This window comes from Trachurus trachurus (genome assembly GCF_905171665.1).
Source record: "Trachurus trachurus genome assembly, chromosome: 16".
Taxonomy (NCBI): Eukaryota; Metazoa; Chordata; class Actinopteri; order Carangiformes; family Carangidae; genus Trachurus; species Trachurus trachurus.
Genome location: NC_139902.1, coordinates 29,487,877 through 29,632,055, shown reverse-complemented (window position 1 = coordinate 29,632,055; position 144,179 = coordinate 29,487,877). Strand labels below are relative to the sequence as shown.

The window sequence follows — 144,179 nt, the reverse complement described above, 5'->3', positions numbered from 1 at the left end:
GTACTTGGCATGAGGCCTCAACCAGATTAATTTATAAACTATGAATCTACATCTCTCTGATCAGATGTCTGGTTGCTCTTTTCTGTCCGTTAGATGACGCCAATCATGATATATATATTTACAAAGCACTGATGGGAGTATAACTTTTGTTGTATCACTGGGAGTTTGTGTTACTACAACATTTTTTCTAGATTTCATCAACGTCTCTATCTGGAAGATGCAATTGATGGCTCTTCATCAGGTGCAGTAAACTCAGCCATAGTTTTGTGTCACATTTTATTTCAGGCTTTATTTTATTAGGTTCGTGAGCAACCGCTTGTCCCTGCACGACCAAGTTGTGTAGCTAATGGATGTTTGATGCCCTTTTTTTTCCATGTCCATCCTGACAGAGAGACACTACACAGGCTGTTCATGCATTCAGAGGTCCAGTTTTATTGAAGAAAAGTTGACAGATTGGTGGTGATGAATTTAAAAGAAGGCTTCTCCTCTAATTTTGAGAATAGCAACACAAACAAGTAAACATATTAGTTACATTCCACGATTATTCCTGTAATCTCAAAAAATAAGAAATACACCGTACACTTAAGGGTGCAGAAGAGAAGAAGCAGAGTTAGTCAATCTCCAGCCATACTGTAGTGATGCATCTTTAGCAAGATTACAAATTGCAGCATAAACAACCAAAACCTTTCAATTTATAACAAGTACTGTTCAGAGAGGTTTAGTAACTAGTAGTAAACAGACAGGTTTTCACTCATGGCACTAAATGGGCTTCTGTTTGCAGGCAGTAGCCATTGTAGAGACCAGAGACATGAACTCCTGGAAGTCCAATTTCCCATCATCGTTGAAATCCAGGCTGCTCATAATCTGGTCGACCACTGATTTGTTAACAGTTTCCTAAAAAAACAGGAGAATCATAACATTAAACCAAGCAGCAATTATTGTAGTTTCATACCATTGTTCGACAGCAGCCACAGAACAATCTCACTTGAGCGACTGCAGCACATGTCAAATGCCTTAAATACTTTTCTGACTGGATTTGTTAAACGGGTCAGGCAGCTTCAGGACAGCAGGACAAAGATGGAGTTGATGAAAGCCTGACAGAACCACATACCAAACTGACTTTAAATCCCCTTGCACTAGATGTAGCACTTCATGTTAACAAAATGTCTACTAATGCTTCAGGTAAAAGCATCAGCCAAATGACAATGTAATTAGCACGGCTACTGTCAGGTTTAATATTTAGCTCCCTGCATGTTGGAATCTGAACTGCAAATGACAAGGGGTCATTTTGAGACGATACACAGTAGCTACAGTATGTCATGTTGCTTCGTCTTAACTGTCAAAGAAAAACAAAATCCTGCCAAGCCTTGTAACTGGAAATATTTAGTATGATCAAGGTGTAGTTACTAAGATTAGAGTACTCCATATGTCTTCATACAGTAACTGCAAACTAATCAGAAACTGATGATCTTACAAAAATCTATTGTCTATATCCAAAGTCTGATTAACCTGCAGAGCTCCACTGTTGTCCAACAAGCCTATAAAATAGTGTCCAAGTGAAACATCTCCTCCTATTTGAGTTCCTTTACAAGTGAAACCATTGTTTTGAAATGTTTTAAAGACAGCAGTCGTTGAGTATGATGCAGAGGAAATGAAGAAACATTAAAGAGAAACAACTCACATCGATGAAGTTGGGAAACTCCTTCTGTATCAGAGCCTTCCCCTCCTTTTTGCTCAGGTGATCTTTGTCGCAGTCTTGTGAGGCGTACTTGTTGAACAGTTTGATGAGGTCCAACATGCACTTCTCTCCTTGGGTACACATTGTTTTTCCTTTTGGTTTATTCTCTTGCAGTCAGAGCCTGGATAGACAAATCAATTCAGTTAAGTTAACACAATGCTTCTCAAAGTGGGGTCCTTGAGAGGGTTAAAGGGGGTCCCCAACTTTTTCTTGAAATTTTACCTATGTTTTTCTAGAATGTTTTAACTTTTTTCTTCTTTTTATTTAAATTCTAACACTTTTTCTGGATTAAAAAAAAATCTTTCTACCTTTTTCTAGAATTGTTTTGTGAAATGTTACCACTTTTTTTCTAGAATTTTGAATTTAACTTTTTTTGATAAATTATTTATTTTTAATTTCTTTTAGAAATGTTAACACTTTTTCTAGAATTTTAAAACTTTTTTGAGAAATTATTTATTTTTTGTTTTGTCTAGAGTTTTAAAAAAACTTTTCTTTTTTTTGAGGAATTTGTCCACTTTTTTCTAGAATGTTTTTAAGAAATTGTTCCACTTTTTTCCAGAAATTTCTCTTCAATATTTCCAAAATTTAACAGCATTGGCCCTAATTTGGATGCACATTGCCTAAAAAAGTGGAAAAGGAGGAGGAGACAGTTTTGTAGGACTGGGATAAAATAAAACATAATCAATGTTGATGGTACATATTGATATTATTAATATTCAAGAAATATAAATCCCAATATATTATAAAGATAGGCTAATATAAAGAAGGATTTTTAAAAAAGGTTAAAAAGCTTTCATGTTTATCGACTCTTCTTTAAAAATGTTGCCATTATCTGCAATAGTTTTGAGAGATTAGATTAGAGAACAAAGAGCAGGAACTCACCAGAACAAGTGATGGAAGACGGTCAGTGGCTTCAGCTTCACTAATCTCACTGGTAATACTGACTCCTTTATAAGTGGACTGACCCCTCCCCTTCCCACATGCCAGGTTACTCAGGTGTGACAAAGCAGGTTAGTGATGATGCAAGACAGACAACATCATTTAACACTCAAGCACAGCATTTTTCAAACTGTGGGCAGCGTCGGGTGTTTTTCCACGGTGTCAGGTATGTTGCCCTGGGGAAAGCTAAATCAAAGACCCATATTGTCACCTGTGGGGTTCCCTAGGGCTCGGTGTTAGGACCAACTCTTTTCACCTTATACCTGCTCCTTTGGTCATGTCCAGAGGCGGTCCTGGCTAGTTTTACGCCCTGGGCGAAACATCCCTTGGTGCCCCCCCCCCCCCCCCCCCCAAAAAAAAAAAAAAAAAAAAAACCCACCAACGAACAAACACAAGAATATTATAATCAGTGTTGGGGGGGTTTCTTTTAAAATGTATTCCCCTACAGATTACTGATTACATGTCCCAAAATCTGTAATCTGTAATGCATTTCGATTACTCAAGTAAAGTAATACTAATAGTACTTTCTGGATTACTTTTAGCATAGCCTATTTCAAAATCACCTGCCTGAGCGCCTTTAAAGGTGTACAGAAATGGCCGTTTGTCCTGTTTGTCGCGCCGAGTTGTCACTAGCTGCAACACGAGTTTACCCGAGTGAGGAAAACGAATCTGATTGGTCGTTATCGAGCGGGCGGGATATTCAAAGCTTGGGGCGAGCCCGAGCTCCGTGTGTGTGTGCGTGTCTCAGACGTTTGAATGACGGATTACGGATCCAATATCAGTGGCTGGTGAATCGTGTACAGGCTGACGTATAATCCGTGCGCCTGCATTATCCAATGCGGAAAAAAAAATACACTAAAATACACACTTTCATCCCGGATTTACTCAAAAATAGAATTTTGCACAAAGTTTGGCCTACATCGTCTGATAGATGAGTTATTACACTAATTTTATGACCCAGAGTGGGCTTAAATTCAATTTTCTTTTCTGTACACCTTTAACACTGAATTTGATCTTACACATGATCTTATAGGCTACCGTGGTTCCTTTAAATTAAATCATCAATAAATGTGTTTGAATTTGTCAAAACACAGTTTAATTTGTTATTGATCATCCAGCCATATTTAAATGATTTTTTAAAATAGCCAATCACATAAAATTATAGGCTTAGGCTATATTAAAACTGAGCAGCTTGACTACAGCCTCTGAACCTCTAAAAAAAATAAAATACACAATTTAAAATAGTTTTTGTTTGTGAGTGTAGGGGCAGCAACCACTGTTCCATCTGTAGGCTAAACTAAAAATGTGCTTAAACTTTCTTCTCTGCTGAAGTCGGTGTGGTTTTGGAAACAGCGTGACGTTGCTGTTAAACCATGCTCATTACAAACATCATGACAGTCTAGGATCCTTTTAAAAACGTGATCCTGTCGCAGTTCATTCATGTTGTTTACCAGAGACCGGACATTGAAGAGGAAGAAGAGGAATATTGCTGGGCATCCCGATAGCAACATTACCAAAATGAGGCCAGGGCGAGGAGTTTAGCGCTTAACCATCCTTTCTTTCCCAGCATGAGAGCACTCTGGGCCGGCGGAGCATCCGACGTGAGACCTCTGCAGTCGCAAGTTGATCCCCCCCGCCCCCCTCTCCCTTGCCTCTTCTGACACACACACAACCTGTAGTAGGCAGCAGCAAGTTGACGTGACATAGGGGCGCCCCAGCGACCACTCCACTAACTAACTTGACGGCGAGTTTTGTTTTGTCATTTTTTTTTTTTTTTTGGAGAGCGCTCGTGCGCCCTCACAAAGATTGCGCCCTGGGCGGTCGCCCGTATTGCCCATAGCTAAAACCGGCCCTGGTCATGTCATCAGTAGGCATGGGGTCATATTGTATCCAGAGTAAATTGCCCCAAATCAATCTGTGGTACTAAATCTCAGCAATCTAAAAGTACAGTTGCTCTCAAGAGCTCTCCTGAGAACAAGCCGTTTCTGACATAACTGCTACAAAACCAGTATAAAGTGGATTTTGCATAATATGGCCCTTTAAAGTTGTGGTGTAGTTAGATGTGAGGATACTTTTGAATTTATAAGCTAACTCTTTTTTTTTTTTTAAGTGGTCAATCCATTGATGGCCAAATAAACAATGTAGCAGGCTACAGGCGCAGTGACCTGATGAGAATAAACTGTCAATGATAGCTGTTACCCTGACAACAAAATGAAACCTGCTACAGACTTGTGTGTTTGGAGAGGTATCTCCATTGTGTGTAGTGTCTCTCTGCTGCCATCTAGTGCTAGCAGCGTAGACCTGTTAGGCAAGGCAAGACAAGACAATTTTATTTGTATAGCCCGTTTTTACAAACAGTTTGTCTTCAGTTTTGGGCTTTACACGGAATCATAACAACATCCTCTGCCCGTAGACCCTCACATCGACTGAGGAAAAACTCCATAGAAAACCCTTTTAACAGGAAAAATTGGAGAAACCTCAGCGTGAGCAACAGAGGACGGGCAGACGTGCAATAGTTTGCGATTCATGTATGTTTTTATTGTATTGTTGCATTGTTGTTTTAATTGTCTGTCTTTTATGTACTTTCAGTCGCTATGGACCTCTGGTTTGTGTCCTTAATAAAGTTATTATTATTGTCAGGCAGAGAGGGATCAAATATGCATAATGATTTCACTGTTCTATCTTACATTTGATAGGTGCAACTTATACTATCTAACTATTAGATCCCCCCCCCCCCCCCTCAGCAGAGGCTGCCTTCATCAACTCCTGCTAACATTTCCATATTTCGCACATTCTGTGACAAACTGTAAACTGTTTTCTTGTCTGTAACAACATCTATTGCACGTCTGTCCGTCCTGGGTGAGGGATCCCTCCTCTGTTGCTCACCCTGAGGTTTCTCAGATTTTTCCCTGTTAAAAGGGTTTCCATGGAGTTTTTCCTCAGTCGATGTGAAGGTCTAAGGACAGAGGATGTTGTTACGATGCCATGTAAAGCCCTTTGAGACAAACTGTTTGTAAAAACGGGCTATACAAATAAAACTGCCTTGCCTTGCCTTGCCTTTCACCATCAGCAGTTTTAACAATATATATTCTAATAATATTCAATGATACTCCTTTTGTCAGATGTACTATAGGGGCACCAGCTAAAACCTTCCCAAGGGCACCAAACTGGCTAGGGCCAGCTCTGTGACGTGTGCAAAGGGAGGGGACACGCCCAGGCTATTATTTAGAAAAGATGAAAATGAAACCATTTGTCATGGAAGCAAGGGAAAGTACTTCACAGAACACCTGCTTGTCAAAGACTAGTCTCGCTCCCCAGACCCTCCTCTAGAGAAGATCAATCAAAGACGAACATGGCCAGATCCAATCCCATTGGTAAGAAGATCTACAACTTCCATATTTGTTTGTTTTTCAAAAGTGCTGATGTACTTCTCTACATTAATTTCAGTTTGACATTAACTTGTCACTGTGATAAAGTTCAAGACAACCTGTTTATATACAGAGTTTTACTCATACTTTTTTTTCTGTTATTTACTTTTTCCATATGATGCAATATTTATTTTAAGTATGAAATCTAATGGAAAGAGACGTTTTATTACTTTATTGATGTTGGGTGTTGGTGGTGTTGGCGATCGTCACTCTGTGATGTTACTGACAATAGATATGACCACAGGAAAGAGCACATATCTTGATTTGCTCCCATCTCTCTGTCTCTCCCTTTCATGGATAACCTCATAAAAGAGATGGACATTATCAGGAAATCCTTTCAAACAAGGACTTGTAACGAACACCCACAAAACTGCAACTGCAAGCCTCAACATACCTGGATAACTTCTTGCTATTTAGTTTCACTGAACCTATCCTGTGTAACCAGTTCTTTACAGCTACACTTTGTTTTCTTATGTGATGACGAACAAACTGAGATGAATATTGTTATGCCACTTACTGTACCACGGTCTGGTGGAGAATAAGTTAACTTCATTTTGATCAGCATGACTGGCAAAAAAACCCAGTGGCAAAAAATAAACAACTTCTTATTAGTATTCTGACCCTTCCACTCTGCCCCCTGCTGGATATAATCTACAAGGTACACTCCTCCCCTGCAAAATAGATGTTGTCCTCAACATTAGCATTTACAGTATTTGTGACACCAAGACTCAACTGATAACCCTCTTGTTATGTTTGTTTCTCAGGAACAGCAATTATGTTTGTGCTAATTACATTGTTTGTGTCAAAAGAGTCAGAAACCAAGAAAACCCTAATAAACATTGTTAAAGCAGAAGTAAGCGATCCGGTCGTTTTGGCTAACTTCCTGTCAGCCGATGGAGTTAGCAGTCCCCGCCCTCGTCCCTACGTCACCACATCTACGCACATCCCTTGGCTGCACACACAGAGAGGACCGCCCCTTTATGCCGTTCTCTCTCCTCATTGGATAAACGTTGTAGGATACAAGGAAAGTTTTCTCCTCGGCTTACAGCAGAGCAGAGTGACTGACAGAGGTAGATAGACAGGAGAGATAGGTGACATGAACCTTTTTCATTTAATAGGCTATGTTTCTGAAACTTATTAAGTCAAGCAGAAAACGTTTCCCATATCCACCACTTTATTTTCCCGTGATCCATTGCGTCACACCACAACGGAAGTCGGTTTTAGTAGCATTGTAGCGAGCGGCTAACTGGTAGCATTAGCCACCAGTGTAGGTAGGCTACCAAATGTGGGGGCTCCGGGCTGCCAAAACCGTTTTGAGTAAGTCTGATGTTTGTTAAAGCAGATATCAGTGGAATGTTTTTGTTAATATAAGTCCTAAATAGTCCTATTTTCCGTCAGCAATCACTTACATGAAGTGTTTCAGCCTAAACACGAGTCTCTCCGTCACTCTGCTCTGCTGTAACCCGAGGAGAAAATTTTCCTTGTGGGATACAAGTGTTATCCAATGAGGAGAGAGAACGGCATGAAGGGCTGTGTGTGCAGCCAAGGGATGCGCGTGAATGTGGTGACGTAGCACGAGGACCAATTGATGCCTGACAAGGGCGGGGGCTGCTAACTCATGGTGCGTTCAAAGAAACTCGTACTTTGTGTTTTTCCTTCCTGTGAAGTCATACCAGTTCGATCTGGTACGAGTTCACGGGTCGGAAGTTACGAGTGGCCGTTATAGGGAACTTTCACAGACAACAGGATGGTAAAAACACGAGCTACGGGTTACCTGGAACGCTACCAAGTCGTAGTTGTGACTTGAAGCTGTAACTTACGGTTTCAAAAGCCTGCCTTGAACGCAGCATTAGCCGAAACGGCCGTGAAGCTGATATCTGCTTTAAGTCTATAAAACGAATTTTTATTATTATTATTATTAAATCTTTATTTCAGACCCAAGGGGATCCATATCACCATAAAAGCAGAATAAGATAATAAAAACAAAGACAGAATAAAAAAAAAACACAAAATATAAAGTACAGAGCCTTCCCCACTATTCAGTGTAGGCTTGCATACAAACATGTTCTAAAATGGTTCCACAGTCTGGACGAAAATCTTATTATTGAACAAAGATGACTATTTCTGTGTGCACGTTTTTGTAATTAGTCATGGTTGTCGTAGTTGTTAGCTTTGCTGCTGCTGACAGCTAACAGCAGCAGCAAACTAACATCAGGACGTCAGCTGTCAAAACCCTCCCTCGGACACGACATGAAACTACACCAGTTAGCTCAGTCATGTTGTAACTAGGATATCCGCTGGAAAAAATATTTTTTTCATGGGCCGTTTATTGAGTTATTGTTTATTGATACTGCTAACAGCTAACGGTTAGCCCAACTAATCTAAAATGTTTGTTCAACAATTCGTTTTATAGACTTCATAAACATCAAAGTAGTCACAACGGTGATATAGTGAAAATGTGACATATAGCTAAAACCTCATCCGTATTGTTCTCATTAAAATTAGGTGATGATTATAAATAAAGTCATCACGGCCAATGTCTATCAACCACATGCTATCAACAATACAGTAACGGTGGAATGGAGTGTCATGGCGACACCCAGCGTCATTCTCTGGAAAGTGGTGGATATAGGTTTTGATTATGGAATGGTCATTCAATTTAGTTTGTTTTTACAACATCATTAATATGTTTGTGAAATTCTCCAACAGGTGATGACGAGATGATGGCAGAGGAGGAACCAGAGGAACCAGAGCAACCCAGCCTCAGGATTGTGCTTATTGGGAAAACAGGAGCTGGAAAAAGTGCAACAGGAAATACCATATTAGGGAAAAAGGTTTTTACATCTAAAACAGGTTCTTCCACAGTGACAGCAGAGTGCACAAAGGAAACAGGAGTGTTTGAAAACACTGACGGAGTGCGTGAAACACTGACAGTGGTTGATAATCCAGGTCTGTTTGACCCTGTTAAACCCCAACAGGAGGTGATGGAAGAAATCACTAAATCCATCTCAAAGGCTGCTCCGGGGCCTCATGTGTTCCTGTTCGTGCTCCAGGTGGGAAGATTCACAAATGAAGAAAATGAAACAATGAAAAACTTTCTGAAGGTGTTTGGAGAAAAGGCAACATCTTACACTATGGCCTTATTCACCCATGGAGATGATCTGGAGGAAGATGGAGTTTCTATAGAAGATGTAGTTGATGGAAACAAAGATCTCAAGGCCTTCGTCAAACAGTGCCTTGGTGGATACCACGTTTTCAACAACAGAGAAAAAGATGAGGAAAAAAAGAAAACTCAGGTTTGTGAGCTTCTGCAGAAGATCAAGACCATGGTTGAGAACAACAAGAGTAGACACTACACCAATACACTACTAGAAGAGGCTGAGAGAGCCATAAAAAAGGAGATGGAACTCCTTCAAAGAGAAAATCCCAGTATGAAACGTGAAGAGGCCAGAAGAAGAGCAGAAGAAGATAATGATCTTATACGAACAGTACTGAAGACTTTTTTTGCTGCTGTTGGAGGAGCTGGTGGAGGAGCTGCTGGATTAGCTTCTGGTGGAGCAGCTTTTGGGACGCTAGCGGGTCCACTAGGAATGGCAGTGGGAGCTCTCGTGGGAGTTGTGATTGGAGTTGTAGTGATAGCAGCTATAAATAAAACAAAGGAGAAGAAGAAGAAGAAGAAGAAGGAGAAGAAGAAAAATCCACAGTGATTGTAATTAGTTCCTGAGGAACGTAGGAGCGTCAGGGCCAAAGTTGAAGAAGGCTTTCAAGGAGCTGGCAGAGGAGGCAGAAAGAGCAAGCTTTTGGCTCTGGTTGAAAAGAAAGGACATGGCATGGGGAAAACAAGGGACCTAGGGGAAGCTGCAGGGGGCGGTAGGGAGACGTCCCTACCGTTGGCTCCATAGATATATAAACGTAGATGCCGCGTTCTATATCTGGCGATACGTCAGCGGGGCCGCCATATTGTGCAGGACACAGAACGTCTAAACCTGTGAATATTCTCATTTGTCCAGGTCCAAGAGGCTTCATCAGTTGCGTACATGAACTGACGAAGCCTCTTAGATGAGAGGTGAAACGTCTTCCTAGACAAAATAACTGAGTCCAGTTGCGTTTGATTTAAATTTCTTTGGGGATATCTACAGATCTACAGCTCTAGGTCACTGAATTGTTAGACTACACTACAGTAGGTCATTTCAATTTGCGCGTCTGTGTGTTTTCCTTTTTATTTTTTATATAATATTCATATGCGTATCAAGAGTGAGCGAGTGAGCAAGCGCGAGAGAAACAGCAGATGCGCACCAGATGCAGGTTGACCGGGCAAAAACTGAAACGAGACGGTTAAAGAGAGGAAAAACACAGAATACAATAAGAGACTTTGAGTGGATCTGATGGTGGCTCAGGTTTAGTGATGAGAAAACTGTCACTGTCAGCTGCTGCTCCAAACAGTCACTAACTTTAATTTGAAGGGACAGATTAGATGTTGATTTTGTTAACAGGGACTTTGTTGCACCCATATCACCGTGGTGCGTCTTTTTTATACAGTCTATGGGTGCGTCTTGAAATCCCTCTTTGTCCAAAGCGGGAGATGACAGAAAGAGTCTGAGAACTACTTAATTGAAGCTACAGTACATTGTTGCGAGTTGGCTGCGGCGTACAGGAAGCTCTGCGCCGTGCACACTGTTTCAGCTGCTTCTAGGATAATGTAGTTAACGTCCCCAGCGTAAATGATGCCTGTGAATAGATTTAATCAAAATCTGGGGTTACAACCATGGTTACAGCGTTTAGAACGGCAGTCCTTTAGAACTTATGCCCTGCACAACATGGCGGCCAGCAGACGCATGGTGGCGCTTTTCGGCAGTATGGAACGCGGCATCTACGTTTATATATCTATGGTTGGCTCCACCACCGCGAGATGTTCCAGGAATAATGGAGTGAAACATCAATGAAGGGTGGCTCCTGGCTGATGACCTTGCAGCTTCCCTGCTGGCGCCGTCGGAGGCGCGTCAGGCCCTGCAGGTAGCTACTACCTGTGCTTACATCTCATCAGCTCATTTAAAGCATTGTAAAAAATATATATATATATTTTAAGGGAAAATAATCATAGTAGGCTAAATAAGTATAGGCAACATTTATTTGATCAATTGCATTTATTGCCGTTTACTTTTTCATCATCATCACCAGCTGGTAGTTTTCTGCTAATGTTAGAAATCATCCAAATTTTTGTTTCACTAATCGTTATTCGACATGAGATTTTTTTTTTTTTTTTGTCTACATGTGTTTATAACTAATTATTTTTGCCAGTAAATTGATTTAGTCAGTTAAAGCTCATGTCCACAGTTTATGTTATTTGTTTATGTTTATGAGAACGAAGGGAGGACCAATCCCAATGTTGTTTATTTCCTCTACTGATGATAGTACTCCATGATAAGAAAATCTCATTGCAGGTATAAAATGTATGTTAGTGGCCTATCTGCCTTATTCCTTAATAAATCAATTACTTCTACACTGTTTTGATATTTACAAATGTTTTTTTATTTGGAATTCTTTCTTGGTGAAGAACAAAATTGACGAGGATACTTACGTGGGTTTGAGCGCTGACACGTGTGCAAAATAATTGATTATTGTGTTTTCTTCTGTTTTGCAGTTGTACAATATCACATGAATTAAATTATAATTATTTTACAGAGCATTGTGTTCTTTTAAACACTCTTTAGACACTTAATTCACATCAAGACCTGTACGGTATGCGTCTGCCAGAGGGCAACAGTTCTAAAAGGTGGTCTATGGGGGTATGTGGAGTTTTTGAGAGTGTTAATGGTATAGCAGGGAGTGCAAATGTCTCCCAGAGATTACAGTGCTTTTTCTTTTTGCCTCGATACTACACAGAGATATAGTATTTCAGTATGCTTTCAATTGCTGCCTGATACTGTAGAAGGCCACCAGCAGCATCCTCGACAGTCTGGTGAAGGTCTGCAACCTCCCCATGACAAATCCATGTGTGCAGAGCAAAGCCATGCCTCTGTCATGTTTCCTTCTAGTCCCATGTGAGTCCTTCAGTTTTTGTTGGGTTTATATCAAAACACTGTCACAAAATATAATGCAGTATTTGCCAAAAAGGTTAGTGTGTCTCTGCTGCCATCTAGTGGTGGCAGTGTAGCCCTGTTAGTACAGTAGACAAACCAGTGCTCTGAACTGGCTGCAGAGTCGTGACACCAGAGCTTACCAGAGTTTGTGTTCCTGGGGAGTTTCTGCACTAACAGCCTTCAGTCAAGCTGCTGTTGCATAATTGAGGATGCTTCGCGACTTTGTAAGGGCTCATATTGAGTTTCTCCAGACTGCATTGTGTGTGACTGCTTTGCTTTCCACCTTAAATGCTCTTCTTATCTGAAGAGCATGAGGACTGAGGATGAGAGAACTCCTCTAAAACTGTGGCACGAGTCTGAGCTGTGCTGTTGTCACCTATTAGGTGTTTTCTTGAGTGACATTTGGAATTTCACTCGGTCGGGGACATTATTTACGTATCTGAATAAAGATCACACTTCTATCATAAGGTCCTGCCCTCCCTCTTCTCTCAGACAGAAATCTGGAGAAGAAATGGCGGTTCGCTCCTTCATCTACTCACCTTCGTAATTCTGTTTTTCCAGGTTGGTACACGGTAAAACTTGCACAAACAGCTTCCTCCTTACGTGCACGGTGGTTTATTATAAGTGAAATGAGTCCATTGATGAGTTTTGGTGTGTGTATCCGTGGTAACGAGCCGCGTTGGTAATCGCGAGGTACGAGTGTTGTAAACAATGGCGCTAGCGGCCATTTAGCATGGGGGACAGCTCTCCATTCTGACACACCTCCACTTCGACACCCCGCTGTTCCGAAACACCCCCACTTCGAAACACTGCTGTTCCGACACCCTCCCCTCCCCCCCGCAGCTGTCCAATGTCCAAGGTGCTGAACCGCGTGACGTTGTTTACATTCTGCTTTGTGGCTTGTCTGTGAAACGTGCGCTGCTCAGAGACTGGGCAGATCTGTCCCACTTGCTTTCTCCCCGACTCCGTTGTTGGAGATCTCCACACAGTAATAGAAATACACTTTTTTTCTCCCCCCCTGCTCCGCTCGAGCGCGGCTGAAGCCGGCTTGAGCGCAGGGGCGCCAGGCTGCTGCAGCCGCCGCTCGTGCTGACAGCTGACTGAGGGAGATGCTTAAGTTGGGTTTAGGCAATGAAGAAAGGAGTTGGTTAAGTTTAGTAAAAAAGACCAGGTAGAGGCTAGACAGGCTAGAAGCATAATGAACATTATATGTCATTAATATGAAGTATTTGCTTGTTTTGCAGTTAATTATGCACATGATCCATTTGACCCCAAAAAGGAAAAAAGGATCAATGCGCACTGCACGCTGGGGGTTTCCCCAATAGTCTTTTCGGAATAGCGGGGTCTTTAGAAAAAATAGAAAACCCTGCTATTACGATAAATGGAAGTCTATTGTCGGAAAGGCGGGGTGTAACCTTTAGCATGTTAGCACAGTGATTGTGTATGTGGGATTCTGTGTGCTGGTGCTGTCGCTCCCTGACACATTTTATTTTGACTGTAAAGTCATTTGGATATTAATTGAAAGCCTAAGAAGGTTTAAGATTCACATTATTACATTAATATGAGGATGCATTTATTGAGTTAAAAACAAATATACGCTCATATAGATTAAAACATGATTTACATTCCTGATATAATTGCACTTATAAGGAAGTGATTTATTTTTGTAAAGACATATTATTTCTGTGAATGTGTGGGGATGAGATGTTGTTTGCGGAAATGTAAAGGGTAGAGACAACATAATTCATGTGTTTAAAACTGAAACATAACTACTCAGGGGAAAGTTTATTGTTTTATATTGTGCTTTGTGTAATAAATGAGACAGAAATCTGGAGAAGAATTCGCTCCTTCATCTACTCACCTTCGTAATTCTGTTTTTCCAGGATCCAGGTCCAGAGTGAAGGGCGGTGAACCCCAGTCAAATTATTTTGTTACCTCGGTTACATTATCTTTTTGAAACCCGTAACACGTACACCGGGTGAACGCCAGGCGGCTGAATCACAACACCATGTTTCAGTCACGTCTTATCACTAATATACTACAACATAATGGGGATAATAATAGTGTGTGTAAGAGAGTATAATAGTGTGTAAGAGAGTATAGTAGTGTGTGTGTGTATGAGTATAGTGGTGTGTGTGTGAGAGCAAATATCAATTATTTCCTAAACGGCCTCTCATAGTTTTATATGTTGGTCTTTCAAAAGTAATAAAGTGGTGAAACATTATAGCAGAAGTAAGCAGAATGTCACATGGGCAAACACATGTCACACAGTTTTACAATTAGCAAACAGAGCTTTAGCAAAAAAGGGCAGCATAACAGGCAGGCTGACACCAAAAAGAGAGAAACCAAACAGGGAGAGGCCACACATAGGCTACTGTAACACACACACACACACACACACACACACACACACACACACACACACACACACACACACACACACAGCCTATATATAGCAGTGATCATAATGATGATGAGAAAAGAAAATGCATTGATCATCAAAATTATTGTTGATAGAAGGATTTGAACCTAGACTAGAACAAAGTCTTTTAGACTACCAAGAGTGCTGCTCTAGGTGAGCTACATGTTACTGTAGTGTCATCCTGTCAAAATAATGTGTTCAGTCTTTCAAAATTGTCCGGCCGTAAACCACCTGACCCAGACCGACTCTTTTTTTTACTTGTTTTTCTGTAATATATTTTTTAAAAAACACAATTAGAGAACAAAAAACAGGAACTCACCAGAACAATGGAAGAAGATCAGTATCTTCAGCTTCACTAATCTCACTGGTAATACTGGCTCCTTTTTGAGAGACAGAGACTCCTCCCTTTCCACATGCCAGCTGACTAAGCAGGTTAGTGAGCTGAGACACAACACTCTTGCACCTTTCTTCCCATCTTGATCATTCAAAGGCGTGGTGTAGTTGTGCCTAGAGTCAGATGTAGGGATGTAGGGTAAATCCAGTAAAGGCCAAATAAACCATTTGAAATAAACAAACAAAATGTGTTCAGTCTTTCAAAATTGTCCGGCCGTAAACCACCTGACCCAGACCGACACTTTTTTTTTTTTTTTTTTGTTGTGGTCACATCAACACGGCTGCATCGTCACACGGCCACCTCAGTCGCGTCTTCATGCATTTCAATTGTTACTAAGCATTTGAGTGTTCTGAGTATGAAAACAATATTCTAAAATAGTTTACAACACATTTACAGTATATACTGTCTGTAGTTACTGTAAAAAAGAAAAAAAAAGAAAAAGCCTAAGTCATTATGATGAATGGAGAAGAAGTGTTTTCCATTCATCATCGTGTTTTACACTGAGCACATCAGTGTTCAACTGGTTTGTTATAAATGTCTAGTGAGTGTGTCATTTGAGACTAAAATAGCATTTTGAGAATAAATAACATTGTTTTGAATGTAAAGTTTCATTTTGCAGGAGAATTTAGGGGTTTTGCCCATTGTGTGTGTGGTTTTTGGATTTGTGTGTAGAGTTCTGAGAGTATGAGGCATGCTTTCAGAAAATGTGTGTAAACAATCGAGAAAAACTGGTAATATAAGTCTTAAATAGTTATATCCTCCGACAGCAATCACTTCTATAGAGTGTTTGGTCTGAAACACGGGTCTGTCAGTCACTCTGCTCTGCTGTAAGCCGAGGAGAAAACTTTCCTTGTATCCTACAACCTTTATCCAATGAGGAGAGAGAACGGCATAAAGGGGCGGTCCTCTCTGTGTGTGCAGCCAAGGGATGCGCGTGAATGTGGTGACGTATAGGGACGAGGGCGGGGACTGCTAACTCCATCGGCTGACAGGAAGTTAGCCAAACGACCAGATCGCTTGCTTCTGCTATAAAACAAGTTAAACATGTATTTTTTTTATGAAGAATGAGTGAATTATCATTTGGACCATTACCTGTTAGAGGTAAGGAACACCATTGCACTAAATATTGATAGAATAGTTAGTAATGGAGTTAGTAATTAAATATTAACAATGCTTGTTAGGATTTTTTTGGTTTCAGACATCTTTTGGATAATTAAACATGCACTGGGTCAAACTGACCGGGGAACAGCATTGCTGTTCCTGACAAATGAACATAACAGGAGGGTTAATTATTAGCTCTTGTCTTGCGTTAACTATTGTGTATTTTTATTGCTGTTTTTGCTGCTGGCTGCAACGTAAATTGCCCTTCGGGGACAATAAAGATATCTTGACTTGACTTGACTTGACTTGACATTATATAAAACTGTTTCCTCTCCTCAACATCAAAGAATAGTTAGAGACATTTGGTTGATAATGACGGCTATGTTTGCGATTCATGTATTGTTGCATTGCTGTTTTTATTGCTTATCTTTTATGTACTTTTATTCACTATGGACCTCTGGTTTGTATTTTTAATAAAGTTATTATTATTGTTAGGCAGAGAGGGATCAAATATGCATTATGATTTCACTGTTCTATCTTACATTTAATAGGTGCAACTTATACTATCTGACTATTGCCTGGGTTTCACCATCAGCAGTTTTAACAATATATATTCTAATAATATTCAATGATACTCCTTTTGTCAGATGCACTATAGGGGCACCAGCTAAAACCTTTCCAACCAAACTGGCAAGGGCCAGCTCTGTGACGTGTGCAAAGGGAGGGGACACGACCAGACTAGTATTTAGAAAAGATGAAAATGAAACTATTTGTCATACTAGAAGCAACCGGGAAATCACTTCACAGAACACCTGCCTATCAAAGACAAACATGGCCAGCTACAGTCGCCTTGGTAAGAAGATCTACAACATCCATATGTTTGTTTTGAAAGTGCTGATGTACTTCTCTACATTAATTTCAGTTTGACATTAACTTTGTATACACTGTGATAAAGTTCAGGACCACCTGTTTATGACTTTACTCATAGATTTGCTGTTATTTACTTCTTCCATATGATGCAATATTTCTTTTAAGTATGAAATCTAATGGAAAGATACATTTAGTTAATTTCTTGATATTGGGGGTGTTGGTGATCGTCACTGTGATGTTACTGATTATAGATATGACCACAGGAAAGAACACATCTTGATTTGCTCCCATCTCTCTGTCTCTCCCCTTCATGGATAACCTCGTAAAAGAGAGAGACATTATCAGGAAATCCTTTTAAACAACTGGAACTGCAAGCCTCAACATACCTGGATAACTTCTTGCTATTCAGCTTCACTGAACATATGTTCTGTGAAGGTGATTATCACCTTGCCATCTATGCTGGGTAGAACCACAGTTAAAACTTGATTGCAATATACAATTATTATTATCATTTTATTTTTTACAAATTATATAACACCAAGTCATAATACACATGAACTCCTTTACAGCTTTACAGCTACACTTTGTTTTCTTATCTGAATGATGATGAATATTGTTACACCACTTACTGTACCATGGTCTGGTGTAGAAGAAGTGAAATTCATTCTGATCAGCAAGACTGGCAAAAAACAAACAAACACACAAGCTATTGTAGCATCCCGCCTAAATGATAGTCATGGGCCTTGACTAATGGTTCATAGTGTTTTTATTTCCGTGAACCTTATCACTCATGAATTCAACGTAAGAGCTAAAAATGAGAATAAACAAAGAAACCATTACTATCTCTTTATACCGTTGAGCTCATGGGCTTTTAGTAATTTATACAAACTCAAATCATGTATTTTTTAACTCAATGAAAATCACGTTTTTAATTAACTTTAAATCGCTGACAATCTCTGATAAGAGAGCTAAATAAGACATATTATCAAAGACAACATATGGCACACAAGTACATTTTTAGATTAATCAACACATCAATCAATCAATTTTCCAAGAGTGACCTGGCCATGACGGCAGCGCACAAGCAGATTAGTTACACAACACACAACCCTAACCTTGAGGCACGCCCTTTAGAACAGGGAGGAAAGAGGAAGAAGACCCAGTGGCTTGGACACTGTGTTCTATCTGATAATATTATAAAATAATTAGAGAACCAGTTTACAGCATGATTACTGTAGATAAGCCAATCTTGTGAAATCTATCTGCCAGGATGACATGGTCGACTGTGTCAAACGTCTTTGACAAGTCTATAAAAAGAGCTGCACAATATTTCCGGCCGTCTAGTGCCTCTATGTCTATGGACCTCGACTACATCAGAAGGAGTCAGATCAAATCCTGGAGCCAAAACATTTATGGGTGGTGATTGCAGGCAAGCCCCTTGCGCATCAGATTGATGTGAGGACTCAAACAGAGATCCAGAAGAAACAAAGTGCTCGTTTAAATAATTAAGAATACAGGGCTTTGAAGTGAGTTCAGAGTGAGATTTTACCAGCGGCAGCAGGGATTTGGTTGAAGTGGGGTTGGATGTCTGACAAATGACGCATAAATTCATTCAAACAAAAATATTTATGATTTATGACTGTAAGTTAAGAATAAGTTAAAGGTGTACAGAAAATAAAACTGAATTTGAGCCCACTCTGGTTCATAAAATTAATGTAATAACTCATCTATCAGACGATGTAGGCCAAACTTTGTGCAAAATTCTATTTTTGAGTAAATCCGGGATGAAAGTGTGTTTTTTTTTTTTCGCATTGGATAATGCAGGCGCACGGATTATACGTCAGCCTGTACACGATTCACCAGCCACTGATATTGGATCCGTCATCCGTCAATCAAACGTCTGAGACACGCACACACACACGGAGCTCGGTCTCGCCCCAAGCTTTGAATATCCCGCCCGCTCGATAACGACCAATCAAATTTGTTTTCCTTACTCGGGTAAACTCGTGTTGCAGCTCGTGACAACTCGGCGCGACAAACAGGACAAACGGCCATTTCTGTACACCTTTAACCACAGGTGTCATGCAACCCAAAAATCGGAGGGGGCACAGTGAATGCGAATGTGCTATTGCGCGCGCACAAAATTTTGGGGAGGATGCCCTCAAATCACTTATTTTGGGCACTTATACAGGACTCTACACTAGTATTTGTTAGTTTATTTTTAGAGCACAGCACAATGAAAATGTTTAAGTAACACATTATTTAACCTTTAAATAATGTTGAGGGTCCAATGTGACCCATTTTTACATTTAGGAACAGTGAAAACACCCTAAACATTTTTCCTCAAGTTGAACTTGTTCAACACAATATTTGATACAGATGCAATGGTCTTTCCTGCCACTATATGATTACTGTATAAATCACAGTAGCCTGATTAGTTGAACGCAGCCTGATGTAAACATTAAAACTCAGTAACCAATCACACAGGCAGTATGTTGTCCCTGTGTGATGTTCAGGGACAGTCAGGACAGTCTGAAGACAGAACTCTGAGGTTGAAGTCTATAATAATGAGATGAGATGAGAGAGACACCTGTGACTGTGACAGCTTCGTCTTGACCACATGTCAGCTGATCAGCTGCAGCAGGGGAAACTCCGCTGTTCTCCGCTCCACCGCGATGAGCGCTTTTTTTTTTTTTTTAAATTAAGCTCCTACTGTAAACTGGTGCGGACCCGGTGTGTTTATCAAAGCTTGGTCGCCGTGCTAAGACACCAGTGGTCGGTTTGAGCTGCGTTCATGAAGTTAAGAGGCTGCTTTCAAACTCCTCAGGCAGTGATCAGTGTCGGCGGCTTTTTGACTCGTTACTCACTGGTCGTCGGTGTTTTAGCGATGGTACAGGCTGAGGCCAGTAGGCTACAACAGGTAACAGTGTTGTTGTCTCTTCACCTCTCTCGTGTGATCAGTGCGCCCTCAAATCTGTTCCACTGTTAAAGCGACTGGTGGACGTCACCGTGGTAATTTAAATGCGTGAGAAATACAATGTGTGGCGTGTGAGCGTGTGAACGGGTGGGAATGCGTGTGTCACACGCCAATTGACCCTTCGCCAACTCCTCCCACAAACGGCTATTGTCCAATCCTACGTTAGCAACCGTAACTATAGGCCTGGAAAGCTTTCCGCAGTGAGTCATTACGTTTGCTTTTGTGGACACATTTTGAGACTAGGACGAAAAACATTTGTTTGTAGAGAAGGATGTTGTTGTTGCTGCTGCTACTACGGCGGCGGCGGCGGCGGCAGCAGCAATATAGAGATGTTCAGATACGAGCGGACTTTTTTTTCGACTTGAGCAAGTGTAAATATGGGGATAACCATATGTTCACCTCCGAAATGACAGCTGTACTTTTAGGGCTTTTACCTGGGCTTTTAGGCGAGGGATCCTCCAGGCAGGGACTGCTTTCACTGACTGATACAGCGGTGGGAGAAAACAAAACAGCAGCGAAAGCTGTATGTGGTTCACAATCGCCCAAAAACTTGCAGTTTGACAACGTTTCATGACCAGTGAGATGACCTAAGTCTTCGTGGGTTGATAGGTAAAATTACCGGTCCTTACTGCTGCTCTGTACATTGTCCAGTCGTGTCGTTGAACAGATGTTTTATCCTCCTGCGCGAGTCACGTCACTGAAAACTATGAATGATCTTTGTGACTTCTTCTCTCTATTATCTCAGAACAGTTTATCCAGAAATTTGTTGATATTTCCTTTGAAATCGATACCAAAATACTGCCAGGAGCATGGCTGGGAGTGAAAGCTTGCCCGCCGTAGCAACAGTAACCAAGGGGGCGGGGCTTACGCGAAGGGTCAATTGCGTGAGACTTGAGAGCCCTGAGAATAGCTGGTTTGAATTAACCACGGAACCGACTTGGTAGCTAATGCTGATTAGCATGTACGCTAGCAAAACATAGCCTAATATAACACCTTGGAAACATATAAAAGGCACCGCAATTTAACTCTACGTTAAACCTTACATTACATTCAACAAACACAAACCTTGTGCCATATCAGCCAGGAGCTATTTAACCATAACTCTTGCTTTCTTCTCACTAAGTAGACGTAGGCCTATTTCTCTAATCACAGGCACCTTTACATGCCAACACACAGTACGAGAACTTGGGCCTCAGCTTTAAAGGTGCTATATGTACCACAGCATCATCACTAAATGAGGCGCTTTCAAAATAAACCCCCCAAATTTTACATCAGCAAGACGTAAGAAATACGAAATGAAATAGGCTAAAAACCTGGCCTTAAAGAATGTTTGTTAATAAATAAACATAATAACAACACATTTATGGAAATATTTTGCTCATACTAAAGGTAATTTACAGCCATCGAAGAAGCACCAGGCGCACATCCACTTCCATCCATATTTAGTGCAATGGTGTCCTCCTTGCCTCAATAGTTTGTTAGAATAATCCACTCGTTTTATCATAAAAAATACATAGGCTACTGTACATTAAAACTTTTTGAAAAGACCTACCTTTAAAGCAAAATCTACATCACAAGAATTAAAAAAAAAATCTACTTGTTTATTTGTTTGTTTGTTTTTTTTATTTATTTTTGAATAATTGTTTGGGCCTTTTTGCCATTGTTAAATAGCCATTATTAAATAGGTCAGCCAGTCGAGCTAGAATGGAGAAACATACAGTACAGGCAGTACATGATGGTCATGTTCAAGAGTCAAACCAGTGATCTGCACAAGGGCGATGGCTATGGGCAGAAATATGTGCCACCAGAAACTGAATTTGAATCATTCATATTTGAATTTGAATTGCTGAACTTGAATAATCAAATTGAAAATTTGAATTTGAATTATATAATTTGAAATTGTATTGTTTAATTTGAATCACTGCATTGAAAAACTGTATCTGAATAGTATAATTTGAAATTGAAAGCCAATGAAATTTGATCCTCACTGAAAATCCAACTCTCACAATTCAAATTCAGTTTTCAAAATTCAGATTCAAAATTTCAAAATTCAAATTCAAATTCAGCTCCACTGGACTTTCAAAGTAAAGGACTTTACGTCAACTTTACTTTGAAAGTCCAGTGGAGCTGGATCAGATTAGCAGCTAGTTAGAAGCCCTGTACAGTTATAAATATCTATTTTTCTTTTATAAAGAAGCATTTTATGGAGCTAATTTATTCCCTCATTCTGGGAAGACGTACTGGTGTGGGCGGAGTTGTTGTGTTTTGTTTAGTTCTAGTGTTTATAGCATTGCAGGTTACAATATCTTCAGATTAGATCGTAAAAAAGGGAAGGGGGGTGGGGTTATGATTTATGTTAAAGAAGGAATACAATGTAGAGAAATGGATTTGCCCAGCCATACTTTAGAATGTGTAGGGGTTAAGATTACACTTTCCCCAGAAATGTCCTTTAATGTTATTGTTTTGTATCGACCTACTAATGAAAAGGATTTGTTTTTTAAAGATTTATCTGGTATTTTGAAAAAATGTAATGGTAAAGAAATTATACTAATGGGGGACTTCAATCTGAACTGGCTGGATAAAACACGCAGAAAGAAATTAAAGGATATATCCACTAAATTTCAGCTGACTCAAATGATAAAAAACCCCACAAGAATAACAAGATCCTCAAAATCATTACTGGATCTAATTTGTACAAACAGAGTTGATCGTATATCAAAAAACATATAACTTAGTAACAGGTATGTCAGACCATAATCTCACCTTGGTAGCGAGGCAGCTGTCCAAGCTGAGGTACAAACACCAAAATAGAATGGCAGGTAAGAAACATGTCTCTTTGATTCCAAAGAAAGATACAGAGCATTTTGAGAATGACATCAAGAAAACTAAATGGGAGAGCATAGGTACAGTAATAATAAAAACTGTGAGCAGGCCTGTGCTGAGTTGATATCAACATTTAGCACACTTCTGTCTAAATACACTAAAACTGTACTTGTCAAGCAAAGTAAACAGACTTTGCCCTGGTTTAATGACACCTTATCACACCTAATGAAGACAAGAGATGCAGCTTTAAAAAAATCTTTAAAAACTGGCCTGGAAACAGATCACCTGATATTTAAAAGCCTTAGAAATAAGGTCACAGGACAGCTTCGAAAGGCAAAAGCCAATTTCTTCCTTGAGATAATTAAACAAGCAAAAGGAAACCCTAAACTCTTATGGAAAGGCATAGACCAAATCAGTGGAAAAGCTCGCCCTAAAAGCACTCCCATAGAACTTAAGTTAAATGGTAGTATGCAGACTGACAGTTTAGTTATTGCAGATGTTTTTAATGATTATTTTCTCAACTCTGTTATAGAACTGGGAGGTAATGTCCCTTTAGTACAACTCCCTGTTGGTCCAGCTAATGAGACAAATGCATTGTTTTTTTAAAATGTAGATGAGGCAAAGGTAAATAAAATGTTATCATCACTGTCAAACTCAAAGGCTAAAGATATTTGGGGAATTGATACTGTTTGTCTTAAAAAATATATAAGAATGTTCTAACTACCCCCATCACTCGAATTATAAATCTGTCACTGAATGAAAACATATTTCCAAGTTCATTGAAGAATGCCATTGTGACTCCTGTCCATAAATCAGGTGACAGACAGGAAGTGAGCAACTACAGACCAATTAATATACTCCCGGCTATCTCCAAAGCTGTCGAAAAGACAGTTGCTGAACAACTGGTAGCTCATTTAAATAAAGAAAACCTACTGCATCCTATGCAGTTTGGGTTCAGAGCAAACCATTCTACTGAAATTGCATGTTGCTACTTCCTTGAAGTCGTTAAAAGCAGCCTTGATAAAGGAGGGGTGGTGGGTGCCTTATTTCTAGATCTAAGAAAGGCGTTTGATACAGTTAATCATTCAGTGCTCCTTTCAAAATTGTCAACATTTAAACTCTCAGTTAATGTATTAAATTGGATCCAGTCTTACTTACTTGACCGCTCTCAGTGTGTGCGGATCAATGATAAAACTTTGTCTTCTAAAGCCTGTGTGTTGGGAGTGCCGCAGGGCTCCATCTTAGGACCGCTGCTGTTTAGCACATACATTAATGACCTTCCATCTGTGTGTGATGAAGTAGGGACCCTGATGTATGCGGACGATACGGTCCTGTACACTGCTGGGAAAGATCCCCAAGAAGTAGCTGTGAAGCTGTCAAAGTTACACGGTGGCTTCAGTACTCTCGTCTTACACTTAATACTAATAAAACGGTAACCATGTATTTCTCAAATAAACAACGAAATACTATTTTCCCAAATATATATGTTAATGGAGAAATAATAAAAAATGTCAATGAGTTCAAATACCTGGGTGTGATACTAGATTCCACTCTTACATTTAAGGGCCATGTTAAAGCAGAAGTGAGTGGTCCGGTCGTTTTCGCTAATGCTGCGTTCCAGGCAGGCTTTTGAAATCGTAAATTACAGCTTCAAGTCACAACTTACGACTTTGTAGCGTTCCAGGCAACCCACTCGTGTTTTTCCGACCTGTTTTACCGGTGAAAGTCACTATAACGGCCACTCGTAACTTCCGACCGGTGAACTCGTACCATATCGAACTGGTACCACTTCACGGTCGGAAAAATACGAGTTTCCTTGAACGCACCATAACAGTCCTCGTCGCTACGTCACCACATTCACGGCGTTCCTTGGCTGCACACACAGCCCTGCATGCCGTTCTCTCTCCTCATTGGATAAAAACTGTAGGATACGATAAATGTTTTCTCCTCGGCTCAGAGCAGAGCAGAGTGACTGACAGACCCGTGTTTCAGACCAAACACTCTATGTAAGTGATTGCTGTCGGAAGATATAACTATTTAAGACTTATATTAACACAAATATATCACTCACTTCTGCTTTAAGAAAATGAGCCACACGCTGAAATATAACTTGTTAAATTTTAGAAACATCAGGAACTCATTAACAGTTGAAGCCGCGAAAACTTATTTCAATGCCATGATTTTGTCACATTGTAATTACTGTATGTCCTGTTGGTCTCAGGCAAGTCCATTTGTCCTGAAACCCATCAGGTCACTACACAAACAAGCACTGAAAATATTAGACAGAAAGTCACGACAGTATCATCACTGTGAAATACTAAACAAATATAAAATGCTTAGCTTTGATAATCTAATGATGTATTCTAATGTCCGTCTAGTGTACAAAATAATTCATAATGTTGCCCCTCCCCCATTGAAAACCTTTGTTAAACTCTGCTCTGAGCATTCCACCAGAGCCTTAAGATCTGTCTCAAGTGGAGATTGTAACATCCCTAAGCGTAGCTCTGCCTTCTCTTTTAAATCTGTCAAATCATGGAACAATCTTCCAACTAATCTGAAACTTTGTACAGACTTCAATGTTTTCTCCCGGGAAGTCAAACAATGGATCCTAAGAAATCAGACATGTCAGCATTAATCATGAGCCTAAATTATTCTTAACCTTGGCAAAGTGTGAAGTATTTTAAAAACTGTATGTTTTGTTAACTGATATGAAATAGGCCTATGTCCTGAGTGTTTGTGGTGTGTGAGAGGGTGTATATGCATATGTGTATGGATGTTTAGAATGCTATGTAAATTGATAATTCTTATATTTCTATTGGGTAACACTTTACACTAAGGTACACAAAATTAGAGTAGTTAATGAGTAACTAATGAAGAACTAATGAGGAACTAATGAGTAGTTAGTGAGGAATTGAGCTACACAAAATTACAGTAGTTACTGAGGAACTAAGGTACACAAAATTACAATAGTTACTGAGGAACTACTGATTAATTAACTATTAGTTAATGGTCAGTTCTTCAGGAACCCCTGATCAAATTTCAGAGGAGTAGTTAATGAGGAACTAATGCGTAGTTAGTTAGGGAACTGAGATACACAAAATTAGAGTAGTTACTGAGGAACTAATGATTAACTAACTATTAGTTAATGGTCAGTTCTTCAGGAACCCCTGATCAAATTTCAGAGGAGTAGTTAATGAGGAACTAATGAGGAACTATTAATGATCAGTTCTTCATTAACTCATGATCAAATTTCATAGAAAGTTAATCACAACTTGATGATTAGTGAACTAGTTACTTCATCAGTACAGAATCATTACTCAGTAACATGTCCAGTAGTTAACCTTTATGACCTAAAGTGACACATAATGAGTGGTTTTTCATTTCTTCATCTTCATCTTTACATTAGTAGTTCCTTAAAAAATCACAGACAGCAGGATTCTTTAGAAGATTTTATTCATTAATTTCAGACCACGTACACATCAATATGACCATCCATTTTGCCTTTGAAATAAATATGATAGTTTGTCACATGTTTGGTAGGCTAAATGAATGTATCATGGGCTGTACTGATCACACCGTGGTTCACAGTAAAGTTGTTTGAGGTGCACAAAATTTAGAGTAGTTATTTACTATGAAACAAATTTGGAATGAATGAGGAACTCACTATTAGTTAATGGTGAGTTATTCAGTAACTCCTAATCAAATTACTGAGGAACTAACTATTACTTAATCATTAGTTACCCTTTTTGTGTACCTTAAGGTAAAGTGAGACATCAAAATGAGTAGGTAATGAGTACTGAATCATTACTTAGTCATTAGTTACCCTTTTTGTGTACCTTATACTAAAGTGAGAAATCAAATTGAGTAGGTAATGAGTACTGAATCATTAGTTACCCTTTTTGTGTACCTTATAGTAAAGTGAGACATCAAAAGGACTAGGTAATGAGTACTGAATCATTAGTTACCTATTTTGTGTACCTTATAGTAAAGTGAGACATCAAAATGACTAGGTGATGAGTACTGAATCATTACTGAATCATTAGTTACTCTTTTTGTGCACCTTATAGTAAAGTGAGACATCAATATGAGTAGGTAATAAGTACTGAATCATTACCTAGTCATTAGTTACTATTTTTGTGTAAGGTACACAAACATTACAGTAGTTACTGATGAACTAATGAAGAACCAAAATAATCATTTGCCTCTATGTGCACCAAAATAACTTTTGTCTTCACGGGCACCAAAATAAGATTTTACCTGCACAGGTACACCAAAATAACATTTTTTTTATGTCCACACACAAGAAAATATGATAGAATGTAAAAAAAAATAATAATAAAAAGAGAAAGAAAAGAAAAGAAAAACCTTTGTAGCTTTCTTGTTTTAATAATAGCCTAATAAAAAATAACAAGTGTGTAGCGTCCCCAGCTAAATGATGGTCACAAATGATGAAACTGATGGTTCACATTCCTTCATTCCATGGACCGTATTCAGTTGCAGACACACCGTAAGAGCTATGAGAAGAAAATAAAATACAGTTACCTTTCCTTTTACATAAATGAAATTATTTTTAACTGCTTTTATCACATAAACAATCATAATAATAATAATAATAATAATAAATTTAATTTGTAATGCACTTTTCATCGGCACGATCTCAAAGTGCTACAATTGTTAAAACAAGGTAGGGAAAGTAGAGTTAAAAACAGGGTAGAAGGAAGAGTTAAAAATGTTAAAAACAGGGTAAAGGAAATAAAAACATGCTCAATGTAAGTTGACTCCCTTTTTATCTATTTAATCAAAAGACAATATCCAAATGGAGTGCTGTATTACCATGAAATAAATATTTTTAACCGTTTGTTTTTAATCCAATAAACTGTTTTTAACCTTACCAGACCTCACATCAAACAGACAAAACAGTCCTGTTGCATTAATAAAACAATCAACGAGTTAGCTTAGCTTTATCTCACTTCAATGTATTGAAGTGAGATGGAGCTAAGCTAAGCTAACTAAGCCGAGCTGGCCAATGCTAATAGCTACCGCTAACCACAACATGTTCCATACATACATGAGACTATCAACGGCGACCAAACTCGAGCCGGACATAAATATAACATGAAAAGGTAACAAAAACAAACCTTGTGCCCCTTATTAGCCAGGTGCTAGGGCGTTTCATGTAAGTTAAGCACACTTTTAGCATTGAAGACACTCTGGCCTTGCAGACACACTGCCGGTAAAATCCGTAGCACCGGAAGTTTATGAGGTCTCGGCGAGACGCTTTCAAAATAAAAGCACTGAATATAACGTCGGCTTAATATATAAGAAATAAAGCCCTGACCTTGACTAATGTTCAGAAACTAAATAAATAAACATAAAAACAACAAATGAAGTAATGTTCTTATCATAAAGGTCATTTACAAAGTGTCATTTGTCTTTTATTTTGGAAACGAGATCATCATTTCCTGTGCATCTTTACTGTGAGGAGCAGTGAATTCACTTGGCACAAGAGAAACAATTGACCATGCCACAAGAGAAGCAATGGACCATGCAGGGAAAAGCAAAAGAAGGAAAATCCCATTTCGACGATATCTCGAGGATGAGGGTGTGACCGTACAGTGATATTTTAATGGTATCTGTCTTTTTTTTTTTTTTTTGGAAGATGTGTAAGATGACTCCTCAAATTTTACTATGCTAACTTTCTCCAAAGTGACCTAGCATAGCATCGATGCTATGGTCGGTTAACAGAATGTAGCATTGATGCTACACTTGCACACGTTGTACAAAACATTAAATAACCTGTTAACTGCATCTGAATCGCGGGATTCTTTGCTTTCCGAGGGTCCTTCAATGGTGCCTCTATGAAAGTATGCTCAAGTGTTGCATTGATGCTAGCTCGGTTTAGCTCTGTTCCCTTACCATGTGGTTACATGACGCATATCGTCCCTTGTCGTCATAGAGGCACCATTCAAAAAATCCAGTGATTCAGATGCTGTTCACAACTCGTCTCTATCATATACGGTTCATAAGTTATTAAATATTGACAAAAATGTGCAACCTCAGCATCAATGCTATGCTCGGTTTAGCTTCTCTTCCAGTGTCACGTGTTGTCGTAGAGGCACCATTCAAGGACCCTCGGAAAGCGGATAACCTCCCCGATTCAGATGTTGTTCACAGCTCGTCTCTATCATAAACGGTTCATAAGTTATTTAATGTTTTGTAAAACATGTGCAAGCGTAGCATCAATGTAACGTTCGGTTAACCAAACTACGGTCGGTTTTAGAGGGCTAAATTCACATTGGACAAAGTTATCTTACAGTAAATTTGAGGAGCAAAAAAAAAGAGAGAGATACCATTAAAATGTACTTATACTGTACAGTCACATCCTCATCCTCGAGATATAGAACGTCTCTGATATAGTTGAGATGGGAGCTTCTGCTCTTCCTTGCTCTGTCCATTACTTCTCTCATCGTCGTCAAATGAATTCACTGCTCCTCACAGTAAAGCTGCACAGGTGAGCCACCGGAATTGAAGATCTTGTTTCCAAAATAAAAGACATGACTTTTTTTAAGCAAGTAAGTTACAAAGGTTTTTGTTGTTGTTTTACATTCTATGTCATTTTGGTGCACATGGAGGCAAATGATTATTTTGGTTCCTCATTAGTTCATCAGTAACTACTGTAATGTTTGTGTACCTTACACAAAAATAGTAACTAATGATTCAGTACTTATTACCTACTCATTTTGATGTCTCACTTTACTATAAGGTACACAAAAAGAGTAACTAATGATTCAGTAATGATTCAGTACTCATTACCTAGTCATTTTGATGTCTCACTTTACTATAAGGTACACAAAATGGGTAACTAATGATTCAGTACTCATTACCTAGTCCTTTTGATGTCTCACTTTACTATAAGGTACACAAAAAGGGTAACTAATGATTCAGTACTCATTACCTATACTCAATTTGATTTCTCACTTTACTATAAGGTACACAAAAAGGGTAACTAATGACTAAGTAATGATTCAGTACTCATTACCTACTCATTTTGATGTCTCACTTTACCTTAAGGTACACAAAAAGGGTAACTAATGATTAAGTAATAGTTAGTTCCTCAGTAATTTGATTAGGAGTTACTGAATAACTCACCATTAACTAATAGTGAGTTCCTCATTCATTCCAAATTTGTTTCATAGTAAATAACTACTCTAAATTTTGTGCACCTCAAACAACTTTACTGTGAACCACGGTGTGATCAGTACAGCCCCATGATACATTCATTTAGCCTACCAAACATGTGACAAACTATCATATTTATTTCAAAGGCAAAATGGATGGTCATATTGATGTGTACGTGGTCTGAAATTAATGAATAAAATCTTCTCAAGAATCCTGCTGTCTGTGATTTTTTTAAGGAACTACTAATGTAAAGATGAAGATGAAGAAATGAAAAACCACTCATTATGTGTCACTTTAGGTCATAAAGGTTAACTACTGGACATTTTATTGAGTAATGATTCTGTACTGATGAAGTAACTAGTTCGCTAATCATCAAGTTGTGATTAACTTTCTATGAAATTATATCATGAGTTAATGAAGAACTGATCATTAATAGTTCCTCATTAGTTCCTCATTAACTACTCCTCTGAAATTTGATCAGGGGTTCCTGAAGAACTGACCATTAACTAATAGTTAGTTAATCATTAGTTCCTCAGTAACTACTGTAATTTTGTGTATCTCATTTCCCTAACTAACTACTCATTAGTTCCTCAGTAACTACTCCTCTGAAATTTGATCAGGGGTTCCTGAAGAACTGACCATTAACTAATAGTTAATTAATCAGTAGTTCCTCAGTAACTACTGTAATTTTGTGTAGCTTAGTTCCTCAGTAACTACTGTAATTTTGTGTAGCTTAGTTCCTCACTAACTACTCATTAGTTCCTCATTAGTTCTTCATTAGTTACTCATTAACTACTCTAATTTTGTGTACCTTAGTGTAAAGTGTTACCTTCTATTGTTCTTATTCACCTGCCCAGGGACTACGGATGGAAAGTAGCTAGTAAGCTAAATCCGGTACAAGGCATCTCGTCTCATCTCGAGACTAATGTTATTTTGTACATTGTCCCTGATACAAATAAACTTATTAAACTAAACTAAGCAGCTAACGCTGATATCAAAACATGTCGCTGTCACGATGTAGTTGCCGGTCACGGCGAAGACGGCTTCCTTTTTTCTTTTTTCAGCCGAGTTTAGACTGAGAATTGTCGTCGCCGCTGCAGCAGCAAAGACAGGAGCAGCTCCTGTATGAGGAGCGTGACTCTGATTTCTGTGGAGGCACCAGAGTTGAACCAGTTAAAGCAGAAGTAAGCGATCCGGTGGTTTTGTCTAACTTCTTGTCAGCCGATGGAGTTAGCAGTCCCCGCCCTCGTCCCTACGTCACCACATTCACGCGCATCCCTTGGCTGCACACACAGAGAGGACCGCCCCTTTATGCCATTCTCTCTCCTCATTGGATAAAGCTTGTAGGATACAAGGAAAGTTTTCTCCTCGGCTCAGAGCAGAGCAGAGTGACTGACAGACCCGTGTTTCAGACCAAACACTCTATGTAAGTGATTGCTGTCGGAAGATACAACTATTTAAGACTTATAAGAACACAAACATCCCACTTACTTCTGCTTTAAGCACAGCTACACTCTCTACGAGCTCAGATAGATCCATGACTCAGATACACAGGCGAGGAGTCCTGTATCTGAGCTCGATTGCTCTTCCTTCATCCTTCAAGTACCCAGATGTCTGTCACAATAAAACTGAATTTGAATTTGAATTTGAATTTGAATTTGAATTTTGAAATTTTGAATCTGAATTTTGAAAACTGAATTTGAATTGTGAGAGAGTTGTATTTTCAGTGAGGATTAAATTTCATTGGCTTTCAATTTCAAATTATACTATTCAGATACAGTTTTTCAATGCAACGATTCAAATTAAACAATACAATTTCAAATTATGTGATTCAAATTCAAATTTTCAATTCGATTATTCAAGTTCAGCTATTCAAATTCAAATATGAATGATTCAAATTCAGTTTCTGGTGGCACATATTTCTGCCCATAGATGGCCCACATGGGATGTGCTGTGTGACCACTCACCCACCAGAACACCACCACCACCCCCATATTGTTTTATCATTAACATTTTCAGACTTTTTTTGAGATATGCATGGAAATGGATTTTCCAGCTCCTCTGACTTGTGCACAAAAAACACCTGTTCTTCTACAGCAGTAGCCTAATTTGGAGAATGAGAGAGGTAGATGGATAGAGAGATAGGTGACATGAACCATTTTCATTTAATATGTTTCTTACACCAATTAAGTCAAGCAAAAAAAAGTGTCATGCTGAAATAATACTTTCAACAATTTTTTTTTTCAAGATTTTTGAATTTTAAAACAGGTCAACTGGACCCACACCATAACAGGAGGGTTGAGAAGATAAAAGTACTGTAGATGGATTTAAGTCTATTTTACCATCAGCACTACAACAACATGTGTGTCAGCAGTCTGTTTGCTGGGCAGGTCCGCAGATGGAACAGTTTGTGTGACCTGTTGTGTGAAAATTTAAAAAAGGTATCAGATTCATTCAACTGTGCAGCTATAGTGTCCCCTTTATAAATCTCACAAAATAGATTATGTTTGGTGGCCCAGGACTGGGGTCACTAACAAAAGAAAAACTGTGAATGGGAATGAGAAGACTGCCAAGAGTTGACAGGACAGCCACTGGCCCTGTTCTCTTCACAGATGAGAGCAGTTTCACACTGAGCCCATATATATTCTGATTATGGTATGGTGATGGAATTTAGTTTGTTTTTACAACATCATTAATATGTCTGTGAAATTCTCTAACAGAGGACGAGGAGATTGTGGAGTCAAAGGAGGAATCTGTGGAGTCAGACGAGTCAGAGGAATCTGAGGAATCTGAGGAGTCAGAGGAGTCAGAGGAGTCAGAGGAACCAGAGGAATCAAAGAAGTCAGAGGAACCAAAGCAACCAAAGCATCCAGGCCTCAGGATTGTGCTCATTGGGAAAACGGGAGCTGGAAAAAGTGCAACAGGAAATACCATATTAGGGAAGAAGGTTTTTAAATCTAAAACGGGTTCTTCCACAGTGACAGCAGAGTGCACAAAGGAAACAGGAGTGTTTGAAGATGAAACACTGACAGTGGTTGATACTCCAGGTCTGTTTGACCCTGTTAAACCCCCAGCGGAAGTGATTGAAGAAATCACTAAATCCATCTCAAAGGCTGCTCCAGGGCCTCATGCCTTCCTGTTCGTGCTCCAGGTGGGCAGATTCACAAATGAAGAAAACGAAACAATGCAAAACTTTCTGAAGGTGTTTGGAGAAAAGGCAACATCTTACACTATGGCCTTATTCACCCATGGAGATGATCTGGAGGAAGATGGAGTTTCTATAGAAGATGTAGTTGATGGAAACAAAGATCTCAAGGCCTTCGTCAAACAGTGTTGTGGATACCACGTTTTCAACAACAGAGAGAAAGATGAGGAAAAAAAGAAATCTCAGGTTCATGAGCTTCTGCAGAAGATTAAGACCATGACTGAGAACAACAAGAGTAGACACTACACCAGTAAAATGCTCAGAGAGGCTGAGAGAGCCATAAAAAATGAGATGGAACTCCTTCAAAGAGAAAATCCAGATATGAAGCCTGAAGAGACCAGAAGCAGAGCAGAAGAAAATAATGAGCTTATGCGAACAGTAATTAAGACTTTTTTTGCGGTTGTTCAATTAGCTGGTGCAGGAGCTGCTGGAGTAGCTGGTGGAGTAGCTGGTGGAGTAGCTTCTGGAATAGAAAGTGAAGCAATCGTGGCGGGTCCACTAGAGATGGCAGTGGGAGCTCTCTGGGGTGCTGTGGTTGGTGCTGTATTGACAAAAGCTATACGTGGAATAAAGAAGAAGAAGAAGAAGAAGAACAAGAACAAGAACAAGAACAAGAAGAACAAGAAGAAGAAGTAGAATCCACAGTGATAGTAATTAGTAGGGCCGGGACTCGGTTAAAAAAATGAATCTAATTAATAAGAGGCTTTGTGATTAATTAATCGAAATGAATCACATTTTGAATGATATATAAATATTTGACCTGAAAACAGTGAGAGTACAGATTAAATGGTCTTTCCTGATGCCACTACACTATGATGATTACTGTATTTAACTACTTAAATCACAGTAGCATAAACTGATTGGTTGAACTCAGCCTGATGTAAACATTAATAAAACTAATCAATCACAATCACACAGGCAGCTCCATGTTGTCCCTGTGTGATGTTCAGGGACAGGTCAGGACAGTCTGAAGACAGACAGCTCTGAGGTTGAAGTTTATATTAATGAAATGTACCGTGAGACAGTGACAGGTCTGTAGGCTGCCTATGTCTTGACCACATGTCAGCTGTTCAGCTGCAGGCCAAAGCCCAAAAAAAATACTTAAAGGGACAACGAGGAGTTTTGGAAAAGCGAAGCGTTTTCACACTACATTTATGAGCCTCCGCGCGCACCGTACATTTCTTTGACCGGCGCAAGACAGACTCATGTTTTCATTCATCAAGAATTAAAGTCAGAGGTTAAAAGAGGTTCACATACCGTCGTAGTTCCGACCATAAACGGCGATTCGGCGGCGTTATTCTCATGACTCGCCACGAAAGAAATGCTGGTCATCGACCAGCATTTCTGCCACCACTAATAATAACAAAATAACGATAGAGACAGAACGATATATTTATCGAAAATGGACCCATTACCAAGTGTGGGTAGCGGAGATTCATCCACATTAACGTGATACTTTTTTATAACCAAATAGAAACTCCTTGTTGTCCCTTTAAAAGGCAGTGATCAGTGTCTGTGTTTTTTTTAATTTGTTAAATAATTGTGCTCCAGTATAATCAGTACACCTGAAACTCATCCAGTGAGAAACGTTCCACGGTGCAATAATAAGTGCGATTAAAATGCATTAATTTTTGTAACGTGTTAATTTTTGTGTAATTAATTAATCTTAATTAACGCGTTACAGTCCTGGCCCTAGTAATTAGCTATCATCAGCTCATTTAAGTATAAAAAATATATAAAGGGAGAATAATCATAGTAAGTATAGGTAACATTTATTTGATCAATTGTATCTATCTTTGTTTATTTTTTCATCATCATCACCAGCAGGTATAATTTTCTGCTAATGTTAGACATCATCCAAATTTTTGTTTCACTAATCGTTATTCAACATGTGATTTTTTTTCTTTCTGTCTACATGTGTTTATATCTAATTATTTCAGCCAGTAGATTTATTTAGTCAGTTAAAGCTCAGGTCCACAGTTTATGTTATTTGTTTATGTTTGTGAGAATGAAGGGAGGACCAATCCCAATGTTGTTTATTTCCTCTAGTGATGATAGTACTCCATGATAAGAAAATCTCATTGCAGGTATAAAATGTATGTTAGTGGCCTATCCATAGGTGTCTCATTCTGGTTATACATCATATATTCTTCTGCCTTATTCCTTAATAAATCAATTACTTCTATACTATTTTGTGTTTTCTTTTGTTTTAGTAAAACTAATTTGAGATCATTGGGCCTAATTCACGAACGGTTCTTAAGAAGCAATGATTTTGATATTTACAAATATTTGGAATTCTTTCTTGGCGAAGAACAAAATTGACGAGGATACTTACATGGGTTTGAGAGCTGACACTCGTGCAAAATAATTGATTATTGTGTTTTCTTCTGTTTTGCAGTTGTATAATATCACATGAATTAAATTATAATCATTTTCTTATCATTTCTAATGTTTTTAATATTTATTTTAATTATTTTACAGAGCATTGTGTTCTTTTAAACACTCTTTAGACACTTAAAGCAGAAGTAAGCGACATATTTGTGTTAATATAAGTCTTAAATAGTTATATCTTCCGACAGCAATCACTTACATAGAGTGTTTGGACCGAAACACAGGTCTGTCAGTCACTCTGCTCTGCTCTGAGCCGAGGAGAAAACTTTTCTCGTATCCTACAGTTTTTATCCAATGAGGAGAGAGAACGGCATGCAGGGCTGTGTGTGCAGCCAAGGGATGCGCGTGAATGTGGTGACGTAGGGACGAGGACTGTTATGGTGCGTTCAAGGCAGCCCGTAACTTGTGTTTTTCCGACCTGTGAAGTCGTACCAGTTCGATCTGGTACGACTTCACAGGTCGGAAGTTACGAGTGGCCGTTATAGTGACTTTCACAGGTAAAACAGGTCGGAAAAACACGAGTGGGTTGCCTGGAACGCTACAAAATCGTAAGTTGTGACTTGAAGCTGTAATTTACGGTTTCAAAAGCCTGCCTGGAACGCAGCATTAGCCAAAACGACCGGATCGCTTACTTCTGCTTTAATTCACATCTAGACCTGTATGCGTCTGCCAGAGGGCAACAGTTCTAAAAGGTGGTCTATAGGGGGTATGTGGAGTTTTTGAGAGTGTTAATGGTATAGCAGGGAGTGCAAATGTCTTCCAGAGATTACAGTGTTTTTTCTTTTTGCCTCGATACTACACAGAGATATAGTATTTCAGTATGCTTTCAATTGCTGCCTGATAGAAGGCCACCATCAGCATCCTCTACAGTCTGGTGAACGTCTCCAACCTCCCCATGACAAATCCATGTATGCAGAGCAAAGCCATGCCTGTGTCATGTTTCCTTCTAGTCCCATGTGAGTCCTTCAGTTTTTGTTGGGTTTATATCAAAACACTGTCACAAAATACAATGCAATATTTGCTAAAAAGGTTAGTGTGTCTCTGCTGCCATCTAGTGGTGGCAGCGTAGCCCTGTTAGTACAGTGGACAAACCAGTGCTCTGAACTGGCTGCGGAGTTGTGACACCAGAGCTTGTGTTCGTGTTTCTGTACAGAGATAATGAATTCAGGCTCAGAGTACGTTATTAAATAAATGAGTCTCTCTATGCTTGTGTTATCTGAGGTTTCTTCCAGCAATATGACAAACCAGACCAAGTACTGTAAATAATGGTTCCCATATACAAACACAAATCAGTTTTGTAATAAGCTCCATGAAACAGCAGCATTATATAAAACTCTTTCTCCTCCTCAACATCAAATAATAGTTAGACATGAGTAGTTATTTGGTTGATAATGATGGCTATGTTTGCGATTCATGTATGTTTTTATTGTATTGTTGGATTGTTGTTTTTATTGTCTGTCTTTTATGTACTTTCAGTCATGGACACTCTGGTTTGTGTCCTTAATAAAGTTATTATTATTGTCAGGCAGAAAGGGATCAAATATGCATAATGAATTTCACTGTTCTATTTTACATTTGATAGGTGCAACTTATACTATCTGACTATTGTCTGGGTTTCACCATCAGCAGCTTTAACAATATGCAAAGCCTGCGAAGCTAGTTCAGGCAGACAACTCAAGCCGTGCCCATCCTGCAGCTGATCAGTCACATGCTCTCCTCGCCCAAATAGGGCGGGTTATTTAAATCCCCCAGTTTACCTGCTCATCCCTGGCTATGTTGCTGCTGCTGCCGCTGCTATTTCCCGCTCTGCTGCCTTGCTGCTGCTTCTGCATACATCTCGCTGCTGCTGCTGCTGCTGCTGCTGCCGTCCATGAGGTTTTGCAAACCCACCACCTCCCCAGCATCCACCTATGGGCTCTGTCTCTTGATCCCCTGTGGGGGGTCCGCTTCATTCCCTGTAATGTCTGGCAAAGCAGATCATTCAGGGAACGAATATGAGTCAGAGCCTGACGCCAAACCTGCTGCAGCCATGCTCAAAAATATATCCATGCTGTGCTTCAGCTTGCTATGCTTAAGCTCAATAAATGATTTAATCTCATTCCAGAGTTGTCTGATTTAACTAATAATATGATGATGTAACATTCAGTGATAACATTCAATTTTGTCAGATGCACTATAGGGGCAACAGCTAAAACCTTTCCAACCAAACTGGCTAGGGCCAGCTCTGTGACGTGCCCAAAGGGAGGGGACACGACCAGGCTAGTATTTAGAAAAGATGAAAATGAAACTATTTGTCATAGAAGCAAGGGAAAGTACTTCACAGAACACTTGCTTGTCAAAGACAAACATGGCCAGCTCCAATCCCATTGGTAAGACGATCTACAACTTCCATATTTGTTTTGAACATGCTGATGTACTTCATTTCAGTTTGACATTAACTTTGTATACACTGTGATAAAGTTAAATACCACCTGTTTATACATGAGTTTTACTCAGATTTTTTCTGCTATTTACTTTTTCCATGATGCAATATTTCTTTGTAGTGTCAAATGGAATGGAAAGATTTATTAATTTATTGATGGTTGGGTGTTGGTGATCGTCACTCTGTGATGTTATGACCTGAGGAAAGAGCACATATTATCTTGATTTGCTCCCATCTCTCCGTCTCTCCCTTTCATGGATAACCTCATGAAAGAGAGGGACATCATTAGATGTAATTCCCCAGCTTGGGATCAATAAAGTATATACAGTATATCTATCTAGATGCCATGGAATCCTTTCAAACAAGGACCTGTAATGAACACCCACAAAACTGCAACTGCAAGCCTCAACATACCGAGGATAACTTCTTGCTATTTACAGTAGTTTCACTGAACCTATCCTGTGTAACCAGTTCTTTACAGCTACACTTTGTTTTCTTATCTGATGATGAACAAACTGAGATGAATATTTTTACACCACTTACTGTACCACGGTCTGGTGGATAAGTGAACTTAATTTTGATCAGCAAGACTGGCAAAAAAAACACACACAAGCCATTGAAGAAGCACCAGGCACACATCCACTTCTTTGTGGCAAAAAATGATCAACTTCTTTGTAGTAATCTGTTATTGACCCTTCCACTATGCCCCCTACTGGCCATAATCTACAAGGTACACTCTTGAGTGAGTTCCATGTGAGTTGTTTTTGTCTCTTTTCAATAGAAACCAGGCAAAGCTAACAGATGTTTGATGCATTCTATTATGTGCTGGGACCCTGTTTCTACTGTTGATTACGTTTGGTGCTGTTCTGAGCATTATTTGTGGTTATGAGTGGCTTTTTGATTGCGGTTTGCACGTGGATCCGTATACTGCGCTGTTTGTTATGGTGCGGTCATTGCTAACGTTGCTACAACTGGAGAAGCTAGCGGTTAGCAGACTTCATCTCTCGAGGGGGGGGGTCTAACTCGGTGTCACGGTGTGTTGGACCATCGGTTAAACTTACGCTGGAATATTCCTTTAAGTCTATTTTACCATATGAGTACATTACAACAACATGTGATTTCTACACATTCCTATATAACGGTGTGTAGACTTAAGAATAGTCTACAGCTTAGCAGTTGTAACAATAGTACAGTAATGCTCTGAAAATCACTTTTGTTATCTCATTATACACTCCATGGAGAATTTTGACTTAGATTAACTACATATAATTTTAAAATGGAATCATGTCCATACAGTAAAACTGTGCCAAACACACCTGCAGCTATAGTGTCCCCTTTATAAATCTCACAAAATAGATTCTGTTTGGTGGCCCAGGACTGGGGTCACTAACAAAAGAAAAACTGAATGAGAACACCAGAGTTGACAGGACAGCCACTGGCCCTGTTCTCTTCACAGATGAGAGCAGTTTCACACTGAGCCCATATATAGGTTCTGATTATGGTATGGTGATTTAGTTTAGTTTGTTTTTACAGCATTATTGATATGGTTATGAAATTCTTCAACAGGTGATGAGGAGATTATGGCGTTAGAGGAACCAGAGGAATCAAAGAAGTCAGAGAAACCATACCAACTAGAGCAACCAGAGCAACCAGGCCTCAGGATCGTGCTTATTGGGAAAACAGGAGCTGGAAAAAGTGCAACAGGAAATACTATTTTAGGGAAGGATGTTTTTGAATCTAAACCAGGTTCTTCCTCAGTGACAGCAGAGTGCACAAAGGAAACAGGAATGTTTGAAGATGAAACACTGACAGTGGTTGATACTCCAGGTCTGTTTGACCCTGATAAACCCCCAGAGGAGGTGATTAAAGAAATCACTAAATCCATCTCAAAGGCTGCTCCAGGGCCTCATGCGTTCCTGTTCGTGCTCCAGGTGGGCAGATTCACAAATGAAGAAAACGAAACAATGAAAAACTTTCTGAAGGTGTTTGGAGAAAAAGCAACATCTTACACCATGGTCTTATTCACCCGAGGAGATGACCTGGATGGCAAAGTTTCTATAGAAGATGTAATTGATGGAAACAAAGATCTCAAGGCCTTCGTCGAGCAGTGTGGTGGATACCACGTTTTCAACAACAAAGAGAAAGATGAGGAAAAAAAGAAATCTCAGGTTCGTGAGCTTCTGCAGAAGATCAAGACCATGGTTGAGAACGGCAATGGTAGACACTACACCACTGCACTACTAGAAGAGGCTGAGAGAGCCATAAAAAAGGAGATGGAACGCCTTCAAAGAGAAAATCCAGATATGAAGCGAGAAGAGGCCAGAAGAAGAGCAGAAAAAGAAAATGAGTTTATACAAACAGCACTGCAGACTTTTTTTGCTGCTGTTGGAGGAGCTGGTGGAGTAGCTGTTGGATTAACTTGTGGAATAGAAGGTGGAGCAGTTTTGGGAATGGTAGCGGGTCCATTAGGAATGGCAGTGGGAGGTCTCGTGGGAGCTTTGATTGGAGTTGCAGTGATAGCAGCTATAAATAAAACAAAGGAGAAGAAGAAGGAGAAGAAGGAGAAGAAGAAGAAGAAGGAGAAGAAGAAGAATAGTAATAAGCTATCATCAGCTCATTTAAAGCATTAAAGGATAATTACTGTTTTTTACAATCTGGACCTTATTTCTAGCATAAAATACGATCATTTACTCACCCAGATAACTTTGGTGTCATTACAAGTCGTTCTGATGAAATGAGCTCCAGCCGAGAGCCGCGTATATCCGTATAATGCGAGAACACGGGGCAGCGCAATGCAGCCTCTAAATAACACATTATCTGCAGAGAAACTCCTTCATTTCACCAATATTTTGTTATGATAAACTTGTGCTACCCCTCCGAGCCCGTGGTGGCATGTTATCAACATCCGGGGTCTCTAGGTTGACCTACTGACCTCTGACCTGGATGATGTCATCTCTGAGCGCCGCGTGGCTTGTTGCTACCGCTAATGCTGCGGTTTGTTTCTGCGTGTTTCCGACTTGTCAGAACAAAATGAGCAGCTGGATGAAGTTCAGCTTCCACAGGCTTCCTCTCCTCAACCTGGACTCACTAAAGCTCCGGCTAGTTGAGATAAAAATGGACCCGAATGCCGAAGTGGAATGATTATGTGGTATATTGATGTGTTGATGAAAAGAAGGGATCACCGCTGACACGTCTTCGCTTGTATTCAAAAAAGAAGTTTATTAACAAAGAAGAACAGTGTACAAAAAATGCAGAATCCTGGAACATCTCTGGTCCAAAATGAGATCTCTCTCTCTCAACTCAAAAACCTTCCTTTTTATATGTTGGCTTATCTCCAACACTCCACCTTCTCCAGACAGAGAGGAGCCTCCCATCGAGGTGGTCAGTGACCTTTAGCCTACCCCTTAACCTTTAGGCCAACGAAAACCCCATGTCCTGTTTCCCACAAAATTTAGCCATAAGAGAAAACAAAAGAACCTGTCATTCACATTGATCCAGACATAGGCTACTCCATGAAGTCAGTTGACTTCTAAGCAGGATATAGAGTCCATTAGCAGAGCAGAAATCTACACATTCCTTCAGTTCCAGAAAAGGCACACATACAAAGAAGAACATAAAATAATACAAGATATTTAAGCAAGAAAGTAAAGGTGGATAATACACTACAATTATCAGAATGAGCCGGGCAGCAGTTGGAGATGACATAATCCAGGTGAAATATTGGTGTAAATGAAATGAACGAGTTTCGCGGCAAATAATGTGTTATTTAGAGGCTGCATTTCGCTGCCCTGTAGACTCACATTATACGGATATACGCTGCTCTCGGCTGGAGCTAATTTTGTCGGAACGACTTGTAATGACACCAAAGTTATCTGGGTGAGTAAATGATCATATTTTATGCTAGAAATAAGGTCCAGATTGTAAAAAAAAAACGGTAATTATCCTTTAAGGGAAAATAATCATAGTATAGGCAACATTTATTTGATCAATTGTATCTATTGTTGTTTATTTTTTCATCATTGTCACCAGCTAGTAGTTTTATGCTAATGTTAGAAATCATCCAAACTTTTGTTTCACTAATCGTTATTCAACATGTGATACATATTTTTTTGTCTACATGTGTTATTTTTGCCATTATGCCACTGTGGCCTTCTTACAGTTGTATTGTTCATTAACTGTGGTTTGTCCTTTGATTGTTTTATTGTTGTTGACTTTTTTTTCTTTTTCTTTTTTTGTTTTTATATATTGTTGAAAAAATATATATATATATTTTTTTTATCTTTGTCTACATGTTTGGACCCCCTCAAAAATGATGGTACATCTCAAGGGGTTTATCCAAATAAAGAAATTTCAAATAATTTCTAATGTTTTTAATATTTATTTTAATTATTTTACAGAGCATCGTGTTCTTTTAAACACTCTTTAGACACTTAATTCACATCAATTATGTTTTATCAGTTACGTGTTTCTAGAGACCTGTATGCGTCTGCCAGAGGGCAACAGCTCTAAAAGGGGGTTTATGGGGGTATGTGGAGTTTTTGAGAGTGTTAAAGGCTCTGCTGAGGTATAGCAGGGAGTGCAAATGTCTTCCAGAGATTACAATGGAGAGCCAGTGATTTTTCTTTTTGCCTCGATACTACACAGAGATATAGTATTTCAGTATGCTTTCAATTGCTGCCTGATAGAAGGCAGCATCCTCTACAGTCTGGTGAAGATCTCCAACCTCCCCATGACAAATCCATGTACAGTATGCAGAGAAAAGCCATGCCTCTGTCATGTTTCCTTCTAGTCCCGTGTGAGTCCTTCAGTTTTTGTTGGGTTTATATCAAAACACTGTCACAAAATACAATGCAATATTTGCTAAAAAGGTTAGTGTGTCTCTGCTGCCATCTAGTGGTAACAGCGTAGCCCTGTTAGTACAGTAGACAAACCAGTGCTCTGAACTGGCTGCAGAGTCGTGACACCAGAGCTTGTGTTTGTGTTCCTGGGGAGTTTCTGCATTAACAGCCGTCAGTCAAGCTGCTGTTGCATAATTGAGGATGCTTTGCGACTTTGTAAGGGCTCATATTGAGTTTCTCCAGACTGCATTGTGTGTGACTGCTTTGCTTTCCACCTTAAATGCTCTTCTTATCTGAAGAGCATGAGGACTGAGGATGAGAGGACTCCTCTAAAACTGTGCTGTTGTCACCTTTTAGGTGTTTTCTTTGAGTGACATTTGGAATTTCACTCTAAAATAATTCAGTTAACACATAACCCAGAGCTGATTTATTATTAACATATGTTACCATTTGATCTGGGACATTATTTACGTATCTGAATAAAGATCACAGTTCTATCATAAGGTCCTGCGCCTTTATAAATGTCAACCAGCTCAACATTTCACTGTGGCTGGTGTTGGATTTCAGATGAACTGCATTATTTAAAAAAAAAAAAAAGGTCAAGACTCACCAAGCTGCTGATGCAAAAGAATTTAGCAAAAGCATAAAGGCCTAGATAACTGACTTACCACATGCAAATGGATGTAAACTACCTCATCACACACTAGGTGGTGCTTAACATAACCAGTTATCTTGTGAGGCTTGTTTCAATGTTTGATACTCAGGTTTTATAGCGATTTCTTTAAATAATGTTTTTTCCCCTTTCTGCTAAATCCTAATAAATGAACCAAATACATATCTGGATGAAGATTACATGTAGAAACCTCAGGTATTTACTGTAGCTTCTTCCCTGAAATAACAGAAATATGAAAACAGGATCAATTCTTTATTGGATTAAATACATTTTTAAAGGACAAAGATGCAACATTACAAGGTGCTGTATGTTTTAGACAATGATACCAACTTTTACCTCCCTATCATGAACCCAAATCGATACAAAGTGTGTGTGTGTGGGGGGGGGGGGGGGGGGTGTATTGATTTGAAACTACTGAATTTCATTTCTTGCACTGGCCCTCGAAGAATTCGTTGCAGGCGACGGTCAGAGCAGCGACCAGAAGGACAAACTCCTGGAAATCCACTTCACCGTCCTGGTTTTCGTCCAGATCCTTCATGATCTTCTCCACCACCATGGGGTCCTTGCTGCACTAAAACAGAAAAGAGACATTTGTTTGACAAGATCAAATCCAAAAATTGTTCAGTACAGTATCCAGCCATCATAGCCATTAAAGGGATAGGGATTCAACATTTGGCAAATTGGCCCATTGCCATAATCCCTATAGTCATAGCAGTAGGTTTGTTACCTTTAATTGTCGTTGGAAGCTATTTTTAGAACGGCGGAGCAGAGCCGTGAGCTGCTCAGAGCTACGCTACGGAGGCTCATGGGATTTCTTGGTTTCCCTCATCAAACTCATCAAATACACAATCCAACAACTCCACAACTCTCTGGTGGACAAGTTGTGACCTGCACATTCACCACGCTATGAGATAATAACACAACGTTACCAGACAGAGTTGTTTTAGAGGGAAATACATGCAAAACCAGCTCACGGCTCTGCTCCGCCGTTCTAAAAATAGCTTGCACCGACAATTAAAGGTAACAAACTTACTGCTATGAATATAGGGATTATGGCAATGGGCCTATTTAAATGTTGAACTATCCCTTTAAGAAAAGTGCTATACAGATCATAAGCTTTAACTATATTGATTAAGTGACAAACCTGACAAACACAGACTCTACAACACTGTAAGATATTAACTTGACCATGCATGGAAATGCCTTTAGATAATGCATTTTATTTTGTTAATGCAAAAAAACCAAGTGCCTCTCTCAGTGTAACCATCAATATCAGCAGCAAGTCACTGTCCACCATCAACCTGGACAAACATCTCCAGCAAATAATAATCTGTAGAATCACATCAAGTTATTTCCAAATATGTCAAAATAAGGATAAAAAAAATGTGAAGATAAAAAAAGAGCATTTCCCCCCCCATTTTCTCCTTCATTTCACAAAACAATTTTTAATCTATTCACTTCTCTCAATTGCTCTATGACCTGGGATTCTTATTCATTCTCTGTGTTGGGATGCCGATTGTGCTGGTTGCTCAGTGGTCCGGTTGGGGAGCAACTTCGGAAAGATCAAGATGGCGTCTTTTCTCTTGTTGCATACGACAACATCTCTAAAAACATCCGTTCATGCACACAAATAACCGTGATGTCAATTATGACTTTTGATGACGTAGGTACGCAGCATCAGAGCATCAGAGGCGCTGCTGCAGCTGTAAAACCTTCTTTTATCTCAGATACTCACTGACAGGAAGTCTGAGAGCTGTTCATTCAGCAGCATCTTCAGCTCCTTGTTGTTCAGCTTGTACTTGTCGCCTTCTTTTCCCGAGTAGGAGTGGAACACCTCGATGAGGCCCGTCATGGCGTCCTCCAGTTTGCAGCTCATTTTGTTTTCAGTCCTGCAGTCAGGAAGGTCAAATCAAGAGCCACAGTTGAAAGACAGAGAAGAGAGAGCCAGAGAGAGACAGGCTGCAACTCTGGCGCAGAAGAAACCATGCAAATGGAAATAACATTTTCCCCCTCAAGCAGGAAAGAAAAGAAAAAACAAACAACTGCAGTTTTCAGGTTCCCAGAGATGTTGCTTCTCAGTGCTGTGGAGGTGCAGAGGGTGAGATGGTTTGCAGCAGACACAGACTTTTCCTCAGAGTAAAATTAAAAACTTGAAAACAAAATACGAAAAAAAAAAAAAAAAAAAAAAAAATCACAAAATGCTGCAGTGTTACCGTTGCCCTGAGCAACCATCAGCTCCCCAGACGTCTCTGATCTTCCTGCTAATCATGCTTCAGCTTTTAGCCTCATCGTCTGTCTCTATACCGACTGCTGCCAGTTGAGTTTTTCTCTTTTCACAGTGGATCAAAATATGTTTGAGCTCTGCTTTTATTTGGAAAAAAAAGCTAAAAACTAAATAAACAAAAAAAAACATCCAACTGTCTCGACTACAATGCAACAGGATTATTTAGTTTTGTCTCATTATCACTGTTTGGTTCGGTTTAATAAAAGGGCAACTGGTTTTTGAGAGTGTGATGACAAGACCAGGACACACATGGACATCCTGCTGCAGCCTTCATAAGTCTGTTATAGTCTTTCACATAAGTTCCCTCCTTTTGCGTATTTTGTTTTCAAGTTTTTAATTTTACTCTGAGGAAAAGTCTGAGTCTGCTGCAAACCATCTCACCCTCTGCTCCTCCACAGCACTGAGAAGTTACATCTACCTGAAAACTGCACTTGTTTTTTTCTTTACCCACGCTGAACAAAACATAGGCAGTCAACTAGAGACAGCCAATCAGCAGTTCATTTTTAAATTTAAAACCTATTACTACAATAAATTATCACCTTTAATAAACTTTGACATCCAATTAAAGCCCTAAGCTATTTTAACTCATATTTTCCCCATTTATTCACTTTTTGCATTCCCTATATTACCTTATAACCATGACACCATGTCCACCTTTTGATACAGATGGTGTCTGGTTACATTATCTCCCACTGATGATAGTGCAAGTCAACAGTTGGTGGTGAGAGTCCAGTTTAGATACAAGCCAACAAAAGAAACACTGAACTTTATGGAAATACTTTGATTATCAGCTTCTCTTAATCTGCTTTTAGCTTGGTTCCTTCCATCAGTCCTCACATTTTCACTGTGTTCTGGCATCACAATCATTTCCAGATATAGTAATCAGTGTTAATAACCTCAGATAATGAATTCCTGTGCAAAAACAGCAGATTTGAAAACATTAAAACAAAACACCAAAACACCTGCCATTAGAAAAGGTTCACATCATGCAAAATGAAAAAAGGCTTTGTATGCGTTTGTGTTTGAATGTGTAAGAGAGAGTGTACTGTTACAGTAATCCCTATTGTGCACTTCATGATTTGGCGCTCCTGTTCCCTGCTTTTATTAGTGCATTCTGTCAATTTTCAAAATATTCTGGCGGCCATTATGTCACTTATGTCCCATTTCAATGATTTTTAATGTTGTATCTGCTCCCACTTTACCTGCCCAGCCAGGGACTACAGTACAGGCGGAAATTAGCCAATTGTTGCTATATTGTTGCTATAACCTGGCTCAAAGCATCTCCTCTTGTTTCACAAGATTAATGTTTTTTTGTGCATTGTCCCCGTTTTAAATAAATAAATTCATTCATACACAGCTGGTGGCACTATTTCACAGGTCTGAAAACATCAATTATCTGTTGTTTGCTACAGACAGCGCCGTTGTATAGGGGAGAAAGGTGATGATAATTCGAGGGGCCCAGTGCCCAGTGGGGCTCATAAAAAACCCCAGTAGTCTAATCTTTGTACTGTATGACTGATTTATTCTGCGTAAGACCCTGACTAATACTCATAGTACACTGTAAAAACTCAACATCTTTCCAAGAATATTTGTCTTATTTCTTGTCCAAATGTCTCATTTCTAGTCAAAACTAATCTCTTTCCACTTAAAATAAGACTCATTACCTAAAAATTAACTTGTTTTTAGATAATTTTCACTTAAATTCACAATAAATAGAAAAATCTGCCAGTGAAAGTAAGTTTTTTGTGCTTGTAATAAGGAAGAAAAACTTGCTCCACTATCAGATTTTTTCTACTTATTCCAAGTGAAAATATGCCTGAAAGAAGTAAAAGGTGTCTAAAAACAAGCTACTTTTAATATGATGAGTCTTATTTTAAGTATAATGAGATTTGTTTTGACTAGAAATTACATTTTGACTAGAAAAAAGACAAATATTCCTGCTAAGAGTTTTTGCAGTGTAATGCTGCATTAGCATCAAAACAAAGAAGGCTAAATAAAAAACGATAATACATACGTAGTCTAAGAAAAAAAAAAGGAAAAGTTAGGGGTAGGGGCCCACTTTAGTATTCTTTAAGGGGGCCCAGAATTCCTAGCAACGGCCCTGAATACAGATGCGGGGGGGGGGGTCAGCTGTGACAGCCAGTGTTCAGACAGACTCTCTTCTAAATGTCTAACCTTGTACCTGCCCTTCACTGACTCAGACACCCGAGAAGCTGCTGCTGCAGGCGGGGAGGTGGAGCTGAGTCACTTCCCCTCCAACCTCCATGAACCAGTGGAGGACAAAGGACAGCGAGGCCCCCCGGCGGGTTGTAGATTGTGGCCTCTGCATTATGTAACATAAACGACCTGAAGCGAAGGTTTAACCCTTGATAGGTTCACGCCACCTCGTTTACACCGTCTGATGGTTCAGAGCTCTCATTACTGATGCAGAGCTTTCTATACCTCTATGTCTGTGTGTGTGTGTGTGTGTGTGTCTGTGCGTGCGCGTCTCCTCCACATCGCCTGAATACCCACTACATCACTTTGCTGAATTACGCGCCGCCACATTCCCTTAATTAGCCTCGATAAATGCTGTTAATGATTTATTTCAGGAAGCTAATTAAAAGCCTTTTGAATGTCAAATGCAAAGCAAAGCTGCTGTTAATTAACTGAGACTAAAAACCACGAGGAGCTGCAGACGCCACTCACTCAACTTCCTAAAAAGAGAGAGCGGGAGGGAAAAGCGTGCACGAACGAAAGGGAAAGCGTGTTTCTGAAGGAAAGACTCAACAACAAACAGACAGGAACAGGACAACTCACCTGGACAGATGCGCTAACAGGTGCTGGTGGCTGCAGCGGCTTCAGCTCCTCAGTTATAAGTGCTCCTCTCACCTGTGTGCAAAAGACACGCGGGTTAGATAGGCTCCACCCCCCTCCCACCTCGTCACCTGCTGCACAGGTGGGCCACCTTGTAGGGCCAAATGACTGCAGCCTCTCGGACAGTTAGCCCATAAGATCACCTTATAAAGTAATGGCTGACATGTGAGCAAACAGCACTGAGGTGACCAAGATGGACCATAATGCAAATGTTGTGATACATGCATGCAATGAATTAGCTTAGTTCCCACAATGTAGCACAGTGTTTTTAGATGATGGCTCTTATCTCATGTGTGTGATGTCTGGTGTCCCAGGGCTTTTGAATGCATCATATGAGCTTCCACAGATGCTCATTTGTTGTTTTAGTATGTATAGCTAAATACTGTTGAAAGTATGAAAGCCTCAGTCCACATGGAAATACACACTATTCAGAAACTGAGCTTTAAAGGGATAGTTCAACATTTTGGCAAATTGGCCCATTGCCATAATCCCTATAGTTTTAGGTTTGTTACCTTTAATTTGAGGTGCAAGCTGTTTTTAGAACGGTGGAGCAGAGCCGCGAGCTGCTCAGAGCTACGCTACGGAGGCTAATAGAATTTCTTGGTTTCACTCATGAAACTCATCAAATACACAATCCAACAACTCCACAACGCTCTGGTGGACAAGTTGTGACCTGCACATTCACCACGCTATGAGATAATATAATGTAATATAAAGCAGTCTCTGCATTTCCCTCTAAAACAACTCTGTCTGGTAACGTTGTGTTATTATCTCATAGCGTGGTGAATGTGCAGGTCACAACTTGTCCACCAGAGCGTTGTGGAGTTGTTGGATTGTGTATTTGATGAGTTTCATGAGTGAAACCAAGAAATTCTATTAGCCTCCGTAGCGTAGCTCTGAGCAGCTCACGGCTCTGCTCCGCCGTTCTAAAAATAGCTTGCACTGACAATTAAAGGTAGCAAACCTACTCCTAAAACTATAGGGATTATGGCAATGGGCCAATATGCCAAAATGTTGAACTATCCCTTTAAAGCGAGCTGTCAGGACCTAGTGTGACTCTGTGATGTCACAACAAAGCGGTCACTGCCAATTCCACTTCAACTTAAAGCCACCATCCAACACTTGCAGGATTTGGTTTCTCTGAGTGTTTTATTTTGAAATCTGCTCTATTGTCATTAATCAGTCAGCCAATCAGAAGAGAGGCTCAGAGCCTCCTCTCATCCTGATTGGGTGACATTGACCTTACCAGAGAGAAGCTGGGAGAGAGGAGATGTAAAACTACACTGAGATGGTTTTTGGTTCTTAAATCCACAAATATCTTATCTTCCTGTGGATCAAGATATTAAGTGTGAAGTTATTACTTGACCTGAGCAAGTGACATTAGCCCGAAAGCAGCAATTAAATGTAATGAGACATGACAGGGTCATTGAACTCTCAAGCTCAACATCTTATGATAATAATATTTTCTTTACCACAGTTTCCAAACCATTTAGAAAACAAACTCTTCTTACATTTTAGGAAACACTGATATATTCTGTAATTTGGTTATTTTAGATCACCATTTAATTTAATGTAATTTGTTACAATTCAGATCACTCCTCAGCTCTAAACCTTGCACAGGTAATACTCAGTGTCTTTTTCCAGAAACGGTGTCAAATGTCTTCATTACTGTGACATTTGCCTCCATGTGTGTTAATTTTAATGAAAAATCAACAAATAAGCTGAAGCAAAGCCATCATTTCCTCCCTGTGTGCTGCTCAGGCCTCTGTCTAATGCTCATTAGGTGATTTCCCATCTCATCATTTGCAATTAGGTGAGTTATTATGCCTGAGTGATAGTGCAACTTGAGAAGCAATACAAATGAAGTGCACGGCGGTCGACTGAAATCATCCGTTCGCTGAATGCAAATGATGGGAGGGGGGGGGGGGGGGGTTGATTTACATCAGTATCAGCAGGTGGCACAATGTGCAGGTTTCATGGATATTTGCATGCTTCTAGTTAACAATTAAGCTTCAGACACAAAACCAAACTACAATATATGAATTTAAATGCTGCTGCAATGACATAAAGGTTGTTATGAGATCATTTGCTAAGGCTCAAGTTAGTAAATAGTAAATGTAATGAAACAAAATTATATATAGTCTTCAAATAGTAGTTGATAAAGTGTTGTGAGTTAGAGTAAACGTTTTTTCTGAATTCAACATTTGACATTGATATTAAAACGTCCTCAGATCAGAGAATTGTTTGTGTTTGGTTTGACAAGAAGTGAGACTTCAAGATGAAAAATAAGCTCTTCATCTCTTGTGGATGGATGACAGCATAATGCAACATCCAAGTCACAGTTGTACTGATAAATATAATAACAAGGATAGGAAATGCAGGAGGTATTAGGCAGTTACTGTAGCTGTCTGCATCAAAATGTTTCAGTCACTTCATGTGCAGTGGTGATAATTTGTGTTGCCTGTTTGTCTAATATTCATTTATCATCCCTCCTCCTTCCTTCCCTCCCTCCTTCTCTCTCTTTACTCTCACTCTTTCTCTAGCTCCATAACATCCATGAGAGTCTGTGAAGTTCAAGGGTGGCATCTACAGGACATTTGCAAACCCAGCAAATGGCCACACATGCAAACTTGCAGACAGACAGTCTTCCTTTTTCCTCCAAAATTGCTATGGTGAGGCAGAAGTTGATTTAAAGGGGAAAAAAGTGAAAGTGTCAACCAGAGTCCTGACTAAATGAGACTCTTATTACCAGCAGCAGAGCTCTCAAGAAGCCTTTCCACTCTGGTAGTTTTGGGCCTTGACCAAACGGTTTAGACTTTCCTCTTGTACCCCGGGGAGAGGAGTCGCTGACAGATATAAATGAACTCTTAACAGCTCCTTGCATATCCAGGCCTGTTCCTGACAGACCTATCAAAGGATGCTCTGGGATCCCAGCATCTATTTTAGACCTAACTGGGGTTAACAAGTGAAGGACACAAACCTGAGGGAGATGTAGATGTGTGATGTAATACGGATGAATGAAAAGCTGCTCGAGTTTAATCTAAAGAAATTAAAAAAGCAAAAAGTACAGTGTCTAACGGAAAAGAAATGCAGCACAGCCACATACAATACTTATTTGGTAAAAGGATACAAACATTAGGCTACTATAAGGAAAAGCAGACTGCAAATATCTCCATGGCAACAGGTCGCAGCTATGACCTTTGTGAGAACACCTTTTTTTTTTTTTTGCACAGCTTCTCCTCACAGCAACAGACACAAACAACATTTTAGTAGGCCTGCTACACATTTAATAATTGCTTGTTCAAATAGAAGGTATGAGTATACTGTACATATAAAACAAGACTTGAATTAATCTTACAGAACAGACTTAAGTCTGAATCAGTTCAGATGGTTCACACTCTTGTCATTTAGAAAATAACTTTAGAATAAAATATAAAATAAATGTTTCTGGACTCAAATTCATTAATAAACATAATATAATGAAGTCTTGTACAAATAAAAATGCTTCTAAAATAAAGCTTTTACAATCGGCACCGTATGCAACATGTCTCAGTCATTAATATTTAAAAGGAGTTTCATCATTATTTAAGAAAACACATTTTAAAAAAATACAAAAACAAAAAAACAGTGTGTGTTTTTAAGCATAAACTCACATTCACATTCTTGACAAACAGCTTTTATCGTGCAAAACACACTTAAAGGTTCAAACACTGTGATTTACTGCAGGACTTGCTCAACACAACCTGCTCCTTATCTTATGTTGTAGGAAACATTTAGAGATTTGAGGACACCTGGGTTTTTATAAACAAGTGCATGTGTAAAATTGTGGTAGAGCACATCATTATTTAGCTCCAATTCGGCATCTTCTCTGTGGTCTCATGTCTGCAGACAGGCCTGCTGGAAGCGCTAAAAGCATCTATTTAGGCTCATCTTCACATCCAGGTGTTTTTTCTCAGAGACAAAATGAGACTCATCTCCTCTTGAAGACACAAACACATTTCCACTGGATGTGGGAACAAATTACTGTGAGTGCAGTAGCTTTATTTTCTGACATGTCAGGGCTGTGTGTCTGGTCTTCTGCCCCCTAGTGGCCAAACAAATTCAAATTGCATTTTCAAAACACCCAGGTGGTGAGGGGATTTGTCCACTGCAGCTAAGGAGTTTGTAGGAAAGACCAGCTTATTTTACAGATATGTTTGCAGTAATCAAATCGGTGATTATCTCACCACGTATGTAATAGTTTAACACAGGAGCACTCCACTAGAAACACCAGAGAGCCACTTCATGGTTATGAGTTAATTGGCACACACTCACAGAGCTGATACAAATACCTGATTTATTTTCTTTGCACTTTTACTTGTGTGTTTTACCTTTCTACCACTAAGCCTGCGTTGCACCTTTAAAACAGGCAAAAGCAGTGAGGGAAGAATGAACTCACTGAACACTGCTTTCCACCTCTCTGGTGCATTTTCAGTTTAACTTGACATAAAGGGACAACATTTTAAAGGGACAACAAGGAGTTTGTATTTGGTTATAAAAAAGTCTCATATTACTGTAATGTAGATGAATCTACATTTTTGGATAAATATATCATTTTCTCTTCATCGTTACTTTGTTGTTATTATTTAGTGGTCGACTCGCCCAGCATTTCCTACTTGCGGTTTCCCGGACGCTGCTCGGCGGTCATGGGAATAACGCCGCTGGATCGCCATTTATGGTTGGAATTACGACGGAATCTGATCGTCTTCAAACCTCCGACTTTCACTCTTGATCAATGAAAACATTGTTGGCAAATGTTTCAGCTTTCATTCATCTTGCGCCGGTCCGGTGTGAAAACACTTTGCTTTCCAAAACTCCTCGTTGTCCCTTTAAATAAATTTCAGTCATTACATTGGTTTACAACAATACCAGAAGCGCAGCAACAGTCACTCAAACTTGGAGCTAACTATAGCTAGTAAACACAAACAGCAACAAAGTCAGCTGGAAACTCATAAGCAGCACAGGTAAGGTCTACTGTATTTTCATGGTTTCCCTCCAAGGCCTTAATACCAGCAGATCACCACACAATCAAACACACGGCAAAAACTCAAAATCTTTCCAAGAATATTTGTCTTATTTCTTGTCAAAATGTCTCATTTCTATTCAAACTAATCTCTTTCCACTTAAAACAAGACTCGTCACCTAAAAATTAACTTGTTTTTAGATCATTTTCACTTGTTTTACTTGAAATAAGTAGAAAAATCTGCCGGTGAAAGCAAGTTTTTTGTGCTTGTAATAAGAAAGAAAAACTTGCTCCACTGTCAGATTTTTCTACTTATTTCAAGTGAAAATATGTTTGAAAAAAGTAAAAAAAAAAAAGTCTTAAAAACAAGCTACTTTTTAATGTGATGAGTCTTATTTTAGGTATAATGAGATTTGTTTTGACTAGAAATAAGACAAATATTCTTGGTAAGACATTTGAGTTTTTGCAGTAGTAGAACCATAACGTAAATGAAATCATGTAGTACTACCTCTGTACTCAAAAGCCAGCATCTATCAGTTCAAAGATCTACTTTGATTTGCAATGTCTCAAAAAGAAAAGAAAAAAAAAAACCTGTATGTGCTGGTATCATGTTGCCTGCATGCATGGCCTTTGACTCGGCTCTGAGACATCAGAGTTGGAACATCCATGATCTCATTCCCCCTTCGCAGGCCAAGAGTGTAACAGAGCACAGTCCACTCACAATGTGGAAGCTGTCACCACATTGTCCTGGCACCTAGCTTGTTATCCAGAGTGCCACATGGGAGATCTCATCTGAGCCGTTGAGTTTGTGGCCTTTCAGCGCCCGTCAGCCGGGCAGCCGCCCTCAGATGATTACATGACAGAATACCAAGGGCAGGTATAGGGATCATGTTATTATCTGTCATCATAATGAGATGTTGCCTTTTGCTCCCAGCTTGACATAACCCAAACACGTTCATGCCTTTACACTGCAAAAACTCAAAGTCTTTCCAAGAATATTTGTCTTATTTCTTGTCAAAATGTCTACTTTCTAGTCAAAACTAATCTCTTTCCACTAAAAATAAGACTCATCACCTAAAAATTAACTTGTTTTTAGATCATTTTCACTTGTTTCAAACTAATTTTCACTTGAAATAAGTAGAAAAATCTGCCAGTGAAAGCAAGTTTTTTGCGTTTGTAACAAGAAAGAAAAACTTGCTCCACTATCAGATTTTTCTACTTATTTCAAGTGAAAATCTGCTTGAAAGAAGTAAAAAGTGTCTAAAAACAAGCTGCTTTTTAATGTGATGAGTCTTATTTTAAGTATAATCAGATTGGTTTTGACTAGAAATAAGACAAATATTCTTGGTAAGATTTTGAGTTTTTGCAGTGTAGAGAAATATAAGCTATCTTACAATCTTCTTTTTTTTTTAACCATTTGGTTAGAGTGCCATCACAGGGATTTGTCTGTGATTTGACAGATCATCATTATTCCTATCGATCAGCTTCATTTCTGCTTCTCGGTTCACATTTTGTTTCTCTACCTCAGGCTCCAAGCCGTCGTCGGGGAGCTCAATCACAGACACGACGCCCACGGACGACGTCCTGCTCTTGGCGCTCAGAGTCCTCGTCTTGGTCGCCGTCGGTTTTCCCAGAACGCTCCTGAGCTGCTCCCAGAAAAACGCCTGCTGGTTGACCTGCTGGGGCCACTCCAGGTACGTCTTGGTGCTCAGCATCTTCTTCAGCTTGCAGTACTTGCTGGGCAGAGAGCTGGGATCGATGGGCTCCTTCACCACCAGGATGACGTCGCTGAAGGTCTTTCCCATCGCCCTCTGCTGAGCAAAGTACAGCTCGTAGTTGCACCATTCGCTGTTGACAAAGTGCCGGGAGAGAACAAATATCACCTGAGGATGGAAGAAGAAAAACATACTCAGATAAGAATGAAAGGAAATAAAAACACAGATAAATATTGGACTGTGATATTTCCCTTAAAGGGATAGTTCACCCAAAATTGAAATTTCACTCATTATCTACTCACCCTCATGTCGACTAAGGGCTGGGAGAAGTTTCAGAGTCCTCCGTGGCTTCTCTGAGTTACAAGACGGACATTACATGCGAGCAGCATGGAGGTATTTGGATGTTTTTTGGTGTGTCTTTTTGTTATGAAGACAGTTGGTATCCATTTGCAACCGTTATATGGACATGCACTGCTACGCCGAGACCCCCTGTAACTCAGAGAAGCCACGGAGGACTCTGAAACTTCTCCCAGCCCTTAGTCGACATGAGGGTGAGTAGATAATGAGTGAAATTTCAATTTTGGGTGAACTATCCCTTTAACATGAGATATGATGTTGGTATGAATTCTGAGGGTGATGCAAAGCAATCCTCAGCCTCAGCTGCTGTGGAAATAGTTTGGTACTGGTGATAGTGTTTATTATAAAATATGCAATTAATATACCCTATATATACAATATATTACTTCATAAAACTATACTTTATGCCATGTTTTATGACTAAGCTTCTTCCATAAAAATGATAAGTGTATGGTTGTGTAATCTTGCTTCTGGCCTGGACAGCTGTGTCCTGTCCAGGCTGGGCTTATAGGAAAAACAGAACCATTAAAGAGTCATTGGGGAGTTTTGGCAGTTTGTGCTGTTTGTGATGAAAGCTCTGTTCCTGATATGGAAAAGTTGCGTCCTCATGTGAACTCAAGGGGCATTTGCTTGTTGAACAACTTGAACTCATGACTTGATTATTGCCAGTTGAGATCTTTTCTATTTTAAGACAACTTGATCAGTCCAGTACCTAATGTTTCAGTAGGGACTTTCGTTAGGGGAAGTGCCACAGGGGGAGTCAATAAGGGCTTACACAACCAAACCACAAGCTAAACCCCATCATGTCCTATTTCTTGAGCATTTGTGCCATCAGATCAGCCAACATACTTCTGCAAAAGCTTTGTGCCCAAACTGATCGCCAGTTCGTCAATGGGTATTCAAGTCTTATGTTCAAATTAGTTGGAAATACATTTAGTAATGCTTTATTCTAGCATGTGCAAGACTAATTACACTTAAGTACCTTTCGGCTGCTCTCAATATTCTCAATGATATTATCAATGATCCACCGTCCTGGCATGAAGTCTCTCTCATGAATGCACAGACGGTAGGGGTTTTTATTCTTCTCCAAACAGGGCAGGAGCTGGTCCCTCACCCAGTCTGCATCCGAGTGACTGTAGGATATGAAGGCATGGTAGGTAAAAGTCTCTAATTCCCCTGCTGCCTTTTCCTTGTGGGCTCTGTATTTGGCTCTGATGATCTGATACGTTGCTTTGGTGTACCAGGGGAGGTCAAACATATAGCAGATCAGCATCAGTATCATGATCACCACTGCGGTGGTTGCAACGCAGATGACGATCACCAGTCTGATGTCGCACGCCACCTGACCGGGGAAGTATTTGGATATGGCCGTGTTGAGGAACGGCTCTGGGTGGTAGCACCTGTAGTTCCAAGGCCAGTCAGTGAGATTGACCTTTTCTCGTGAGATTGTGTCCTGGACAAAAGCATGAAGCTCACAAGTGCAATGGTAAGGATTGTTCCCGGCCCTCAGGCGAGACAGCAGAGGCATGTCCTGGAAGGATTCCTTACTAATTAGGCCAAACGAATTCCCATCCAAAGCCAGTGACTGCAGCGATGGACTCGCCCACTTAGACGGGATGAACTTGATTTTGTTTCCACTCAGCAGGAGCTCTTTCAGGTTGGTTGCTCTCTCGAAGTAGGTCATGTCCAGCTGGTCTAGGTCACAGTAGGACAGGTCCAAATAGTGCACTGTTGTGGGCAAACAGCTGAGGGCTTCGCTTACAAACTGGTTGTGGTGAGCGATAAGTTTATTGATATTTTTCTGCCAAACACAGCCCCGACTGTTTTCAGCAGATCCAAGTTTGTTGTTGCTGATGTCCAACACCTGCAGCCGCTGAAACTCCCTTGTCAGCGACGCCATGTCTCTTAAGCTCGTCAGATCGTTGTTGCTTGTGTTGAAGGTGTGAAGATTCGGCATGCTGCCCCTGTAATCACACCGCTGGTTGAAGATGTATTCATTCTTTAGTCGATTGTTGGAGACATCCAGAAACTTCACGCCTTCCATTTCAACCCAGGAATCACAAGGAACAGAGTTGAAATACACATACTGAATAGACAGTGCTTTGATTTTGTTGAACCAGGTGAAACGCCAGTCGAACCGCAGCACATCAGGATTGCTGATGTACCTACAAAGAACAAAGATTGTTAGTGGTTTGTATGTTCAAATGGAAAACAAATATTTAGTCCCAAAAGGATATTTTCGTCCCAAAAGGATCTTTTCGAACCTGTTCATTGTATGTGCATTTCCATATTTAACATGCTGAAAGACTGACATTTTAGGTTGCACTCAACAAACAAATCTAGAATTGATTGCAAAGCTGTCTGTAAACTGCATCATGAAATATAATGGTGTTGTCAAGTCTAGCAACATTTAGCCATGACATTCTGACATTCAACTGAACCATATTAACTATATTTCACATGATGCCATGATACTCACCAGAGATCCAGATTGTCTAGCACCAGGTCTGTGATGCTGGAACCTGCCCCACTGTCAATGAATGTGGGTGAACGGGCAAAGTCGATGTACTGAAATCTCAATTTTTTAACGGGGGCAACTTGCAAGTTTGTCAAAGCCATCCTTAGGAGATTCTCGTTGAACTTCCCTCTGTGAAAGATAAGCTGATGGGCTGTAACATCTTTTAAACTCTGGAAAATGTCCTGCTCCCCGTTGTAGTACGTGAACTCAAAGAGATTGCGGAACTGGATGGCAATGAATGTCTTGTTGGCGAGGTCACGTATCATGTGAAGGAGAGCATCTGGGCGCTGATCGATGGCCATGTCGAAGCCCATCTGCTTCGTCTGAATGACTTCTAAGCTTCCAGGCTCATAGTAGCTCAGATTGGAGGAGCACTTGATCGCAAAACCGGATAACCTGATGTTTTTCAGGGCCTGAAAATCTGCTTTTTTTAGACCCATCACCAGAGGGCCGCCCATCGACAGAATCTGCAATTTCACAAATTTAGAAAAGCTATCATCCAAAGTGGCATGTTTATAAAGGTTATTGGACATAAAGAGCTGTTTTAGATTCAGCAGCGGTGTCAGAGCCCCGACAGGAATCTCCTGCAGGGAGTTATTGAAGATGTCAAGATGCTCCAGCTGTGGGTTGTTTTTAAAAGCGTCATTGTCAATGTGCGAGATGTTGTTGTACGACAACAGAAGTTTGCGAAGCTGAGGGAGGCGGACAAAGTCGTCAGCAAGGACAGCTTGGAGTTTATTGTAGGACAGGTCTATGTCTTGAAGTGTGGGTGGAAACTGCCTCCAGGGGACGCTATTGAGCTGTCTGCCCAGGCAGTCTGCAGAGCGGCCGAGGTTGTGGATGCGACACGGTCCATCTCGGTGTTCGTGGTGGGGGGTGAAGATGGAGTCGGGGATGCGAGCACGCCAAGAAGGAGGCAACTGAAGTTTATCAGTGTAAAAATCATCATGGCAGATCTGTAAAGGAGAGAAAAATCAGGTTTACTTTCTATTGAAAGAATTACATCAACCTCAACATGTGACAGATGGTGTGCTGCCTCTTCTGGCATGCACATTTTCAACTGGTGGTGGCAGTGTTGTGGCAGCCAATATTGTTGTTGATCAGAGTGAAGAGCAGCAGAATAAAGAGACTATATAACTGTCAGTATGGTTACATATGTTGTTTATGCCGTGTTTATGTTAAAGTTGAACAACCATTAAACAACCATTTGTTCAAATTGCAATGATAACTTCTCATAGCCTGTCTATGGCGCTTTTCATTGTATGTTAGCATAATGCTAAAGGACCTTACCTATTTTCTGGTTGTAGCAGTTATGCTAGCTGTTTTGGAATTAACATTGTTTTAAGATGTGTAGTTTTAGATTGAATGTGTTTTATGATTGAAAATGTGTTACGTTTATCCATTTTCTTTCTGTGTATTTTAGTTTTACAGCAACTTCATCTGGAAAGAAACAAATAAACAGTTTAAACCAGAAACCTCAGAATGCATTGATAATTAGCGTTGTCCTGATAAAATTAATTTATGTTGGATGCTGATTTACTTCTTACTTAAAATGCAATAATTACTCTAAATAGCACTTTTACAGTACATATAAGTTAATAAGTAAGTAGCTTCTTCTTCTTTATCTGATACACATACACACAAGCACTAGTCAGTCTCTTTCATCTCTGTGCAGCTTCCTCAGCATGTTGCTGTTAAGAGATGGTGCAATATCTTGATCTGTGCTGTCACTGCATCAAAATGAAGCTACAGTCTGCAGAACGAGGAGGAGGATGTACAGTTTTTTAAATTGTTCAAATCCGTGTGGAGCAAAAACCGTGACACGCAGCAGAACACCCGAAATAAAGTGGCATCAAATTCCTGTAAGATGCACAAACTTTCTTGTAAATCGAAAAAGAGAAAAAAAAGAGGAAATTCAGTCAGATAGAAGCAAAAGGAAGCCAAAAAAAATGCAGATGTGACAAATCAACATGAGGAGGAAAAAGAGAAATCTTCCTCCCTCAGATCCTTTGATTATTTTTCCATAATTTCCTATTTCCTCATGGATTTGCCTTTGAAGAATAAACTGACCTTGTAAGAGACACAAGAGACATTGTGCTGCACACATCACTCTACACTCATTATGTGAACTCAGGCAGCAAATATACAGTGAAGAAGACATCAGACTCATCCGTATAAAACAGACATTTTCATTAGTCCCTCACCATACAGCAGAATTACACACTGCACACTTCACTACACTTACCCTCTTAAGACTAGTTTCCTGCTCAAGGCTGCAAACCCAGATTCTCTCCAATCCCTTCACTCTCAGCCTTTATTTATATTGCTGGTCCAAGGCCACACACTCACAAGACACTCACACAGAGGAGCAGTCAAGCTTTATAACCCCCATTAAACAAACACTGCTAGTTTTATCTAGTCCAGCGGTGACGTGACTTGAATAAACAGTTGTGTGTGTGCGGATGTGGGCACTAGAAATGCATTGTTTCCCTATTTATTTTTGAGTTATTAAAGGTCATTATGGAGGATTAGTGCGCAGCCTGTTAATCTGTGACCGCTTGGACAGCCACCAGAAAGTGTGTCATCCCTGTGAAGAGAGCGCGACAATGCAAGTTTGATGGCAGCAGAATGGCAGCTAATTACCAGCATCTGCACAATTACTGACATTGTTTGGAGGCTGGGGGTTTGAATTGAACTGATTGTTTTTAGTTTAGAGATTGCTGGATGTTAAAAGCCACATCTCCTCCTCCTCCTCCTCCTACATGAACAGGTGTTCATTTGATAAAATCACTCTTCTTGCCTCTCAGGTCGTCTAAGTGAGACGTATTTTTATAGATAAATATAGATATAGATAAATACAAGGCAGTATAGAAGACACTGTATTTCTTGGATAAACCTCCACTTCCTTCTCATATAACAGATAACATTGTTTGTGTCGTGCCACTGCTTCAACAGTCAACAGTGGACATCTGTTCCTGGAAATTGACACTAGATTAGAAGAACATCAATAATATTGACTTAGTGGAACTTCTCCAATGAAAGGTGCTGCCGTAAAATGATGTTATTCTATACAGACAAAGCTTCCGGGAGTCAATAGGATTTTGTCACGTTTTCTTTGTTTTGTTTCTTTTGTGGTGGTGGTTGGTGGTGGGGGTGGGGGGGTTACTGGCAATTTCAAAGTCCACGTCTTATCTCACAGTCTGGAAATAAAACATAATACCTCTGTAGGCGACCTGAACGTTTTTCCTTCAAGCACTGGAGTTACGTGGCTGAGACAGAGTTCAATACACAGTTCGAATAATGAAATATAATCAAAATTCATGCTATGTGGCAGTGAAAATCCTGCCTGTTGGTACCTTTTTTTTTATTATTGTACCAAGGTTTTATGGAGGTTAAAACATGAACATTTTTGCACTTAAATCTTAAGTCTCATGTCAGTGAAGTGTCCAACACAGACACCTATACACCATGCTGTAACAGATTAACTGTATTTGTGATATGGCTCAAATAAAATAGATGCAATTTGTGTCAAAGTATCAGCTGAGAGTTGTTTGTCCAGAGAGAAGGAATAAATAGTGCAATGTTGTTACACATAGAGCCACGAAGAAGGTAAAAAGAGAGGCAAAAAGATACGTAACCAAACCTTTACCATTTTATCAAGGGGTTTAATTTAATTTGATGAAAGTCTTTAATGAGTTTTGGAGGGTGGAGGCTGGGCTCAGTGAATGGCAGCGCTGTGATATGACACTAACACTAATTATAGATACATCAACACCTCCCATCATTCATCTGTGCTACTCTCGTGGTTTGAAAATATAGGCGGAAGGAAGCGAGCTGTGTGTTATACATGTGGGTGCTGCCATCAGCTCCTCAGAATCATAGTGAGAAACTGGTTCTTCCAGCTCAGTGGTTCTGGACCAGCAGGCTGTGGACTGCGAAGGTATTGGGAAAACAAATCTTTTGCTAAACAGCGAAAAAATAAATGATATGATAAGCCTATAAATCGTTAAGTATCCCAGTCTGCGAACAAAAAGATTACAGCCATGACAAAAAGAACTGAGCTTTAACATGTTTCTGCTGCATTTGTGTTGGTCTAGATGGAAATTGACGATAGAAATGTGATGGATGGATTAGATCCATCTGAAGAAGCTGTTCAGGTCGACTTCCAATTCCCTGGAAACTACTGCACCAATCACAAATGTTTTGTGGTTGTTGTAGTTTCTTTTTTAGGCATTTAAAACGGTACTACTGTATATACTGTGCTTGGATGAGACCGGTACTTGCATTCTGTAGCATGTAGTGACGTCGTTAAATTGGTCCATGGGAAAATGAACGTTTATGTTTCATTCTATAAACTACTGATAACAATTTCTCCCAAAAATTACAACTGGTCAAAATAACAAAAAAAGATGCAGTGTTTTCAGACCTCAAATAATGCAAAGAAAGAAAGTTGATATTCATTTTTGAATAACGGACCACTAATGTTTTAACTTAGGAAGAGTTCAGACATTAATATAAATGGAAATTTCAATTTTAAACCTGCAGCAGCAGTGATTGTTTACTGATTTACTGATGTATATGTTATAGTTCTAAGATTTTCTATTAAAATAAAGTGAAATTGCCATTTTTTGAGTTCTATTTTTATTTGGAAAAGTATCGAAATACATGTTGGTACCGGTATCAATACCAAATTCTGCAACATCAGCCAGTTAACTTCAATGCCAATGAGCATGTTAGCATGCTGCTACACTTTACTTGTTCAGTCATGATTGTAACAAATCATTACGACCACTTGGCCTCCGTTTTCTCACAGTGTCAGGTGTGGAGCAGCTGCCAACGCTTTTTACACAGTCAAGTGGATCATGAGTTGCAAAGGAAGCTTTTTTTTATTTGCTATGGGGCTCCTTTAAGGCTTTAAACTTGACTGACAGTTAAAGACCTAACAGCTGGGACTGACAGACGTTTGGGCTGTAGTCACGATCAAACCATATTAGTTTTTGTCACAAGCATAACAAAACATCTTGATGTGAAGTAGAAAAAAAAATAACAACCAAAACATACACAGGGAAAATAAGGTCACGCACATGTCTCGGTTTGACATTAACTTGCCCGGTGGGAATTTCAGTGTCAGGATCAGTTTAGTCATTTATGTGCTGTTTACACACGTGAAAACCTTCGTGCTCGGCGGTGAGCAGACTTATCTGTGAAAGGAATGTAACACAAATATGCTGCCGAGGCTGCAGGCTGTTTCATCTCACTCTGTTATGTTTTTTCCCGGACATTCAGAGGTGAGGCGGAGCTGCAGAGTCAACACACGTTTAGGTTTTTTACAGGTTTCACCTCCACACATGCGGGTCATTGTGTGTACATACAAAAACATATGGCCTATTTCCCGGTCAATGTTTCACTCCCACGTGCAGGTCGGCTCGCTGCCAGGTTCACAGGGTACGAGCCGTAGACAAGACAACGGGGAAATGCCCGACGAGCAGGTAAACACCTATTATCAGCCAACGCTTCTCATCAGATCTATAAATGAACAACTTCCTAATAACACGTCTTAAGAACCAGCTGAACCAGTGATGCAAGAAAAATAATGCAGATCACTGCTGTGGTGGAGGGAAGCGCTCGAGTCCTCCACAAATATAGTATTTTCTCCCACAGATCTGAAGGTTGATGTAGGAAAAACATAGTCTACTTAAAGGGTAAGTACCATTTTTTACAATCTGGACTTTACTTCCATAAAATACGATCATTTACTCACCCAGATAACTTTGGTGTCATTACGAGTCTTTCTGACGATATTTAGATCCAGCCGAGAGCCGCGTATATCAATATAGTGGGAGTGATCAGGGCACCAAAAGGCAGCCTCTAATTAACACATTATCTGCCGCGAAACTCGTTCATTTCAATAATATTTAGTTATGATAGGCTAGTGCTATTCCCCTCTGAGTCCGGGGTTAGCTGTTATCAACATCCGGGGTCTGTAGGTTGACCTACTGACCTCTGACCTGGATGATGTCATCTCTGAGCGCCGCGCGGCTCATTCTGATAATAATCATTCCGCTTCGGCATTCGGGTCCATTTTTAGCGCAACTAGCCGGAGCTTTAGTGAGTCCAGGTTGAGGAGAGGAAGCCTGTGGAAGCTGAACTTCATCCAGCTGCTCATTTTGTTCTGACAAGTCGGAAACACGCAAAAACAAACCATAGTATTAGCAGTAGCAACTTTCAGGTAAACGAGCTGCGCTGCGCTCAGAGATGACATCATCCAGGTCAGAGGTCAGTAGGTCAACCTACAGACCCCGGATGTTGATAACAGCTAACCCCGGACTCAGAGGGGAATAGCACTAGCTTATCATAACAAAATATTGGTGAAATGAACGAGTTTCGTGGCAGATAATGTGTTATTTAGAGGCTGGAACGACTTGTAATGACACCAAAGTTATCTGGGTGAGTAAATGGTCGTATTTTATGCTAGAAATAAGGTCCAAATTGTAAAAAATGGCAATTCCCCTTTAAATCTCTCCAACCAAAATCATCACCAAGCCAGAACCTGGAGCAAAACAGAGATCTGAGTTGGGGATAAAGCATAAATCCTTTTAGAAATGGGACTTCGACCACTCACGTGATTGGGACATTGAAAAAAACCCTCAAAAAAACAAGTTCAGCTGCAGCGTATAGGGTACACAGCAGCAATGAGATACAAAAACAGACACACAACAAAGCTAAAGCGCCTGTAATGCCCCCATAACAACCCCAAAGCTTCTCCAGCTTTAGTTGTCCGTTGTCAGCTTCAGCCACAGTTTGTCCACCATAAATATAAAATGTATAACCTTTGGGTACAAACCCAGAACCTGCCTGAGGGACTACAGCTCCTATACTGAGCCTGGGAAAACCTCAGGATCCCCAAGGAGGAGCTGGAAAGCATTTGTTGGTGAAGGGGAGGGGGCATCTGGAAAACCATATGAAAGTCAAAGGCTCATGTCTCCACTGGATTGGGAGTCATAGCAACTGGCAACACTTTGAACCAACACTGCTCAGAAATTTTAAGATACACAGAAACATCTCCCCACACTAGGAATGTATTATAGGTAACACAACAGGTCACAGAGGAGCTGATGTGCACACAAACCAAAACTCAACAACAACACATTTCTGCAGACCTGAGCATCATGTGAGCTCTCTAGCTGATTCAGCTTCCGTCAGGAGACAAGAGATGAAAACAAACATACGACAGTGAACTAAAACAGAAAGCAACTCCTATGGGAAGCGCTCGAGTCCTCACAAATATATTTTCTCCCACAGATCTGAAGGTTGATGTGGGAAAAACATACTTAAAGGGTAATTACCGTTTTTTACAATCTGGACCTTATTTCCATAAAATACGATCACTTACTCACCCAGATAACTTTGGTGTCATTACAAGTCTTTCTGACGATATTTAGATCCAGCCGAGAGCGGCGTATATCAATATAGTGGGAGTGATCAGGGCACCAAAATACAGCCTCTAAATAACACGTTATCTGCCGCGAAATTCGTTCATTTCACCAATATTGATATACAACACATTTGCAGACCTGAGCATCATGTGAGCTCTCTAGCTGATTCAGTTTCCATCAGGAGACAAGAGATGAAAACAAACATACGACAGTGAACTAAAACAGAAAGCAACTCCTGTGCACACTCATGCACATGCAAACTACATAATTCCAGCTTTATGATGATGATGATAATAATAATAATAATGCTTCAAACACACTGAGCTTTAAGTGCGCCATGGAGATGACTGGTAAAGGTGATGAAGCTGAAGTGCAGCTGAAGCTGAAAAAGGACAAAGTTGACGATTGTTGAGTTAAGTGTGAGTAAAAGAGCCCTTCACGTGTGCACTAGTGCTCTCCAACACCTGGAAACACAACTTTAATGTATAAAAATTGGCAGAGTTTCAAAAAGCGAACACATTAACTACTGTCTGTGAGCTCATCATTAAATTTACATCAGTTGACAGCAGTGGAGAACAACCGTCTGCTTTTGCCTGTTCTATCAGTGTCGTCAATTTTCCAATTTCCAATACCGAGTCACTGTAGCATCCAGGCTGCTCTGAGGTTTAGGGTGACTACTGTAAACCCAAACTGTTTTCTCATAAAAGCAGCAACGGTGAAGCTCTTAAGAAGACTGGTGTAAACAGCTGTGATGCTAACGGGGGCAAGGTAGCGTTAACAAATCTCATGAAAAGCTACTTTCAGAAGAAGCTCCTCTCGTTAAAGTGAAACCAGATGAGCTGGTGTGGAGCTGAACTTTGTCGTTGTGGAAATGTCCTTTAGTTTGTGAGAGAGAAAATCCTAAGTCCAGCAAAAAGAGGTTTCACTGAGGTGGACTATGCACACTGAGATAAGGTTATATCAGGATACATAGGCTGGGATGCATTTGACGCTTATGACGTGAGGAAATTGAAGTGTCTTCCAAAATACTCAGCAATTTTGCACAGTGGAAAACAAACAAAAATATTTGTATGTTTTGTAATGTGAAGGGAAACAATGCAAGTAAGAATTTAATGGTTTTTAACATCTACAGTATGTATATGATAATAAACATCTTGATCTTGATCTTATTATAAGATTAACGTATGTGTAGAAACAGGAAGAAAGAGCGTTTGCCTTTAAAACCGAAGATTCGTCGTGGTTTTCACACCTTTGTATGATGACATTTGTGTTGTGGTTTCGTATATGGAAACAACTGCTTACATTATTATGACAAAATAACAGGAACAAAGATGGACACCTGTTATTGCCCATCACACAGCGCAAGTGCAACTTGCACTTTCTACAAAGTTCACCCAAAGGTCATAAACACAAGATCTTCGAAGTTCATCTGAGTGTCATGAACATAAAACTTTCCACTACACTTAAATATTTCCATTGTCTTATAATCTAAAAAGACAAAAAACTAAAACATGTACAATTGTAAATACTTTGCATCTGCTGTGAAGTATTGGATTTTGGATCATCTCAGTAGCCCATGTGGGACGATCTCTCCAGAACTTTGGTTAAAATATAGAGGTGACGTCAAGTCAAAGCAATGTCCATGTCGTCCTCTGAGCTCTATACTGTGTGTTGGTACATTAGGTCGTCACAGAAACAATAAATGGCTCTGTCATTGATTAAACCCTGATATCTCTCCGTCTATTATGCGTCATCCATTGAGCTCCGAGCTCTATCACTGTGTCTGATATTTACCCAGCGGTCAATAGTTGTTGGCAAACACCTCTTACATTGACAGGTATTGGCAGCACTGGCCTTGTGCGACACATTAATCTGGTAGTACATGCTATTTTTGTTGTTATTCTTTGTTACTTCAGTGACGCTTCATGTTGATACATTATGTACAAACACATGTGGTCTTGTGCTCCAGCTGTGAACACTCTGCTCTCAGGTCGACACCGATACTGGCCCGTGTTAATGTGCTGGTGTTAAGTGTTTTCTGTTTCTTTTTCCACAGGACTGACTGATGCCTTTTACAGGCAAAGAGCTGTGCTGTGTTTATAGGAAATAGTTTAGCCAAAAACATTTTGACACCCTGAGTCATGTCTCATGGTTTTTAACCACGCAAATAGACGTGTTTATCCAGGCGAAAGGTCACTCGTATTACACTTTTCCTGTGTTTTGAATTTGAATTGTGGATCCACTTTTCGTTCTCTGTGTTTTTAACATGTAGAAAGACAAATAAAGAATCTGAATCTGAGTCTGAAATACATAAATAAACCATGTTTCTCTCTGGAATTAGTTAGCCAATCAATCTTTTCATTGGTTTGTCTGTGTCAGAGTGACAAAATATACCAGAGACATTCAGAGAAACCAAGTCCTGCAAGGGGTCCAGGTGGGCAGGGCTTGATAACTGCTTTGTTGTGACATCACAAAGTCATAGGAAGTCTTGACAGCTCGCATTAAGGCTCCGTTTCTCAATGCTTTCATGGAGAACTTTTGAACCTAGACCTGCTCGATTTTTTAAAGCAACATGAAATCTACTTTTGCACAATCTGGAGGGCCTTAAAATCAAGATCAAAGTGTTGTTTTAAAAGGACAACGAGGAGTTTTGGAAAGCGAAGTGTTTTCACACTACATTTCCCATGAGCCTCCGCGCGCACGGTGAAATTCTTGGACCAATGCGAGACGGACGAAAGCGAAAACATTTGCCAAGAATGTTTTCATTAATCAAGAGTGAAAGTCGGAGGTTGGAAGATGATCAGATACCGTCGTAGTTCCGACCATAAACGGCGATCCGGCGGAGTCATCCCCATGACCCGCCGGGCAGCGTCCGCAAAACCGAAAAACGAAATGCTGGGAAAGCCGACCACTAAATAATAATATAAAGTAAAATAAGACAAAACGATATATTTATCGAAAATGGAGCCATGACAACATAACAAGTGTGGATAACGTAGATTCATCCACATTAATATGAGACTCTTTTATAACCAAATACAAACTCCTCATTGTTCCTTTAAGTTATAAATGTGTTTATATAAAAATTTCTACCCGTGGTTACAAAAGTGAAAGCAGAGAGTTACAAATGACAAACACAGACTTCCTGAATGTGCTGACAAAACACTTTTCCCATCTGCATCCTCCCACTGACCCAAATCAAAGCAACATGATAAGTGAGAAGAAGAAGGAATAATAAGAAGTCTGCTTGTGATTTGCTACTAGTCGCCTCCATTTAGTGAGGCAGAATGTCCCTTTAACCCGCTGCTTTATGGACTTGACAAGGTGAAAACGGCTCTAATGGCTTGTTCTGGCGTCGGGCAATAGATCTCTCTCTGTACGGATATCTGACGCGTGACTGATAACGCCGCTATCTTCAAATTCTGTGTCCGTTCTAGTTTCGGGGCTCTTTGTATCACACATGCTCGCTCACTGATACGGCTCATTACAGACCAGAGCCGTTGTTAATGTTTTTAGTTCCACCGGGGGCCTTTTTCCTTTTCCTGCTGTGACAAGTCAAGAGAAAGGTTTATTATCTGACTGGGACACACAGAGTGATTCTTAGTTTGTCTTCAGCTGAATGTCTTTGTTATAGTGGCATCCAATAAAGGAAGCTTTAGTGTTAGTAGGAAACAAGCCTTCCTGCACATAGCCTGAGGAAACACTTTTAATACTAAACATTAACTACAAGACTAGATTATTAACAAGACTCGGTTGGTGGGTGAGGCCAGGGCCGTTGCTAGGAATTCTGGGCCCCCTTAAAGAATACTAAAGTGGGCCCCTCCCCCTAACTTTTCCAGTTTTTTTTCTTAGACTACGTATGTATTATCATTTTTTATTTAGCCTACTTTGTTTTGATGTTAATGTAGCACTACACTGCAAAAACTCAAGTATCTTACCAAGAATATTTGTCTTATTTCTAGTCAAAATGTAATTTCTAGTCAAAACAAATCTCATTATACTTAAAGTAAGACACGTCATATTAGAAGTAGCTTGTTTTTAGACACTTTTTTACTCCTTTCAAGCATATTTTCACTTGGAATAAGTAGAAAAAATCTGATAGTGCAACAAGTTTTTCTTCCTTATTACAAGCACAAAAAACATGCTTTCACTGGCAGATTTTTCTACTTATTTCAAGTGAAAATTTGTTTGAAACAAGTGAAAATGATCTAAAAAACAAGTTAATTTTTAGGTTATGAGTCTTATTTTAAGTGGAAAGAGATTAGCTTTGACTAGAAATGAGACATTTGGACAAGAAATAAGACAAAAATTCTTGGAAAGATGTTTTTACAGTGTAGGCGAGTATTAGTCAGGGTCTTATGCAGAATAAATCAGTCATACAAAGATTAGACTACTGGGGTTTTTTATGGGCCCCACTGGGCGCTGGGCCCCTAGAATTATCATCACCTTTCTCCCCTATACAACGGCCCTGGGTGAGGCTTACACTGATTTTCCCAAATGAAGACAAATAAACCCACACTATGTAGAATGAATGAGAAGGTTTTTTTTCAGTCGAGCTCCACTGGGAGTGTCTCACTTCTGCAGAAGCTGCAAGATACAGAAAGGGAAAGTTGAAAAGATGCGTTTGGGGAGTTCCTTTAAAGGCTCCTTTAAAACAACTGATGTGAATTGAAGCTGTAAAAGGGCCGAGATGAATAACACAGTGGCAAAAAAGAAAGAAAAAATTTGTGAGAAAAAGATCTAAAGAGGGCGAAACAAACAGCGGGGATCCAGCGACCAAACTCCTGCAGCTTGTAACTGTTTCAAAATGGCCGACATCAGCTGCACAGAAATGAGCTGATTCACCACGGGAGTTCCGACAAGTGAAGTCAGCCGAGGAGACCGTCGTCAACAAATCCCATAAAAAGGACCAGAACCGGCTCTGATTGGCTCGCACTAATCAGTTTTACCAGCGGACACAAAAGTCTAAAGCATGACTCAGCAGCGCCCAGAGCACAGAGGGTGTCATCCAAAATAAAATAAAAAAAAACAAACAAACCATGAGTCGTGTTAATTGCAAAGAAGAAATGTCGGCTGCCACCCACTGCTGTGTGTTGCTTTGTGATTTAAATAGCGCAAGTTATTGCACAACGAGGACGTCGTGTGACACAGAGGAGCCGGAGCTGCACCAGAGCTTTGGATTACACACACACGACGGGAGGATTGTTCAGTCTCAGTCTCAGTCTCAGTCTCAGTTGGTGGACGTGGATCAGTGTGAGACTCTGGAGGACGACTGGAAAAGTTTGTTGAGACACTTCTTCTGCAGAATGACACAGAACTGCCGACGTCATCGTATCATCTGGTCCTGGTGGTTTTTCACTCACTTATTGTTAAAGTGCACTTCAGATATGAATTTGATTGAATTTGATTTAATCTCAGTCTCTTTTATATCTTACAAGTGACAAATTCATTTTTAAAAAACGTCCTGAGGCTCTTTTAACTAATGACCGGCTGGAGAAGGAGAATTCAAAGACACATTTAATTTAATATCAAGATGTTGCTGTTCCTTACAATGTGGTTGATAGAAAATTGATTTATCTTCTTGTGTGTTCGTTCTCATATTATGTCATGTTTTTTTTTCCCCCATTGTTTTATTTTTTTTTATTATTCATCATTATTACTATTCTTTATGTAATAATTGGTGAAGATTGTGTGATTATGAAAAGATTGAAAAATTGAAAATTTTGTGTAGTAGCAACGGAAATAACCAGGATCAATACAATGTTTGTTGTTTTTTTTGTTTTTGTTTTTAATTTCTTTAGTAAATGAATGTATGTACAGTATTAATTGTAAAAGGGAGTAGCATTGTAAAAACTGGGCTATATATGTAGACATATAGGTAGACATTCTTACTGTTAATTCTGTGGCTGATGTTTAAAAATAAAGTGACGTTAGCCGAAACTGAAGGGAACATATTTGATTGCATAGGTATTTTGGCACAAACATAATACTAACAGAAGTTTTGACCTGCTGATTTTGTTCATTTTTACTTTAATTCTATTTAAAAAATATATATATATATATATATATATTTAGGCTACTTACTGCTGTTGTACTTGTCTCTCATGTTATTTAATCCAGGACAGGTAGCCTAATATGTAGATAAAATAACTATTTATCGCACTCTCCTTTCCCTTCTTTTCATTATAAAAGCACATACATGCACACTCTCGGTGCTGTTTTCTTTGATGTGTGTCAGGAGGATTGCTCCGCTGTTTTTACTAAAAAACAACACATTTTTGGCCTTCAGATTGATGATGAATCCCCCCCCCCCCCCCCCCCCCGTATCAGTTTGACAACACAACAGATTCAAACTGCAAATCAATCAGTCAATCAGTCTCATTTTTGTATCAAGAGACAAAACAACAAAACAACAAATCTGAAACAGACAGAAGAGAAATAAATAAATAAAAAAGAAACTTATTTCCACTCACCCTGGTTTTCTTTTCTCCGGTTTAACCTGAGCTGTGTGAGACACGTTCAGTCTGAAGTGACTCAACTCTGGATGAAATATCCTGAGGCAACCCACTATCAGCTCTGACTCTCTCTCTCTCTCTGTCTCTCTGTGTGTGTCTGCCTCGTTCACCCCCTCACTCTCTCTCGCTCAGGAATGTGGAAAGTGTCAGTGGAAGATTACAAACTCTGACCCAAAACATTTTTTCTTCCACAGCTGCTCAACATGTCGTTTAAATCTGACCTCATTGACATTGCTGATAAACATCTTCCAGTTATCAAGTACTAGAGGAGAATATTTTAGATGTTTTCCCCCCCTGATAGTATTGAGGCAATTTCACCTCCCCCTGCAAATAGATTACATTTTACTTATCCAGGTTTTGAGATAAAGAAAAGAAAAATGCAGGAATGAACAGGATTTAATATGTGTTGCAGGAAATATAAACAGCAGATATTAGGAAAAAAATATATATCTTTTTTTTTAAATGGGGTTTAAAGAGGAACTAGGTAAGTCTGATTGCTTTTCCTCTGCTTTGCTAACCCTCCTCCGGGCCATGTGCCGTTGTTTACAACAAGGCCGGCGAGAAATGAATCAACAGAGTGGGAGATAACGATATATATCATATACGATGTTACAATGTGTATATTTGTGTACTCTTATCTGTCATAAACAAGAGATTACGGGTTACAGGGTGCATTTGTTTCGCGGTGCTGCAGAGATAAGAGCTGCGGGACACCAGGGCGGCGACCCCCGATCCTGCAAAGTTGGTTTTCTCTCTTGTAACAATTTAACATTTGTTAAACCATCACAATGACTCCAAAGCTGTTTAACTAAGGTAAAGATGTACAGTAGCATAGTTAAGCTACAAATCCTGTATAGCTCCTCTATAAGGAGTTGGAGTTGGTCTTACAGGAATCTCTTTGTAACCGGTTACACATACAAGAAGTACAAGGTGAGCTATTGATTCATACCTGTGATGCAACGACTGAAAAATTTAATCAAGTGCTCAGAGGTCTGAGAGCAGCTCTGCCAAAAAGCTGTTCTGGGCAGAGCTGTGTTAGGTTCGGTGTCAAGTTGGAATTTGATTTATTTCCTCACCTGTCTGTTTTAGGGGGAAATATTGACTTAAATTGACTTTGTTCATCTCTATATATTGAACCTGTGATAGACTAGTAACCCTCCCCTCCCTATGTCATGGGAGAGGCTCTAGTGCATTTTTGGTGCAAAACTCTTGAACACCTGTATAACAGTGGGATTTTTAGTTGTATACAATATGTGTATCAGTAAATTTGACCTTTTTTTCCCCCCACAAACACAACACAATGGTTACACCATCATAAATTCATAATTACGGGTGCACAATCCTATTTTACAAGTCACAGAAACTGTTGCAAAATTGTTGTAGTATATTTGGTGCAAAACACATTCACTCACCCGTATAAACAATGAGAAGTTGTGGAGAAAATCTGAACTTGTGCAATAAGAGGTACACATCTGTAAAATCATTTCTCAAAAATTATTTGTTTTCAACACAAATCAATAACTACAACTGCTTGAATCTGCCGCTGCAAGTCACAGATGATTTTTATTACCACAAGATGTTTGGTGCAAAACCATTTAAAACAATGTCAGAGTACATTTTATAGTTAGCATTAGCTCATACAAGACAGAGGTGGTGATTGTGATGGGAAGAAGAAGGAGTGGTGGATGGAGTTGGACAGCATCAACATGATTGACTGAGATTGTGACAAAATCTGACTGGTTTTTCTGAAGTTAGGTGAAAAATTGTGAATGAGAGGTGTGGAGATCATCATCCTCATGGTCTCATTCTATTGCCTATATATTCCCAGACTATTCTAACATATATTTTATTTAAATTATTGTTCTTTATTTTCTATCTTTCTCTTTTCTCTGGAGGTGTATATTTGTTCAGAATTATGTTTTTCTTCTTGTTGGCATTTGTTTGTGCAACCTTTATCTAATTGCATATGCATCATTAGTTAATGACATATGGACAGAGTTGAATATTAATTTAGCGTTTAGTTGTTGTTTTGTTTTTGCTCTTAATATACTATTTCTGTTGTACCATATGAAACAGCATGCAGGCCTTTTTTGTGTGTGTGTTTTCCTCTTTTCTTCCAGAGGTGAAGATGAGGTCGTATTTTTAACACAGTAGCTACAAAAACTTTACATTTCAGCCACGTCGTCTCTGTTTAAGTCTCGTTGTGACATCTGGAGATAATTGCAGAAGGAAACGGTTTCATTTACTTTCTGGGAATTGGTTTTAAAATCTGTTCCTGTGTCTGTGTCTGTGTCTGTGCCAACACAACCACTGAGAAGATTGACATGTGAACTTCCTCTCTGGTTGTGTGTGTGTGTGTCTCTCTTTCTCTCTCTGTATGTGTGTGTACAAAAAAGAGGGTCCTTGTTTTCCTCTGTGTGTGTGTGAGTTCCTGATAACTGCAGAAGAAGAATGGGGGCGACAAATTAATTGCAAAGGAGGATTTGGCTCCGTGTGCCCCTGTGAATGTGTGTGTGGAAACAAGTGTTGCTCGACAGGAAAGTGTTGGGAAACAGAGTGAAACACACACTCACACTTTGTCTTTGTGGGGGAACAGTGCGACCTGTTCAACAGGTTGGTTTCACCTCCGACGGGAAGAAGAAGACACTTCTGGTGATGTCACGTATTTGTCCTGTGTGTATGGAGGGAAGACGAAAGTGTCGAGCTTTGACACAGGAAATACCGTGTTAAAAAATATTTGAAAATATCACCTAAAAGCTGTAGAGCGTAACTAAATGTCAGTTACATTACAAGCCATTACTAGATGAGATAACACAACACTGATTAAACCAATCAGCTCCGCAAATCTGTCATGGTATTTTTAGTTATTTGATGTTTTGAATTTTACGTCGACCGTCTGGCGACATTCCCATGCTGCAAGCCGAGCAGTGACCAGTTAAAGGACAGACAAATACTGAAATTAAAGCAATATCTCTTCCATCTGATTTAAACAATCTGATGTTGCCTCTTGTAATTTGCTGCCCCCTGTTGGCCGCGGTGCGTTACGGTCTTGGTAGGCTAGCTTGACTAGCAGCGCTTGCTACATGTCACTTTTGGAATTTTTCATGTGTGATCTTGTTGACAAAGACTTAAGTCAACAGCTTATTCTGGAGGTTTACTCATACGCATTGTGGACAGCCCTGGGATTTCTGATGGCTGACTGCCTAGAGCTGGTTACCATAGCTACACAGCTACAGTCGGTCTTTAGTGGCTGTAGCTACTTCAACAATGGTGTTTTCTTTGTCAGCGGCTCATTAGCTCAGTGAATGAAGACAAACCAAAAGCAAGTTAATCCGGAAAATTATAATAATATAATTTCTCATATAGTATTGCCACACTAGTGAGACATGTTGAGCATTCGGGTGAATTGTGAAGCAGCTTTTAGCTGTTAGCGTTAGCTTCAGAAGTCCGGATTTTAGCCTGGTGTATGTGGACTCACACCACATACACCATTCTCAAGCATTTTGATTCAGTTCTGTATTCTAGTTATAATATTAATATAATTTAGTGCAGATGGTTCATTAAACAGCTTAACCACACATTGACTTTGTGATTCATGGCTGGGGGGGTGGGGGGTCTACTTCAGCTCTGCTTGCCTGTCTGTGAAAGTCGTCGCACCACACCTTAAAAGTTTATTTGAAAACTTAAACCAAGCATTTTGTCAACGTCATTTTAATATCCTGATATTTAACACGTTTAGAGTTTTGGTTCGTCTTTAGTCATGCTAATGCTATTATTTGCAAAATAGCACCAAACATGAAGTTCAGATTATGCAGATTTTTGGGATTTTTTTTGTTTTTTGTTCTACAAGTAAAGTATGATGCATTTGTTTGCTCTTTACAGCATCGGAAAAATTATCCCTTACCACTGAGTTCTTAGTCCAGGGTGTAGCTAGTTACCTCTCACCGTCACTGCTGCAACACAAGGCCTCTGGTCCTGCCCAGTGAAACCAGTGAAACCTCTGTCTGGTGCTCCATTAGTCCAAAAAGGTCACATGTCAATCATCAACCTCCACTGGCTGGACATGGCCTCTGGTGCTGCCTTCAAGGTGACTATGGTCCCAGAACTTTTCTCCCTGAGCTGCTGTGGTGACCCACTGATGGTTTTTAAAGGAAGTGTCTTTTCATGTCAGTTCAACCAAAACAGAACCGAAAAAATGTGCACAATGATCAATATGGTGCCATAGAGGAAGTGTCTCCTCTCCACTGTATTTTTAGGGAACCATGAACCATGATAACTTATTATTAATACCAACCTGCTGAGCTGTAGGTGCATGTCCTGACCTCCTGGTGGCACCGCAGAGCATCACCGCCTCTGATTCAATGGGATTCGTTCCACTCATCGAGTCTCATTGAGCTTCTCTTATGATGCAGTTTTTGTCACGGTCACTGACTCATTCACTTGTTTTTCAATGTCATATTATTTTCTGTTCAACCTATTACTCATCAGACTATGTTTTTTTTCCTTTACCCAGAATACACTGCTTTAACTTTGTCATTGCCAAGATTTTTTAGGGATGTTACCTCTGACTCAGCTGTGTTTTCACCTGCCAGCTGTACTTGTGCCTACGTGTCGTGTCGTGTTATGTTGTGTTGTGTCAGAGGTTTTCCTCGTGTTGTCATGCTGTGTCATGATTCCTGATTAGACCTCTCTGCCTTCTGCTCCTGTTTTCTGTTTTCCATCTGGCCTGATGCTCGTGAGCCAGACGAACCACGTTTTCATCCAGGATGACAAGTCTGCAGAAGTCGAGCAGAAGCTGCAGGCCTTTGTCCGTTCATGTCCAACATCTGAAAGATTCAGTTTAACTTTTCACAGTTAAAAAAAGAAAAAAACGGGAGACAATTTGTGAGCAAAAATCAAATCTTGTAATCATTTTTCCCCATGTAGCTATTATAAGGGAAGCTATTAAAACGTGGCACTGACAGTATGAAAATCCATCTTTCCTGACAGAACTAATTAGGTTGCATACAACTGACTTCACTCCATCTGGTGATAATACTCTAGTTCATTTACTTTTAAAACCTGAAGTCAAAGCGGAGGCCTCACTAGGATATTTAAACAGATTTTTCACTTATAAAACATTCATCAAGCTCAAAGTGCTGCTGCTTCTGCTGCTGCTGGTTACATTACATTACATAATCTCTGACACCAGTTGCAGTGCACTGATCATTGATTGGTGCATGGCTTTATTGATCGATTGGTAGCAGAGAAGGAGGACGACATCATCAACAACAGGTTGTGACCATTGTTTATGATGCTGCACATGGGGAAGCCTGGTCAGATAGTGGATGCCAGTTTGGTTCAGCTCACTCTGAATTAGAAAAAAGCGAGTGAAATCAGCCTGGAAGATAATTGGTAAATTACCCGTCTGAGGGTGGTCAGGGAAGCAAAAAACCTCCTTCCTTTCAACATCTAATAGAATAATCTCTCGAAGAGAAGCCTGCAACACTAAGGGGAATTATTATTTTCATTCTCATGCACTTTTTAAGCTCTATCTTAAAGTTCAATTTGTTTTTAGATTGCTAGTATGATTTCTTAAGTGCAGTCTTTTGCCTCTAATCTCTTTTTCTTTCAACCTTGGGCGAGTCTGACATTTTTATTTTTCTGCAAAACACACCTTTATGTGCAATATCTGGTTGGTGCAAACACTAAATTAGTGCATGGACATTGTCTGTCCAAGACTGTTTTCCCTATACAGGCACAACAAACTGTATGATTGATTAACCCTCTGGCATGACTTTTTACTTTAAGGGAGATGAGATTTCACCCCAGTTTTTGGGAGCTTGGCCATCAATGATAATGAATCAAAAATTGCACCCATTTCCTGTGAGAACTAGTAGATGAAGCACAGAAAAGCATTGATTGTGGTGACAGTTATTCATTCCTCTACATCTCAGTTTTAGCATAAAAAAACCCAAATATGTCTTTTCTCAGTTAAATATGCTTTATAAATGCACATTCAACTATATGTTTTTTTGACATTGTTATTCAAATTTAAACATGCTAACAATATTATACTGTAGTCTTATTCAAAAAAAAAAAAAAATCCCGAAAAAAAGTCTCAGTATTTGAAATAAAGACAAAACTGCTCTGTCTTTATACTTATATTTTATTAATTTTCACCGCACATGTTCAGGGAAACACATGTCAATATGGATTTGTTACATGAATATCTATTGCACTATAGATATCTGTTATTTAAAAATACATGTTATGAGATGGCATTAGACTGGCATGGCACCAATATAAATCTCTTTTTTTATTATAATAATAATAATGATGATGATAATAATAGAGTTTGGCATGTTAATTTTTAAATTATATATATATCAAGACACAGAATAGTGGGCACACATCATGTACAGTACTTGACACTCAAAAAACCCCAGAGCAAACAAAACAGCAACCCGCTCCACGTCGACGTCGACTCATTTCTAGCAGATTTTTAACACGATCCACCAAAAAAAACATTTTTTTTTTCCATTCTTCCTGAAGGCAAGTCAAGAGCTCGCTTTGAAGGAGACGAGCCTTTATCGGACCGGCTGACGATGACAGATGTGAACGAGCGATAACTCAACGCTACGATACAGTGGCCGCGTGGATATCTGTATCAAAGCAAGGCCTCGAACACCGAGGGAGGGTGGAGGGAGGAGATGTGGAGACTGTTAGTAAATGCTTTCAATTATTTTTAATTCCTGTAAGAGTAGCGAAGAAGCCCTGTTGAGTTGATGTTGATGATGATGAAGGCTGAACTCCACCACCACCTCCTCCTCCTCCTCCTCCTCCTCCTCCCTGAGGACCTCAGCTCCTCATGAAGAGGCGGGAAAACACAACCAGGTGACCAGAAAATAAACCTCACGTCCCAAATCCACACTATATACTGTATAGACTCTACCTGCAAAGAATGAAACCGTAAATGGTGGATTATCAATAATAAGAGATAAATACAGTACAATTATGAAAATAAATAATAATAAAAAAAGCTAATTTGACATTAGAGGTAGATTTAATAGCCACATTACACCGTGAGCACATCTAATGATATTTTAACTACAGTGTTACATTTATCTGACAGCTGTTGTTTAGAATAAATAAGCTGATTAGGATTTGGATACAGTTGTTGTTGTTGTACTCACAAAAATACACTCACACTTTGCTTTAAATGTGTTTAAATATGGCTTACTGCATCGTAGAAATATCCTGTTCACAATTATTTTGTGTGTTTCCATTATAAATAAAGATTTGAATGTTGATTTTACAATTTCTTCTACTGTAATGTAACTATTTATTCCACTGTAATGTTGATGCTCTATTATAATTCATTTCTATCACAGTAAAAGGTTCAAATAAAGCAGGAAATGAGACGCCATCAATGTTTGACACTAAATCATCCACCAACCACCATAAGACGCCACTTGTTGTGTCTTTTTTGTGTTTATAGTGTGGACTTGGGACAGTGAGGAAGCTTCAGATCCCTGGTTTTCGTCATTTGTCTTATTGGAAAAAGTAAAAAGGCCTCTTTTTCCGCTTTCAGAATCCGGTCACAGAACAAACAGCAGATGCACAGCCGGTACAGTTACAGTAATAAAGGAGCTTATATAGAGGAAACAAAAACGTCGCGTTAGTCTCCTGTGGAGTTCATGAACAGCCTCTGCTAAATGTTTCACCAGCTCTTGGCCGGTGGCTGGTGTTAATTTCCCGCCACAGAGACACAGAAAAGACGAGATAGATTAATATGCATCATGTTTGGAGCTGCAGTAGGTTTTGCTGTTCTTGTATGTGTGTGTGTAGTAGAAATAGTAGCTACATGTACACACACGCTCAGGGTTGGTCTGGCACAAAATATTATGCAAGGTAAGAAACGAGGGATTTTTTTGTTTGGTTTTTTTTTTCTCGCAAAAATCAACATAAGAGCAAGCAATAAGCGACGGGCGAATGAGGTGGTGGCTCAACACAGCTTTGTTTTTTGTTTTTTTTTGTTTGTTTTTTTTGTTTTGGCACAGTCAGTAACCCGCATCAGTGCAATGCAGAAAAAAAAGCAAGCAGATTTGCCCCCCCTCCCCTTTCCTCCCCTCCTCCTCCCAACAAGCAGCAACACACAACACAACAACAGAGCTGGAGCCGAGCAGGAAACACAACACCAACACCGCCGCCAACAACTTGAGATTTCTTTCTTACAGCTGAGAGTGCGCTCGCTGCTCGCCCCTTCCCTCCCCTCGACGACAGCGTTAAATAAATTCTTCAGCACGGTGCATGACGAAGCTGCTCCATTGTCTAATTAGTTATTAATGACATTTCTGCCACTGTGGAAGGCCGGGGCACGGACAGATTTATGTAACATTACTGAATGGTAATTCTCAAAAAGCTCTGGAGAAACATGCTAATCCGCTGCATAATTCATCACTGCACAAGCCAGACGATCTGTATTCACAAGGGTTTCTTTCCTTCTTTTCTTTTCTTTTTTCCTTTTTTTTGTGGACATTTCAATAACATTCAACTGCAGCTACATTCAAAACTTCTTTTATCTGTCCAAAAAAGGTTAAGGGGGTGTGTTTGTTTCCGGTTGCTCTCTTAGCGCCGGTTGTTGTGGTTTGCTGCTGAAGCGTCTCATTGGAATCTGTCAAACCGTTTGTTTCACAGCGTAAAGTCACAAATATGACATCAAAAGAAAAAATAAAAGACATTTGCTTGTATTTGCAGCAGTGTCCCAGGGGATAAGGAGGGGGGAGGGAGGGAGGGGGAAGGAAAAAGCAGTCAGTGGTTACATATCACGTTCTAACTATGGCATTAAAGACCCCAAACCATCAAGACAAACTGTCACGTACGTAGGCAGCAATGGTAGAAATCAGCATCTGCAGAGCAATAAAAATACGTCACATACGTCACAGATCTAATAACGAGCCTTTTTTTTTCTTCTTCTCTTTTCTTTCTGGCAAAAACTATGAATTGTTGCATCTGCCCTTTATGACGATGTGATAATTATGTTATAATTGAAGCTGCTATAGCGGAATAAACACCTTGTTCACATCTTTATGCATTGTCAGGTTTGACAGGAAGTGGATGTATCCTGCTGTTCCGCTCTGTTTCTTTAAAAAATACAACAATCAGCCCGTGTTACCACCGTCCTTTCACAATAAAAGCCCAGAAGAGGGTTAAACTTTAATGTAGGTTTTATATAGATTTAGATTTAAGTTGCTTTTTTTGGAGTCTAACTTGAGTGTTTTGCTCTGATGATCTACGGAGCAAGGAAAGACGACGGCATGTAAAAAAAAAAAAAACGCAAAAGCAAAACAACAACGGACAAAGCTGTGAACAAGGCATAACAGCGTCTGATACCATCTGATAAAAAGATGCAAGAAACTGCCTCGTCTGAGGAGGAGGTGCTGAGACACAGTGATGTTCGAGAATGAGCTCTTGCCCATCCGCCTACTTCCTGTCAAAAAGCTGACACTTCCTCCCAGTGATGTTCTCAGACTCAGCCGCACTAATTATAGCGCCAAGTCCTGCCCGAGTCTGCAGTATTCTGCCTCGACTGCAAAATTGTGCTTAGGAGTTTATGTCCCAGAAGTGTTAAGGCTTTTTAAATCTCAATACCAGACGTTATTTTTTATTATTAAGTACTGATGAGCTATACCAACCGAGTTTAACAAGATGATCGATAAGATAGATGATGGAGGGGTACGGGACGATGGTGGTGGTATTAAAGGTTTAACATCTTCACAAATAAGCACAATCAAGTCAATTTTAAAAGAAGTAGAGAAATGGTAAAAAGAATTAGCCTGGTATTGGTGTTTTTTTTGTTTTTTGTATTTTTTTTTGCCCAACTCATTGGATATGTTTATCTTTTTGAGTCAGAGAGGAAAGGTTTGCAAAGCACCCGATTATGGTTGAATCAAGAGCGAAATTGCAAGACATGTTAATAGATGGACAGTAACTCCTAGTCACTTTAGTTTGAATAAAATGATGTCTGTATGTTTGTCTCCAGCTCTGCTCTGGTTAAGCCTGTGGCAGCTGCAGATACTGTGTGTAGCTTTATGCTAAAATCATTCGCCGACTTTTACTGGGCTCTCTCTAAAAATTGGAAAAAAATATGAATTGGCACGGTACAAACCCAACCATGTACTTCAATGCTCTGCGAACCTAACCTCCTAACAGCGGCTCCTCCTCTTTCCTGTCATTGGGAGCCAGTAAGTATGAGGGGTTAGCATTAGCGTTAGCTGCAGTTAATGGAGCCACAGCGTGGCCACGGCGAGCAGGAGCGACGGCCCCAAGGTGGAGGCCAGGGAGGCGGCCAGGTGCCGGCCGTTGTTCACCAGCCTGAAGGAGATGACCTCCACCTTGAACCCGTCCTCGGTGGCCATGCAGCGGAAGACGCCGTCCCTGAGGGGCGTGTCCACGACGGGGCCCAGGACGCAGAAGTCCCCGGCGAAGAGGCAGGGGTAGTTCTTGATGCAGTTGTCCTTCTCCCAGCGGTAGGTGGCGTGGAAGGAGCGCACGGGGCAGGGCAGGAAGACGGTGGTGTTGGACTGAACCAACACTTCTCGGGGGGAAGTCCGACGCTGCTTCAGAGCTGCAGGTGAAACAAACGATTGAGATTCACAACTAAATGGACCCAACTAAAGTCACTGCAGGTGAAGAGACTCTGTTTACACCAAGACCATGTTTATAAAACAGGAAGCTACCTCAAACCCCCCAAAGTCCAGATATTCGTTATGTTTTTGTTTGTTTACAGTTATTTGACTAATTCTGAATTTGTCTGGGACCATGCAGCATTAAGGTAATCAAGTAATCAACCGATATCATATCATTAAGGGCATTAAGATGCTGGTCCTGCACACTAAAATCTCCTGAGTCAAAAATAACCCATGGGTTAAAAGGGGACCAACTACTTTATGGGTTATTTCAACCCAGAAAATTGGGTTATTCTTTTTGACCCAACTTTTGGGTTAAGCACTTGACCCAACAACATTGGGTTATTTTAACGCAACGGCTTGAACTGGTGCTGCTCTGTGTCTCCATGGTCTGAACTCTAGACTCTAGAGGCAAGTGCTCCTGTAATACTCTTGAATGAACCTTGGATTCATGAGCAGAAGAATGAACCAACAGTTAGCAAAGATAACTCCTTTACTACTGCGGACCAAGTCATTCACAGGTAGGCAGGCAGGGAAGGCAGCCAAATCCAGTTAGGGGGAAAACACAAAAAATAATGTCCAAGAGTACAGGCAAAGTTAAAAAACCAGGCAGGCAAACACGAGACATGTCATTGTTTATATTGTAAATGTGTTTATAACCCATAAAGTGGGTTACTCTTAGAAAAATAACCCATAATTTTAACCCAACACAAGCAACCCAGAAATTGGGTTAAAGAAATAACCCAAGAGTTTTTAGTGTCTGACCCAGAAAATGGGTTACTCTTTAAAAAATAACCCAGGAACTGTGTATAACCCAAACAACCTAAGAATTGGGTTAACATATGAGCTCTATAACCCAGAAAATATGTTACGCTCTGAAAAACAACCCATAATTTTAACCCAACATACAGTAAGTAACCCAGAAATTGGGTTAAATAAATAACCCAGGAGTTTTTAGTGTGTGAGTTATTATCTGTCCCCTGTGCCAAGTTTTAGTCTTGAGGTCCCCTAAGACTTTAATCGGACTATGAGAGACTTTATGAAAGGAAAAACTTGTTGCATGTGTGAGCTTAAAAAGATGGAAATTTAAAAGGTTAGTTGAACAACATATTGAGCTGACTCGTTTGTTGCCTTATTATGTCTTATTTATTTGTGTCAGCTAATGGGGTTCCTAAATAAACTAAACTAAACTAAATTGAACCCATCAACAAAAAAACATGTGAATAACCATGTCCACATTAAGTGCAGAATGAATTGTGAAGATCAAACACAACAATTGGCCTGTTAACTCACAAAGGCCAGTTTTCATTTGTCTTTTTCTAACATATGTTCTTACCAAAATATGACAGAAAAATAAAACAGCTATTCTCTATTTACAGCTGATTAAATGAACCCAACTTTAACCTCAAGCACCTTCGAAGAATCACAACAAAAGAGGCCTAACACCCCTGCTAACAAACTTGTTTACTTCCACTTGAATGGGAAAGTGCTCTCTCTCAGACATACAGTAACGAAGTCTTCATGTGTTCAAAACACATCTTTAGCTCCTCACAGCCCCATCATGGAGGCGTCTGATTGCTCTCACATTCATCCTGCATATTCATACAGAGTTATCTAGTCCTGGGACAGATGGTCTGGACCCTGAGCCCTGATCACCACGGAGTCAGTGTGAGATCATTAGAAGAAGACAGAAGACTCAGTCCGCAGCAGAACTGAGGAGAAACCTTCCAGTGAAACCATAAAACCTTCAATATTTATTGATTTTAATTAACTTTAAGACCAAAGCTAATGAGGAGGGAAGATGTTTAAAGCTTTGAATGGAACTTGGTGTTTTATGTAATTGCTCCGAGATATCAATTAAAAGACTGGAGCACGGCTCTTCTTCTCCGTCGCCTCTGAGCGTTATTTTCAAGGGAAATAGAGCGAGAACTTGTTAGTGGATCCACAGTTGGACATGTGGCACCGCACTGACACACCTGGAAATAAATACTAGTGTTAAAGTCAGATCGCTTAGGGAGATAGCCTTCTCTTCAGAGGGGAGTAATTGTCGTGATTAGTCGAGGTTATAACTGGGTTTTGAGCTTTGAAACCAGGCGAGCTATAACATAAGTGGAGGAGAAATATCTCCCTGCGGGGTGTTGGGCTCTGCTCAATTATATGATAATCATCTTTTTACTCTAGCTGCTCAGAAAGGTTCCTGTTTTGGTTTAATTAAGATACACAGAGAGACCGGGAGAGTGGGAAAGGAGATAAGGACTCACCAGCAGCTTCCCCGCAAACCGAGGAGTTCGAATGGTCCAGATTCTGAATGAGCGCCCTGTTGGAAAATAATGGAAAAAGGACAAATTAGCAACGTTCAGTGTAGTTTCACAAGCAGCTTAGGGAGACGGCGCGAATTAAAACATGCAGAGACCAAAAAACGTTCAGGAGAAATGGAGCGAAGTGAGTCAGAGGCTTATTACAGCATGTGATTGATTTTCATGTTCTTTCCCTAAAATTGGAAATTCACAACACCCATTAGAGCCGGCAGCGAATTAGCACCTGAGAAATCGGCAAGTCGACGCCGAACAAAAGCTCCACGTGCATCGATTTCTTTGAACTGCAGCTTCTCCAAAGTTAAAGTAAATTTCATTTCTGTAATTACAACTTTAAGATTCAGCTCAAGAAAATTGCTAATAAGCCCCCTCCCCTTCCTCCTCATCCTCTGCTGTCGGCCCATGTGCAAACAGCCAATGGCTCTGCAGCAGTGACATCATACCCAGAGGAGACGTTGTATCCAGGCGGGATGGGGATGCACTTCCTCCTGGCCCTGTCCCAGCCGCAGTATGGATCCCGGGCAAGAATGCACTCCCTGCACGTGTCACCATAGCGACCGCAGTCGGCCAGCGGCAGTCGCTGGACCTCCATCGCCGTGCCAACATACAGGTGTCCCTAAGGAGGAGGAGAAAAGAAAAAAAAGATGCAGTACATTGTCTGTCCTCTGGACTCAGCATTACTGGAATAAGTTCTGACTGCAGCTTCCAAAGGAAAAGGAAATGTCTATAATGTGGACAATTCAATTCATAATTAATAATTTAAGAAAATAAAATAATATAATGATAATTGATAGTGATAATTTAAGAAAAAAAAGGGGAAAAAAAGAATTATAAAAAGATTATTTATGAGATAATTAACAGAGTTGGATATTAAACTTTTACAAAGAGCTGGGTCAATAATCTCAAGATGGCATTAAAAAGTCTGATTCATCCATATAAAACAGATTCTTTTAAATTTTGAATTTGACTATAGGCTACTATAGATATACTGTAACTCTAATACTGATAACTTGGTTGTAGTCCATTGTTACATGTTATATATAAGGTGTTAATGTATTTGCACTACTGTAGAGATCAGCCAATAACAGGAATCTTTGGAAGTTCCGAAACTTTTCAGAATAAAAGCGCAGAATAGCTTGAAATAAAGCATTGTTGCCCAAAAAAAAAGAGAAGAAACAACTTTTTCTCCTACTCCTGAAGTTCTACTTCATCCTGAATGATGTATGGCTGTTTGTGTCTGCCACTCACCCTTAATAATGATAGGTAATATCAAGCCATCAAAATAATTAAAATTTCCAATAAATCTATCTCTCTCTTTAAAATAATGGACGACCCCGAGGCCATGCAGTTACTTCCACTGCTCTACACTAAAGCTAAAACCATATAAATTACATTTCCTCCTTCCCCTTATTATAATCAGTGTAATTATTCTTCCTCACACATCGAGGTGGTGGCAGCCTGCAGCCTTTTCTTTCCCAGCATTGCGCTCAGCTGTATATTCTCTGATGTAATATTTATAGTGAAAGCATTAACACACACACACACACACACACACACACACACACACACACACACACACACACACACACACACACACACACACACACACACAAACCAACACTAAGACACACTGTTCCTCACACCTTCTGGGAATCAATGGCCATGTTCAGGACGGGACCCTCGTTGTGGAACAGGGAGTACTGGGAGATGATGAAGACGCCATCGCTGTGGTGAAGAACTTTGAGCACTTTGCCTTGATCTGTGGAGATAAAGACAGAGAGGTGTAAGTGGATGCACACACACATACACACACACACAGACACACACACACAACTCTGATGTCATGTGTCAAACTGTGTGCGTTTTGATCTCGCCTGTGTTGCAGCCCTTGTTGTTGTGCTGTCCAGAGTTTTATAAATGCATTGGATTTGGACTTGGACAGCTTCCACTGTTGAGGGAGGCTGAAAGGCCAAAGGCAAAACAGACTGCAGACTGGAGTTTTAGAGATTGTTCTTTCTCCCTTTATTTATTTATTTATATATATATATTTTGTGTAGTTTAACAAACCTTTGTGAAGGCAGAGCTGCTCTGGAGACAGAAACACCATGACTGTGCTTGTTTAACCTCGACGGAAGAAGCCAGAAATCACAGCGTGGACATGAACTACAACACAACAGAGGAGGCTGGCTGTACTCAGACTGCTGAAGGTGAAGTAAACATGTTGGTAACCAGTGGCGGACAGTAACGGAGTAAATTTACTTGAGTACTGTACTTAAGTACATATCTAGAGGATTTGCACTTTACTTGAGTATTAGATTTCTTTGGTACTTATTACTCTTACTTGAATACATTCCCAAGGCAAATATTTTTTACTTTTACTTGAGTTAATTTCTAGGAAGGCTGAAAAGTAAGAGTAAGAGTTAGTTGGACGGTGCAGGTTCATTCGGTTACAGTTTTCACGCAAGAGTTAAATGATTGTTAATAAACATCTGCATTACTTAATTAAAGAATTGTTATTTTTTATCAACGTTTGCCTGTAATCTCCTGTGGTACCACATAAATACAGCATTGAAATACAGCATTGAATTGTGGACAAAGTCATGTCATTTAATTTGTTTTTATAGGTGTTTCTGCAGCTTTATATAACATTGTGGTTCTAAAAGCAGCACATCAGTGCAGCTGGTTTCAAAGAGTTAATTCTCAGAAACAAGAGTTAAAAGGTCCTTAAATTAATTTAGAAAAAATGATAGTATTTCATTGATGTGAAAAATAAGAAATTTACTCTTACTTTTATTTAAAGTAAATTTAAAAGCATGTACTTTTGGATACTTAAGTACCTTTAAAAGCAAGTACTTTTTTACTCTTACTCGAGTACTGGGGTCGAGTACTCTGTCCATCTCTGTTGGTAACTGATCCTACATTGACCCAGCGTTGCTGTCTCTGCACAGTCTGAGTCCAGTAGGAGTTTTGTCCCCGACAGGGATGATGGAGCGTTCATTGTCTCAGAACTTTTATTCTGGCCTCCGGCTCAATTCAATTTTAATGGAAGCTGATGTGAAAAAAAGTGGCTCTCATGAGTTTAATTCAATCATTTGTAAGCACTGGTTATAACTGGATTGTATAAAATCTGGCAACCGCTCCGGGCCACAAAACAACAGGCGCTTCAAAACTTACAGACGTGCTGCGTGTAAACTGTGAAATACTAAAATATCCCAGTTAACTATAACTGCAGTTGTTTTCAGGGCCTAGATGTTTATATCATATTCTTTCTGTCCCACTCATAAACAATGCAGCAGAGTTCTGATTTTGTGTGACATCTCTTTCTAACAGAGCCTGTCAGTACGTCAACCTGAAAAGACAGTCAGTCTTTCCTGAAGAGCTCCAGGAGACTGACTCTGTCTTTCTGCAATGTTGCTCCATGCATAAGGTACAAGAAAAACAACAATTCTCCGTTTATGGCACCCGTAGTATTGGAAAGTTTGCGTGGTAGGTAGGAAATCGGAGTGTGGAATAACATCACTTCAGAGTTTAACGCTTTTTCGTTTGAAAAACAGACACGAAAGCGGGAAAAACGGATGATTAACAAAACAAACTAATATATAATGATTTCATACTTGTAATTGTAGGATTTCACTGCAAACAATTTATATAAACTTACAACAAAAACATATAAATAACTGGGCCATTAGCTGTAGCCACTGTTAGCCATTGTTAGCAGTATTTTAACAATATTATTTTCCTACACATACAAACAGCGTACAGGAAAATGTTCAGGGATAAGAAATGAACAGTGCTATTTTGCTGACTTTAACGTGAAACAATTATGAGAGAAATACAATTAACAGTAAAATTGCAGAGTGTTCAGTACTGTTGTCGCAAGTGGCAGCCATCTTGAATTCTTATGTTGGAGCTTATTATGCGATTCATCCGACTTCAAGAGTCAAGATTGATTGTCAAGAATAAAATTCCAACTCGGAGCTTGGAAATTCCAACTTCCAAGTACAACTCGAATGCACCGTGAAGACCTAGGGTGAATTCCACTTCCTCCCTTAGCCCTAGCCCTTGGCCCTACCCCTTCGTTTTGCGCGTTCACGTGAAGTGGTAGGGGTGTCCCAATTCTGGTTCAGACGAGGCTTAAGCCAGGAACACACCGCCACGACGCTTCCCGACGCGTCCCGACGCCGACGGCTTTGGCCGACGAGTCTGTCGCCTCTCGTCGGGAGAAAGGAAAAAGTGAAACACACTGCCCCGACTGCCGACCAGAGCGACTGAGTGGCGAGGACTCCCCCATAGAAATACAGACCAATACAGACCAGAGGCAGCCCTGCTCACTTTTCATTCAAACAAACTAATGCCACTGCCACAGTTAATTTCATCAATGAGACCAACATTTTAATCTCCCCCAAACAATTTAACCAGCCACGTTTTAACAGCGCTAAAGCCGAAATTAAAACAGTTTTTAGCAGCTTACTGTTGTGGCTCGGTTGCCACGAATTGGCGATAGCCGATGCTAATTTCTGTTAGCCCGTCTATGGTGTTTTACATTACACGTTAGCATTAAGCTAGTGGGCTTTATATGCTTAGTTGTGAGCTGTGTGTGTTTTGAACGTTGTTTCAAACTATGTGGGTTTGATTGAACATCTTTGATGTTTAAATATATATATATTGCCGCTTAATATATTGCTTTACTCCTCTTTTTATTTTATATACCATTTTTACTGTAGGACAGGCTAGGACACCGTTTGTTTACTGTGGTCACTTCCGTCCCTCCCACACACCGCGCTGATTCGCTTAGGGCACCGCCAATCAGAATCGCCATAGCTAGCACACAGCCAATCAGAGTACCCGACGAGTCTACTCTCCCGACGGCCGACGAGTCCCGACTGAGCATGTTCAATCGGCCCCGACGAGATCCGACAAGACCCGACGCTCCCCGACGGAGGTGAACACACCAAACAGACGAGCTCCCGACGCCGTCCGACGAGGCACGACGCCCGACGGTCGGCTCGGTGTGTCCCTGGCTTTAGGGGGAAGTGGTTGGGCTATCTGGCCCTTCAAACTGAGATTTTTCAGAGGCACACTTCAAACCGAGGGGTATGACAAGTTTCCCAGAATGCATCTCGCGGCAACCGGCAGCTGTTTTATTTCTCGCTGTAGCGCTGTTATTACGTCACTTTGTTAAGTTTTAATATTTTTTCAGGCGAGAAAGTAGCTGTTTAGATCCCCAATGTGCGGTCGGTTTATCCAAATGACGTCTGTTTAGACGTTTGCTCCGATGTTTTTCGGACTAGTGAAGCTCAACGGCTCATCACAGAGACACCACATATCCAGAGAGCTCGTCAGCCGGCCAACCTCCGTCATCATCCCGGGAGAAAAGATGATCGCTAATTAACTTACCCGCAGGTTTTTAGAGATTTTCCGTTTGAGCTGCCGTACAAACATGGCGGTGCAAGATGGCAACACTCAAGCAAGACCCTTGCTATACTGTATGTAGCTATATAAAAGAATAATTCTAAGGCTACGAAAACCAATTTTATGTTAAAGCGATTATACACTTGTACAAATATAGCCTATTTATGGGTAGTATTCAGATTTTGTTACCTTTAAACATTGATTCAGTGCTGCCCAGATGAACATGAGCTACAGTCACAGTAACACGTCAATGTGAGAATTTGCCTCAGGAACTGTGTTTGTCTGTTTTCCAAACACTCATACAGTAGGTTTGCTATAATTTGCTAACACCTTTGTTTATCTTTGCACAGGTGGCCAATATTCTGCCGTCTTGCATGCAGCTTGATTTTGAAAATGGAGGAGGAGGAGGTGGTGGGGGGGTCATTATTGTAGCTGAGAGCCATCACCCTGCTAAGTGTAATACCTCTGCTGCTGCACAAAACAGACAGCTGAGTGCAGGCATCACTCTCACAGACTGTTTACAGTAATTTGTTCTGCCTGATATTTCTTTATTACCTTGTACCATTTTCGGTGCTGCTGAGTGCACAGCAGTTTCATCGGACTGAAAGTCAATGGAAGGGTTCCTCAACCTTTAGCTACTATTTACATCCCCCGACACCAGACCAACCGCTCCTCCTTACCCCAATAAGAGATGTAACAGTTCCCTGCAGAAAACGGTTCAAAGATTTTTTAGATTTTTTTTTGTCTTTTGTCACAACTCAGATTGTTTTACTTTCCCCCCGAATGTGAAAATGTGATTAGAGTGGTATCCTTTTATCTCACAACGCTCCCTTCCAAGAGGAACTTTCTCATTTGTAATTAGGCTGCCATGTTCCCGCTGTCACATAGACTTCCTTTGTCCCAAAACTGCCTTGTCTCCTTTTCATAAACTTCAAATCTCCTTCTTTTTTCTCCCTCCTCTGTAGTCACAGATAACATTTTATCCAGGTTATTCTCATATGATGCTTTAATCCTGTCTGCAGCTATTTTCAGCACTTTTATCAAAAGGGCGCATCAGCACAAAGACATGCGGCGAGGCACTGTGAGTGGGGAATGGGTGACAATGCAGAAGTCATGCTGCATCTGCTAAGTGACTCTGTTTTCTCTTTTTTTCTCTTGTTTTATTTATCCGGGGAGAGTTTGCTGAGTGCACGTTATCTCTTACAGTAAAACACCACCGCATCTGTGCAGGTATGCTGCGTAAAAGCCTCGACTGAAGGCCGACTGACTGTCAATGCACATATTTTTCCATTCAGGCGAGAAAAAAATAGAAAATTCTCCTTCTTCTTTTATTAACAAGCTAAGTTTTATCCTCCCTGGAAGGTGCAGCTTTCACACTGAGTCGTGGTTGTTCACTTTCCCCAGTCGCCGCCACCTCGGTGTAGCTCTCTGACCTTTAAGCTGCTGCCACCCCGTACGCCGCGCCGCGTGGAAGGAAAATAGCGTCAGATCTCAAATCATAAAGCCGAACTTGAAACAAGTGTACAGCTGTGACATTTCATCCGTCCCTGAGGGGGAAGCTCTCCATCGCTGCTGCTGCTGCTTTTACCTCCATGACTGAAATGGTCCAGCATGGCAGCTTTAACTCTTCAGGTAGTCAATCTGTCAGCGACTTACTGAAGGAGAAGGAATGTTTTACCACCACCTGTTCTTCTTGCTCCATTTCCAACAGACCCCAGCATCACAGACTAACCACTACAGTTTGTTGTTGTTGCTCTCAGAGGTCGACAACCCCGCTACCTTTTCCATCTCTAAGTGACGCTTGCCTTTAGGACACAACAGTCAGACATTTTACAACCCGCTCAGCACTTTGGGGTCTAAGCTGAGCGTGTTCGAAAGGCACCGGAGGACCGAGGAGCAGCTCAGCTTAGTAAATCAGTGTTGTGATAGGGAAAAACTCTAATCTGAGGACAGAACAGAAATGTTTGAACTGGTTCACAGCGGCAGGGAAGTGGTGGCTCGTTTGTTTTTTCAACAGAGTACAAACGACTGACAAGAGGCTGATGCTCCAGCAGAATGAGAACAGCTCAGTTCTGCAAAGCTGACAAAACTGCATGGATTCTGCAAATCACCATCTTGGATTTCCATGAAGGCTCGTGCAAACATTCATGGTCCTCAGAGGATGATGTTTCCTCTAGCCCTGTAAAGCCTGAACCATGAAATAATTGTCAGAAAATTAACATTTTTTGAAATTGGACCCTTTATTGGAACTTCTGACAAAAAATGTAAAAAAAATATATATAATTTTTTTTTTAAATTGCATATCAGATTTGCAAAGAAAATTACCTTACATACCTGCTGTATCTATTTTGATACACACATTTTCAACACAGTTCTACTGTAAAAAAAAGTTATGAAATATTAAGTAGTTTTACTTTGCATCAATGCAGTAACTATTCCTATTGAAGTTTTCAGTAACAATTTTAATGTTTTTCTTACCTTAAAGCAGAAGTAAGCAGAATGTTTGTGTTAATATAAGTCTTAAATAGTTATATCTTCCGACAGCAATCACTTACATAGAGTGTTTGGTCTGAAACACGGGTCTGTCAGTCACTCTGCTCTGCTGTAAGCCGAGGAGAAAACTTTCCTTGTATCCTACAACCTTTATCCAATGAGGAGAGAGAACGGCATAAAGGGGCAATCCTCTCTGTGTGTGCAGCCAAGGGATGCGCGTGAATGTGGTGACATAGGGACGAGGGCGGGGACTGCTAACTCCATCGGCTGACAGGAAGTTAGCCAAAACGACCGGGTCGCTTATACTTCTGCTTTAACTTTTTTAAAATTGGCAAAAATATCCATGAGAAAACACATTTGGGTCACTGACTGACAGCGGCCATATTGGATGTCCCATGTGAAGGCCTGCTGGTGCATAAATAACTGCACCCTGGTGGATTATCTGGTCATTGCACGTATCTGATTGTATACATAAAGTTTTTTAGGGGGGAAAAAATCACAGTGAGGATGTAGAGGTCTCAAAAACTATTTTCATGTATCAAATTTGATACAAATGGCGACATAGGGCTAGTACCAGTATCAGCGAGTTAAAGTTGGTACATTTGGTTTATGATCTCCAGACTTCCTGATTCAGGTGATAATCTGACTTTCCCCCTGGAGTACCACAAAAATACAACAAGCTCTTCTTGACCTTTATCACACAGATGGATCTGAAGTACGGTTCAGATATTCATGTCTACCTCAGGACCCATTGCCATAACTTTGTGATCCTAAGAAGTTTCCTCCGGTCAGAACTTTAATTTGCCCAGTATTTTGATATATGATCAAATATCTGGAATACTAATATCACTCAGATAGTCATGGTGCATGTGTTGTCACATTTTACCATGCTGACATTAGCATATAGCTGAAAACATTACTGCAGCACCACACACCCCTTATAAAGTGTTATATCTTTGTGTTTGATTGGCAATCTGTCTAATTTTTCAATGTTTTCAACTAATATCCTTACACATTGTCCCTTAAACACAGCATTTTAAGTGTAAATGTGAGGACAAACCAGGTTAAACCTGTCAGTTAAATAGTAAAAACAGCTTCAACTTGATTTACAATGAGTTTTTGAAGAAACACTGTCTCTATACAACAAAGCCGAGAAGCCTGAGTCTGTCATAACGCACAGCAGAGCAGTTTTTCCAATTGCTCGCAGTGAATATCCTTGTCTGTCATGTTTTCAAGATGACAGATATTGAAGTAGCTGGTTATTATATGCATATATTCTGCTGAATTATTTGCAGGCTGCTGATCAAAAGACAGATAAATTCACTTTGTCAAATCCTGCAGCGTTGTGTATCTGCGTGTGTCTCACAGCGGTGGCTCCAACCAAGTCTCGTTATATGGGGCTTAAAACTGTTAGGTGTGTGATGATAAGATATTTAGCTAATTAGGACTCTGTAAACTGGCGATGCACCACCCTGTCACTTTGTTCTAGGTCAACACAGTAAAGTGAATTCCTTTGGCCTCCAAATACATCACTTTGTCAGACAAGTGTGACTAGAATAAACAAGACGTGTGCCTCTGCGGGCGGGGAAATTAGATGAGAAGAAATTAGATGACTAATGTTCTCTCCTTTCATTGCAGCCACCATTAAGGTGCCCTTGCACATGGCACCCACAGTCTAGTCACTCTACTTGGGCTTTTTTAAGTGTAGAGCAGCCAAAGTGTGTTTGCTTTTATCAGCCGAATTGGTAACGAGGAAACAAAGCTTCTGCTGATGGTGCTGGGGGAGTGTTTCATCTGCAAAGTACAAACATAGACTTTCATCCAAGATTTAAAGATAATAGTGGAGTTCATTTGATTCTGTCTCAAAAGAATGTATTGTATTGAATTGAACACCAAAACCGAAAGCGCTAAGTTTGTATAAAAAGCTCCGTAATTATAAAGGTAGATGTTTGTATTAAAGCTCCATACAGTATAAAGGTAGATGTTTGTGTTAAAGCTCCATACCATACAGTATAAAGGTAGATGTTTGTGTTAAAGCTCCATACAGTATAAAGGTAGATGTTTATATTAAAGCTCCATACAGTATAAAGGTAGATGTTTATATTAAAGCTCCATACAGTATAAAGGTAGATGTTTGTGTTAAAGCTCCATACAGTATAAAGGTAGATGTTTGTGTTAAAGCTCCATACAGTATAAAGGTAGATGTCCATGTGTAGTGTGATTATAAAGCAGCTCTAGGTTCTATATTAATACTGTGAAAGTATCAAAGCCTCAGTCCACAGAGAAATGCACACAGCCTGTATTCAGAAACTGAGCCTTTAAAAACCAGCCGTCAGGACTTCCTGTCACTTTGTGATGTCACAACTAAGCATTCACCCTAAGCCCCGCCCACCACCACCTGCACAAAACCATCCAACACTTGCAGGATTTGGTTTCCCTGGGTGTTTTATTCTGAAATCTGCTCTATTTTTTATTGGATCACTCTGAAAAGAGCCAGCCAATCAGAAGAGAGGCCCGGAGCCTGCTCTCTTCTGATTGGCTGACAGCAAGCTGTTGTTACTAGAGCTCCAGAGAGAAGCTGAGAGGAGACGGAAACACTCTTCTTATGGATTAAACCTTAAAAACGCTCTGTTTATCTAAAAAACGTGTATATTTTCTGTTGTATCGGTTAGAAAACAATAAATCTGGCACTAAGACAATGATATCTCTGGTTGTGCTGTGTCAATTTTCATCTTTTTGTTTGCTCTTTTGTTTTTACTGGTCAGATTGCTGCCAAATTACATTATATTTAGCTCTTGAATCCATGCATATGATATGACTCTGTTGAAATGACAATGTCCCCATTAGACTCAATGAACCGTAGCAAACGGGACAAATGCACCAGAGTTCATTCAAAGTGCACTAAATAGATCAGGTGTGAATGAAAGCTTTAAGTAATCTTTAACTGCGGGAGGTTTATTGTGGGTGAGCTCACTCCCCCCCTCCCCCCTCCCCCTTCATAGAAATTTACTATCTGAGCACTCACAGTGTTATTTACTCTCCACGGCTGCCTTTTCTTGCACAAAGATTAACTGTGCGGTTTGTGTCTCCGAGCTCGTCTCTGCGAAGGATATTTATTGGTATTTCTATCACAGGGGGAAGACTAATATCCCAGAGCTACCCAAAATGCATCTGCTTCGATCTCACAGTCTGTGGTCTCGAGGTGGACGCCGCAGCCTCTGGTTTGGACTCTTCTAATGCCACGATCCATCAAGATGAGCTGTCTGTCCATGCACCCGTCTGTTTGTCTGCTTGTCTCACTCACTAAAAGATTGGATTATTGCATGAAAGGATGGAAAAAGGGTGGCGTCTTTTTCTCCCCTATCGTTTTCTTTTGAAATTAATTATGCAGATTGATAAACTCGACTCGTAACAAGCCTGGGAATATTTATAGCTGGAGTCTTTAATTGAAAGTGATGCAATATTGATCTGGAAGAAGGAGGCCAGGAGTTGGAGATGGGGGGAACAACGTGATCAAACCTGAATTCAAAAGAGATCAGGGCGTCCAGGATTTGCACGGCAGCAGCAGTGTGTTTCTTTCTGAAATCTGAGAAAAAGCTGGAAGTGAGCGTGGAACAGCCTGATCTCCGGTACAACCTGTTCCTCCAGCCTTTTTGATAACTGTGACTCAAATTGTTCCAGTTTTTCTTTTTAGGCCACCACAGAGACCGGTATAGCTGTTCATAGCTCTCCCTCCACCGTTTCCCTCCTATTACTGACACAGTTAGTAGAGCCCTCAGCGAGAGGCCACCATGCTTCCTTTTTTTTTGTTTTTTTAACACTACACTGTGCCTTTGTTTTTTTGTTTTTTGTTTTTTTAAATACACTATAAATAGAGCCAACCCAGAAACCAGAAAAAGACGGATGAGTGACAAACACATATCCAGCAGCAGTAGTAAAAAGGGGGGAAAGATGACACTCGTTCATCTTTCTGTGAACTTCAGAGTGATGAGATGCTCGTATACACACACACACACACACACACACACGGGCATATGACTCGTGATGGTTGCCATAGTAATCTCCCTGCGGCACAAGGCAATTTTTGGAGTAACTGCTATGGGCACCAGCAGCGCCTCAGCATCTCATGCTTTGATCAAACAGAAAACAGTCTTGTGAAAGGCCTCGGCTCCATTTGAATAGCAGAAGATAGTTCGACCTTGCGATTAAATCAAAGTCTTTCTGCCATTGACGCTATTTCCTGCACCGTGGTTAAATGCGTTTTCATCCCCACTTACCCATAGCGTTGCACTGGTGGAGCCTTGAGTTGCAACGACTCATAGATACGAGTGCAAATAAGTGTTGAGACTGAGAGTCTTTATCAGTTGCTGAGAATAGGATTTTTCCCGCTTTTCATTCAGCCGTATTGTCGGAGTAACCAACCGACAAGGGCAGAAACACGAGGGAGATGTCGACAAATACAGTACAGCCTGTTAGGAAGGATTTTTAATAATACAGAAATGTAATATGTGACATATAATGTCCCTGTGGTGATGTTGCCATGTAATATATATTACCACCACGAGTGCATTCTGTATATTTCAAATGTCGTACATATGAAATACCCCCAGTCAAATCTGTGTATTTACATATCTAACAATATCTATATTATGACTTTTTATGAGGTATAACATGTTGCAAACATATATAATTTTTGTATAACAGTTGTCTTGATTAACCTATACTACAGCTGCAATATACTGTTTGTGCAATATTCCTGTCGTGCATTATCATTTTAGCTTAAATTTGCATAGATAATAGTAGTTGATATTTTTAATTTAACTCTGCTGTGTCTTTTTACTCTACTGGTTTTTCTGTTGTTTGTCTATTTAACAGTCTATCTGAAGAGCATCTACCTCAATTTCATTGTATTCGTGCAATGACAATAAAGATATTCGGAGTAATTCCTTCCTCAACATGTCGATCTTCGTATTTCAGATGGACGTATATTTACATAACGTGTGTCAACGGTGTAATGACACATACATTACATATGCACACATATTTCATATACGGGAAAACAGTAAGACACTGATACTATCATCAGTATATTCTGGTTCAGGCTACGTTGGTTGTCCACATTGTGACCATTCATGAGCTCCGGTCGGACATGTGTCAGACGGTGTAAACAGGAAGCAGATTGTCGGCTCTGCAGATGGCTTCTCGCAGAACATAATAGGAACGATGCAGGCAGAGATCGTTCAACCCTGGCAGAGACAACAAGGTCACCGTTTGTCAGTGTCTCCATATTTTTTCCTGCACACACAACCACGGTGAAGCAAATTGTCAGGATGTTTTTTTTTCTCTCTCTCTTTGCTGGTCGAGGGTCAGCATGAAAAGGATTTATGGAAACACTCTCCACGGAGGAGAACAGAGGAATCATCAATGCACATTGAACACAAGTAACACAAGTGTGAAGCCGCTTCCATTCTCCTTGATCGAGTGTGTTTCAATAAATCCTTTGACAGGATACTGACCCTCAGCAGAGGAAAAACACACTTTTAAATGCACATCTGTTCTGCTTTATCGTGACCAAACGCTGAGTCATGCAATTTTAACTTCCAATGTCCGACCTTAATGAGGGGATAGAGTTACATGACTTTGGTTGATTCTGTATAATCTGATAATGATTCACTTTTCCCTTTCACTTATAAAGGTAAAGTTTCATGGTCAATGATTGATGCTCATTTGTGAGCACAGAATGCTCAAAGGGGGAAATGTAAGAGAAATTCGTATTAGTAAGCATTCAAGATTATTGACCAGTCCTGACTGAATTGTTCTTTGAAATCTCATTGTACTGTAGTCTGTCTATCTCAGCAAACACAGAAGTGTAACCTTGATGGATAATGTGTGACTCACAGGAGTGGAATTCATCTCTTCTACTCTGTACTACAAGGCTTGTCACGATATCAGGATTTCAGTTGTCAACACCAAATACCAGTGGATTTCCTTGATTCTCGATACTCATTCGATTACCACAATAAAAACCGAAGAACAGAAGCCATGTACCTCTAAATTCAAAATAAAAACCTGTTTCACATCAAACTTTCACGTATTCGAGCTTTACTGTGCTTCAAAACTTCTCAAACTGCACAGAACTTAAAGTGCTGGCAGCAACATGAAATGTTAAAATGGTAAACAAAGCTCAATACAAACACAAACTGCTGTTCTTATCATTTCACTTTAAGGGTGTTTTTCTACTGGTTCGGACTAGAGGCGAAATTATCCATCGTTTTGTTTTTCAGCTGAGAGAGCAATGTTTCCATGATGACCGACCAGAAAAAGAGGCGTCGTACATCATGTTATTGTTTGCACTCAAACTTGTGGCGTACACCAGGCAGTTGGAGCGCATAGTTCAACAATTTGGCAAACTGGCCCATTGCCACAATCCCTAGGAGTAGGTTCGTTACCTTTAATTGTCAGTGCAAGCTATTTTCAGAACGACGGAGCAGAGCCGCGAGCTGCTCAGAGCTACGCTACGTACAGAGGCTAATGCGATTTCTTGGTTTCCCTCATCAAACTCATCAAATACACAATCCAACAACTCCACAACGCTCTGGTGGACAAGTTGTGACCTGCACATTCACCACGCTGAGATAATAACAGAAGAATACCAGACAGAGTTGTTTTAGAGGTAAATTCAGAGACTGCTTGCCGAAAAACTACCCCCCGATGGGAACACGCATCAGCAGTTTTGCATGAATTTCCCTCTAAAAAAACTCTGTCTGGTAACGTGTCCACCAGAGCGTTTTGGAGTTGTTGGATTGTGTATTTGATGAGTTTGATGAATCTGCATAGCATGCCAGTGAGTGCTGTGGATCAATCTTATAGCTTAAACTTACAGAAAGACAAATGTCGGAGTTAACTGGCGAGTGACAATTCCTCAACGATACAAAATGGACTGACATCTAAACAGCTGACAGGAGTATTTAACACATGCACACACATGCACACACACACACACACCTGTTCCGAGGTACAGGACGCTGTAGTGCTCATCATTGACGGCCTGGACGATGTCGGCCACCGTGTACGTGATCTGGTCGTCGGTGGGGAGGTCGAGAGGCGACACGCCGACAGGCTGGATCACATCCTCAATCTCTGGGTAGTATCTGATCACCCCCAGGTTCTTGATGTCCGCCGTCACGTTCTTGGGGGCGCACTGAGAGGAGAAGGGAGTGATGCAATCGAAAAAATAAAAAAACGCCCTTGGACAAAGAACCTCAAAATTGCTTTTTATTTTATTAACTCGCGCCTTTTCAAAAATAGCCCCTCAATCTTTTCTCCTCTGGAATAACAGCTGACTCATCCCATGCAATTGCATGTTTTCTCAGATTGATGCGATTAAGAAAAAAAAAGACTAAAAAATAAAGTCATGTTGGTTTTTCTTACCATTCCGGGGCGACTGCCGCTGAACGGGCTGCTGTAGCCCTTCAGTCTGCTGTTGGAGAAGGCCTTGTCAATATCTGCAATGGAGTAGGCACAGACCACCGTTCTGCCCCTGAACAAAGGCACAAAGAAGACAAGTAATTACTGTACATTGCAAGAAAATTCTTTGAGTGGGGCACAAATTATGTTTTGTATAATTTGTCTAAAAAGAAAAGATCCCTGTGTGCTCAGTTGAGAGCTGGTATTCTTGGTCTTCATATTGAGACAGGCAGATAATGTATGTTGGCACAGACGATAGAATTTGTAATTTATGTGACATCCAAGAGGTGGAGAACAAAATTCATTTTGTGTTCTACTGTCCTTTCTATGACTCTGAGACAAAAACTGTTTAGTAAGGTACAGTAGATCCAAGTAACAAATTTGTGTGGTTAGACGATGCTGAGAAGCTAGAACATCTTTTTCAGTTGAATATTTTTGCATTTTCTTTTTTTCTTGAAAAGGCTTGGGCAATGAGACGAAGAGCGATACACAGATGAGTACTGAAAGTAATCTGAAATTGTTCATTTATGTGTCACGCTTGTATGGCAGGTAACACCAACAGGAAGGACTGTCTAGTTTTTGTTTTTTTGTATTTGTCATTAAAGGGACAACGAGGAGTTTTGGAAAAGCGAAGCGTTTTCACACTACATTTATGAGCCTCCGTGCGCACCGTGAAATTCTTTGACCGGTGCAAGACAGACTCATGTTTTCATTCATCAAGAATTAAAGTCAGAGGTTGGAAGACGATCACATACCGTCGTAGTTCCCACCATAAACGGCGATTCGGCTGCGTTATTCTCATGACTCGCCGCGAAACCGAAATTAAGGAAACGCTGGTCGACTTGACCAGCATTTCCACCACCACTAATAATAACAAAATAACGATAGAGACAGAACGATATATTTATAGAAAATGGGCCCATTAACAAGTGGTAACGTAGATTCATCCACATTAATATGAGACTTTTTTATTGTCGTGGAATTTTTCGTTCTGCCGCTGGAGAAACTCCTCGTTGTCCCTTTAAATGTGTCTTGTAATCCCATATGGAATGGGCCACGGTGTTGGCATGACACAAAAATAAAAATTCATTCATTTATTCATTCATACACCCACCACAAAAAAAGCAGGAGAAAGTTATTATGAGGGAAATGCGGTGGGAGCAGATAGAAAATCTCGACTAGCATGTTGTCGGTTCAGTGAACGCAGCACACGGAGGCGGGAATGGCCAGGTACTGTACATGTAACTCGGCACTTTGTGAGTCTGAGATAAATGTACGGAGACACGACGAGACGAGACGAAGGGCGGAATAACACAAAGAGCTGGGGTTCAGTGAGAGGCTGAAACACACACACACACACACCACACCACACCATTAGTATGAAGCAATGTCTGCTCGACCTCCCCCGATACCAGTTGCATGGGTCTTGCATTTGTGCCTCGTTAAAGTAAAGAGGTTTTTCTTTTGTCTCATGTGAAAATCCCGTCACGGAATTCACAAGAAAAAGAAAAGGATGCTGTGGGGCCAATTGTTTTTCAGCTGTAGATCCTCTTTTCCTCCTCCTCCTCCTCCTCTTCCTCCTCCTCCTCCTCCTCCTTCTCCTCCTCGGGTCGTAGCTATACCACTTTTGTTTTTTAGGTGACACAGAAAGAAAATGTGCTAATTTTTAACCTTAAGGTGGTTTTGTGTGTTTGTGTCTGCCGACAGATTCAGGTTTCAGTCTGGTGTTCTGTAGCCGGAGGCGACCGCAGCTCAACACAGATCATTTAACTGAAATCGAATTTTGTCAGATCTGTGACCAAGCAAACATTTATAGGCATCTACCGTCTGCTCCCCCCAAGTACCCCTGCACAGCTCTCTGCATAACTGCCCACCCACACACAGCAGGGCCAGAGGATTAGACCGAGTCTGTTGTTTGTACGTCGTCTCTGTGGTTTAATAGTGGTGGTGAGGATTTGCAGGAAATGGAAAACGCTGTAAACTGGTCACATGAAAGTATATAGTCAATACTTTCAATTTCTTCTTATATCTAGTATATCTTGTTTTTGCAGTGAATACAGCTGCACAACTGGCAACCTGCCAGGGAGACGTGAGGTTGCAGGATGACCGGAAAGCTTGCATCATAAACGGGAGCTTCAGATGCTGCACGACAGAGCTCGCGTCTGTTGTTCTTGTAAATAATAAAAGGAAATAAGGGGGTCGGAGTCAGTATCGTCTTTTAAGTCTTTACTTAAAACACATTTTCTTTTGTTTGTTTGTTTTCCTGATTTCATCTGACCACCTGATTTCCTCTGTTTTATCTGTCTGCTTCTACCCAGCCCTGCTGCTTTTATTGTCATTTGATTTTTTGTTATTTTATCCTCTGTGATTTTATCTCCTTGTTTTAACTGTCTGTGTAAACTCTCTCTTGTTTTAACTGCAATACCTCATTTTTCTCTGTTAAGAACTTTGTACATTTGTTTGATAAGTGCTCTATAAATAAAGTTTATTGACACATGACATGTCATTACATGACAAGTCGTGCATTTAGCAGGACTTTGTGAGCAATACTTCTTTAGGTGTGTAGCGCCACATTATGTAATACAATTCTTGAACGCAATATGTAATAAACGTTGTCACATTTTGTAATAATTTGTTACATAATGCACCAAATTATTAAAAATTTTTTATTAAAAAAGTGCAACACCTGGATTTTGTAATAATTCGGTAAATGATGTAACAACTTATTACAAAATGCGGCAAAGTTTATAACATATTGGGTCTTTTCATCGTAATAAATGACAAATACAAACCATTAACACACAACACATTAATACATAAAAACAAAAATACATACAGAAAACACATACTTAATACACATACAAAACAAAACATCCAAGACAAACACTTAAAGCAGATATCAGTGGAATGTTTTTGTTAATATAAGTCCTAAATAGTCCTATTTTCCGTCAGCAATCACTTACATGAAGTATTTCAGCCTAAACACGAGTCTCTCCGTCACTCTGCTCTGCTGTAACCCGAGGAGAAAATTTTCCTTGTGGGATACAAGTGTTATCCAATGAGGAGAGAGAACGGCATGAAGGGCTGTGTGTGCAGCCAAGGGATGCGCGTGAATGTGGTGACGTAGCACGAGGACCAATTGATGCCTGACAAGGGCGGGGGCTGCTAACTCATGGTGCGTTCAAAGAAACTCGTACTTTGTGTTTTTCCTTCCTGTGAAGTCATACCAGTTCGATCTGGTACGAGTTCACGGGTCGGAAGTTACGAGTGGCCGTTATAGGGAACTTTCACAGACAACAGGATGGTAAAAACACGAGCTACGGGTTACCTGGAACGCTACCAAGTCGTAGTTGTGACTTGAAGCTGTAACTTACGGTTTCAAAAGCCTGCCTTGAACGCAGCATTAGCCGAAACGGCCGCGAAGCTGATATCTGCTTTAACATATGTTACCCACTCCTACATTGAATCACTACACAACAAGGATACCAGGACCCAATTTACCAATATAGGCTACTAATGGTCAAAATTGCGATCAAAATAATAATCTCTTAGTTTCATTTTAAAACTAACCATGTTTCTTTGTTGTATAACATAATTCGGAAGGGCATTCCACTCCTTCATAGCTCTATATAATACTGTACCTTGAGAGAGTGCCCTGGGTAAAATAAAGTAACCTCCAGCAGCATGTCGAGTTGAATAATTATGTATCTTTGAACTACATAACTACATAAATGAAGAATTCAGTATTTATTCATGCTTAACTAATGCTTAATATGTGTGTACTTATTATAAAGTGTTATCCAACATTAGTCTCTGGATTCTTACTGCAGCAGAAACTGATGCTACAGAGGTTCATGGTGGTTTCACACTATGAGCCGAGGATCCGAATACAGTATGATCAGATCCCAGTGTGATAAGAGCCGTGGACTCACCAGGCGTTGTTGAACAGTCCGTACAAGACCCCCCTCTTGTCCTGCGCCGTCAGCACCACGGCCTGCTTCAGGTTGTTGTACTGCTGCTGAGTGTTGACCGTGCCGCACATGATCCGGGCCTTCATGAAGGTGGTCCACGAGTCCGGCAGCACGGGTTTAATGCCCCCTTCATCCACCTGGAGATAACACACAACAGCTCTGACGACAAAATCCCTTTGTTTTCCCTTCAGGATATCGACACTCCCTCTATCCCTCACTGGGAATAGTCTGACATTTAAAAAGCTTTCAACACAGAATATGGTCCAAGATGTCTGTAGATTATTTTAGCATATGTGTTACCAGCTTATGTGGCTTTGTTACAGCTGCTCTGCAACATAAAACTAGTCACAGACAGGTTGCTATAGCTACTCCAATCTGTCATAGCAAGAAGTGTGAGACAAAATGTTGGGTAACACTTTACTTGACGCCTATCTCTATAACACATATAACCATACTTATAATGCAGTTATAGCACTGTATAACTATAGTTAAACACTCATAAATGATCATAATGCTTTATAACAATAATCATAACACACTATAAAGCATTTTATCTTGACTTATGTGGTTAGGTATTATAATACGTTATAATTGTTTGTAACTCGCTGACAATGCCCACATTGATAATGCATTATACAGTAAATATAGTTATAATGTGTTATAATTGGCTTATAAACGTGTATAACTATCATTATAAACACTCATTAATCACATAAGACTTTATAACAATTAGCATAACACATTATAGAGCATTATAACTCTATTATAATACTAAGATCTTATAAGCCATTATAAAATGCTCTATGTTGTCTTATGCTTATTGTTATAAAGCCTTATGATAATTTATGAGTGTTTATAATGATAGTTATACACGTTTATAAGCCAATTATAACACATTATAACTATATTTATAATGCATTATCGATGTGGGCATTGGCAGCGAGTTACTAACAATTATAACGTATTATAATACCTGACCTTGTAAGTCATGATAAAATGCTTTATAGTGTGTTATGATTATTGTTATAAAGCATTATGATCATTTACAAGTGTTTATAATTATAGTTATACAGTGCTATAACTGCATTATAACTCATTATAAGTATGGTTATAATGTGTTATAGAGACAGGTGTCAAGTAAAGTGTTACCAAATGTTGTAATCTCTTTTAAACAGCTTTATCTTTTACATTTTTTGGAGCTGGATCATCATGAGTCACAGAGAGCAGCCGGTGTTCGGCCTTACAGCTGATTAGGAAACACCTGCTCTGACATCACTGATTGGAGAGTGTTGATTCCCCAGACAGTGAAGAGGAGGAGGGATGTTTCCAAATCCTTCATACTTTGTGTGATTTATTGTGCAGTAAAGAATATAAAAAACAGCGAAAAGCAGAAACAGGAAACTCTCAGTGGCTCCAGAAAAACCCTCTGCTTATGATGGGGTTTGTTCAAACTTTGAAGCCTTCGATCCTTTAGGGTCGTTTCATTAGTAATTCACTTAAAACCAGTGGTTTTTCTTTTTGAAACAAAATCTCCAGGCTTCACAAAATTATTCAGATGAAACAATCTCAGAAATCACTTTGAACTCATCTATGTACAGATATGTGCAGTGAGAGGAGAAGTATAGCGAGAGCGCTGGGTTTTCACCACATTTCCACAAACACAACCATCTATAATGTGATTTTTTTTAGGGTTTTTTTGTTTTTACTGTGCAGATTCGACCGATGCGCGCCCTGTACGGCTCCTCGTCCTCTCTGGCCGTCTTGTTGAACTCGCTGAAGAAGAAGTAGATCTCCTCCTTGTACTTTTGCGGAGACGGGATGATGGCGGCGCCGGCAAACTGTGGATCTGCATGATGATGAGATGTAAAATGTTCACTGAAATATTCTCCGTTTACAATTTAGCATCATCAGTATGTATCATCTTCGAGTGTTGTCTTATTTCATGATTACAGTCTATTGTCTTATTTGCAGTTATATAATTCTGTAAATAGAGGATATTGTGAGATTGAATACAAGTTTCAACAATTTCATCTCCCTGATTTGCATTTCACTGCTGTAAATAATACGACTCAAACCATGAGAACTGACAGTGAACGCACCAACATGTTAGTTTTCCCCATGGGAGTGATAGTAAGATGATTTACAGAGCGAGTACCACCCACCATCTCCATGTTCATTAGTCTAAACCTGTATACGGTTTCTGCATGACTCCCTCTCCTCCTACTCACTCTGCAGCCAAATGTTCTCCGACTTCAGGAGCTTCTGGGTGCCAAACGTTCGCCGGATCGAGCCGGCGTGACCTCGCGCCGACGACATGGCGGAATACAGATTCCCATCTGAGACAGAGAGGGGAGAAGAAAGAGGAAGGGTGAACTGTGAGGCAGACAGTCAGCGTGATGGATGGGTACAAGGTTCAGAGAGGAGAGGGAGCGATCGGAGCGACACAGGAGGGGGATTGACTGAAGCTGCTGGAGGAGAAGAAGACACACAGAGAGAACATTAAACACAGAGAAGAGAAGAGAGAGTGGAGATAGAAAAAAAAAAAAAGGCAGCAAGAGACAGGATGAAAAACAGGGGAGGAGCAGCAGCGCGAGGGGGGGAAGAACACATCAAGGCAGAATCGCTGACTGCACCAATGAGCAGCCGACAATCACCATATTCTTATAACCCCCCGCTGGGCTCCTTCTCCATAGCGGTTCAGAGGGGAAGCTTTTGAAATAGTTGAAGTAACATCTTAATTAAGGACTGATCGTTATTAGAACGGTGCTCAACTTAAGAGAAAAAAAGGAAGGGTCGGCCCGTTGCTTCGGCAATTGATCCTGCAGCGCGAACTAACCTCTCGCTAGTTCTCTACAAAACAATCCATCTTCATTAGACACTTTCCACTAACTAACAAACAATCAAGACAGTTCAATCCATCCCTCAGTATGTGAAGAGAAACTGAAAAGACAAAAAGGTTTTGATTGGAAAACATCTCTGTTCAGTTGATGTCACTCGATAATTAGGCGCAATTAGGAATCACACCCACAACATCCGCCCTTTTAATCACTCCAGAGCTGGAGCTGCAGAAGCTGAGCAATAAAAGGTGTGTGCACTGCAAAAACTCAAAATCTTACCAAGAATATTTGTCTTATTTCTAGTCAAAACAAACCTCATTCTTAAAATAAGACTCATTACATAAAAAGCAGCTTGTTTTTAGACACTTTTTTTCCTTCTTTCAAGTCTATTTTCACTTGAAATAAGTAGAAAAATCTGATAGTGGAGCAAGTTTTTCTTTCTTATTACAAGCACAAAAAAACCTGCTTTCACTGGCAGATTTTTCTACTTATTTCAAGTGAATATTAGTTTGAAATAAGTGAAAATGATCTAAAAGCAAGTTAATTTTTAGGTGATGAGTCTCATTTAAAGTGGAAAGACATTCGTTTTGACTGGAAATGAGACATTTTGACAAGAAATAAGACAAATATTCTTGGAAAGATTTGGAGTTTTTGCAGTGTGTGTGTGTGTGTGTGTGTGTGTGTGTGTGTGTGTGTGTTTTCCAGTAAGGTAGTAGTCTAAACATGAACATCTGCACAAACAGTGATATGTATAGGACACAGCAGACAATCAGTGGTGGGTCTGTGGACGTTGAACCGAGGCCAGATATTGAGTTTCCAGAGATATTTATGTACCTGGACACAGAGGGGAGTAATGGAGGTAAACACAAGCTGCAGGGCGAACACACACATGCAGCAGATGCATGGCTCTGCTTTAAAGGATTCATCAGCACGAACAAAACCATTAGGACCTCAAAGGATGTTCGATGTCCGCTGTGTTCGATTCCAATGATTAAAGCAAAATAAACCATGTTTGTTGTTTTCATTGACGACAAAGGCCGTATACTTGTTTCAAACTAATTTGCTTTTTTCTTTCTTTTTTTCTAAACCTAACCAAGCCATTATAATTAAGCCTGGTGACAGAGATAGATACACAGCACGGCACTCTGGCTTATAATTGTATTGTAACCACGACAACCAAGGTCCGGTATGTGCCGCCGTAGGGCCGCTATTTCAGGAGAAGGGTCATTAGAGAGGGTTGAATAACACAACCTGGATGGTTCTTCAGGGTTGAAGGACCCGATACGTGGTTATAAATAATTATAATAATACTAATTATGATTTTATTTAAAGGCAGTTTTCCAGGCAAAGCAAAAAGCGCTGTCCAGAGGTGAAAGAAAAGACGATTTCAAGAGATACTTAATAAAAACCAAGTGCTTGTGCATTCAAACACAAATACATGCTGAAGGCCATAACAGAGTCAGCTGCTCTGATGCTGAAATGCCAAATGTGACGCACAAATTTAAACCACTGAGGCAATTTTGTCCACAAATTCAGTATTTACCCAGGTACAAGAAAAAAAAGCTCCTAAGATCAAGAGGTCCTGTTCAGGGTTTACGTAAAGTCCATAAATCAGCACAACACAACATAATTTATTAAATCTTAAATCTTGCAGAGGAATGACTCTTTAAATTATTGTCAGGTACTTTAGATAAAAGCCTTCACTCATTTGCATGTTATGAATAGAGAGTGATAATATGAGACAGATCGCTCCTGGGAGCCCGACGCTCACAAGAGTCGCTCGACACAAATGAGCAAAGTTAATATAAAGAGCTGAAGGTGTCTTTGTTCCAAAATAAGAAATCTGAGCAGGTGACACCTGAAACAAGGTGAAGCCTTTTGAAATGGGACTCAGTGAGACTACTTCAGCCTTTGATTGTCCCCAATTACCTCATCCACTGCCTCTTTATGTGGCAATTACGCTGATTCAAAGGTGGAAAGTGTTTCTAACCGGGCATTATCATCATTATCCCAGCTTTTCATGACTGCAAACTTTTGTGCAGTTGTTCAATGAAAAGCAACATGAATGCAAAAATGAATGGAATAAAGTTAGAAGTGATTCATAAATGCTTTGTGGTAAAGGTTATCTCGTCTGATGTCATATCTGTAGGACGTTGTTTGTTGTTGGTGCCTTCAAAGACCAACGAATCATTGGTGCCATTGTTGCTGCTAAAATGGCACCACTATGGTTAAAGTTTGGTTAGGTGTCGATACAAAAATAACTTAGGGATCATGTTTTGGGGAGATATTGTAGTTTGGGTTGATAGAGCTACCTTTAACAATAGTGACCCTTAAAGGGAAACTTCACTCAAAATCAATAATTCACCAATTTTCTACTCACTGTCATGCTCAGGAAGGGTTTGGAGAAATTTCTGAGTTATAAAAACTCTTTTGGAGTTAGGGGTCCGGCTGGCAACGGATTTTCGTATAATGGCGGCGAATAGAGTCCATAACACACACTATGAAACATCCAGATACCTTCATACTGCTCGTCTGTACTGACCCAAGTGTCCTGAAGCCGCAACATGAAAAAGTTGTTCGGAAAAAAATAATGTGATCTCTGTTTTTATCCTTGTTGTAGCAGTAGCTCCCAGTGGCTCTGTTGATGTTTGTGCACATGCGCGAGATTTGCTTCGAGATGTTTGTTCGTCATTGTAAACCATTGGATATATGATGTAAACACGGAAGAACATCTCGCAGAAAATCTCTCACAGCCACTGGGAGCTACTGCTACAACAAGGATAAAAACAGAGATCACATTCATTTTTTCCAACAACTTTTCCATGTGGTGGCTTCAGGACACTTGGGTCAGTACAGACGAGCAGTGTGGAGGTATCTGGATGTTTCATAGTGTGTGTTTTGGACCATTAAAAAGTGAACTCTATCCGCCGCCATTATATGAAAATCCGTTGCCAGCTTTGATGCGTTTTGATGACTCTGAAAGTTCTCCAAACCCTTCCTTGGCATGACGGTGATGATTGGTGAGTTATTGATTTTGAGTGAAGTATCCCTTTAAGGGTCACTATTGTTAAAGGTAGCTCTACCAACTCAAACTACAATGTCTCCCCAAAACATGATCCCTAAGTTCTTTTTGTATCGACACCAGAGTTTTGATTGCAATTTCAATTGACGAATTATTGATTTTGGGTGAAGTATCCCTTTAAAAGTAGCCATTGCTAGCTGGGTAACTGTCAGCAAAATGGCAGCTTGATCATGGACTAATTGTTGTGCTCAGATCCTTGTTGTGTGTTTATTTGCTGCTTTGACCGTGCTTTGTAACACTTCACTGACCGAAGACATGAAGCGAAGGGAACCAATCGGGGTCGTGGTTAATTGGCGACTCGTTTGTTTCAGTCTGAGATGCTGCTGCTGTAGTTCAAAAAACATGGACACCTGAAGGAAGTTTGGCATATTGTGGCTCATAGCTGAATACGAAAAATAAATGCAGCAGTAAATTATGTTTATTTTGGAGGAGAGGAGACGCAGATGAGTGCACTATAATGTTATAGCCTTGATAACAGTTGAACGTTATTTCCGTCACATACGAGGAACACAATTTCACACCATACAACAATCACAGCTTAATATAAACGTATTTCATATCAGGCTACTGCAATAATACACAAAAATATGCATTCAAACCTCAACATACAACTTAAAATGTCTAAATGTTAACCGTTTAAGACGAGGGCTGCCATGTTTTGATGTTGTCGTGACGTCAAGTCGGAAAGTCGGAGCTCTGATATGATACCCGTGTTTCCGACCTGTAATTTCCGAGTTTGACGCAGTTCAATTCATTTTTTACAACTCGGAGCTTGTTTTTTCCGACTTCCGAGTTGTCTTGAAAGCAGCATTATAGGACGAATCGCCTTGTTGTTTACAACTACTACCGGGTAGAAAACCAGCATTCGAACAATAGTGACGGACGAGAGTTTTGCTATATATAGCCTATCTAATTTTTCATGTCACTATATCGCCGTTTAGACTAATCTGATGTTTGTAAAGTCTATAAAACCAATGATTGGAGAAACATTACTATTTACGTGTGCACATTTTTGTAATTAGTCATGGTTATCAGAGATTAGCTGGGCTAACGGTTAGCTACCTGTTTAACTTTAATAACTCAATGACTCAATAAACGGTCCATGAAAAAATATTTTCTCCAGCAGATATCTGAGTTACAACATGACTGAACTAACTGGAGTAGTTTCGTGTCGTGTCCAACAACGGGAGGGTTTTAACAGCTGAAGTCCTGGTGTTAGCTTAGCTACCGCCGTCAGCTTAGCTGCTGCCGTTAGCTGTCCGTCAGCTGCAGCAACTGATGCTTTCTAGACACCGTGTTCCCCCCAAACTGAATAAATACAACACATAGCAACACAAAACACACACACAGAAATAGTGATGTTTCTTCAGTCATTTCAGATTTGTCTAAACGGCGATAGGGCGTGAAAAAATATGATATATATAGCTAAACTCTCGTTCGTTACTATTGATCTCATTCAAATTACGTGCTGGTTTTCTACCCGGAAGTAGAATGTAAACAACAAGGAGATTCGGTCTATACTGTAGGACTCATACCGCTGGTCATGGGCATTGTAGGATTTTACGCCTTTAGAGGATTCAGTTTATTTCCTCTTGGTCGTCTACTCCCACAAACAGACATGCACTTTGTTTCCTGCGTTTTATTACCTGCAGGCAGGCTGATGGACCTCTGGGAGGGGTAGGGTGGTGAGATGTCAGAGGCTGCTGCAATTGGTCCGCTGCCCTGGACATCAGTCAGCACTGTGTCATTTACCTGTGGAGCGTAGGAGACGTTTCAGCCCGGAGGAGGAAGTCTGGCATTCTGAATCCAGTTTATTCCAGCCCTGTGTCTTTATGCATTATACATCTTACAGCTTTCTAGAAAAAAAAAGACCCACTTCCCCCTTTTTTTTGCCATCGTATCACTACAGTATAGAGGCACATACTCAAACATCCTGCACGGTAATAAATAAATCAACAGCATCATAGAACCATTAGAACAAATACATACGTGCTAATCATATTGATTTACAGTAACCCCAAAAAAGGAAGGATGAAGGGAAAGAAGGAAGGAAGGAAGAAAGGACAAAGGGATAAAAGGAAGGAAGGAAGGAAGGATGAAGGAAGGCAGGAAGGATGAAGGGAAAAAAGGAGGGAAGGAAGGAAGAAAGGACAAAGGGAAAAAAGGAAGGAAGGATGAAGGGAAAGAAGGAAAGAAGGAAGGAAGGAAGGACATAGGGAAAAAGGAAGGAAGGAAGGCAGGAAGGATGAAGGGAAAGAAGGAAGGAAGGATGAAGGGAAAAAAGGAAGGAAGGCAGGCAGGAAGGACGAAGGGAAAGAAGGAAGGAAGGAAGGCAGGAAGGAAGCACGAAGGAAGGAAGGAAGGAAGGAAGGAAGGAAGGAAGGAAGGAAGGAAGGAAGGAAGGAAGGAAGCACGAAGGAAGGAAGGAAGGAAGGAAGGAAGGAAGGAAGGAAGGAAGGAAGGAAGGAAGGAAGGAAGGAAGGAAGGAAGGAAGGAAGGAAGGGAAAGGGAAAAGGAAGGAAAGAAAGATGGAGGAGGGAGGCAACAGATTGGGCCAATTAGATCAAAAGAGGAAGGAAGAAGAAGGAAGGACGAAGGGAACGAAGGAAGGAAGGAAGGACGGAAGGAAAGGAAAGGAAAAAGGAAGGAAAGAAAAATGGAGGGAAGGAAAAGATTAGGTCAAGGAAGGAAGCAGAAGGGTGGGCGAAAGGAAAGAAGGAAGGAAAGAAGGAAAGAAGGAAGGAAGGAAGGAAGAATGATTGTGGAAAGAAGGAAGGGAGAAAGGAAGGATGGAGGAAGGGAGCAGATTGGGTCAATTTGACAGGAGGAACATTTCCTATGCAGCAGTAGAATATGTGGCAGCGTTTTCTGTAAGAAGCTCTTACCAGCATCCAGCACCTCGGGCTTCCAGCGTTTGTCCCACATACTATGAACGTGTCGTTTACTTTCTGAATGACTGTGATGAAATTATCACACTCCAGCTGTGGGAAGAAAGAAAAAGTGAGCGTGAGTGCAGACAAAAAAGAAAAGGGGGACAAAGGCAGAAAATGAGTCAGGAAACAGGGGAGACAGCAGAGAAAAACACACAGATTGGGGATGAGGGGATTAAAGATGCGAGAGAGAGACAGGGAGGCAAAAGTGGAGTGTGTGTGTGTGTGTGTGAAAAACTGATTAGAGAGAAAGAGACGGCACAAAGGGAGAGACGACGAGACAAGACGGCGGGCAAGCGAGGGATTGAGAGGAAGGTGGAATAGAGGGCTAGAAAAACAAAACAAGTGTACGACACAAAACAGATTACGAGAGAAAAAAGCGGATTGCTCAGTGAGGGAGAGAGAGGTTTAAGAAAAATTTGGAGGCGATCCACATGCTCTGATCATTTTTGGCAGACGGGACACAGGAGGCTTAGCCCTGCAGTACGGCACCGCAATACTCCATATGCATCACTTATTCATTAAGTACAGAAAAATGGACTGCTTTCCCCAAGACATTACTGAATGGAGCGTGAAAATGAATACTGAGTACAACCTTAAGGGGTAAATTTTTTGGTTTTTAAGTTGCAGCGGTGGCTCATGTTGAAAGTGCATCTTTGAGAAAAAGAAAAAGAAAAAAAAACGCGCTAAGTGCCTTTTTTTAGAAAAGAAGAGAGAAATCACAAATCCTAACGGAAAAGAAAAACTGAAGGCAAGTTTAGTCAGTGAAGTACACCGAATCCAAAAAGCGAAAAGGAGCAGAGATTGTATAAGTGTGTGTGTAGGAGGTGTGTAGGTGGTTGGGTAGGTGGGTTTGTAGGCTGAATGTCTTGTTTTTTATTCTGTGTAGGCACGTTTGTCTGCTTTTACTTTGTAGACTTCTGTTCTCATGAGAGATACTTTAAGTTTGGGTCGTTATGGAGAAAAATGAACAGACTGTTGTATAGAAACTGACAGACTATTTGGTCCTCCAGGGGGCCTCCAACTCTTGTCAACAATAAATCAGCTTATTTGACTCAGGAGGAAGTTTGGTCTCAGTTGCTTTTGGTGCATCATGTTGTTGCACTGCCAATGAAGGACTTGGCCAATGACAAACAGATTACCAACCCAGTGTCCATTAGAATTAAATCCATATTTGATGACCCTGCGCCTCCCGATCTCTTTCTAATTCCAATGTTGTTCGCCAATGTGGCCAAAATGTTCCATTTAATGCATAATGTCTGGGTGGGGGATGGGCAGGTAGCATTTCAAATATAAACCCCCAGTCCAAACCACAGCCCTGCCCTAAGGAAAGATGATTTCTTTCCTTCCATCATCATTAATTGGACTGAGTTCACATGGTCACTCTCAGATTAAAGGGATAGTTCAACATTTTGTCAAATTGGCCCATTGCCATAATCCCTATAGTCATAGCAGTAGGTTCGTTACCTTTAATTGTTGGTGTAAGCTATTTTTAGAACAGCGGAGCAGAACGGCGAGCTGCTCAGAGCTACACTACGGAGGCTATGGGAATTTCTTGGTTTCCCTTATCAAACTCATCAAATACACAATCCAACAACTCCACAACGCTCTGGTGGACAAGTTGTGACCTGCACATTCACCACGCTATGAGATAATAACACAACGTTATCAGACAGAGTTGTTTTAGAGGCAAATTCATGCAAAACCGCTGATGCGCGTTGCCTTCAGGGAGTTTTTCAGCAAGCAGTCTCTGTATTTACTCTGTATTTACCTTGAAAACGGCTCATCTCTTCGTAATGTTCCAATATTATTTCATAGCGTGGTGAATGTGCAGGTCACAACTTGTCCACGAAAGCGTTTTGGAGTTTGGGGATTTTGTATTTGATGAGTTTGATGAGGGAAACCAAGAAATTCGTTTAACCTCCGTAGCGTAGCTCTGAGCAGCTCACATCTCTGCTCCGCCGTTCTAAAAATAGTTTACACCGACAATTAAAGGTAACGAACCTACTGCTATGACTATAGGGATTATGGCAATGGGCCAATTTGCCAATATGTTGAACTATCCCTTTAAGAAAGTGTGTTCTTCCCCTTCATATTTATCGATGCAAGTCTTTTCAAATGGGAAATTTTGAAGTTTCATGACCTCTTTGACTTTCTATGCATCCTGACCCAATGCATGATTTGGTGGTTGATCAACAAAGCTTAGTCACAATGCACAGATGATATAAGAAGTGCGATTTTTAGATTAGTTAACATGAACATGGAGTGATATTACTTTAGTATTATTGAGGGGAATCTGAGTCTTGGCAGAATCCCTTGGTATCAACATGTGAAATTCTGTTCTTTTTGGGAGGTTTTTGATTTAGTCTAGCACTTCAGTATTAATTGGAAACAAATTTGGTCAAATTCAAAGCAGGGGGATTTCAACAGGAAAGTCTTTATTCTGTGCCAGTCCAAACTGAGATTACTTAATAGAACAGGGGATGTTTATACAACTCTTCCGTACAGCACATTTCTACGTGCTTAATGTCAACCTGCAAGGCCTTGTAGATATAAAGTAAGACTGAAGTACCGTATTTGCCCTTGGTGTATTTGCTTGTTGGGCTCAGCTTCCAGAAACTCTGTGTACTCTTGACAAACTGAAGCCGAGACGGATCGACACTCACACAACACTGACTGTGGCCTTGACGGTATAGCTGGAAACAAAGTCTATCAAATTAGGTTTGCTACCCACTGTTAACACCCTGTCTCCTTCTCACTCCAGCGGTAATGTCTTGCACAAACCCCGTGGCTGTCTGTCACTGACGGCTGCTTCCTCCCCGTCCTTCATTCCCCCTTCCAAGCCCCGTTTGCTTTATTGGGGGGAGATTTACTGCATCACTCAGAACGTTCTCATTTCCCACCATCTGCCACTGCCAGACTCTCTCTGCAATCTTCAGCTTTGTTTGTGCAGGGGAAGACACTGCCCTCTTTGTTTTGTTCCACAACTGCAGTAACACACTTTTCTTTATGTGGATACAACACAGTAGTGGTGGGGTTTTTTGTTGTTTTTTTTAGCTTTTATTTCCACCACTATCTGCAGAAAGCTGACTGTTACTTTTAAAGTTGTCATCCCACCGCTCATAAAACAAGCCATTTCTATGCACTTAGAAGAATTTGCAGTTCAGAGGAAGAATTCGGAGAGAGCAAAGCGACAATGCTTTAAAAGATAAGGTTTGTGCAGACGCAGTTGTCAGTCGGCGATAATCAAAAGCAATAAAAGAGCCTATCCAGCAAAAAAGGGAGAACATCTACAGTAGCAACAATGGTGTACTGTAAAAGTCTGTCAGTGAAATGGGTAATAAAGGTGGGGTACATTAAAGAATCTTTATTGAAAAGCAAATGGTTAACAATATAGACCCTTTAAAACTTGAAACCCCATTCACCTGAATAAAGGACATTGTCTAATAATCTTCCAGTAAAGGATTCTGTTGCTTTTGGAGCAAGGTGTTCAATGTTTTATGAACGGCTGCCTAATGTCTTTAGAAATTCAATCTTTGCTTCAAATTTACGTAGAGTTACGGCTTCAGCTCTTTATTTCAGACCTTGGTCCCAAAACTCATTAAATCTGTGTCAGTTGGAGACGGCAGCATGACCACAGATTTAAGGTTATTTCACGTGGAGTCGTATAAACGTCTTTATTTATGGTCAGTGCGTAATTACCTGCAGTATTAAGAATAAACTGTGCATTATTAGCTTTTTACGGTTCAATTTTTTATGGTGGCTAAAGGTGCATGCATCAAACATGCAAGAACTTTTTCCTTGATATTCACCAAAACAGACCGATAGACACAGGCGCTCAGTGTCTTATACTTGACAGACAGTAGGTAGGTTTATTCAATTTATAAACTTTTTTTTAAAATTCCACAAAGTAGATGTGTAAAAATTAATTTTCTTCTGTGCTATCAAGCAAATGCAAAACTTGACCTTGAGTATGAATGGAAAATTACTTTGGACTATCTAGTGAATTGTAATTATACGACTGCATTAAAGATAATGGGGAAATTATTCAGTCATGTACAATTGGTAAAAAAAAAAAAAAAAAAATCATCTTTAACTAGGAAGACACAGGCTTCTCCTGTCTGGCTCGGTCTGTTTTTGTATGTTTATTTCTTTATTTTGTGCGACAAGCTGCATATTAAACAGCGCTGCTTCCTGCACTGCTCAAGATTATTCCTCATCCTCTGAGCTGTTGGAGCTGCTGAGCTTTCCCACACTATCAGGCTCATTTTAATTTGAATATTGTAATAAAATCCTGCCACCCTCTCAGCCTCTCTGGAATCATCAACAGCTCACTCGTCTGTGCATTGTGTTGTGCTTTGTTTGTTTTGAGGTGAACCTGTCTCCTGTGAAATTCATTCATTCAATCCCATCTGCATAAATTAGACATTTTTGTCTTTGTGTGTTTTTGTTTTTTAATGTGTTTTTTTGGAGTGTTGATTTAGCCTCCAAAGTCTTTGCAAAAAAAGAAAGAAATGAATCCAAACAACTGAACATTGCAGCACAAACCTCACTGTAGTGAAACTGCAGATGATCGAGATGACGACGACGACGATGTTGGTAATGAGAAACAGGGTGATGATGCACAAATGGAGGAGTGGGATGATTTTGCACCACTGATGGAGGTACTGACAGAGAGGAGGCCTTTCTACCTCGAGTGGCGCAGCCTTTGCCTTGCAGGTATCAATTGCAGTCTGATCAGATGCCGCTGGGATCTGTGGGAGGAAGGACTGTTTAATTTGTGCCAAGTTCTTTCACACAGCTCTCTTTCTGCATGAAAGCAGCGACCCCGCTGCTGCTGCAGCTCCAGCTCCTGAAGCACAGTCCTAGCAAAAGAAAACAACCCAAAAAACATCCATCTCCCTCGCCAACTCCATTCTGTGACATTTTTCACCGCATTCAATGGGTTATTTTGTCATTAAATTTGTCATTTATGTTTTTTGTACCACCCTTTCTTTCTCCACATCCCATTTCCTGTACTTTACATTTCCAGGAGATTCTTTCAGCAGCCCCCATAACTCTTAACAATGGCACTGGACTTGTTGCAATCAGCGCATGTAGGCTGAAAGAGAATAGAAAGTGACGTACAAAGACTAAAACAAATTCATCCTTCTGAGGAAACCGTTGTGCATTGTGCCCTTCAATGAAGCACGTAATTACATTTGCTGACCCTTTGGTAATAAATACATAGCTACAGTAACTCCACCCATTACATCTCAAAAAGAAGCCCGCTCGCTCGCTCTATTATTCTGTGTGGAGGATGCTTTACTGTTTTTTCTTTCTTTCTTTTATAATGTCGCTTCTGCTTCTCTTTCTAACTAACCTGCACTGGAAATATCTCAGAGCTGACAACATGTCATTTAACTGTGCCAGTAAGAACAGCACAGCAACCGTCAGTCGTCAGAACTGTCCCTCAATGTCAAACACGTCACCGTTCGCCATCTCTATCTCACCTGTCGTCACGTCTCCACTGCAGTAAAGCTGAAGTAAGGACTTCAATCATTATTTTAAAAAACAAATGGGCCATGTACTCATCCCACTGGGTTGCTTTTCACCCAGTGGTATGAGTACATGTCCCCAGAGTTTCAGCCTTGTTGGGTTGTTCTCTCCACCTTAAAAGAGGTAAAAAATCAATACAGTTGAATAAAAGCTACCAGAAAGTGTGTTTAATTACAACAACCCAAATTATGGGTTATCATCACTATCTCTGGGATTCAAACTAGTCAATTTCTGCTGTCACTGTTAAAATAGAAGGAAATTAAATTATGATGCAACATGTACGTAATGTCCCAGCCAGTCTTTTCAGATTCAAATTGAAATTCATGTTTCCTTCCATCTTTCTTTGGGTTTCGATAAAAATGGCCGACTGTAAAAATGGATGCAGCCAACAATTCCAGTGGGGGGACATTTAATGCCATATTTAACTTAATTTTGGGTCAAACCAACATAAACTAGGGGCCTGAACCCAGCAGTGGCGTTATTATATAATAATCCAGAGTGTTTAGATGAAACATCAGGCTTACAGCCTCCTCAATTTGTTAGGCTAGTCAGCGTTGACGCTGTAACCCACACACTGTGTAATCTTGAGCCTGTGTCAACATCATCATTAGCTCAGTGAATAAATGTTTTCTCATCCTCCTCACAGACAGATACAGTATATATACCAGCAGCTTCATTAACGCATGCGTGACCCAACTTCCTCGGCCTTCACCAGGTCTCTGCTGAACTGGGTCAGTGACAGGCCAGCTGTCTCATCTCTCTCTGCCCTCGCTGGCTCTCTGTCGCCCTCACAGCAGGGAGGGATGGGCTATATTTGTCGTCATCACATACACAGTCTAGCAACAGCAACAGGGGAGTGATTCGTTTACTGTTATAGATGCAACTTAGTAAATGTAGCCTATGCAAAAAAAGTATTTCAAAATGTACAGTCAATTGAGATGTTAATGCTAATTGCTAATATGATATCAGCTTAATTTATATTTATCACAAAAACTATGCACTTTCACTAGCTTCTAACTATATTTTAGCATGATTGACTCAATCGGCCATTTGAATGATGGAAACCATAACCCTTTGTATTAAATGCAGCGCTAAACCAGACTGTTAGCTATAGTGTGACATAAAAACTAGAATCGGGGGGGGAAGGCTAGCATAGCTCACTCCAAAATGGGGGTTACTATTGTTCTAATACCAACAATAGCGTCTCTCTATCAGAAAATGGGGGTTAGCCTACTATTGTTCTAATACCAACAATAGTGTCTCTCTATCAGAAATGTGAAAACAAACCATCATTGACCAAGTGAGGGCCGGTTAATCGGAAGAACGTGGGGGAATTGTTGGAGAGAGCTAAGCTAGCTGTTCACCCCTGTGTCCAATGAATCTTCGTGCTAAGCTAGGCTAATGACTTTCTGGCTTTAGAGAACTGGGTGAATCTTTGGAGCGAGCTAAGCTAGCTAATCTTTGTGCTAAGCTGCCAATGACTTTCTGGCTATAAGGAATTCAGTGTTGGAGAGGGCTTAGCTAGCTCTTGTTCACCCCTGCTTCCAATATTAATGCCACTTTAGGTTAATGAACTGGCTCTGGCCCCATACTAAGGATAGTTCACCCAATTCAATTCAAGAGTTATCCGTGGCTTCTCTGAGTTACAGGGGGTCTCGGCGTAGCAGTGCATGTCAATATAACGGTTGCAAATGGATACTGTCTTTGTAACAAAAAGACACACCAAAAAACATCCAAATACCTCCATAGTGCTCGTACGTAATGTCCGTCTTGTATTGAAGCCCCGAAATGCGAAATTGTTCCTTCCTTCCGCTGCAAACAAGCTTGAAATATAGACTTATTTAATTTTTTTCGGAACAATTTCGCATTTCGGAGCTTCAATACAAGACGGACATTACATACGAGCAGCATGGAGGTATTTGGATGTTTTTTAGTGTGTCTTTTTGTTACGAAGACAGTTGGTATCCATTTGCAACCGTTATATGGACATGCACTGCTACGCCGAGACCCCTTGTAACTCAGAGAAGCCACGGAGGACTCTGAAACTTCTCCCAGCCCTTAGTCCACATGAGGGGGAGTAGATAATGAGTGAAATTTCAATTTTGAATGAACTATCCATTTAACAGTAGAGCCATGCACATGGTCCAACACAGTAAAAACAGTACAACAACCCAATGCCTTGCTCACAGGCACCGCACCGGAGGGGGTCAAGGCGGGACAACATTGCATTTGCTTCCCTAAACAGCTCTTCAGCTCCCAGCTCAAGAGATTTTGAGCTGTGTAAAGTTTCACTTGGACCTGACTTTAAGGCCTCGCACTCCCACACAGGTGTATACTCTGTTAGGCTGCCTGACTCTGCCAGGGATATAATCACATTTGGTGTCTCACCTTAACAACGGGGGAGTAAGGAAGGTGTTAGTAAAGCACTCACAAAGCCTAAAAGTCCCTAAGAGGAGGTGTAATCAGGCAAGCGTAAGTGAAAAACCAATGTGTAGGTGTACCCTTGGTGGGCCCTTTAACTCTGTGGTTACTGACCCGACTCTTCAGCCTTAAGATCTCTGCAGCTTATTTCACCAGCCACCATCACTTTTATGTACAAACAGCACTTCCAAATACTGGTGGGCTGCCAAAGTGGCTCTCGAAGTTGACTGGCTTAATAACTTGGCAGTGCTCAGCTTGTGGCTGATGAGAGATCTTTTATAATTTCTCTCTACTACATGGCAGCAGAGTGGCTCCCACTTTTTTTTTTTTTGTACACTGCAATAACTCATATATCTTACCAAGAACATTTGTCTTATTTCTAGTCAAAACAAATCTCATTATACTTAAAATAAGACTCATCACATAAAACGTAGCTTGTTTTTAGACACTTTTTACTTCTTTCGAGCAAAAATCTGATAGTGGAGCAAGTTTTTCTTTCTTAGCCTATTACAAGCACAAAAAACTGCTTTCGCTGGCAGATTTTTTTCTACTTATTTCAAGTGAAAATTAGTTTAAAACAAGTGAAAATTGTCTAAAAACAAGTAAATTTTTAGGTGATGAGTCTTATTTTAAGTGGAAAGAGATTAGTTTTGACTAGGAATTGGACATTTTGACAAGAAATAAGACAAATATTCTTGGAAAGATTTTGAGTTTTTGCAGTGTAAACTGTCTAGAGCTGAGAGATTCAGTCCCCCCCCCCCCCAGAGCACTGTGCATTAAAAGTGTAGGCCCTACCTGCAGGTCGCGGACCCCCCTGTGGGAGAACGTCATCACGTAGATCATCGCCCGGCCGCCCACGTACAGCGTGTCGCTCCCTTCCTGATGGTACATGCTGATGTAGTTCTCCGGTTTGCTGAAGTGGAACCTGGAGGGCTCTGTGGGGGAGAGTGAGATGTGTTAGTGAGGTGAGCTGTGATGGAAAACGCTGCTGCTGTTGTTGGTTTTTATTGTTAAAATGTATGTTTATTATGTTTGTGCAATATGCCCTTCGGTAATAAAAAGTAATTAGTGAACCAAACTCATTAAATTTATTCCAAAAAACAAAACAAAAACAACCACTTTGTATTTTTTTATAACACAAATACCTCTGCTGCTAGTAATTATTGTGACTACTAAATAATGAAAAGGAGGTAAACAAGGTTTTCAAACAATGAGGGGATGAAGAAGATTGACAGCTAAAGCAAACAATCAATGTACTTTGATGAAAAAGATTCATAAATTCGAGGTCAGGCACAATAACGAAAGGTCAACGCAGGAAAGCAGAATTGAGTTTGAGGAAGTTATTTAAAAAGATGATCCAGATTTAGCCGCGGTAAGCTCCTCAGGCAGGTTGAATCAAAGTCTAGAAGCCCCCGCCCCCCCCCCAGCAGTGGCACCGAGCCAAACCTCGGGCTTTTAATCAACATTTAATCTGACGTCAATACATGAGCTATAGCTGGAGAAAGCCCTGAAACGATTGGGCTCATGCCTCTCCATTTTCCACAGAACACCTGATCTGACGTTAAACTGGCCTTTGTGGGTTTGAATTAAACAGGAAGTCTTTACAGGGATCTGGCTTGTTGGAGGGAATAAAAGGGCATTTGGTGGAAGCATAAATATCACTGAAATAATCATGTGGGCAAATCCCATCACAGACGCTCGGCTGAATTACACTCCAGACACCTCCAGAAGGCTCAAGAGGACATTCGGGCTCTCTCTGAATCACACATCCAATCAGACTCACACTTACCTACACTGTGCAACTGTGCCTGCATTTACAAATAGAATAAAATCCCTGCTGTGTGTGTATGTGTTTACTTACACGCAGAACATGGACTTAAAGGACATTTAAGAGCCTGTGTTTGTAAAACCTTATCTTATATGGTGCTCAAGGTTTTTTCTGGTCTTTCAATTGGAAAATGCAGTTCTCCATTTATTTTTATCTAAAGAAAAAGTTTAATGTCTTTATCAGTTCTGAATCAACCAACCAGCTACATGTTTACAACAGAATGAATGATTGTTTATGTATGTAGCTGAGTCCATATCGCTCCAAAAACTGGGATTAAAACTTGAGATTTTTATTAAATTTGAAAATTAAAAGCTCAAATATGGAGTACACTTGAAATTTACCCTTAGGCCTAATGTTTGACGAACATATTCCATGAGTGGGAAATAAAAACACATTTCCAAATGAAATAATGTGTGTTTAGCTCTATAGCGGTTACAAGGTGATGACTTAATGCCATTTGCAATGATTTTCTGATCATCACCAGAATAAAAAAGACATTCACCCTGACAGTAAGGCCCAGGATGAAGTGGTGGTGATCACTGTTACAGGTTGCTAGTCAACCGGCTAAGTTTCTATGGAAACAGAGGCCTCTCTTATTGGTGTAATTGATGAAGCTTATACTTCACGACGAATGAAGAATACAAAAAGGAGAGGCCAATGTGGCTGATGGCTTCGGTAAGAACGTGCCACTTTACGGTTAGATTCATATTTGCATAACCTGTCTGATTTTATCTTGTGAAAAAAAAAATTGTAGCAGGAAAAAAAAACAGACAGAGAGATTCCTGGGAATATTTGCTTTGGAAGATCACATAGGCAGACACCTCACAGCCCGAGTGAGTCTGTGTTGATTCAGTCTGGCTTCAGTGACGGGAGAAAAGGTTAATCTACTGTAAGACAAACTAACATCAACCGCAAGTGAAGTTCAAAGCAAAGGTTGAATAGAAAACAGAGGCCAGTGTTTACCTGTATAGCTACTATACCTTCATGCTAAAGACTCAATGCGAAAATCTCTGAGTATGACAACTGGCAACATTTCTTTCAAATTTCCAGTCGATCATTTATGATTATGTTTGAAGTTTTATACTGTAACATGGTGACCTTTTACAAAAATGTGCAAGCAGAGCCAAAGACTGCCACACTACAGAGAAAAATGAACTCAGCATTACAGTAATAGTTAATCTTTCTTAAATTCAAAGCCTGTCCTGTCTGACTTTTCTTTCTTTTGCTGAATCTCTCTCTCGCTCTTGCTGCACTTCTTCCTGGCTGAGGAAGCATTAAAGGGATAGTTCACCCAAAATTCAAATTTCACTCATTATCTACTCACCCTCATGTCAACTAAGAGCTGTGAGAATTTTCAGAGTCCTCCGTTCCTTCTCTGAGTTACGGGGGGGTCCGCGCAGCAGTATTTGTCCATATAATGGTTGTGAATGGACACCACGTTTCTTCGTCCAAAAAGACACACCAAAAAACATCCAAATACCTCCATACTGCTCGTCTGTAATGTCCCTCTTGTATTGAAGCCCCGACATGAGAAATTGTTCCGAAAAAAATTAAATAAGTCTATATTTTAAGCTTGTTTGTAGCGGAAGCTCCCAGTGTCTCAGTTCACTGCTCTGCCTGTGTAAGTGCAAATCTCACGTGATTTGCACTGACCGGCGGAACAATTTCTCTTGTCGGGGCTTCAATACAAGAGGGACATTACATACGAGCAGCATGGAGGTATTTGGATGTTTTTTGGTGTGTCTTTTTGGACAAAGAAACGTGGTGTCCATTCACAACCATTATATGGACAAATACTGCTGCGCAGACCCCCCCATAACTCAGAGAAGGAACGGAGGACTCTGAAAATTCTCACAGCTCTTAGTTGACATGAGGGTGAGTAGATAATGAGTGAAATTTGAATTTTGGGTGAACTATCCCTTTAAGCTTATTCCTTTGAGCTGTCTGTAAATTGTAAATGAGCAGTACGGAGGAAAAACATCCCTTCTGTGGTTATCTACAAAATACCATCACCATTAACTCATTGACAATGACACACTCCAGTGATAACACTGATATGCTGCTCTAATTTTCCAGTCAGTTCTCTTCTTAAACACACTGCAGATCTTGCACAGAAAACCTATTGCCTTAATAAACAGAAAAGAAAAAAATATTTATGTGATAACTCGAAAGCAGAACAGAATTAAAGCCTTGGGCATTGTGGTGAACCGCAGATATGTAAACTGAATAAATATGTCTGTGAAAGCCTTTTCCTCCAAATGAATTATTAAAAACTGCACCTCTATACACCCTTGTTGTCCTCGCAGTCACACGTTTAGCAAGGTGATTAGTCAGACAACTCATGCTAATTTGAGACGATGAATCAGAGTTTAATTTGCTCTTTTACTTGCTAATGTTATCTACCTTTTAATGCCAAAGACTGTGGAATTAATTTGCTAATGCACAGGTACAGCTCCAGATGGATCTGCATCACGTATAGCATGCCATCATTCCAACATTCTACCATTTAGGCATACCGCCATTCCGACATGCCATCGTCCCACCATTCTGACAAGGCTTTCAATATAAGGAAATGTGCCATTACTCAACATGTGACAGCCTCCCACTTATCTGGACTCTGTCTGTCTGGCCTGTCTAGCCTCCGCCTGGTCTTTTTACTAAACCTAACCAACTCCTTTCATCATCGCCTACTGTAAGCCCAACCAGTGCAAAATCTTTTGGGGAAAAATATGCTATTAAAGGAATTGTCAGAAAGGCAGGATGTATATAAAAAGAAAGAAATACCGTCATTCCGACCATAGGAGGCAAGAATTGTCAGAATGATGGGACATTTGATGCATTTACTGACTTATTCTCTCTTTTTTCTGGCCATAGATGCTTTTTCAATAATGCTGGGTTTTAAAAAAAATGGCGCTTATTTGGGGGCTTTCTCTTGGCCTCACATCCCGCTTCTAGAATGTCCAATCAACACAGAGTAAACCTCAAACCCCACCTGAGAGTTTTTCAGGGCCAATCTGAGTCTATGAATCGTAGTACCTACTCCAAGACAGGGACTTGTTTGGCCCCTGTAAGAACCTGCAATGGAAACGCCCTTAATCTGGCTTCCAAACACAATGGCCTGCTGTGGCCACAAGAGGAAAGTATGAACACAAACAGGCAATCGGATCGATTACAGAAAACACTGCTGCTCTTCAGTCTCTGATACCGAATTTTAGCTGTAACCATTTACTTGTCGGTCCTGTTGGCATAGCTCTGTACTACTGTGTCCACCAAACACATCTTTGGCGCTCACAGCGTCTATTTTTCCTTCAGATCCTATGAAGTTCGGAGTTCACAGCTCACCAGAAATAATGTTGGCGGTGACCATTGTTTGTCGCCATGCTCAGAGCTCTTCCAATCTATTCCACTTTTAGAACAACGCAGCCATCATTCATGTCACTTTTCCCACTTTGACCAATCAAAACACAAGAAGGGACGGGACGTAGGCCTACGTAACCAACAACACATGGTTTGGTTTATATCACGCACTCACACTGGTTTTAAAGGTAGACCGACCTCAGGGTCCATGTCGAAATCTGCTGCTAATGCTATTGTGTATGTTTTACACCTTGTCTAATTAACAAGGCAGGAACATGGAAATGTCAGAAGACTTGTTACGTAACCCAGCAACAGCAGCATTCAAGAGCGAGAGAGAGGTAGAGCGCTCTACAAGTAAGGTTGAAGGGCGTTTGGTGGACATCTAACACAACAAGTTAATTGTGTTAACATCCCAAGTTTGCTTGTTTATGCAGGGGACTTAACAAATGTGCAACTGGTGGTAATGTGCCACCAAAAGGTAAAAAGTAAAAACCACAAATTAACATGCATTGTGAGGAACCCAAAAGTTGTAGGCCAACAGTGAAGACTTTTGTATAAACTAAGCTCCTCCCCTACTTATTCCTGGACATAATCTTTGACAGTCAGTGACTGTTACTGCCTCCTTATTTAAACAACTAACTCACAGTCATTTTGTGTGTCCTATTCCATTCTTTTCACAACATCAGACATCTACAATACAGAAATGTCACATTCAGAATGTCATTTGTAGTCTTGGTCTCACCTATGTGTGAGATTCTGCTACCGTGGATGTTTAATCATGGCTGGTGGGTAAAAAGAAAAGAAATAAACTTTTCAAAAGGTCGGCTTTTCAGGAAGAAAAACAGCCTTGTTTTTTCCAGCTTGTCCCCTCCCCCCCTCTCCAAAAAAGGAAAAAAAAAGAAATGCTTCATTAAACTCAGCTGAAGAGTTCCCTTACCCCCCTGAGGAGCATGTAATCCTTGAAAGAAGTTGAAAAACATTCTCAAATTACCCAGTTTTTTGTAAAAAGAAACAAATTTCTAATTGCACTAAGAAATGCGCTAATTAAAGAAAAGTAAAGAACAGATGTTTTAGTGGGAACAGTTCCCACTTGTGCATGAATAAAGCACTCTGCATAGTGGAAAAACAGCCAAAGGAAAATTGAATCTTTGAAGTGTTTCTCTTTGGAACCACCAAGTAAAATATGCAGTTCTTTAATTTCCATATCATTTCACTGCACAATTTGTTTTCTAGATTAAATAGCTTTGTAGTATAGGCTCTACATAGCGGATATGACAAGAAAAATCTACCAGACTTTACGTGTTCAGGTCTCCAACTGAGAGAGAAGGTCAGACCAAGTCAGATGAGGGCTGAACTTTGGCAAAATGTTCTGATATTTAGGATACAGCTGCAGACGTCAAATTAGCTTTGCGGTCAGTGATTCTCTCACTCGCTTTGTCTCGTTGTTTGCATTCGCCTCCATGTCTCTCCTCTTTCTCTCTCCTTCTGTCTCAGATGGATTCACTCTCTCTATTTGTCTTACTTCACCTCTCTCTCTGCCTTTTGATGCCCTTGTCGCTCCCAAGCAGACATATTCAATAGAAAACGTGCAAACAGAAAGTCAGGCAGACTTTAATTTTCTCCCACCCCATTCTCTACCTAATCCAACTCCTGGTCCTATAATGCAGTCCCTCAAAGAGGTGAGCAGAAACCAATTCTTCCCCTTTTCGCACTTGGACAATCACACGTAAGTTCTATACTGGTCGTATACATAAATATCACACACTGTCACTGGGGTTCGTCATGTTGTGATGAACTCACATGAACTCTAAGGAGCTTTCAGCACACTGCTTTGTATTTGGTTCTGTCATGTTGCTTCATTATCATCAGTATTTCTCAGAGAAAAACCTCTGATAAAAAAAAAACACATTATACTGTATGCCTCCGAACGCCACACAGACAAAAGTTAATCAATAGAAAATGGACGTGATGAGCATTTAGCAGAAAGCCTGAAAGAGCTGCTAACAACACAGCGCTAATCAATCAATCAATATCCTTTATTTACCAGGTAAAAAAAACTCATTGAAATTTAAAGCCTCTTTTCCAAGAGTGACCTGCTAAAAGCAGAGTATACATTTTTCTAATATCCGTTTCATCTCCAAATGAATGCTAATGTTGCTCCATGTCTGCTGGATGTTTCAATACGCTACTATTTGCTAACATGCTAACAATATCGCTCATCAATTAGGCTATGTCTTCTGCCCTAGTGGCCAAAATGTAGGCTAAGCTAATGCTAATTGGTCATTTCTAGTAGCCTACTACAAGTAGGCTATATTATTAGCTTTTTTCATGCCCTGACAATAGTTTCATTTGCTTAAAGGCATAGTTCAACATTTTGGCAAACTGGCCCATTGCCATAATCCCTATAGTCATAGCAGTAGGTTCGTTACCTTAAATTGTCGGTGCAAGCTGTTTTTAGAACGGTGGAGCAGAGCCGCGAGCTGCTCAGAGCTACGCTACGGAGGCTCATGGGATTTCTTGGTTTCCCTCATCAAACTCATCAAATACACAATCCAACAACTCCATAACGCTCTGGTGGACAAGTTGTGACCTGCACATTCACCACGCTATGAGATAATAACAGAACGTTACAAGACAGAGTTGTTTTAGAGGGAAATTCAGAGACTGCTTGTTGCAAAACTGCCTTCGACAGGAACGCGTATCAGCAGTTTTACCTCTAAAACAACTCTGTCTGGTAACGTTCTGTTATCTCATAGCGTGGTGAATGTGCAGGTCACAACTTGTCCACCAGAGCTTTTTGGAGTTGTTGGATTGTGCATTTGATGAGGGAAACCAAGAAATCCCATGAGCCTCCATAGCGTAGCTCTGAGCAGCTCACGGCTCTGCTCCGCCGTTCTAAAAATAGCTTGCACCGACAATTCAAGGTAACGAACCGACTGCTATGACTATAGGGATTATGGCAATGGGCCATAAATGTTGAACTATCCCTTTAAGCTAGTGTTCAGTCTCTGTTGTGGCTTTTTTTTTTGTAGAGACATTGATTCAGCTCAGGCTGTGGTTTACCCTGCACTGCTTGTCTACACCCATTTATATCAATAGAAGGTAACAAAACAATTTCAGTTTCAACAAAAACAGGAATTTCACATCCTCTTGACGAAAGGATTGATTGTGAAGTTAAAATGTTCTCTGACATCTTGTTCTTCTTTGGATTACATGCACTTACTGTAATAGCTTTGGACAAGAAACGCTATAGGCTACTAGACGAAGGCAATAACGGCTTTCTGCAATAAACTGCAGCCATCAGACTGATCTTAACCCTCAAAACCTTTTAAATAGACCCTATTTTAACCTTCATCCTTGAAAAATAAAAATAAAAAGAGGCTGCAGCCTTGAACTGTCTGTTTCCTTGAAGGTATGAAAACCTGCCAGATGTCCTCATTTGGCAAAGACGTGCTAAGTGAGGACATTTAACCGTCTGAGGACCCGGGCGCTGTCCGTGGTGCTGAACCGGGGCCAGCTCCTCCGGCTCAAACTGCAGCTTTGATGGATCTGCTCTGACAGCTTTCTACCTGTGTGTGTGTGTGTGTGTGTGTGTGTGTGTGTGTGTGTGTGTGTGTGTGTGTGTGTGTGTGTGTGTGTGTGTGTGTGTGTGTGTGTGTGTGTGTGTGTGTGTCTCCTTTAACAAACAACAGGCATACATAACACAGCTAACCCTGAAAATGCATAACAGCCACTTTGATTGATATGACACGCACGTACGAGGCCGCGTCATCTTGTGTCGTTTTGTACTGTGCACATCATCCGCGCGGGTATAGGGAAGAAGGAGGAAGGGGGAGGGGGGGGCACAGATAACTTGACACGCAGCCCCCAATCTCTATTGATTGGTGAATACATTAGAGGACCGTGTGAGGTGTAAAAAGGCGTGAGTGGAATAGATAAGTAGAAGCTGGCTTGGAATTTTCCACTCATTCCTCTCCCCTCCCTTTCTCTATTTTCCTCCTCTCTGTCTCTCTCTTTCTCTTCCCCCATTTTTCTCCTATATGTACATGTATATATGTATTTGTATTTGTGGCAGCTGCTACCCTGATTCAACCCCTCTCTGTTTCCCCCAGATCCTCTCTGTGCTGCTGCTACTACTGCTGCTGCTGCTGCTGCAGTGTGGAACAGGCAGCTGCCGTGTCCCGCATTGCAGCTCCGCAAGGACGAGGGAGCTCATTCACAGCGCCTGCCCGGGTCAACCAACCTCCAAAAGACTCATATTTCTCAGTAATGGTGCTTTTTCAGAGGTTGCAGGCGGGGGGGTTTAAAGGCCATCGGAGCGAACAGCTAGGCGCCATGTTCTTTAAAGAAAGAAAGAAAGAAAGAAAGAAAAAGAGAAAGGGGCAGAGGAGAGGAGAGGCTGTGTGTTTTTTTTTTTTGAGCGCTCCTAGTTTCATCCCGCTTGTGCGCCTGGAGCTGGGAATATGGAGGAGGACGGTCACCAATTAGAGACGATAGCGCCTGCTCTGACTGATAAACAACCAGAAAGAGAGAGGGGAGGGGGGGGGGCACACAGGGGAGGAAGTTGGAGCGCACTGAGAGAGAGAGAAAGAAAGAAACACACAAGTTGACAAAATAAGGGAAAAACAGAAAAGCCACAAGTTGCACAAATCAGAGACGCTGGATTATTTAAATGTGCCAAATTTTCGTGCGCACACAAACACTCTCTCTCTGACTGTAACCTGGAAATGTATGGAAAGGAGCCAAAGAACACAAACTGTTCCTGTCATTTCCTATGTGTGATCTTCGCACTGAGATGATACAACAGAATTACTTTTCCTTCTCTCTCTCTCTCTCTCTCTCACACACACACACACACACACACACACACACACACACACACACACACACACACACACACACACAGGATCATCCTGTGAACATGTGTGCACGGGGCCCTGAACGGTGGAGAGAGGAGAGAGTAATTTACTACTCTACTGGAGATGGGGGTTGGGGGAGGAGGAGGAGGTGGTTGGTGGTGTTTTAGAGGATGAATCCAGATTTATTGGCTCTTATTTTGTGCAGCTCGTGTAGGAAAGGACCAAAAAAAAAAAACATCGGTCAAAGAGGAGAAACTGAGGGGAAAAAATCTCATACCTCATGATTCAACTCTCATTCATCCATCCAGCCATTCACTCATTCATTCATGTATCCATCTCCTTCAATATGATTTAAAAACACACTCATACACGCACGTACTTGGCGACATTAGACAACCGGCTCAGTGTTTTAAAAGCAGAGGAGAAGACAGCAGCTTCCTACCGTGCACAACAAATTTCAGCCGAGGTGACTTTCCGGAGATCACCGCTGCAAAGAGCGACAGCAGGATGAAGGAATTCATCTTCCTCGATGCTCTGTCGTGTGCGGAATGAATCTATTCAAGCGAAGGGAGCGCTCCCACCAAAAATCCTTCTCTCTTCCTTCAACCTTTCTCCTTCTCTTTCTCCCTTTGCTGCCGCTTTTATGGTCCCTCCCGATCTTCTTCCTCTCCTTCTGCTGCTGCGTCCCAGATCTGTGTGCCACCACCAACACAACCACCGCCTGCTGCTGCTGCTGCTGCTGGTCCCAGTCCTATATCTTGCCCGTCTGCTTTCGCCGGCAGTTCAGTTTGAAGAAGTCGGGGTATCACACAGGCTCCACCTCGGAAACAAAAGGCAGAAGGAGGAGGAGGAGGAGGAGGAGGGGGGTGTTTGATCTTTCAGCAGCAGCGGAGGCGCGGGAATAAAGAGTGGGAATGGGAATAGGAATGAAATTCAAAAAAATAATAAAAATGTAAAAATCGTCAGCTAAAACACCACTTCTGCTGGTTTTTATAGGCTTCAATTACGCGTCATAACCTGTTGCTGGAGGAGAAAGAGGATTTACACTGAAATCTCTGCTGCATCTTGCTGCTCCTTTAAAAAGCAGGATACTCATCTTGTTTTCCACTCCACATCCAATCCAATCCAATTTATCACATCAGGCATTTATGGGAGGATTCATTTATCCTCCTAAAGCTTCTGTCTTAACCTCATGAGTAGCTCCATGCCTTACATTATGGGAGCACGGTACATGTATGAGCCTAAGGGCCAACCTCAGGGGCCATTTTTATGATTCCACACTATCACCTCACACCAGCATCCAGTAATGATATTGCCTCATCAACCGCCTCTATACTGTAATGTCGAATCAATAATGTGTCAATAGTGGCTGAATGGGGATGAATCAGCAGTTCGGCTCTGCTGCGCCTGCATTTGTTTGCAAGTTAATTGGACTCGCATTTGAAAAATTGAGCCAAACGGTGGATGCCTCTTAGTGGAAAGCAACCGAAACAGATGCTCCCATTTGCACCAAATTGCTTTTCCAGTGGATGAAGACACCGTTTAAAGTGGCTTCTTCAGCGAGGCGTTGGGGGAGCAGTGGGTTATACTTGCAGGATAAAGAAAAAAAAAAGGGGAATAAGAAATCAGAGTGAACTTAAATTGACAGAAGGAGAGATACTCCTGAATCACCTCTATTGAGAAGGTACTGCAGCTCTTTGGTTAAAAACAAGCCACTACACTATGGGGGCAATTTCCCTGCTTTAAACATTTAGTCTGATGCATTAATCATCTTCCAGTTTTACCACCTATAAGACATCTGAGTTCAAAATCTACAGGAGATTCAATCTATGTCTGAGTCATTGAATGCAAAATATTCCTGGATATATTTTCTTTTGGTTTTAGAAATTGACAGAAATGAACTAAATCAGATAAATTCATGTATATATAGTTAGTTTTAAATGTGCTTGGTCGTCCAGACAACAGTTAATGTACAGATTAGTAGTCACAGCCTTGATTTCATTGGGTTTATACCTGCCCTTTAGCTCAGACCAACACTACAGGGACAAAAGCTCTATGTGATTACATGTGTTTCACATGAGGCTATAGTATGACCTCACTCAACAGTGATGTCATTTTGCATTATTGTTTCAAGTGCAACTGCAACACCTCGGTGTAAATACATTTCAACCACTAGATGGCAGCAAAGGAAGGATTTTCAATCTGGGTTTGGTTTCAACACTCCAGGATAAAGATATCGTCGACCGGATCATTAGGGCTCGTCTTCTGTCACCTTCATCAGATCAGTGCTGCATTTATAATCTGTCTTTGGCAGGAAGAAGACTCACCTGGTGTAGCTTTGACCTTTAATGGCACAGGAGAAAGAGAGGAGGACGACTTTACTGACCAGTCTGCATCTATGAAGTCATCAATCATCATCATTCATTTGTTGTTTTAAACTAGAGCTCTGAAGCTATGGGAGTCTGAATATCAGGTTGCATGGATGATGTGAATATTACAAGCATTACTACCAGCAAACAGAATGAGAGTGCTTACATTATTAATACGTCTATAAATCATAAATGACTGAACGATGCACCAGGAAATGTCATAATTAAATAATAACTGAGAAAAAAAGTTTATAAATCAAACTGAAACAACCGTCCCATCACTGAAATACTTCATAACTTTCCTCACTCCCAAATTGATTGACAGGTCTAATACCTCTAAATAAAAATAATTGGACACTTGTAAGTCAAGTTAAGCATTTATTTACATCACCAGCAACATTTAATGAAATATTGACGTGAGGCGGATGCACGAGGAATAAAACGATGACAGTGACCATTAAAATGGAATTACATCTTTGTGGATTCTGGGATTAAAAGATGAGGTCTAGAATCTAAAATAAAGGTGTAATCTCATTTACATCACATCTAGACATAGCTAAATAGATAAATCAAAACTACAAATGACAAAAATACTAAAAAATAACACCTGACTGAACTCCAGACTTAAGCCTCAATGAAAATGTAACACAGCATGACTGAAAACGTGGAAAACATCAAAGATAAATGATGCAAATTGGTGTTTGCTTGCTGTTCAATGTAATTAATCTCTTAATGGTGGAAATCAATATAAACCACTGGACTGCAAGATAAGACTAGTAATATCATGATTTTATCTTTTAACACAGATGCAAAATTAGGACTACTGCATAATGATATAAATTCAATGCAAATGCAGAAGTGATACAGAAATCCCATCTCAAAAGTTACAATGTAATATAAAATAGATTTTTTTTTTTAATTAAAATTTGGTACAGACCTTGATTCAAGAGGATTAAACCTAATATATAATAAGATCTAATCTATAATATACATTCACTCTCATTCGCAAACCTGAACCATGTTGTTATAACTGTGATGAGAGTCAACTGACCTTCACAAACTGAATAATATTAACCGTGACCAAGACACTTTTCTAACCTGAACTAGTTGCTTATCTACCCAAACCATGACAAAGCTTAACCAAGCTATGTTTGTACTGAAAACTTTACCACTGCTGTTATAATCTAAAATGGTTCTGAGATGGTGATGGTGATGTGCAGGTGGACATTAGACGGTGTAGTCTACTTATTCATGCATTCAACATCTCATTTATTTCATTTGATCAGAAAGAATTCAGATTTCTTGTACAACCAGAAGCATATTGTCTGTCTGCGGCCTCCTCTGGAGCTCTTGTTCAATTTCATTATAGTCATTCAACTAGAAAAATCGCCTCAACCTCTCCCTCATTGTTTCAAAAGCCTCTTGTCTCCACTCATCTCCTCACTCCATGGATCATCAGGTCAATTAAATCTGACTCAGAGCCAAGTAAAACTGAGACTGAGTTTCGGTTTCAGACGTCAGGTTACATCAGGAATTTTAGAAAAGCCAAACAACAAAAAGTCGGGATAAATATCCTGTATGTTTCAAACTTAATGATAAAAGGTAATTTTTCCCATGGCTAACTATGGTAGTCTTATTGTCCGTAGTGTTATTTGTCCCTTATACCTGCTGTGTATGTCCACTTGAATGTGTGATTTTCAGCCTTTATATTAGTGCTAACCATAAGCCATGAAATTCACGAGTCTTTTTAATGTGTTTCATCTGCCACTTTTTATGTAGCAGTCATGGCCATTTACTGAATATAGCCTACTGCCAGCTCTATAAAGTGACAATATTGTCCCTAAATAACAGCACACACCAAAACCAGACAACAGCACTGTAACATAAAAACTGTGTGCACACGTTTCCCCTCCAGAGTCAATTTTTGAGTCCTTTCTTAGTGCTGGACACTCAGTTACTTGGTCACCCCAAATTAGTTCGAGAGTACCTCTTATTTCTTGTTGAGGATCTATGAGCTGAGTTCCGGATGAGCACCACGTACCTCTGGCAGCCTTCCAGTCTAGTCCTCTCAATTCCCGGTAAAGTCCGGTTGGGTCGGCTGATGAGGGAGAAATGTGCTCCAACATAGGTGAGCGTAAAGACTGGGGGGCTACTCGCGGACTTTATCTCGGATGCAGGGATAGGCTGGTAGGCACAGGACAGCGCAACTCTCCTTCTGTGACGCCAGGACGTGAGTACCCTCCGCCATTTTTTTTTTTTTTTTAAGTTTGCCGCCATTCACCTTTTGGGGGATGCGCGTACTGTATGCGTCTCATGCGTCACACGTAATTAAAGGGACAGTGTAGCCTAGGTAATGACATTCAGTGACCCTTCTCATACAGATATGGCTGTAGATTTTAACAAATTGTTTATGTATATGAGATAGGAAAACGAATGTCTTTCAAAACTACAGAGACTAAAACCTAAGAGAAAAGTGTAATCCTGCTGTTATAGCTACTTGGCATTTAAGTATTTTCCAACATACTTTGGGGCTGAAGAATAGCCTATATCCTCTCTTGTTGGTTTTAAACGTATGGTGTCTGACTTTTGTAAATCATCCTGCAACTGTCATTCAATGTAATTGTATTTATGTTTTACTACTGCTTGTAAACTCGTCGTCCCTGTAAATGAGGGAAACCTCAGGGACCAACGAGTTAAAATAAAGGTTTAAAAAAAAAAAAAAATGTTATCTAATAATTTAAGACTATCTGCCGCCCATCAATGGATAACAGTGTCAGCCAAATGGCCAAAACATAAATATAAAATCTAGATCTAGTTGTAAAGAAACGCCTCCCACTGGAGGAGCCTGTAACTATCTAAATAGCAGATGCGAGAGGACACCATAATGTTCTTGGTGGTGTGTGCATGCCAGTCATACGGAGGGTGTGGTTTATAGACACCACTTTAATCTGCCCCTTTGGCTTTCTGTCCACTGGGAGCAAATAGTTGTATTAAAATAGATAATATGCCAGGCCAAGCTGGGCCAAAGGATAGCACCCGCCAGACAGACCTATATAACAGATTGAGACATGCAGTGGTAATCCAAAAGGGTTTAAATCTCTGCTCATACACGTGATTATCAGTTTTTTTTTTTTTTCCTGTTTTTTTTTTCTGGGTTATTCTGGGCAACTGCATGAGGCGGACAAAATGATTTGCTGTCCAGTGAATCCACTTTGAGCACTGCAAGTCTCTAAACAGCACCAAGGGGAAGTGAGGGTAATTCATTGGTTAATGTCCGGTTTATCACTCTCCGGTGCAATATTCTCTTTTAAATGGAAAGTCAGCAATGAGGGATATACAGCAGGCGATACAGGAACTGCCAATAAATGCCTAAAGAGATTCATTTGTATTACAGGAGGGAGGCACGTGGCTCTGAGAGAAAACAAACGGCATCCCCCTGTAAACATAATCCTCCGTCTTCACTCTGGGGAAAAGAAGACATATGTATATTTGTGTGGTTAACTACCAGCTGTGGCTTTGTTGTCTCATAATGGGGCAACAAAGCTACTTTTTGACTCCAACTGCAACACAAGGTCCTCACAATGGACTCACAGCACAGAGATTAAGTGCTTTGGTTATGCAAGAAAATGTATCCCCCTCTTGCCAATTTCCCGACAATAGCGTCATTTCAGATGAAGATCCACAGGGAGATTGGTTTTATGATGATTGGATTTAGCTTTTTTTCCTCCCTTTGATACCAATCCAAAATATTTTACATGAAACAATTCAAGGCATTGCATACACACCAGGCAGGATTAGATATATGCATTTAATAACATAAAGTGAAAAAACAACAGTAATTTATGAACAAGATAGCAAATAAAAAGCAGTATTTGTGTATCATTGACATCCTGTTTTTTTCCTGGCGTAATAAAGCATTGCTTTGTGCATTGTGCACCTACACAGTTAAGTTTATATACAACAAGAGTGGCATATTTGAGTGACACTAATCCCCAGAACTAGATAAAATGATAGAATAAACCCAGCACACACAAACGCCCTTGACCTAAATATTTACAAGATGACGGAGATCAGGGGAGCATTCTCTCTGTCGATGGTGAGAATGTTACTGAGGCACATATTTTTCAGTGTATTGAGTGGGTTAAAAAAATTTAAAAAAACAAAAAAGAAGTGATTTCTTGAATATAAAAAGGACAAATCATAATCTCCTCTGATGGAACAAAGAGTTGTCAAATGCAATTACATGATACAGTACAAAAGAAAGACAGTGATCCATATGAAATGAAGAAGGTTACATTCCTATGTACATTATGGTATTCTGTCTGTTAGTCCTTTTACACTGTTATACGTATTATCATTTAAAGTTGTACCGAAACAAACAGCAAAGCTCCAAAATGTCCAAAAGTTTAACAATAAAGCTGAAAATCAGAAATGGTTTGGCTACACTATTCCATATTTTTATTGCAAGTATCAAAAGCTTCATAGTCACATATTCACATGTTAAAGTCTTTGATGTGATCCGCAGGTGGTGAGCAGAAATAGCAACCCAAGAGTCAAAAGGTTCAAATGTTTACTTGGCTTAAATTGGCAAGTGAAGACATACAGTTGAGCACATGTGTAAAACATGGATGATTAGACAAGCACTTGAAATGTTGTGACAAAGCAGAAACATTTGATAAATGTCAAACTCAAACTCTGTGTTTGATCCCAAAATCTCTAAAAATTCAAACTATCTCATAAATACATGCTACATAAAAAAAAGATGAGACCTGCACAAGGTAAGAAGTCATTTGCTTATTCAAAGCACAAGTTGTCGAGAGCAAATGCAACACTACCATGAGACAGCTCTGCCTACAAACTGTGAACATCTTTCTATTCCAGGATCATGAGATATTCATTAGTCAGATAACACAGCCAAGAGTGTGCTGAGATGTGACTTTCAGCTCCTAAATTAGAAGAGAACCAGTGCAAGCCCAACAAACTGGCTCTGATTTGGCCTTAAAAGGCGTCTTTGAATAGAAGTCTATGTCCCAAAGTGTCCCAACTGGGGGTGGGGGCCCATATTGCAGAAGAATTGGCAGTTAAGATTGATACCCCTTTCACTTCTTACTACTGTATTGCTTTAAATCAGTTTCATTGTGAACCTGCCACCGTCACCTCCATCTCCTCCTCCACCCATAGAAGACCGGGGAACAAAGTCAATAGTCGCTGTGTGCTTGATCTGCCCTTTGCTCTGGCTCCAGAAGAACATGAAGACAAAACAAATGGCCACCGAGCTGAGGAAAGACAGGAAGCCCATGGTGGTGGCGATGATCAGTGTCTTTGCATCAAATGGGTACGGCTTGGCCATTTGGGCCGAGGAATTGGCAGCTTGGGTGTTTGAGGCCTCTACCCAGCCTTCTTCTGAGAGGATAGGGATGGTTCTGTTTCGAGGTAGGCCCTTCACGTAGAGGCCAACAGTCAGGCTGTCGTTGCCAGCTGCATTGCCCGCCAGGCACTGGTACGTGCCACTGTCCTGAACCTGGGCAAAACGCACCTCTAGAGTACCATTGGGCAAAACTCTAATTCTTCCCGTTGGAGAAACCACATTCTTGTGTGATGAAATCCAGGTGATGGTTGGGTGTGGATCTCCTTCAGCCTTACAGGAGAAGACAACCGTGGTGCCTTCCTCTACTCGTGCCTCCTGTGGCCTGCGGTCCAAGATACGAGTGGGGCGGCACGTGAACAGTCTCGGCAGCTCCTTCTCAGAAAAGTCTCTGAAGTCACGCTGTCTCACCACATCGGGGGAAGAACAAGTGGGCTGATGTCCATCAAAGTTCAAGCGCAACCTGCGGCGGACCACCCAGAGGAGGCGGCAGTCACATGCTAAGGGATTCCCATCCAACCGCAACACTTGAAGGTTCCCCACGGAGTGAAAGACGCTCTCCTCCAAAGTAGTGAGCTGATTTGATGTCACATTAAGCATCCGAAAGTAGGCTAGTCCCCTGAAGGCCCCCGGCTCTATTCGTAGCAGACTCCCCCCTGCTAGGTGAAACTCTTGGAGTCTCAGGAGATCCCCTAGAAGATTACCTTGGATAACAGTGATAGGGTTGTAGGACAGGTCCAGGTAGCGCAGATAGACCAGGTGCCGAAGCGCCGAGTAAGGAACAACACTCAAGTTGCAGCTGCTGATGACAAGCGATGTCAAATTGAGACCGATCAGGCTGTTGCTAGCCATAGTGTCCAGTGCTGGCCAGTTTGCAATCACAAGGGTGCGCATACGGTGGAGTCGCCGGAAAGCAGTGTTGGGAATCGCAGAAATAGTGAGGCGCAACATCCGAAGATGCGTCAGGCTCTGGAGCTGGGACAACGCCTCGGTGGGAATGGAGGTCAGATTGCTGCGATCTATGTTGAGCTCCTGCAGATTCTGCAGACCAACAAAAGCCCGCTGAGAGATGAACACTAAGTCATTCTCCCCAGCTTCCAGCGTTTGCAAGTTCGCCATTTCTTTGAAGGTATAGTCCAGGAAGACCAGAATCTCATTCTGGCTCAAATCCAGAAAGCGCAGGTTAGACAGGCCAGAAAACACCCCAACTGGGATAATCTTGAGTCGGTTATTCTTAATCCGAAGCGTCCTGAGATTCTGGAGGCCCTGGAAAGCCTCCACCTCAATCATGGAGATTATATTATCACTGAGGTCCAACTCTTGAAGTTGCAGAAGGCCGGAGAACTGGCGGCGCCCCACAGTCTTAATCTTATTGTGGGATAAATCCAAACGCCTGGCATCGCCGGGAACACCCTCTGGCACCGAGTTCAAATGTCTACCAGAGCAGATCGCTTCTTTAGCCTCTGGTCGACACACACAGCGGGGAGGACAGCCTCCTGCAGACACACCCAGTCCAAACTGGAGCAAGATGATGATCCACACCGCCCATCGCACAACTGACTCCACAAACATCTTTCCCCCTGCCTGAAAAGAGACAAAGACAAAAATTCATATTATTGTAAAAGAATAACTTAATCTCACGTTTACTGTATTAAATCAAAAGTCAGATACATTTTTGTTAAATTGATTCTCTTCATTCAGTCCAAACCTACCGTTTCAGTCTCAGGGCGCAGATTCTCATAACCAGTGGCAGTCAAGTGGGAATCAGACTTGAGTTAAGTCCTCTGTAGAGATGTGGTTCTGTCAGTAACATGCCCTTTGGAGTGGCCTGGACACAACAAAGAGACAGAAAAACAAGACTTAACAAAAGTAAGCAATTGCTTTGAACAGTGGCTGGAAGTGCAAAGTTTAATTTAACACCCCGACACAAGACAGCTTCCAAAACACTTGGCTCCCATGCTGAATATAAACCGTTGTTTGACTTCAGTTTACATCTGCCCCAACTACTACACAGCCAGAGAGATATGTCCCATCCGTTTATCATTGTAGTGCTCTTTTTTATTCCAAACTAGAGCAGACACAAGGAAACTTTTAACCAGCTTTCTGCTAACGGGAAACCAGTACAAACTAGATTAATTAAAAAGGCAGCACAGTTACAACTTCCTGAACAGACTGCACTGCCCTCTGTGTTTAAATGATTCATTTTGTGGCAGCTGTTCTCATCAAGAATATTGAAGAGAGCACCAAAGTGGCTTTTAAATGAAGCCACAGTGGGGTTTTTTTTGTCTTCTGAGTTTGATTTTTCTCTCTGAAAATCAACATGCTGACACTATTCTGACTTCTTTGTCCCATATTCATTTTGGCACTCATTTGGCTCGTGTTTTGTTAATGCCTGTCATGTGATTACATCTAAGTGCGAAAACAACAAAAAGTGCACATTTCAGATAGCAGGTTGTGTCCAGTTAAAGGCAGATGTTGCAGCAGATAACACCGGCCTACATCTCTACCGCAGACAACGAAATCCCTACTTAACTGATTATCAAAGAATATACCTCACTTTTTTACTCATTTTATCCTCCACTTGCCCCTAAAAGACGGGGAAAGTACCATTAACAGCACTTAACGCACGTGAAAAGTGCCCACATATGATCTGCCCTATCCGCCCTCATGTGCTGTGTGTCTGACTGTGCAGATGAGAGCTTCGCCCTCTGGGCCAGGCATTTGGATTTAGACGTGACAACAGCAGGCAGGGCAGAGCCAGCAACAGGGTTAGAGTGATATAGATTCTCCGAATAATATCAGCTCATGCCAAAATAAAAATAAAAAGTAGAATAAACAGAAGGAAAGGTCTGTACACTTCAGCTCCCTTTTCAGTGCATTTATTTAGCACATCCAACAAATAAATAAATGCACTGAAAAGGGAGCTGAAGTGTGCAGACTTTTCCTTCTGTTTATTCTGGTAATTTGTTTTTTGAGTCCACCACCTACTTTACTGGATGTGTGCGTCTGCTCTGTCTTTTACAAAATAAAAAAAAGTCCAACAATTAAAGTAAGCCTAAGGAGAAACAAGTTATTTTGGGCAACTCATCCTAGGTCAAAGTTGGAAATCATTAAACATATTAAGAGCTATATTGAAAGTATTTTAGCTCTGAAGAGCAACTTTTCAAGTTCATCTTAATTTATTTAAAATTCTAAAAGAATCCATAATTAATGACAGATTTTGTTTCATTTAAGAAATGGAAGTGAGAAATTAATGTCCAGAACTTCACAAAAATGACGACTTCTCTGCTCTAATTAATGAAATGAAGGGAGCACATATTCTGAGTTACTGCTAGAGTTAGAAAATAACTCATCTGAACTCCATCTGCAGTTGCTGCAATCTCCCAAGTGTGTAGTCCTTTAGAGTGAAATACTCAAATACTACACCGGCTTTGACAGTGAAATCCCAATTTCACAACATGAAAACATCAGAGTTGTCAAAACAAGTCAGGATTTGTGACGCTCAAGTGGAAAAATGTGCTCAAAACCAAAGCAAGAGAAGGATCAAAACAGATTTTTTAAGTCCAAAAACAAGGCCAAGGAGTTATTTAAACAAAAAAAAAAAGCCCAATGATGTAAAGCATGCACAGTGAAACATCACATAATTGCATTACCCCGCCAGTGTCTGGCCTTGCCACTTAAATAAACAGGTGCTGGAAAAGTATGTGATGTGAATTATGTATTTCCTCTCTAACAACCACCTCTGAGAGCTGCTACATGTGCAACAACAAAAAAAATCAACTCTTATTCTTCACACTGCACTACATCCGACAACATAACAGCACTTCACAGCAAAGCGAAAGTTTCCTTTCATTAACAAGCAGATATATTACACGTTCTCCACATAATACACAACAAAGAAAAGCCAAAAAATGCTTAAATATATTATAAACCTATAAAGCCCGACCTGCAGCAGCTGCAGCCTCTCACTCTCCACCATCAGACGGTGTGGACTCGCCCTCGCTGCAGCCTCCTATCCCCTCTGAGTGGCAGAGTTGTCGACAGTCCCAGAGCTGCACAGTCTTTGTCTCTCATCCCCTGCTCCTCGTGCAAACAGCCTCTTATACTGGTTGGCTGGCTGGAAGCGCTGACTCACAACCCAACACTTTTGCTCTTAGACTCCCAGGACTCGTGTCGGACAGATATTCATCACCAGAGCCCCAGACAACACCAGGCACAGACCACTGCTGATCTTTTATTGAATGTACAGACTGTTGCAGCCAGTTACAAGTGATCAGGGAGACGTTTTATTGATCACAGCTGAGACAAAACGAGCTGTATTTAAACTCAACTCTCAATCATTCATCCTTTTAGTTGTTTTTGCAAATTTATTCAAAGAGCTGACATCTGTTCTTTTTTTTTTTTTCTCTTCACCTTTGCATAAACAGACACAGTTAGACAAGTGTTGTCCATTGTCTAACTGTGTCTGTTTATGCCTCACCTTTGTATAGTAGCTTGTATTCTGTGTATTTTATCACTTTTATGTTATGTGTAGAGACTACAGATGGAAATTAGCTGGGAGCTAAATCTGGTGCAACCATCTTTTCTTTTTCTTTTTTTTCCTTTAAATGATTAATGTAATTGCACCCTGTCCCTTATTAAACTAATAAACTAAACAAACTAAACTAAACTTTGATGGAAACACTCTGATGATACAAGTTGATTATTGGCAACAACAAAATATTGACATTTTTACGATTCAACCAGCCTCCTATATAAGACTCTGATCTGGGTGTTATACATAAGAGAGACACACAATTTAAATGTGTTGTTGACCCCCAACTGAGCCAACGTGTGAAAGACAGAGACCGACAGGTGTGTGGTATCTCAGGCTGTTGCCGAGCCCACCTTCCAGCCAATCAGGAAGTCATGAGGGCTGCTCCTCCTATGCAGCTCTGAACACATCGTAAAGCCACGGCCCGGTCAAAGGTCGCCGCCCCGGTGTCACGACCGGGACCGACCCCTGTCCGTCAAATTAGAAAGTGAGTCGGGGGAGAATAAATGTATTTCTAATCTCCACACGTATTTCTCGCCTTGCGTGGAGCGCGGTCACGAGTGTCGCG

The 144,179-nt window shown here is 40.5% G+C and overlaps 6 protein-coding genes across 6 annotated transcripts; 2 read left to right on the top strand and 4 right to left on the bottom strand.

The window, feature by feature from the left end:
- Window positions 1-6,029: 6,029 nt before the first annotated feature.
- Window positions 6,030-14,086, top strand: LOC310999137 (GTPase IMAP family member 4-like; the record flags this gene model as incomplete). The annotated part of the gene is made up of 3 exons (XM_083989463.1): window positions 6,030-6,051; window positions 8,815-9,713; window positions 14,069-14,086. The coding sequence occupies 3 exons, from the start codon at window positions 6,030-6,032 to the stop codon at window positions 14,084-14,086; spliced, it is 939 nt and encodes a 312-aa protein (XP_083845589.1).
- Window positions 14,087-39,549: 25,463 nt separating this feature from the next.
- On the top strand, window positions 39,550-41,365 carry LOC310999136 (GTPase IMAP family member 4-like; the record flags this gene model as incomplete). The annotated part of the gene is made up of 2 exons (XM_083989462.1): window positions 39,550-40,402; window positions 41,325-41,365. 2 exons carry the CDS (start codon window positions 39,550-39,552, stop codon window positions 41,363-41,365), a joined length of 894 nt encoding a protein of 297 aa, XP_083845588.1.
- Window positions 41,366-43,717: 2,352 nt separating this feature from the next.
- On the bottom strand, window positions 43,718-48,602 carry s100a1 (S100 calcium binding protein A1). Its single transcript, XM_083989229.1, has 3 exons — window positions 48,564-48,602; window positions 45,216-45,369; window positions 43,718-44,051 (listed from the first exon to the last, which is right to left on the bottom strand). Exons 2-3 carry the CDS (start codon window positions 45,354-45,356, stop codon window positions 43,902-43,904), a joined length of 291 nt encoding a protein of 96 aa, XP_083845355.1. The 5' UTR covers window positions 45,357-45,369; window positions 48,564-48,602; the 3' UTR covers window positions 43,718-43,901.
- A 6,441-nt stretch (window positions 48,603-55,043) lies between these two features.
- On the bottom strand, window positions 55,044-67,532 carry tlr18 (toll-like receptor 18; the record flags this gene model as incomplete). Its single annotated transcript, XM_083989461.1, has 4 exons — window positions 55,044-55,505; window positions 56,677-57,859; window positions 58,174-59,168; window positions 67,443-67,532. The coding sequence occupies 4 exons, from the start codon at window positions 67,530-67,532 to the stop codon at window positions 55,044-55,046; spliced, it is 2,730 nt and encodes a 909-aa protein (XP_083845587.1).
- Window positions 67,533-82,425: 14,893 nt separating this feature from the next.
- Window positions 82,426-131,864, bottom strand: LOC310999491 (semaphorin-7A; the record flags this gene model as incomplete). Its single annotated transcript, XM_083989938.1, has 14 exons — window positions 82,426-82,772; window positions 85,095-85,150; window positions 85,592-85,764; window positions 86,792-86,907; window positions 100,059-100,254; window positions 100,485-100,593; window positions 104,453-104,628; window positions 106,198-106,337; window positions 106,720-106,827; window positions 112,057-112,162; window positions 113,296-113,391; window positions 118,032-118,094; window positions 122,095-122,234; window positions 131,786-131,864. 14 exons carry the CDS (start codon window positions 131,862-131,864, stop codon window positions 82,426-82,428), a joined length of 1,905 nt encoding a protein of 634 aa, XP_083846064.1.
- A 6,970-nt stretch (window positions 131,865-138,834) lies between these two features.
- lingo4b (leucine rich repeat and Ig domain containing 4b) lies at window positions 138,835-140,649 on the bottom strand (the record flags this gene model as incomplete). Its single annotated transcript, XM_083989257.1, has 1 exon — window positions 138,835-140,649. One exon carries the CDS (start codon window positions 140,647-140,649, stop codon window positions 138,835-138,837), a length of 1,815 nt encoding a protein of 604 aa, XP_083845383.1.
- Window positions 140,650-144,179: the final 3,530 nt, after the last annotated feature.

Excerpts from the sequence above, each read along its gene's own strand:
- s100a1 (XM_083989229.1), bottom strand. The coding sequence starts at position 45,356 with ATGAGCTGCAAACTGGAGGACGCCATGACGGGCCTCATCGAGGTGTTC. Across the intron at positions 44,052-45,215 it reads AGCTCTCAGACTTCCTGTCA|TGCAGCAAGGACCCCATGGT; the intron begins GTGAGTATCTGA and ends TTTCTGTTTTAG.